This window comes from Quercus robur, chromosome 11, assembly GCF_932294415.1.
Source record: "Quercus robur chromosome 11, dhQueRobu3.1, whole genome shotgun sequence".
Taxonomy (NCBI): Eukaryota; Viridiplantae; Streptophyta; class Magnoliopsida; order Fagales; family Fagaceae; genus Quercus; species Quercus robur.
In genome coordinates, this window is record NC_065544.1 from 1,661,783 (window position 1) to 1,805,961 (window position 144,179).

Consider the following 144,179-nt stretch of genomic DNA (forward strand, 5'->3'; position numbering starts at 1 on the left):
GAAAACAACTATTTTTCACTATCTTTTTTAAAAGATTTTCTTTTTTCATACTTGTTGTCACTTTCGTTATCTTTGTATCTTTTTGTTTATTCAAAATGAGTATTCCCATATATTTTTCTTATTTTATTCTCAAGCAAGGGAGTGAGGTAAAGTGCGCTAAATGAGCATTGACTCCTCCTTTTTTACTAGAGGTAAAAAGAGTCACATTCTTAGTTAACTAGTATCTTTATAATTATTTTATTAAGTTGTGATTGCAATTAACATCACTTTAACATAAGTCTGCATGCTACTACTTTTATTTTTGTACAAATTATAATAGGCCAAATCAATGATTAAAAATATATATTCTAAAAAACAGATAAAAAAAATGTGTATTTTTAGATTTACTGTTTGCATTAATTTTGTACAACAAAACAATAATTATAATAAAAATTCATAACAATTTCACAATATGACAATATCTCCCAATCTGTCCACCACCCACCATAATTTGCAATTTAAACTTTTTTTTTTATTAGCTCATTTAAATGAAGGTGGTAGACAAATTTGGAGATGTGAAATTGTTGTAAATTTAGCATGCTTATAAATAACCATGCAAATTTCTTACCTACTTGGCTGTTGCTCTCCCTTTTGCCAAAGTACATCTTTAGGTGAGCCTTCCATTTCTTGTGAAAATAGATCTCTCCAGCATTAATATTAATAAAGAGTATTAAAAAAATTACAATTAGAAGACAAAGAGTGATCTGATATAAATAGCTTTTACCCCTGAATAATTTACCTAAGAGCTTATTGGAACAACAAATGTGAATTTTTGCCCAAAATGAAACAGTATCTTAGACACATCCTATCTTTAATTCTTAAGAGGACTACTAAAAATAAGTCGTGGTTTAAAAAAAATTGAGAGAGAGATAGAGCGTATTAACATGATTTAATTTGATCGCCTATGCCTACTAGAGAAGATGGAAGGTCTAAGTTGTTACATCTTTGCTATATTAAATTGTGTGTAAAAATGAACCCCATATATAATATTACGGTCTACTTATTTATGGTAAACTTCTAATGTATTATTATCAAAGGTTGTGTTAACGGGCACCTAGGGGTGTCAATTCGGGTTAGCGTGTCGGGTTCGTGTCGTATCGAGGTAGGGGTATTCGACTAAATGACTTAACCCTAACCCGACCCATTTAATAATCGTGTCATGATCCTTCAACCCTAACCCGACCTGTTAATAAGACGGGTTGACCTGACCCAACCCATTTGACACACTTAATAAACGAGTCGTATTGGGTTAACACGAATGTAACACAACCCATTTCAACCTGCATAATATTAAATATAACATCTATCTAAAAATAATTTTTTTTACATCCTAAAAAGCAATGCATACACTTCAAGTCTTCAACCCACATTCAAAATAATATAGTTCAACAAAAATATAACATTCATCTAGAAATAAGTTTCTTACACTCCAAAAGAAGTGCATACACTTCAACCCAAATTCAAAATAACAAAGTTTAACAAAAACAAAATAACATAGTTTAACAAAAATATAATATCCTTGGAACTCGTCAAATGCTAAGTATCAATATTGAAAAAATTAGAGCAAACAGTAGACTAATCCTGACTATGACCACGATTATAATCCATAGATTCTTTGTTAATGTCCAAATTCATAACATCTTCCACAAGCTCATCCAATTTTATTTGTACAAGTTTTATGCCAAAAAAAAAAAGTATTAGTAGTTCTAGGATTTGAAAGTTTCAATTTCCAATTATATCCCTTGTAAATTTTTATAATTACTCACTTTTTTTTCTAAATTTAAAATATATGTTGGATATAAAAGGTATTTGACAAATCTAAAATAAAATAAATATTTATTTGTTATATGAGTTAAACGGGTTGTGTTAAGTGGGTCATTTCAGGTTGACACAAATAAATTGGCGTGTCAAACGTGTCTATTGCGGGTTACGCGGGTTGACCCGCTTATGACACGGTTCTTATCGTGTCACTTTCGGGTCGACCCGTTTATGACCCAAACCCATTAAGGCTCAACCCTAACCCGAAAAAATCCGTGTTGGGTTCGTGTCGTGTTCGCGGGTTGGGTCAAACATTGACACCCCTACGGGCACCTTCATGCCTATTAACAACTTTTTTAAAAAAAAAATCTGACACTTTTTTTGTATTTTTAACAGCTTTATCTCAATTTTTCAGCTTTAAAAGTACCGTTTGGTGTCTTTTTTTTACTTTTTTCTAACATTTTTTTTTTTTTTTTCACCTTAAGGTGCTTGTTAACATTTTTCCTATTATTATTATTATTATTATTATAACATCCCTCAAACTTAAGATGGAAACTTGAAAACACGTAAAAGTTTGGAATATAAACTCATGAAGGAAACTTTGACTAGGAATGTAGAATGGATCAAGCTAACATGAATTGGAACATGCAAGATAGTAGTGAACTACAATTGTTGGTAATGGATGGACGTTACAAGACAACTACTGTGGCGCAGGGCAGCTACCACAGTGACTAGAGGACAACTACTATGGTTGAATAATGGCTATACCAATAGCCTGGGGGATATCAGCAAAAGAATGGTTACTGGGGGATGGCATAAACAAGATATATAGATGCTAGCAATAGCGTTGTTCGAAAATGAATAGTAGCCTAAGGACAATGACACCAATGAACATTGTAGAGCAACACCATTGGTCTGAAGACATCGACTGTAGAAAGTGCTTTAGGAGTGAGAAGACAATAGTGGAGGATAGTGTCGTGGTGAAGTGTGTGTGTGTTGGTGTTCTTTGGGGAAACTAGATACAAACCTGTATCTAATACCATGTTAAAATAGAAAGAAGAAAAGTAAAATAATGTGGAGAGAAAGAGAGTAAAATAAAGAGAATTAATGTGGATTAACTAGATGATGTGGAAAGCCTAAGAGATTATATAGTTGTTACATTGAATTTTGGGTTATAATGAACTAATGTAGGGTATACATAAAAATACATTAGGCTTAGTATGAGACAATTTTTTTTTAAGAGTGAATATAATACATTTAAAACCATAGTAACTCATGGTATTACAAAATCATAATAACACATGATATTCTATAAAGAGATTAAGTTCTATAAGGATATGGTGTAAAACCCAAATTTTACACTCTCCAATACCAACATACCACGTCATCTTATTATATATGTAAGAATAAGCACAACCACACATAATCAATTCTAATACCCATCTAAAAATCCAACCAAATTGAAAGTTTATTGAAATATTATTAAGTGTGATAAAATATATTAAATTTTAAGTAAAAAGATTAATATGGCAAAATCTTATCGAACGGTGATAAACAATAACCAAATTCAATTTCTTCTATAAAACCGTGTTCTATTTGCAATGATATCTTAATATGTTCTATTTTGGTTGTTGAGGAGTTTTTTGGGCCACTGTGTTGGTGGGCTGAGTTTTCTTTGTATTTAAATTCCTCTGCCAAACTCTTTTTGTATTTCTTTTTTATATCAACTTCTATCACTTCAGTCAAAAATATATATTCTATCAAAGTCTAGTGCTGTGAAAACGCTGAATTGATAGAACTTCCATGCTTTTACTGGCACTGAAAATTAGACCGTTCAAAATTTTTATCAAACTTACCCCCACGAATCTAAAAAGTACCATTTGTTAACTTTGATTGATTTGGGAGAAAGAAAAAGGATGTAATGAAAAGAATTTATTTTTTTTAAGGGTATTTCATCTATTACCTATTTTGGGAGTATACAGTATAGTAGGAATCAAAAGGACCTTATGAGGACCATCCGTTCCTTTAATGAGATTGAGGTATATATATATATATTAAGAAAAACGATAAGATAACATTAAAAATAAAAATAAAAAAAAAAAAAATTTGCTCAAAAAAAAAAAAATAAAAATAAATAAAAATAAAAGTATAATAAAATTATATAATTTATTTTTATATAAGATTTATTTTATAAAATCTCAAACACATTGAAAGATATAGTCAACTACATTGCATTACATTTCATTCTTTTATTATCATTTTTCCATTCCATTTTGATGGGATAAGATTTTCACCGCTTGAACCAACCGTTCGACACTTTCCATAATACACTCATCTAAAATTTCTCCCAAAGGACCTTTTATCAACATCATCCAAAGCCAATCATCCAACCCCATGGACAACTAGGCGACAACAAAGGTGTCACTTTGAATTGAAAACACCACCTCAAGAGAGTCGTCCAACCCCATGGATGGCCAAGTGCTAGATACGAAACTCCAAATCACTAGCATCGCCCAAAGTGAACCGTCCAACCCTATGGATGACCACAGTGTCATCCATCTAAGAAGGGAAACTTTCCCAAATGAGCTCGTCCAACAAGTGTTAGTGCTCCCCCAAAAGAGACTAACAAGGATGGCCCTCTCTACTGAACAACTAAGACTCTCCCAACAAGCCCCTCCTCATCCAACACAAATAAGAGAAGTCTTATAAGAGTGCCTAACATTAGGACTCTTCCAATCCTCTGGATGGCTTGTCCAACAGGTGCCCTGAGCCACCTAACACACATCATAGGCAACCTAGAATGTAGGTCATCCAACTTCTCCGATCGCTCGTCCAACCCTCTGAACAACAACAACTCCGATGAGAACACATTCATGGGAAGCTATTTGATATATATAGGCAAAGATAGTTGTTCAACCTTAGATCCCACTCGTCCAACCAAGATAATCACTTTCCCATGGTAACATATTTATGGAAACTCTTAGGATCATGCCCAAAGATCTTCCCACCATCCCACGTTTTCCAATTATGGGTACAAATCACGAGAATCTTGCCACCGTTACTCTCGCTCCTTCCATCATGCCTCAATTATGGAAAGATGAGAAAATCGTGGGGAGGTAGTCAATAAGGGTGGCAATTCGTGTTTGCATGTCAGGTTTGTGTCGTGTTAAATAGGTCGACCCAACATAACATGTTTAACTTGTTTAATTAACAAGTCATGTAAAGGTCATTAAATTTACCTGTTTAGGAACCTATTCGATTAGTAGGTCATATCCGACTTGAATATCCTATTATCAATTCTCATATATCTAAAATTAAAATATTATTACAACCATAAATATAGTAATAAACATATAATTACAACCATAAATTAAGCAATAATAACAAAATAATAATAAAAGTTAATACCTTTATAAGCTAAACAGATTAAACGAATTTGTAAGTTAAACACAAAAATAACCTATTTATTAAATGGATCAGCCGCATTGACCCAAATATGTCCCCAACCCATTTACCCTCAACCCTTACCCTCAACCCATGACCTGCTTATAAACGGGTTAGCCGTGTCAGGTTCTCAGGTTGTGTAAGATTTTGCCACTCCTAATAGTCAACCCAAGACTTCTATATAAACCTCAAGCCTCCTCCACTCTAAGATGTGAGTCCCAAACCCTAAAATTAATGTCATTTGAGCTTTATGGGTTCATGTGAGTCTGTAACTTAAGCATCAGAGAAGTTTAGACTAGCACTCCACCAGTGCCCTCCAATAGCATTCTTCCTTCTTGCAAGTCTTCCAGCACATCCATATAGATGATTGGCTCACTAATTTTCTATGCTTCATCACATTATATAAAATCTATGCTCAATCAGGTAGTTTAATGTGCTAAGCACATGTCTCCTTGTTAGAGTTTTCAATAATACATTCACAAATTTCGGTGTACCCTTCAAATGTGGCAGCATGTGTCATGTGTGGTTGAAAAATTATTATCATTTTGTAGCTTTAACATGATAAACTAACCTTATTCTTATTATGGTTGTAGTTAATATTTTTTTTTTAAATCAATATATATAGTTAATTAAGAGCATGGCAACTCGTTTGGTGGAAAATTAAATGGAAGAAGCCTCTCTAATTTGGTGGACCAAACACCAACGACCAGTGAATTGATTATGCATGTGATGAGTAGCAATTGACATTTAATCTAGCTGGTCATATCTTTGACCACATTTGCATTAATTTCTATCAGTCGTACACATAAAACTCAGAATTTTCTAACACATTTCAGTGTAAGGGTAATTATCATAACATTTTCTTGAACCAATAACCCAGATATGAATATTATCCTCCATTAATGAGTCAAAGGTAGAAGGAAGGAACGAATTCTTGGTCTAAACAAATTTATAGTCCCTCACAGTACTCACATGGCTCCTATTATCAAATATATAGTTTGAATGGTTACCTAAAAGCTTAATACCTTGCTCATCTTGCTTCCCATATATTAAAAATTCCTTTGTCTGTCGTGCCGACCCGACCTAGTCTCTTGAAAACAAATTCTCTTTATTATGAGGAATCAATTCTTACACAATGCATCGTCAACGTACCTTTCTTTATAAAAATTCTTTGTATTAAGGTTTGTTTAGATACTGCTTATTGTTGAAAACTAAAACTGAAAATTGAAAACATTATAGCAAAATAATTTTTAAATGTGTGAATAGTACCGTGGGACCTAGTTTTAAAGAAAATTTTGTTGAAAAAAGTATTTATGGGTCCCGTAAACAGTACACGAGACCCACTGAGTTGGATGCAAACACAGCTGAAAGGAACTTTCAGCTCTATTCAAACTCACACTTATTGCCCGTTTGGATCCGACTTATTGGCGTTTGTGTTTAGCACGTCCACGTTTTTTTTTTTTTTCAGCTGCAGTTGTTGACTTTTCTCCTGTGAACAGTGCACGAAGGACCCACAAACTTCACTTTTCAGCAATTTTTTCATTAAAAATGGGTCCCATGACACTATTTACACATTTAAAAATTATTTTGCTACATTGTTTTCAGTTTTTAATTTTCAGCAAAATAATTTGTATCCAAACGGACCAATATGCTTTGGCATAACTTAAGCTTACAATTTTCTTTTCTTTTCAATATTTTTTTTCCTGACCAGGTCGACTCAAGTTTAAACAATTGTCATATACTTCTTTAGCTAATTTCACTCATTTGTTTAATGCTTAGAATGATTCAATTATTGCGTGTTCAAGATGAACAAGTAATGCTTTTTAAGTTTTCATTACAAAAAATGAAGAGTAATACTTAAGTAATAAAAGTGTCATACACGTTTAATAGACCACTTTGGTTCAAAGAAGTCAACGAAAGAAGGAACAGAAAAGTAAATTTGTAAGTGACAGTGTAAGCAACCGCATCAGTGGTTACAAAAATTTGGAAAATACAAAAAGTAATTAATTTTATATATTTTAACCCAAAAAATACACACATTAATACTTGTAAAAATATGCAAATGATGCATGGTGTAAATGTTTTTTTATCCTTTTTTTCTCTCTCCTCGTCAGGTTGCTCTCTCATCCGTCATTTTCTCACAACAAAGAAAGAAAAAGGTAGGTGGGCCATGTGGGTAATGGTTTGTTTAATATAATAAAAAATTAAAAAAAAATATTATTATTTAAATAAAATAGATGATAGAATAAATTAACTAAAGTGAGTGTTTTATAAAAGTTGGTATATAAAATAGAAAAAATATGTTTTTTCTTACAAAATAGACAAGAATTTTGCACGGATGGATGCGATTGCTCTTAAAACATTCAAGAAAGCTAAAAAAATATATAGCTTTAAGTAACTAAGGACGCTATTTTATTTATTTTAATACCTCACTTTATAATACACTCAACATCAAAGATTTTATTTTAACATTTAACATATTAAAATAATATAAATAATACAATAAAATAATATATCCAACATAATAAATAACAATCACAACCATACACATTAAAATACTTTTTTTTTAACACCACACATTAAAAAAAAAATAATTAATTAAGTTTTAATCTACAGTAAGCTGTAGCTAATACTCAATTTTTTTTTTTAGTTTAGCTCATTTGTTGTGCAATGCATTTTAAAAGTATTAAAGTCAATTTAGCGACCTTACTAGGGATACTCTAATATCTACAAGTTTCCTCCCATATATATATATATATATATAGAGAGAGAGAGAGAGAGAGAGTTACACATGGTGTAATTCTAAATTATGTTTTTAATCGGAAGCAAATTTTTAAAATAAAAAACCACTTTTGAATTAAATTCTCTTCTTATACTCCACATGCTTGCAAAATTTTAAGATTATCGGAAATCAATAACTATGTCATCATTCAAATATAAAAATTTCAAAATTTTTGTATTTAAAATTATGCAAAGATGTATTTCTAGATCAAATAGTAAATAACATTCAATTGACACGAAACATGATAGGCATGTTAACAATATAGTGAACATATAATCCAATGGTGAGATTTTTGAAATATTAATCCTATAAAAAGTTATTAGGATGTGTAATATTATGTAGAGTTACATATGATGTAACTTGAACCCAACAAAATATATATATTCACACACACACACACGCCTAATCACACGCGCTTTGCACATGCAGTAAGGCTTTTTGTTTTTGGTCAAGTGTCATAATTTTCCTTTTAAAAAAAAATTGATAAGTTTATTTTGAAGAAATTAATTAGTAGAAGAGTGTCCTATTTTGTAGGTATTTTAATTGGAGTTGAAAATATATTTTTACCGAGTTGTTCTTAAGTTTTTCCCTGTTAAACGTAAGGTTTAGGGGTATTTCTAAACTATATAAAAATCCAAACTAAAAAGAGAAATCCTCTTATAAATAGTATATAAATATAAGCTTTGAGTTAAGGGTAAGATTAGGGAAACAACTATTTTTCACTATCTTTTTTAAAAGATTTTCTTTTTCATACTCGTTGTCACTTTCTTTATCTTTGTATCTTTTTGTTTATTCAAAATGCCCATATATTTTTCTTATTTTATTCTCAAACAAGGGAGTTAGGTAAGGTGCGGTAAAGGAGCATTGACTTCTTCTTTTTTACCAGAAGAAAAAGAATTATATTCTTAGTTAATTACTATATTTATAATTATTTTAGTAAGTTGTGATTGCAATCAACATCACTTTAACATAAGTCCGCGGGCTACTACTTTTATTTTCTACAAATCATAATAGGCCAAATCAATGATTAAAAAAATATATTCTAAAAAAACAGATAAAAAAATGTTTATTCTTAGATTTACTGTTTGCATTAAATTTTTTTTTTTTTTTGAGAAACTACTGTTTGCATTAATTTAGTACAACAAAACAATAATTATAATAACAATTTCACAATATGACAATATCTCCCAATTTGTCCACCACCCACCATAATTTGCAATTTAAACGTTTTTTTTATTAACTCATTTAAATGAAGGTGGTAGACAAATTTGGAGATGTGAAATTGTTGTCAATTTAGCATGCTTATAAATAACCATTCAAATTTCTTACCTACTTGGCTGTTGCTCTCCCTTTTACCAAAGTACATCTTTAGGTGAGCCTTCCATTTCTTGTGAAAATAGATCTCTCCAGCATTAATATTAATACAGAGTATTACCAAAATCCCAATTAGAAGACAAAGAGTGAGCTGATATAAATAGCTTTTACCCCTGAATAATTTACCTAAGAGCTTGTATGTATACCTAGAACTAAAGTGTATATCTTATAAATAAATGAAGAAAAAAAATGTGATTAGGTGGGTGGTTAATTCATGATTAGCAAACACACATACAAAGGTTTCTGCATGCCCATAAAATTAGTGATCATGCTAATCCCACTTGCCCTCACACTTTTCTTTTCTTTTTCTTTTTTTTGTTAACCACACTTTTCTTTTCTTCCAATAAATAAATAAATAAATAAATTGCAACAAAAGTTAGGTGGATTGCCACTTAATGCCCTAATTGAGCATTTGAAAATTGAGCTCACGAGAATCACATTTTCTTGTTGTGATTCGCTGACAATGTCAAAAGGTATTTGATTGTGGAAAATTGATTCTCTCTTAACGTCAAGTTCTATTGAATATTAACCTCACGCGAATCATGTTAAATTTCCTGTAGTGCTTCCCTCATATATTGCCTATTAAGTATTAAGGGTCTATTTAAATATTACTTATTACTAAAAATTGAAAACTGAAAACTAAAAATACTGTAACAAAATAATTTTTAAATGTATGAATAGTACGATAGGACCCAATTTTAAAGTTGTTTTCTGAAAAGAATACTTGTGGGTCCTGTAAACAGTACTTGAGATCCACTAAAAAAACTGGACACGCAAAACATGGAACGCTTGCCGCTATCCAAACATACACTAAAAACAATACTTCTTAATTAAGATGGATTAAGGTCAATACTTCTTATTAGTAATTATATCTATCCATCTAATCATCTTTTCAGACATTGTAATGATTCAAAGATAAATTTCTTTAAAGGATTCTAAAGTTATTTATTGTAATATTTTAATATTAATTACTGATTTTGAAATGATTCATAGGAAAATAATTTTTGGTTTGATAATGTATGCTTGAAATTTAATATAATAAGGTCATAGGTAAGAAGTAGATGATAACTGATGTATCCTGATGTATCAGACCTATCACCTATCTGTACTTATTAATAAAATTGTAGCATGCAATAGTCATATGCTATATATCATTAGGTTCTATAATTGTTTAGAATGCTCTTAGTCTTAGATATATTGTATTGCATTTGGATTAGTTTATTTATTTTCTTTTGTATATTAGCTTATTTATTTATATACGACTTTTTAAACCATTATTAATTTCTAACATTATCTCTAGGCTTTATTATATATTTTGTGTCAACTTTAGCATATAAGCTTTAGAGAAAGTAAACTTAAAAAAAAATAAAAATAACAATTATACAAAAACACATATAAGCAACAAAGATGGTCCTTACACATTCAAGATTACACTAATCTCATGAAACGTTAGTCTTATAAGACCAGCGCATACAAGATTTTCTTGACCTATCTATAGATTCTTTTAATGGAATCCACGTGTCAATAAAATATTAGTCTTATAAGATCGGCACATACAAGATTTTCATTTCAGTGCATTTGCGTCTTTGTTAGTGGGTTCTATATACTGTTCACGGGACCCACAAGTTATCTAATTCAGCAATATTTTCATTAAAACTGGGTCTCACGGTACTATTCACACATTTAAAAATTATTTTACTATAATATTTTTAATTTTTAATTTTTAATTTTCAATTTTTAATAATAAGCTGTATTCAAATAGTCCTCAAAGACAGTGAATTTTTTATCTTCTTGTGCTATGCCGACATCTGAATCCAGCAGCTTCAACATATTCCTTGCTTTTGTAAATTATTAAGGCTTAAGATAAAAGGAGTTTTCCCTGAAAAAAAAAATTAGAGAGAGAGAGAGCCGACTATTAAGACCACATGCGCATCTAGTGCTTGGCTTGAAAGCAAGTAACCTCATCATAACTAATGTTCAAGATAAGCACTAAGAAAACTCTCAAAAGGAATTAAAAATTGTTCAATCACTCTTGACATGACAACTTCTTTACAAAACAATAATTTTTTTTTCTTCCTTCCCATTTTGAGTAAATCGCTTAACTTCTATTTAGCTGTTTACATACGCTCCAATGAAAAGACAATGTTGGTCATCTACCAATAAGTGCATGTAAAAATTCGGTTCTAGAATAAACATGCCTCTTTTATTCTTTTTTTTTTTTTTTTACCTTTTTTTTTTTATTACCACTTATATTAAGTGAGTTGGTACTTCTTCAAGACTTGAAGGCTTAAAGGATTTATAAACCTAGATCTGAGTGGTATCGATACTGGAGTGGGAAGGAATGGAATTATACCATCAATTGTAAAAAATATATAAAAATAAAAAATAAAAAAGCCTCTTTTTTTTTTTTTTTTTAATGTAATAGCAGATTCAATTCCCGTAAAGAATGTAATATATATCATGGTAAATAATAGGGTAAAAAGATGACTGATAATAAACCTTTCACCACTGGCCCAAAATAAAATAATAAAATCATTGGCAAGCACAACTGCACAAGTTCTAGAGTTTTGATGTGGTCCATGAACAAAGAAAGGTCTCTCTATCAAGTACACCTTCATAGACGATACATAGATGTTTGTGACTTTGTCTTGAGTACCTTAATTCTATAAATGGATGATCATATAATAGTGGTCCATACACCATCTGATTTTTTGGGAAATTTTTTATTTGAAGTCCATTTCAGCACGTTATAGGTATTAATTGGGCTGCAAGTATTGAAGTCTAACTAATTAGGTATTTCATTTTGACCCAAGTCATTTTCTGAACTCGATTGATCGAGTCTAGGATTTTATTATTCAAGACATTCAAAAATTCAAGTAACTCGATCAGTTAGAGGACATTCTACATGTAAAAATAATCTGAATAGATCAATAAAAAATAAAAATAAAAATTGAGAATGTGATTCAAATTACTTTCTTTAAAAGCCTAAACTCATCAACAAAATCAAGCCAGAATCCATGTATACAAATGACAAACCCATTATCTACCCAATCGCCCTCATCCCCAGGGAGATTTGATCAATCATGCTGAAACACCACCTCCAAACTGTCATAACTCATAAGCACTGACTCGATGGGTTTGTGATTTAGGTACTCGAGTTTTGGATCAAGTTCGTTGATGAGTTTGAGGATGGTAAGTTGAGATCAATTCTCAATTTTCTTTGCAATGTTAGTATTTTCCATTTATTAATCAACGGCAAAAGCGGTTCTCAAACATTTAAAAAAGTATAAGGACTAAAATTAAATAAGCAAAATGCATTTTTTATATCTATATTTTGGGAGTGTTTTGTTTTGGTCTTTTGTGTTTCATTTTGTAAAATTAAAGACACGAAGACCAAAATGTAAACCCCTCCAAAATGTAGAAACTATGAATGTATTTTCACACATGAAATAATTAAATATATAAGCGATTTTAAAGGGCCTTTTAGAATTTCTTCCTCACCAAGAAAACCCAAAAAGTACCCAAATTAATTTTTCTTTCCACCTAAATAGCTTTCCAAGCCACAATAGGAATTTTGGGAAATTCGCCAATAATCTCCACCTTAACTCAAAAATCCATCAAATAGTTTTCTTTCTTTTTGGGGTAGCTTCACCTTAGTCAAAGCAAAATTTTCTTGAACAAAATAATTGTCACTTCCATAGTTTAAGCCATACTTATTCACACTTTGAATAAAATGGAATGCCAACTTGTACCAATATAATCTTCTCTCAAACTCTACTGGTACCGACCACCAATCTAATCATGGTCTAACTTGTACCAAATATAATCTTCACACAATAAATCATTCACTAAGTGTGTGTTTAGCATTACTTTTTTTTGCTGAAAATAAGCTAAAGTGTACTTATTCTTTAAAAATGTGAAGTTTTAAAAATTGTACTATAATGCCAAACGAGGTGTAAATCAATAAAACTCTAATACCATTTACTGGGTCCTAATTTAATATTCTTTAACAACAAATATACTTTCTTCCGCTCCAAAAAATAGTATTTTCTTTCATAACAACGAAACCGAAAAAGTAACCAAAAAACAATTAAAAAAAAATTCCCTTTCTTTCCAAGTAAAATAAAAAGACTTGTCTAACTCAACCATTGTTAGTAAGTAAAAGAAAAGAAAAAAGAATATTTTGCTTTGATGATCCACCAAAAGTGTCGAATTTGTGAAAGCTTATGAAGGACAAAAAATATATATAAAAAGAGAGTTCAGTTCACAGCAAAGGCAATGCCGGTGGTTACTCCTTAGCATTATTTAAGTAATACCTAAAAATATATCTGGGGTCGGCAGGTGGTAGAGTTGTAAATATAGAGAACTACAAGGGTGTTTCGCAAGAAAGTACAGAGAGTGAACACGAAGATCACGTGGTGTAAAAAGAAAAGAGAAGGTCAGTAGTAGTCATCAAACCCGTGATACCCCAAGTTGTACTGTGTCTTCAAAAAATTCAAACACACACTTAGAAAAAGCTTTACCACATGCGACAAAGCAGGGGACCACACGACCAAACCAAACCCATATTTGAAAAACAAAAAAAAAAAAAAAACTACCCAAGACGTCAAGATCACGAGGAAAATGTACCTATCTCTTCCAGCCAATCGCCTTTCGCCACGTTTTATTTATAATTTTCGTGTGGAGTTGTGCCGTGCATGTGCGACCTAGCTACTAGCTAGCTGTAGCCGCCTACCCTTAACCTATAATAGCTACACCTCTCTCTCTCTCTCTCTCTCCGCGTTTTTCACACGGGATTTCCATCATGTCCCTTTATTATTCACTTTTTTTTTTCTTTTCTTTTTTTTTAATAAATGTTAATGAATGGTTTAAGGATGTCGGTTTAAGATATATATTTTTAAAAATTTTTCATTAAAAAAATTAATTTTTTTATATTTCTAACCAAACCGGTATCAAATTTTTTATAAAATTATTTGTTAACGAAAACAACAATTTTGGAGTCTGTTTGAATACTGCTTATTTTGTTGTAATTGAAAACTTATTACTGAAAGTATTATAAATTAAGGGAAATAGTACAACGGAGCCTATGAATAGTATCAAAAAGTATAGTAGAACTATGAATAGTAGCAAAAATAAATTGAATAGTAAAATAATTATAATTTTTCATTAGTATCCAAACACACAATTTATGTCTTTTTTTTTTTGCAGCTTCATAGGCTATGGAGTTAGCTTCTTGTGGGGCTAATTTTATGTCTTTTTCTTTCATTTTTCTATTTTTTTTATCAAGTGGGACCACACAATGCTTGTCAATATTTGCCTATTAACATTTGTCCTAGCAGTACTAATTAACATTATAATTTTTTTATTAATTTTTGTTCGCGTATTTTGACACAACTTATATTTTTTAACCTATAATTAGGTTACATTATTTACACCTTAGGTTATTATTAATATTTAATTAAAAGTAATTCAATCACCACTATTCATGTATTTAAATTACATCTAAATAGATTCTCAAAAAAAAAAATTACATCTAAATATGTAAACAAATATGTGGTCCTGAACTCTTTGTAACTATTTATACGTTAATACGTTGAGATTGGATGTTCTTTTCTAGATGTATGAGCTGTATAATGAGAGTAATGTTTTCCATATCTTGAATCTCCTATAAGAACAATGCTCGGACCACATAAATTTGCATAAATTTTTGTGCCGTGAGTTCTAAGTAGTAAAGGCGTGTTTCCACATGAAACTATTATCACACTTTTACAACTCACGATTTGACACATATCAAGTTGGGACAAAAGTTGCGCAACTTTAGGTGATCCTAGCATTACTGTAATAGCATATATATATTATATATGATTTATTCACAACGTTTTTTTTCCATACAATGCCAAATACTAGCTGTACCATACAATGACAAATACTAGCTGTAAGCCTGTAACTAGCATGATGATATATATATATATATATATATATATTGGATAAACATAATGTTCATAAAAATAATAATAATAATAATAATTGGATAAGCATAATGAGAAGTTGACTTTTAATATTTAATATTGATAATTTAACCTCTCTCAAAAAATAAATTGATAATTTAACCCTTTTTTTGGGTCATAAAATAAGGTATAAAAACAAAGTCAAGTTTAACAAAGAACATATTCGCGCGGTCTTGTTTTATTTGTTCACTAATGAAACAGTTGATTGTGTGGTCTAAATGTGATCAAGTACAGTTGTCGTAGTAAGGAGGAGCACCAAAAAAATCATTCTCCTATTCTTAAGTCAGCTTGAGAGGTTATTGGTTCTCTCGATAATAATGAAATTCTTCTTATTGTGAGTATTCTTTAGTTTCAAACTTTCAATTGCGTTTACGTTATAAAATGAGAAAAGAGAATAGTTACTCAAATTTTCTATAATTTGAATTAAAGTGGGGCTAAGATCTTAGCCTATCATCTTGAATATTGGGATTTTTTTTTTTTGGGTCATCCATTTTTACTTCTCAATTCCACCCCGCTCGAGTCCTAATGTCCAAACATAGGATTTGTAAGTGGCATGGATCTTCCCTATTTGAGTCAATGTTCGAGTTGCTGTTATCTTCGTGAAAAATGTTAATCAATACCCTTAAGACATTAATTTATGAGCTATTTTTAGAAATATTTTATTAGGAGAATAGTAAAACAATAAATATTGTTAACAGTTTTTTATATTTTCCGCGAAAGTAATGTTAAAACTTTCTTATTATGGTTTATAAATAATTGCTGTAAGGGCATCCGATAATATGACTCTATCTCTATATCTATTATCTTACGGGATGTCATGAAATATTTATTATTCATTTCAAAATTCTAATATAATACAATTCATGTTTCTTTTTCTTTTCTTTTTTTAGTTAAAATTAAGAAGAATAGTTTAAGATTTTTTTTTTTTAATTTAAGGAAAAATAATAATATAATAAATAAAGTCCTCTTGAAAATTTTATATTATTTTTATTTTAAACACCCCCCTTATTAAAAGGTTCGATGTTTAATAAGAGGAAACAAAGAAAATGAGATGAAAGGGGGGTATCGTTCAACTTGGATTTATAAAGTTCTTTTTTTAATAAACCCGGCAAGATTATCAAATCACAATAAATATATATATATATATATATATATATATATATATATATATAAATAGAAACATGTGTTTTACTATCCCAAGAAACAAAAAGAAAGAAAAAAAGAAAAAGGAAAAGAAAAAAGAGTATTAGCATGTGCAATTGTGGATGTCCAATCCAACCATGACCCATGATCCATGATCCATGCTTTTATATTTTTTATATTATATGCTTTTGTTGGCCTTTCCCTTTGGGGGTATGGGAAATAAACACGCGGAGTTTCAATCAACAAACCTTTTTACGGTTTTAAAACTCGTTTCAGCTTTTCATTGGTGGTCAAGACGTGCACTTGCCGCATCTCTTTTATTTCTTTATTTATTATATTACATGCTCAGACTTTTTTTTTAAAAAAAATTTAATTTATAACATCTACTTTTAATAATAATCTTTTATCATCAAATTAAGATATCGATTAATTTTTAATATAAATAAAAATTAAATTCAAAACTTTTTATCCGACCATCAAAAAATTAACTAATTAAACCCACTAGAACCCAAAACTTATAAACGTAAAATCAGAAAGAAAAAGAAAAACAAAGACATGTGGGTGTGGAGCCCACTTTGGTCGTATTGCTAACCTGCAGGACGGCACGTAACGACGTTATTCTTAACGCCATAGACTCCCAATCCAATTATGACCATTTACTAAACTATCCCGTTCCCGTTCAACACGCTATCTTTTGCTTCATCCCTCTACCTTTCTGCTGTTTTTGTTTTTACTACTATTGGCAGCTGCCCATGTGGGTATTGTGCTGTGGTCTGGTCTACTAGGGTCTTGTATTTTTCTGTGCATTGGATTTTATTAACAATTTAACATCACCCAATTCTTAACAATAAATTGACAAATATTTCTTGATTTTTTTTAAGGAACTTGTAAATTTTTTTTTTTTGGTAATTGATTATAATAAAAATAATAGTATAAATTATGAGTTCACATAAAAGGTTGTTGTTCCAATTAAAATTTTACATTGTTGTCAAATTGGAGTACTTAGTGTGCATTTAGCATTGGAATATAACTGATTTTTTTTTTTTTTTCAAATAATATATGTAGGGACACGATTTTCGTTAACCCGGTCCTGGACGATTAGGCCCTGGTTCAAGAAGTCCCACACAATGAAGTTTGTAGAGTATGGGCTGAAGAACTCGGTTCCAGTTGGCTCAGACGGTTCGTTGCATGTCCTTAGTGGATGTAGAAACATAAATCAAGAAAATGGATGTGAAAGTGGAAGTTTTATTCATGGACATGCTTTCATACAATGACTTCTTGCGTTTCTCTCGTCTTCCTTTGCTTTTTCCTCTTTCCGTCTCCCCTTTTCTGGGGGACTCTTACATATGATATAGGCCCCTTTTTATCATCTGGGCCCTACACTTGTTGATAAAAATTTAGAAAAAGTTTATCATCTGGGCCCCAATCCAATAGCTAATCTATATATATATATATATATATATATATATTAATATATAAAGTTTAGAGGAAATATATATATATATATATATATATATACATGGCGCAAAATTGGACTTCAATTGTAGAATCTAATTGGATTTTCTCTAAACTTTATATATTAATATATATAGATTAGCTATTGGAAATAAATAATTCCTAAATGGACACTAATGATAAAATAATAACAATAACATTATTGTTGTCAAATTGGTTCCATTGTAATTAACATAGTTTTACAGATTCCCATAAAAAATATATATTTAGTTTTTTTTTAGAAGAAAAAAATTAATAGAATTAATTGAAGAAAATACATGTACTCATTCTGCATCTATAACTTAAAACCTTTCGTTAAAAAAATAATATTGCAATCATTTTAATTATAATCATTACCAAAATTGATAGAAATTTCCTTTAAATTGGGTTGTATAAGAAAGTTTTTGCAATCCACCATATGTAAACTTAAAATATTTTTCACGCATATTTTTATTCATAATACCTACTTAAAAGTAAGATTGTAAATAAATCAAGCCATTAGATTACTAAGAATTCAAAATTGTTTATTACTTTTATTTCAAACACAAGTCACGCTTGAACTTATCAACAAATTAAATTACATGTTCAATCTTTGATTATTTTATTATCAAACAATTTCAAGTTTGTTCATGAGTTACATAATTAACTCTCTTTTTTTTTCTTTTTTTCTTTTTCCATATAGGGTAAACATCATGACTAATTTTTATTTATTTATTTATTTTTTTACTTATTCACAAATTTATGGTAATAGTTTTTTTTTTTTTTTTTTGAAATTTATGGTAGTAGTTAATAAATAAGCTATAGTTAGAAACTTAATAAAAAATCAATTTATCAAAAATTAATTTACCGAACTTGTATTGTTAAAAAACATATATACTTTTTACTATGAAATTTACTGTTTATATTATCAACAAAAATGCTAATCTAATTTATGAGGAACTTATTTACAAACTTACAATATCTAATATCTAAGTATTTTTTTTATATAAAATTGTTAAAAAAAAAGAACAAAAACAAATGAAGATCCACATAGCAACTATCATAATATTTCCAACGAAAATGTTAAGTATTTAAATCTTCATCCCCCATTGTAACTTTGAATTTTTTTTTAAAGAAATAAAAAAAATGTATATTTTTGTAAATCATTCGTCCATATATGTTTGAATTTGACTCATTTCATAGTAAAGTCTAAATTTAGGTTTGCGCCTAACTTATTTACTAAAAAAAACAACGTAAAACAAAATTTTCAAAGTCGAGGTAAAACAGTTTTTATAAACAACTTGATTCATTTACAACCTTACTTAATAAACATGTGACTTATTTAAAGGATTTAACGAAACATGTGATTTAATATTCACAGATAATCGTATAACCTTCCAAGTAACAAGCCGAAAGAATCTCCAGTCACCACCAACCCGATTTGGAGGAAAACTATTGCCCTAATCTTTTTATAGCGTAGTTTCTAAAAATAAAAAGTTTGAAGGGAAAAAAAAAATAGTAATGTAAATACCAAATACACAAAAGCAAAATCCCCGAATAACCTCTCAAAAAAAAAAAAAAAATCCCCGAATAAAGAGACCAAACATACTGAATCCCACGTGTGAAACAGTAATGTACAGCTGGGGTGGGGCTAATAAGGTAACATCAATCGAAATCTTAAAATACAAAAACCGTGGGCAAAGGCAAGTTGGCATGAAGAACTGACAAAGAAAAATTAAAAAAGGTTGCCGTTTACTGATGCAAAGAACACGTGTTTGAAATAACAAGAATAAAAAGCAAAATAATAAAATAATATAAAATATAATACTAATAATAAAGTGTACTCCTCGAAGGTGCGAGGAACAAGCTTAAAAAGCACCATATATTCCTCGTGCTTTAACTCTCTCAACCAAAATAACCATTACCAAAAATATAATAATACTATATATTATAGCCTCAAGGAGAAGATAGGAAAAGCAGGTACACACATACATATAATACAATAGAGCAGAGAGAGAGAGAGAGAGATAAAATATATGTGTCATAGAGTACAGAGAGAGAGAGCACAAACAACGAGGTGTATTCTGAGTTTGGTTATATATAAATTTTGATCATTCTCTGAACCTTTGAAAGGAGTAACTTTTTTTTTGGGTTTTGGATTTGGGATTGGATTTTGTATCTGGGTCTGTTTGGAAAAGATTCAAAGAAAGATGACGAGCTCGTCGGAGTTTTGTGAGTTTTCAGGGCAAAGGCAAGGGAAGTTGCCGGAAAAGGCAAGCTTTTCTCAGAGGTGTAGCTTGCTGAGTCAGTACCTTAAGGAGAAGGGTTCCTTTGGAGATCTCAGCCTCGGTATGACTTGCAACATCGAATCCAACGGTACGTTTTTTTTTTTTTTTTTTTGGGTTACAGTTTGAATTTCTGGTATTTCGGTTGTGAAAAGAGAGGGAGAGAGGGATTTGAAAGTTTTAATGTTTCATACTGGTCTGGTTTTTTTGGGGATTCTGTTGAAATGAAAATGAAAACGAAACACAATCTTAACTGAAGTCAAATAGTCGTAGTCAGGCTGGGATTTCAGTAGCTTGTTTATGTTTATGATAGGTTTATAGTTTCTTATTTTTCTTTAATTCATTTTTAGTTTATAATTATGGGAGCATAAGTTGAACCCAAATTTCCATTTTGGTATGTGATTCTAAGAAAAACCCAGAACATGGATCTGTAAAAGTTACCTTAAATTTCTTTATTCCAATATCCACAAAAATATCAATATTCCTATTTGATGGTTCAAACTTGTGGGACATGTCCTTGATTTTCTCCTCAAAACACTCAAATCCGATTTTTTTTTTTTTTTTCATAACAAGAAAAATATAAGTAGTTAACGTTTTGTTTCCTCTTTATTCTTTCTAAATGTTCCCTCTCAATATCTGTTGAGAATATCTCTCAACCTATGTCTGTAAAAAGACTTGGTCTTGGGTCTAATTGGATTTTGAAAAGGGCCCTCCTGAAATTGTATTATAAATTAATTCTCCTTGAAACATGGTGGTAGTGATTAGGTTCTTTACTTTTCATAGTTTTTTTTTTTTTTTTTTTTTTTTTTTTTTTTTTTTTTTTTAAGCCAAGGTTTAGAAAATGATTTGTAGAATTGTAACAGGGACACCTGAGATGTACCGTCAATCAGCCTCAACAATGAATTTATTTCCGGTGAATGAGAAATTAAGTGATGTTTCAGGCCAAAGCGAGGCGGCCAATCGGAACCTTCAATCCATTGATCTGTTCCCTCAACCTGCTGGGTTTACTACTCCATTTCCTAAGGAGGAGGTCCCAAAGATTGCTGACTCTAGGTAAGCTCAGTTACTCACTCTCTCTTATGCTTTTTTAACTAGTCTTCATAAATACCCATATCAAGTATGCCCAAAATATAAGTTGGAAATAGGGTATTCTAGTTGTTCTATGGCTTATAATTACATCATCAACCATAGATATGGACTACTTAATGATTTGGGTTGATTAATTGGGGGCACATGGTGTATCATAACTATTTTGCACATGGTGAAGTAGAATAGAAGCTATAGTACACAATCTTGGTACAGAAATATTTGTTTATCTGATTGTAATATGTTTATTATGTTCCAGATTGAACAAGCCTGCCACAGCAGAGCCTGAAAAGGCCCAAATGACAATATTCTATGGTGGACAAGTAATCGTGTTCAACGATTTTCCAGCTGACAAGGCAAAGGAAGTGATGCTATTAGCAAGCAAGGGAACCCCCCAGAGTCACAACACCCCCTTTGCTTCTAATCCGGCTACTAACAACCAGCCTGCCTTTGCTCCTAACTTGGCCAGGAACTCTGCTGAATCCAGCACTTCAATTGCTACTAGCTCTAGCGGCGTTGTTCCTCCAAATTTTGGCAATAAAGTGATTAGCGAATGCGCTCAACCATCTCCTCAACCTCTTGCTGCTGGTAATTTCTTGTGATTGCCTTTGTTTCTTTACCGACAAGCTCGAAAAATAGAATGTTTGGAGCATCATGTTGAATATGTTTGTTGATTAAAGTATGTATTTATTTATTTACTGCAGATTTACCAATTGCAAGGAGAGCTTCACTGCACCGATTCCTGGAGAAGAGAAAAGATAGGTAGGCATTTTGGAACAAAATATTGGAAAACATATTTTTAAAAAAATTCTTATCCCATTTGTTTGTGTAACTTTAGCTGCAGATGTATCAAATAAACTTGTACACTAGGTTCCTAGGTGATTGGAGTGGTCTAGCATTTTTTAATTTTTTTCAGCATCAGCTGTGGGATCAAATTCAAGGCATTCTTGATTATCACTAGAGCAAATTTTGCTAAATTAATTTCTGGAGGGGTTTGGGTAGGTTTAGGTTTTAATATCAGTCTCCCATTCTGAGATTGGTATATTTTTCAACCATTGTATTATTTAATGACCAAAAGTGAAATGAATTAGCAATAAAAAAAAAAAAATTTGTTGATGTTTCTTTGTGCAAGCTGTGGCTACAGTTAGAGAAACTAATTAGTATTCTTATTATATATTTGTTGTTCAATAATTGATCTTTTTTACTTTCACATGGCATTTTTACAGGATCACTGCAAAGGCACCATACCAAATAAACAACCCAGAGGAAGCCCTCCCAACTAAGCCAGCTGAATCCAAGCCATGGCTAGGCCTGGCTGCTCAGCTAAAGCAGTAGTTAATTTTTATATTCAATTTTAGGCATTTTACAATTCAAGCCTGCTTTCCTTCTCTCCTTTTTTTTAGTGGGCTTTTAAAGCCTACTTTATAATATGTTTTCACTTTTAGCTTCGGCTCTAGTGAACCTGCCTTTAGATCTAACTTTCGATGAATCTTAGTGATGTAATTAAATTTGATATGATTATTATCTGAGTTCTGATAATTTTGAATGGATAAATGAACTAATTAATTTTTCAATTGGTGATTCTTTCTCAGTGGATGTGTTTATTATTGTGGTTTAAAATTAAAAGCATAGCTTTATTTGAACGCCAAATGTTCCAACACTACATTATTGGCTGTCCAATGTATATATGTAGTATATACTTTCCAAGATCTCTCATTTTGTGTAAATCCTTTAACCAAACTGATGATTAAAAAAAAAAAAATTGGAGTTTGAAATTCTTTGCAAAGAATATGATTAATCCATGTTTTTTTTTTTTAATCAAATATATTAGCAATATTCTTTAGCACTGTAAACGAGCCAAGTTTTGCCGTAAAGTGCGTGTATGAGCTTAGCTCGTCAATAAAAATCAAATGCTTAAGCTGGGTTCAAACTTGAGACAAGACTAAAAACAATATTTAAATTCGAGCTCGTGAGAATGTCAAAAAGCTTGAGATTGGCTTGATTAATTAGTTGAGCTTAATATTAAGCTTAAACTTAAGCTTAAGTCAAGTTTTTTAGCTAGGAATCCAAAAAAATTGCATTATTAAATGCTTGTATCACCAAAAATCAAATAAACAAAAAAAAAAATTAATGGGTAGTGGTAATTGGTCTCATGTGGACTGTTATTATTAAGATAGGTGTAATGTCATAATAATGAATTTATTTAGTAAATATATATCAACTTATAAACGAGTCTAATCTTGGCATTTTTTATATCAAGCTTTATATTTACGAGCTTGTTCACGAATAATTTTATTTACTTAGGCTCAACTTGTTTATCAAACAAGCTTAAAACAAAGGCTCGAACTTAATTTATTTATAAATAAACGAACATGAACAAATTTTTTATTAATCTGAATTCGAGTTATCTATGAACGACTTCGTTCATTTACCGACCTAATTATTCTTAGTCAAAATCAGACGAGAATGGCTCCCACCACAACGACAACAACAGATATTTGCCATGCTTCTGCTCTCTGAAGTCGAAGTTGGTCCCCATTAATTGATTTGACACCCAAATTTAAAGGACTTGAGACCGCCCACCACCCCCCCCCCCCCCCCTTAACAATTCTTTTTTTTGCTGAATAAGGCCACCCCCTAACAATTTTGTGATATGATATCATTTCTTTACCATAAATGGACTGAAAGGAAAAAAATAAATAAATAAAAAATCTCTTGCAACTGTTATATCAATTCTCTCATTTTATAACAATAACCCAATAAATCACATAGCAAATTAGTAGCTTAATTTTTTTTATAATAATAAATAAACCTATAAATTAAATCACATGCCATAAAATCATGACTAACATGGTATAACCGTATAACTGTTACTAGAGATATTTTCCCAACCCAAAAATGCTCTCACAAAGAAGAAAAGAGTCATAAGGATGAAAAATGCTCTCACCAAGAACTAAAATCTGATCTTATTCGCAAATCATATATCATACATACTATTTTAAAGTTGAAGCACAACCTAAATCTAAATTAGTTTCCAATTGTTATCTAATTCTGTGCCATATATTTAATTTAATTTTTTTTTTTTTTTTTTTTGGTGCTAAGTAACCCATTCATAATACTCAATGTGAAAGTTAAAGATAATTATCTCACTCGCCATTTTTTTTTAAACGAAATAAATGAAAATATACAATTTCAATGCCATTTTTGAATTGATTCTACTCCAAAGGGTTTTTAACCAAGCGTTAGTTATTGCGCTGAAAACGTTTTTTAGCGCGTTTGCGTCTCTGTTAATGAGTCTCGTGCATTGTTCATGGGATCCACAAGTACTCTTTTCAACAAAATTTTCATTAACCAAAGAAATGAAAATATAAAATTTCAATGCCATTTTTGAATTGATTCTATTCCAAAGTGTTTTTAACCAAGCGTTAGTTTGGATTGCGCTGAAAACGTTTTTTAGCGCGTTTGCATCTCTGTTAGTGGGTCCTGTGCACTGTTCACGAAATCCACAAATACTCTTTTCAACAAAATTTTCCTTAAAACTGGGTCCGTACTATTCACACATTTAAAAATTATTTTATTATAGTGTTCAATTTTCAATTTTTAACAATAAACGATATCCAAACATACCACAAGTCAAATTAATCGACTAATATGAAATTTGATGCAAGGAGCAGTTCATTTTAGAATCTGAAAATAAGAACTCCAAAGTTGAATAGTAAACCCCATAAGATGACAATGATGATGGTGTGTTTATAATATAAAAATGGTTTGTGTTGAATAAAATATCTCCAACTTGAGAGTTGTGTTAGTGACGTGTAAGCCAAAAGCACGCGGATTTGAAACTTGAAGTCTTGAACATAGGAATTGGTTTCATATTTAAGACAAGCCAATTAAAAAAAAGGGAAGGTGGATAATAAAGGAATTGGAATGGCACACATATCTTTTATAATAAGGTCCACATGCATGAGTCAACAAGTTGGAAAAATTAGGTGTGGAATAGGGTTTTTTTGCATCTACACCCAAAAGAAAAGGTACATAAAAGAATACTCTATATTGTCACATTGTTCACGTCTAAGCCTTTGTTGGTATATATAATTAACAAGAAAAGGACACATTCATTTCGACTTTAGTCATTAGTGGAGTATAAGTATATACTACTACTACTATATAGTTTTTTTTTTTTTTTTTTTTTTTAAATTATTGGCCACCATCACATGATGTCTTGAAGGTGGTAGGGTAGGGGTTTGGTCTTCCTTTGACCTATTCTTGCTTTATCTTTGTGAAGTGTGAAATGTGTGCTGTCATGAGTTTGATTGCGTTCAACAATCACAGAAATATGAATTATCTTTTGCCGCTTTGTGCAATTAGTTCAAAGTTGTCGGATTCGAGTTGTGCGCTTCACAAAAATATTATGTCACGATGCAAATAATCACACTCGTGAAACTCTTTTAGTGTGTTCATCTAAAAATAGAAAGAAAAAGAAGTGGGAATGTGTTCAGCCCAAATGTTCGATTTTAGTGAGTTCACACACCTCTTTCTGTTTTGTATGACCTCCTCTGTCAAATCATATCGTATGCAGATCACACTTCCCACTTGCTTTGCTCTCTGGTCCTGTCACTACTCCCCTTTGCCCAGCCCATACCTGAATAAAAAGTGCTTCAAACTCTTAATTTCATTTTCAACTTTTGTGAAGTTGAGCTACTGCCCATCCCATTCTCATTTATTGTGATTAGATAGGAAATTAATATCTAGCTCTCAACCCCATTTCTGGACTATGCTTCTTCCTCTAAATAATAATGGTGTGGTTCTTACCTTTCTCTCATAATAATAATAATAATAATAATAATGATGATGATGATGTGTATTAGCTAGAGATAACTAAATGGTATCTCATGTATCTATTACAAGTCGAGGGGAGAATACAAATCATCTTCTCAGCATTTTGTGCTTCACTTTATACTAAATTAATTGTGGTATGTAATTTTTTATTTATTTTAAATATTGATTATTTTATAAGGAAAGTAAAAACAACACACAAAAAGTTGTTATTTGTGAAGTATAAAATGAAACACAAAAAGTAAGATAAAAGACTTGTATTTGCCAAGAGGAGGATTCTTGTATGAAAGGGTAACGTTAATTGAACTAGTTAAAGGCCAAAGCGTTGCACATTTTGGTTATAAACTTTTTAAAAAAAATTTGTTTTAGTTGTAAAATTATAAAATATATAATTTTATTAAGAAGTAAAAATTAAATATATAAATATTATATAATTTCATAACTACAATCTAACACGCCTAATTTGCATCTAACTTGTGTATTACTACAATATATTGAGTTTTATAGGTGGATATTTTTAGTAATTTATACATATATTAATAAGTAAATCTAAGAGAAAATTTAATTAGATTTCAAATTGAAATTCAATTAGAGTTTAATTTTACACCACGTGTCTCATTTAATCTAAATTTTTAAATTTTTATGCCAAGTTGGTTAATTCAATGTAAAAATTGGAATTCAGTTATAGTTTTAATTTTGTATCACGTGTCTCATCTAATGTAAATATTTTAATTTTTGTGCCAAGTGAGTTAATTCAATTTAGTTAATTCAATATATATATCCAATGCTTAGAGAAAATTTAATTAGATTCAAAATTGAATTTTGCTTTTGATAGCTTTCCATACAAATTACATTGTTTAGATTTTTTGTCGTTATTTTTTCTTTGAACTAATGAGCATATTTTTTTATATAGATTCTATTCAGATATTTTGTATGCCAAGATCTTGAACGTAACAAATTGTAATTAAGTTGAACGATCCATGCACCTATACCAATTCAATTTAGGAGATACTATTGGACCAATTTTTTTATTTTTTATTTTGTGTTGTATTTAGTAGAATTTCACGGACAGTGATTGTGAATTGATATTGCATATGTAGTATCCAATAGTGATTTTAAAAATTATATATCTAATAGCAGTGTAATGAGAAACTTGATGTAACCAATATCATGAAAATTGTAAGAAAAAATTATTTTAATACCTCCAAATGTCCTAGGCAAACTAATATCCTATATGTTTTATAACCCAAGCTAACATCAACACCACCGCTACAATTCATCATTTCCATGCATAAGCACAAGTTACGTACTAGTAATAATAATACTTACTAATAAAAATAATGAAAAAGAACATTTGCAGAAACTAATTTTTTATTGCAACCAAAATAAAAAATTAGTTTATTGTTGCATTAACGGAAACTAATTTTTTATTTTAACCATTAGTCACGTCAGCAATTTCCTTTCAAGAGATAACAGCAGAGACTAAATTGACACGACACTAAAAGGTTTGGAACCAAATTTTACACAATGGAAAAATTAGGGACCAAATTGAAATATAGTGTGAAGGATATAGGGGCCAAATACATAATTTACCGATAAAAAAATAAAGTTGATAAGAAGAAAAGAGTTATGTATAAACAAACTTTTAATAAATAGTTTATTAAAAAAAATAAAAAATAAAAAAAGAGAGAAGGAGAAGGGCATATAATGATGGAGTTTTTTTTTTTTTTTTTTTTTTTTAATTTAATTAAGGGTTAAATATCAACAATTAAAGTTTTGTGTCTATCCAAAAAAATGATAAAATATTTTATCCAAAAAAATGATAAAGTAGTAGAAAAAGTTGATAAGAAATTAAGATCAGATAAATTGTTGTTTTTATCTATAAAACTACTACAATTTAACTTTTATTATATAGTATATGATATGATATGATATAAAGATCATGATAAAGCTTAAGTATAGTGGGTTCCAATTAGCATAAGTTATCATCAGGAGTGGACGCTAAAGGTTGAAACTCTATAAAAAAAAAAAAAAAAAAAAAACTTAAGTATAATTTATTAGGTGAGGTAAACTTATCTAAATGGTTTCATTGTAAAATGTTTATTTTCTATTTTTTTTTAATGGTGATCTTAGACAACTAGTTGGAAGAAAAAAAATGACGAAACGTGAAACATACTTTTATCTTTATTGTCTATTGGATTTTTTAAAAACCTTTTGGGTCGGGGTGGATTGTTGTATTGACTTTGTATAATCTCAATATTTTCACCACAAATTGAGTTTTCGATTTACCATAAGTTAAAATAAAATAAAAAAATATTATATTAAGACCTATCACAACTCAAAAGTGAAATTTTGTTGTGTCCTTGTACTTTCTCTATTAACACCAGCCACTTAGGGCAATTCTCATTAACACCAGCCGGTTTGGGCAATTCTCAACCTGAAATTGGTTAACTCTCAAACCCATCCTACATCCAACATGAAGGCCCAAAGAAAATTTTCCATTACTTCCAATTGGGCCTACACATAACAAAGCGCCGTAATGGTTGGCCAACCTTGCAACCTAACTATTCCATTTTCGTAGCAAACCTAATTTTTTTGATCCTTGGTACTTGGATTACAATGGGCTTTTGATAATTATCTTAAAGAGGATCCATACCATACACGATAAACACTTTGCTGCTAAATGCAACCCAACTTTGTAACAAATGTCCCATAGACAATGGGTAGAATTTTCTGAAGCAATCAGCTGGAAATATAATAATTATCTTAAAGAGGATCCATACCATACACGATAAACACTTTGCTGCTAAATGCAACCCAACTTTGTAACAAATGTCCCATAAACAATGGGTAGAATTTTCTGAAGCAATCAGCTGGAAATATAATGGAATTTAACGTACAAATAATACAAGTTCTCAAGTTTGTTCAAGGATGAGATCAGATGGGATGGTTCTCCTTTCTTTCATTCTTTGTTCTAATGTTTGTTTACTAAGAAAATAAAAATGAAACAAGTTCATTCATCTCTACCCAATTCGATTTGCTCGGTTGCTAGAAATTTGCATGATGATGATGCATCCAACTATACATTTTCAATTCTATAATAATAAAGGATAACCATCCAGAATATCCTGAGTGACAGTAATAAGGGCCAATTGGGTAGCCTGACACCACCTACCCTTTCTGGTCCTAACTTTTAAGCCAATGCTCTGCCAATCTGATCCTCCCTCGGATTCATACAGGACCACTTATCCTTGAGTTGTCCTCTTTTAGTTTTTCCCCTTAAATTATAAAATAAAATAAAATAATAATATGGGATTAGATATTTAGGCTTGTTTGGTAATGTCATTCTAGGAACGTTGTTTGTATTTTTTAGAAATATGTGTGGGTGAAAAAGTGTGTGAAGATATTTGTAATGTTATTTAAATACTAAAAACTGTTCTTCAAAATACACTATACCAAACAACCCTTTAGATAGCCTAACAACATTCACATTGGGTTGCTACATCAATAAAGTTATTTTAGCAAACCAAACATTAACAAAGCTTTTACATCTTAGAGCATTTGCAATGATGCTCTCGAATTGCTATATTGCTATTTTTAACAATCCTCAATCCTCACCACAAAAAACATGCTACATTGAAGATTGATGGTGCTATTTTTAAAAAAATTTGCAAATGTGCTACAACTGATTTTTACTGTAGCTCAAATTCTATAATGAATACTAATTTTTTATTCTTAATTCAAAATCGATCACCACCTGACGGAAACTCAACCAGTGAAATCTGACACTCTTACGAGTTAATTGTGAGTCCGAGAACTCCCCACCCAATCTGATAGGGTCGGTTGTGGGTTGGACACAAACCTGACTCGATCCACCTGTGGATAGTCTTATATTTGCTAAGTATTATTAATATTGGGCTTTTAAATCATATTATTTTCCAAGTATTATTAATATTGGGCTTTTAGAATAGTAATGTTTTGCTAAGCATTATTAGCCTTGGGCTTTTGAAATAATATGATTTGCCAAGCAATATTAGTCTTAGGCTTTTGAAATAATATGATAATATTTGCCGAATGATATCGGGCTTCAAAATATTTGTGTGTCAAGTGGTAATAGTCTTGGGTTTTAAAATGTATGTTTGCCAATCAATAATCGTCTTGGGCTTTTGATATTGCCAAATAGTTTATCTTGGGCTTTGATATTGTCAAGTAGTCATCTTGAGCTTTGATATAAATATTGTCATGGTTCTTTGGGCATTGGTTTGAATAAAATGAAATGTATGTATTAGGTTCATAGGGTTGGTTTCAGCTTGCCAAATAATGATATAAAATTGGATAGGATGTGAGACTTTAGGCTTTTTTGTGATGGATATTATGACCCAATTTAGGCAAATAAGATGGGAAATAATTGTAGAGGCCCAAAATATTTTGTGAAGGATATTTGGGAATTTTTTGTGAGCGAGTGAATAAGATCAAATAGGATTGGGCATGTGGCATGTGCGAAAAGTTGTACCTCAATAATTGGTTGACACCTTTTATGTATTTCAAGTGAAAATATTTTAAAGTGTTTTTTTGATTGTGTTCTTAAAAATAATACGAAAAACGTATTTTCTGCTACTTCTCCACATTTTCTCATCTCCCAAGTGCATGTATAATAAATAAATAAAAAAGGAGAATTTAGATTTAAAAAGTAATTGTGATTGGCGATTGGTGGTGGCAGCGGTTAACGATAGTGATGGGTGGGGAGGTGGAGATTTGGTTGATGAGTTTTGGGCAAGCGGAAAATGTTTTATGGTAAATAAAAGGGTAAGCCACTTTTTGCCAGAAGTTTCTTTATTTTATGGTCAATTGGAAAATAATTACTGGTTAACCAACAATTTATGTTGCCCCAAACATTCTCAAATGCAGAAAATATTTTTTAGAAATCAAATTTTGTTGAACTAAACACAACCTCAAATAACTAGATAGTTTTATTGACCCTTTTCATTCTTAAAGAAAAAAGAGGTAATTATACTCTCCTCCCTTGAGGTTTAGGAGAATGATACATCACCCCAAATGAAAAGGGGGGGAAAAATACACTCCTCCATTGAGGTTTGAAGAAATTAGCACTCCCCTATCCCCCCATTTTGTTTATATTATTAATGAAATATTCTAAATTTTTATAAGAATCTCTTTACAAAATTTTAACAATAGTTAGTAAACAAATAATTGATAAATTTAGAATAAAAATGCAAAATTTATCAAGTATCAAAACACTTGCAATGACAAATCTCTCTATAACTAGTTAAAAAAAGAAAAAAGAAATACTATGCAAAGTTCACACTTAGTATTAATTTAAGATACTATGAAATAAGATAATTTTGGAAACATGCTCTTAAGCAAATGACAGGTTAATACACAATATTTTTAGTATTATTTTATACAAGATAGAATTTATACTCTAGCCTAATCTAAGTGTATATGTGTGTGACTCCCTCCTGAAGACTTGAACCCTGGTTCTTGCCCTACACACGTCATAAATATTTATACTTGTGGAGTGACCACCACACTAAGGGTTCGTGGTGGTACAATATTTTTAGTATTAATTTAACAAAGTTTGGTTAATAGGATGTCAAGGGGGGAAAATATTTTTTTTCTTTAAGTTTAGGGTAGAGTGTTATTTTTTTCAAATCTCAAAAGAGGAGTGTAATTAAAAAAAAAAAAAAAAATTGCATTTTCTAAATTCCAAGCTTAAAAGAAAAAGGCAAAAATCTAAAACTGATCCTCTAACTTTCAGTTTTATCATTTCAGTCCTTTAACTTTCAACTGTTGTCAATTCAGTATTTTCTTAACCATCTGTTAACTGTCTTCGTTAAATGAGCAAAACGACGCCGTTTTGGTTTTTTTTTTTTGGTAATTAAAAGAAATTAAAAAACTGTTATTAAAAAAAAAAAAAAAAAAACATTTAGGGGAACAACGTTGTTCCCCTTACCTAAAATCAAAACACAAATTATAGGGGGATATTTGCAGATTAGTTGTGTAAGGGTCTACAATGTAGTAAGTTAATACGCGTTTGAAACATATAAGCAAACTAGCATCTCGAGTTTTAGAAACTTGAGATCCAAATTAAAACTCGAGTCTCAAAGACTCGCTTTATGAGTGTTTGGCTGGATGAGTTGGACAGAAAATGCCACGTAGATCTCGAGTCTTAAAGACTCGAGTTCTAAAAATCAAAACCGAGTCTCTAGGATTCGATTTTGGTACTTGAACCAACAATCTGACGATGAAGAACGGACTTGAAGAAGAGCCAACGATCTGATGATGAAGAGAGGAACGATGACGAAGAACAGACCTAAAGAAGAACCAACGATCTGACGACGAAGAACTGAGGAATGATTTGACGACGAAGAATAGCGACGAAGAACAGAGGAAGAATAGGAACCCATGGAAGAACACGATGAAGAACACGACGGAGCTTCACCGCCGCTGCCTTCGTCGCTCTTGGGTTAAGGAGATCTGGGTTCGTGTAGGTGTTTTTGATTTGTTGTTCCTTCGTGTTTTTTCTGATTTGTTGGTTATTCCTTTTTGTTTCAATTCTGGAGTTCTTCGTGTTTCCGTTTTGGTGTTTTTCCGTAGCCACTTACAATCGAGCCTTAAAAACTCAAGTTTTATCTTGGAACTCAAGTTTTAGACATTCGAAATGCTAGTTTCCAGTATTGTTTTGAAACATGACAACTAACTAAATTTTTTGATATTTAATGTTATTTGGAAAAAAAATTCCAAATCATAGTCCTAAAGTTTCTCACATCAAATTGGTACTTCTTTATTGCAGCTTTAGCTGAAAAGAAATTAAGCCAGGAAATCCAAGGAAAAGAAAAGTGAACAGAGACTTCTTCATACACACCGAGAGAGAGAGAGAGAGAGAGAGAGAGAGAGAGAGAGAGAGAGTGCAAGAGAGAGGCTTCAGAGATCTCAACTTGTTATCGGAAATGATTACTTTCAGGTTCCACCAGTACCAAGTTGTTGAGCGTGCTTTGCCCACTGAATTCAACGCGCACCCTAAGATTTACTGCATGAAACTCTGGGCCACGAACGAGGTTCACGCCAAGTCCAAGTTCTGGTATTTTCTGAGGAAGCTGAAGAAGGTCAAGAAGAGCAATGGGCAAGTGCTTGCTATTAATGAGATATTTGAGAAGAACCCAACCAAGAAAAGTGAACAGAGATGAGACTCTAGCCATTTTCCCAATCAAAAAAAGCTTCAAGTGTAGTGTTTGTATGGATGAGACATTGAGGTATATATATATATATGTAAAGAGGTAATGGTTGGATATCAATTTGTTAGAGGAGAAGCGGCTGTGGATGATTAGGTAGGAATTACGTGTGTGTGTGTTTTTTTTTTTAATAATAGTTTTTTAATTTCTTTTAATTATGAAAATTTTAGAAAAGAGCTAAAACGGATTCTTTTTTAAATTAAACAGACGGTTAACAAAATACCGAATTAACAACCATTAAAAAAAAAAAAAAAAAAGGTAAGAGAACTGAAATTAAAAAGGCTAAAAGTTAGGGCATAGTTTTAGATTTTCGTAAAAAAAAATAAAAATAAAAAGAATAAAATAGAGTCCCCCGTATAAAGGCAGCATAGCCAAAACACTGCGTTTCCTTTACTAAACACTCTCACACTCTCTCTCCCTTATCCTTCGTCCTCGTTTCCATCTCCCTCTTTCGAGGGTTTTTTTCTTTTTTGTTTTTGTTTTTTTTTTCCTTTTTATTTTCATTTTCATTTTTCTTCTTCGATTTCAATTTTTTTTCCCTTTTTTTTTCATTGGATTGGGCTTTTGATTCCTCTTAAAACCCTAACCCTAGAAATCTGTGACACAAAAAAAAAACCCCCCAATCCCCAATCTCCTTTGAGGAAGATGCAACATCAGCACAGGTTTAAACAGCACGCGATGATGCAACAATCACTGTACCACCACCCTGCTCTCTTGGCCACCGCACCCCAGGTTCCATTTGCTTTCATTTTTTGTCAAATATTATTTATTTATTTTAATGCAAGCGTTTAACTCTTAGCACGTCAAGATTTGTTAATTTATGTTTGTAAAATTTTCTATTTGTATTTTTTAAATGGGTTGCAGTTGAAAAGTTGGAATTTTTTTTTTTTTTTGGGATGGTGTTGTTGTTTTGATTAAAATATTATGTTGGTTTTACATGGGTTGAAATTCGACATGATTGTGATTGTCAAGAGTTCAATTGTCATTTCCTGAAATCCCAACTATTGAATTATCATAAAAGAAAAGAAAAAAGTTAGTTATATGATTGATTGATTGTTTGAGATTGTGTTTCATGTTCCCTAGTTTATGTGTTTAGTGTGACACACTGAAAGTACTTTCTTTTGTGGGTGTAATTATTTGTTGCCCTTTGATCATATGAAACCTATGTGGTGAATATATATCCAAAGTCTCCTCTCCTTTTTTTTTTTGGGGGTGGGGGGGGGGGGGGTGGTGGTTTAGTTCAATAGTTGGGGATTTGCCGATTTGAACATAGACGTTTCTGTTGAAATTATTGCTCGTTCTGTTTACTCCACATAAGATGAATTCATACAACACAAGGAGCTTTGACAATTAAACAAGAATTCTTTATTTAGCGCAAATTGTATGTTCTTCATTGTAATAATTCACTTAAGCAAGTGGGGTTGGGTGTGCGAGTTGTGCTTACCTAATCAGAAAAGGAATAGAGAAATTTTTTTTGGGGGTAGGATGCTGTTAAAGAATGAAGATGGCTAATTAAAAAAAATGATGCATGTTAAAACTCCTGTTAAGCTTCTAGAAAATTTTTCCTGAAGAATGATGGGATATCCTCATTATTTTTGTGTTTTTTTTTTAGGTTTTTGATGTGTTATTACAAGTTTGAGTCTAATGGGTGTATTTTTTTTTTACAATTATTTATGTATCCCTGGAAATCCATGTGAGAAGTGTAGATGTTTTTCTTTAGGTTTTTTTTTTTTGGTTTCCTGTTTTGTTTACATTTTTATCTTGCAGATAGAGCCTATCTTGAGTGGAAATCTGCCTCCTGGGTTTGATTCAAGTACATGCCGCAGTGTGTGAGTGTTGAATAGACATTTTCTTATTTTCTTTTTTTCATTTTTTTTTTCATTCTTTTCTATTTTCAATAGGATGATTTTGAATTAGGTGGAGCTTGTGGCTTTATTGCCTAATTAGTCTCTCTCTTGGTCTCTTATATATTAATCTCTCTCTTGGTCTCTTATATATTAATATTCATGTCAATGATATTTTGCACACACAAACTTTTAAAGCACTTTATCTTATTTGATAGTTCTTTCTTGTGTAATTTGATGAGCCCCCCTTACATATGCAATGCATGTCCCAAGTATCTGGTCCTTATAAATTTGGATGTCAATAAGACACTTAAAGCACTCTAGTTTATTTTCAGTATTTCTTTATTTTTGTGTTTAACAAGCTTATGTTTTTGTTTATGAGGAAATGCAGATATGTAGGTAACATTCACCCAAATGTCACCGAACCCGTCCTTCAAGAAGTATTTGCTACTGCTGGTCCCCTTGAAGGATGCAAACTCATCAGGAAAGATAAGGTAGACTTGGGTGTTATATACTTTCCGGGAAATAATTGAGCTGCTTAAGTCTAGTGCCTTTGTTTTACCAACCTTTTTTTTTTATCAATTTGCATCATAGATGTTTCTATGGGTTTCTTTCCTACTTTCTCAACTTACTTTTTTTTTTCTTATGCAGTCATCCTATGGTTTTGTGGATTACTTTGATCGTAGATCAGCTGCAGTTGCTATTGTGACTCTCAATGGGAGGCTTCTGTAAGTATTAACCTTCCTTCAATTTTCAATGTTGGTTAACACTTTCCTGTTCTATTTCTCAATGGATGTTTGTACAGGTCAGGGCAGCCTATTAAAGTTAATTGGGCATATGCAAGTAGTCAGAGAGAGGACACCTCAGGTTTATATTTATATATATATATATATATATATATTAGCCTTTTTATCCTTTGAGTGATGGTGTTGTGTCTATCATTTTTGACAGCTTTTGATACTGTTTTTTGTCAATCAGGTCACTTCAATGTTTTCGTTGGTGATCTTAGCCCTGAAGTTACTGATGCTACATTATTTGCATGCTTTTCTGTCTATCCCAGTTGTTCGTAAGCACTGTATTCTGGTCCTTTATTTATTATACAATATTATTTTATCATAATGACTTATTGGCAATGACAATTTTGGTGGTATTCCATTTAAATTTTATGCTTGACAGTTGGCATATTTGGTACTAATTTGACCTGTTCACTGGTTACAGTGATGCAAGGGTGATGTGGGATCAAAAAACTGGGCGTTCAAGGGGATTTGGATTTGTTTCTTTTCGGAATCAGCAGGTAGTAAAATTATTTTATTGGAAAAAAATGTGTTTATTTACACCCCCCCCCCCCCCCCCCCCCCCAAAAAAAAAAACAAAGAAAATCCTCATTTCATGATTGTATTTTGATCTTATTTTTATCAGGAAGCCCAAGGTGCAATAAATGACTTAAATGGTAACATTTCTTTGCCTTGACTTGTTTTCTTTTTCTTATACTCCTTTATTTATTATTTTTAATTTAAGTCTTCTTTTTGCTTTGTATTGTTCTTTTGAAATATCAGCATATGAAGAAGTAATAAAACATTGAAATTTAGGTGTGGCTTCGTATTTTCTGAGTGATTATTGGAAATACCTGTTCCTCATATGCTTCAAAAAATTTCTAAAGTAAATTATTATTTAGTACTCTATCTTCTGCTGAATGGACCATCATCGGCTGTGTAGAAACTGAAGATATGACATGGGAAAGAAGTGGGAAATTCAGATGGATAATTTTTAAAGAATTTGAAATGTATACGCTTAAATCATATGAAATAAGTAGAAAGGCTTAAAGTTTTATTGAGATATATCTTGCAAACATATAGGTCATAGGTTTTTAACATATATTTACGATAAACTATATAAGAAATTTCTTGAATTATTAGCTGTAAGCCTGTGGGGGGGGGGGGAGGAAATATTTTGCTAGCATTCTAAGAAACATGTTTAGTGCTTTAAGACTACTATTGAAACATTTCCATAGGAAATATAAAGTTCTCCTTTAATTTGTAGATTTGTACTAGTAGAAATACCCAATTTATCTTATAATGCATGTGAGTCCTTTAACATTTCCATCTCCTATAAATTAAAGTCCTTGGTTTGATATTACAGGAAAGTGGCTTGGAAGTAGACAAATTCGGTGTAATTGGGCTGCAAAAGGTGCTACTAACAATGATGAAAAGCAGAGTGTAGACTCGAAGAGTGTTGTGGAGCTTACAAGTGGAACATCAGGTGAGCTAAGCTTGAGAATTGAAGTTCTTATATATATATATATATATATATATATATTCTAGCAAATTAGCTCTATCTCAACTGACACCTCCTCCCTAGGTGCTAAGTGTAGGGTGAGGTCATGCATTTGAGACCCATTGGGTGCATGTATAGCTTACTAATAATTTAAAAAAAAAAAAAAAATGGAAATCTAGTTGTGTTGTCTCACTTGCGTAATTTATTCTCCCCTTTTTGTGGGCATGTGTTGGAACCAGTGTCTTGTATAAAGGCTTGAGATATGATTTTTACATATATTTATTTATGTTGTTTTAGAGATTACAACCATAACATATTTCCTTGTGCAGACGATGGTCAGGAGAAGAGTAACGATGATGCTCCAGAGAACAATCCTCAATATACCACCGTTTATGTGGGCAATCTTGCTCCAGAGGCAAGTATTTGTTTCATTGACTCATTATTATTATTTTTCTTTGATAACATGGGGACCTTTCTGGAGAAGAGCCCTTTAAGCTGGCCTCTAGCCAGTAAAACCTATGCCCAACTAACCCAACCCTCCATAACTAGTTGCCATGTAATCCGGGGTCTTCACCCCTGATGGGTTAAGCCTTAACTCATGATTTTTAGCATATAATTTTCTAGATCTATATTTTTTAAGTGGCTGTGGACTATCTTAGCCTTCTTGGATTCATCTCCTTGACCATGTAGCAACAACTTTACCACATAGTCAAGGCAGTGAGGATTGGTATCCTATGTGGGAATGGTGAGAGGTTTCGTGGATTGGATCGTGAAATCGGATCGAGAATCGTAAGATTATACTTTCTGTAACAAAAAACATAATGAAAAATTCATCAGTACTGAGAATATATGTTAAAGAATCATAAGAAAAAAAAGTAAATGTGACAAATTACTCATAAAAGATACTAAATACTCAGTACCAAATTACCAATGCATGAATAAATGACAAACTTCAAATTTCAAACTTACAAGTTCCAAGTTCCAACAGCAAAAATATATGTAAAGTTCCAAATTAACATATCTTTCATTGGCTACAAAAAGAAAATCATCCCAATTCCAATGTTACAAAGATTTTGCAATTGTTTTAATTGTATTAAGATAATGAGAAATGTCAAGTCCCTCAGAACCCATTACTTGATCAATAGGGCTGGACAATCTTAATCTCACCATAGTGAGACATAATTACAAGTTATTATAATAACTTTATTGGATGTCAGTTTAGAGGCTATATGAACAATCCTACACTGGTCCAAATTGATTATATGGGATAGGATCGTAAGGATTCTATAGAGTAGGATCATAGGTCTTACATTCCATAATCCAAGATTGTGATCCCATGTAAATCCTACCCCACGAAAGATTATACATCAATCTGGATCGTTTCTATGAGGTAGGATCTTAGGGGATCTTAGGATTTTAAGATCCAGGATCAGGATTCTGAAAATCATGCTGATATTACAAATATTCTTGATGCACTGTTTGGATCTTTGACTTTCTCATTTACCTACAGGTCACTTCAGTTGATCTCCACCGTCATTTCCATGCTCTTGGTGCTGGAACCATTGAAGATATTCGTGTGCAAAGAGATAAAGGTTTTGGTTTTGTGAGATACAGTACACATGCTGAAGCTGCTCTGGCTATTCAGATAGGGAATACTCGGTTCCTCTGTGGCAAACCAATAAAGGTACATTCTTTATTGGGGAGTATATTTTTGGATATAAAGCTGGCTTACTAGATTTAGTTACTGGTAGGATGAAGTATTGTTGACCTCAGTTCTTTGTTTGATTATTTGTTAGTGAATTGGGACATATAACCTTATGAACAAAATATTATCAGAACTGACATGTATTTCAACTCAAGTCATTGTTTTAAATTATATGCAGATCACCAGAACTCTGTAAATACTAAATAGAAGTGGGAAATCAAATAGGCTTATTAATTTTTTATTAAGGCGAGGGACTTTCTCTAGGCGGGTTTTGAACCCCCATAGGCCATAGTTTATAAATGTGTTTATTTGGCATCTATGCTTTTTGCTGCATATTTAAAATGGTTTTATTACACTTCAATGATGTTTGATAGTTTCTTGAAAAATTTAATATAAAGGCCCAAGTACTTTTGCTTGATTTGTTGAAGTTATGATATGGGAGGGAGCCTAGACTAGTGGCTTTAGGTGGAGAACCTTGAATTCTCAGCTTGTAATAAGCAAAAATGTCTCTGGTGAAGATGTCTTGATGTGATTGTTGGCTTGACCTTTTTTTTTTGGGGGGGGGGGAAGAATTGGCTTCATTGTTGGATTTACATTTTGTCTTGCAGTGCTCATGGGGTAGCAAGCCTACTCCACCGGGAACAAGCTCCAACCCTCTACCTCCACCAGCCGCTGCACATATACCAGGTTTTTCAGCCGCTGACCTTGCAGTCTATGAACGAAATATTGCATTAAGCAAAATGGCTGGTGCACAAGCCCTTATGCATCCACAAGGCCAATATGCGCTTAAGCAGGCAGCCATGGGAATTGGTGCCGCTGGAGCTAATCAGGCTGTATATGATGGTGGCTTCCAGAATGTTGCAACAACCCAGCATCTCATGTACTACCAGTAAATTATAAATTGAAAACTCCCATTATACCTTTGCCAGGGGGTTAATCATCTTAAAGACTAGTATGTTTTACCTTTAAAAAAAAAAAAAAAAATCCCTTGTCATTAGTACTGGTTAGCTTGCTATATTTCTATTTGATACCTGTTGTGTGCGATAGATTATACTATTTTTCTTTGGGGATATGATGATCCGACTCAGCTAAGCACTATCCCTTTTACAGCTTTTCTTTGTTTAAGAGAGTGATTTCAAGGAAGTCCTGGATAAATATATTTTGTCTTTTTTCAGCCAGAAGTCTTAAGATAAGATTACGATTACAGATTTACAGATTATATATTGTTTTGTACGGCATTTAGTGGGTCCAAATCTGGTTCAATTGACAATCCTACAAGGAATTTATTGATTGAAGGAGGCTCTGTTGAAGCTAGGTACAATGTGAAAAACATGAGGAGATTAGGGTCAAATAGAGAGAGAGAGAGAGATGGAGATGGAGATAGACGAGAGGAGAGAGTCCTCGGTAGGGTATCCTCGGGCGAGTCAGAGCCATCAAGAAAGTCAGAGTCCTCAGAGAGCCCCTAAACCAAATGATCTACCTTTTATAGAGAGATGTGGTTGTAGGGGCTTATGGGAAGTATATGGTTGTAAGGGTTTTTTTTTTTTTTTTTTTAGTGGCTCCCCCCACACACTGCTTCACTGCTTTGCCATTATCGAGTGAGAGATAGAGAGAGATCACTTGGCCTTGATCGTCCAGTCCTATAAGATTATTCTAGGTCGAACATGTTAATTTGGTGAGGCCCAAGCGGGCTTGATCAACCCTAGGTTTCATCATGCGGCATACATGTATTTTCTACGAGGGCGTAAAGAGGTTGGGCTCTGTGGTCCTCTTGACCCTTCTGCTTAATAAAGATGATTATGGGAAAAAAAAATCTTGAATTTTGGTTTTGAAGCTAGGAAAATTATAGAATATTCTGGACATACTGCTCTCATCTCACATGAATTATGAATCCTATTATGAATTTAATTAATGAAACCAACAGTTATATGGGAGAGATACCTAAGATATTATCCCATTTTTGCATCATGATGACAATTAGGAAAAGCTTCTTTCAATTCATGATCGCATATCAATAATCAATTGTACGGTTGATTCTCTCTTTTAAAAAAAAAAAAAAAAAATTAATTGCACGATATTGTGTTGCTGCTTTTCTTTAAGAGTGATGATAGGATAACATAATTCTCCACAACTTTGTGTCACAACTTGCCACGTGGCAAGTTGTGGTACAAAGTTGTGGGAAATTATGTTCCCCAAGCATTACTCTTTCTTTAGTGTAATAACATATATATTACTTGTTGCAAGTTTAAAAAGAAATGTAAAGAAAGGAAGTCATATAAAGCGCAATATTGAATTGAAGTAAGGATCTAAAAAGTAAAATTGCGAGAGTTCCGTCTTGGATGATCCGACAATGACTTTATAATTAAAGATGAGTAGCTTTCCAATGATGAATTTTCGACTTTTGGGCCTTGTTTGGTAAATGATTTTAAATACATGTTTTCAGTTTTTAAATATTTCTATATACTTTTTCACCCACATATATTTCTAAAAAAACTGAAAACTGTTGTTTAAACACACGTACCAAACGGGCTCTTGAGTGTTCCAAAGAGTGTTCATAAATTCTCAATGGATTGCATTTAATCATTACACAAGTAATAAAAACGATGAGATAACATGACTATGACAACGAGTAGGTGATAATAGTCAAGATATCAAGAAAAAAAATAGTAGTATTCAATATATTTGAAGCCGTCTAAATCAACTGACTTATAAGTTATAACTTAGTGGAAATGTGAGAATTTAGCTTCTAGTCTCTTCTCCCACTTATTAACACACAAAAAAAAAAAGGAAAAAAAAATTGGTACTACTTCTCGAGTTACAAGCATTTATTTCCATCAATTTTCTTGTATTTAAAAAAAAAAAAAATCACACTGATAATTATCTTTTTTTTTTTTTTTTTTTTTTTTTTGACAATCAACACTATCCACGGTTCCACCCCTCTCCACTCTGGGAGAAAATACAAAGTGTTTTAAATGTATGCATCCTCATACTGGAACCACTTGAACTTGGATCCATAAATCCGTCAAGCCTTTAAGGCTTGGGGAAGTATCAACTTGCTTAACGTGAGCGGTGGTCAGATGGTTATCTTTTGCTAGAACTCAATCAAAACTTTTGATTCGAATTTCAGAGTAAAAAGGGTGTGGTGTTTTGTTCGTCTATCGATTTCGTTAACCATGTTCATAGTCGAGATTAATCCACTTATTATTCATATACTACCAGCATAAAAGAAAGGAAAAGAGAGAAGAAGAATTCCGCATCAAAGTTGGTAGTTCTTTCGTGGGTTCCCTTTTCATTCAAAGTATAGGATTCTCATCATCAAAGCATATACATATATATATATATAGATTTATATATATATGCTCTCTATACTTGCATCATATCAAAAATATATTTCCTTCATCCTTAATTCCCATCCCAACAATAATCTGATTAACTCTCGTATGTATATAATAGCCGTATATTGTATATACATATACTCTAGGACTGTTTATCACCATGCATCTGGGTCATGACCACCACTAATTTTGGTGTGTGGTCATCTTTGTTTTGGCCAAAAAAGCTAAATTGCTACGATCCCAGTTAAGAAAATTTGGCCTCTTGTGTATGATGAACTTGAAACGTCTGCAGATCTTGGTGCTTCTGATCTGCACTGTTGTTCTTTTCTCTCGTCCATCATTATTTGCCTTGACCGACACTCCGGGCTACAAAATGCTTTCTCTCCTCTGCAAATATCATACATAAACACCAATTCTTAGTCTCATAATTCATTCACAAACTCTATATAACAACAACAACAATAACAAGACCTTAGTTTCAAAACTTTGACTAAGAAAAGAATGAGAAAGTGTTTGAATTTGTACCTATACATGTATATGTCTTTGCCATGGAGTTTTTTCCCGCACAAGTGACATGAACTGAGAAAATATGAAGTTGGGTACGGTGAAAAATCTTCCTCGTATCTTGGCCTCGATTCCTTAACAGTAACAGCACTGAGTTTATTACATCTTTGGAGACCATTTCTTTGATGCCCACTTGTTCTACAATCATCTTCCTCATAAAACACCCTAGTTATGGACTTGCCTTGGCCATGACAAGTCACGTAAGTATAATCTTCCTCACAATTATCGCCTTGAAGTAGTTCCTCACAACCTTTATTACTATACCTATCACAAGTACTGGTCCTTTTGCTAGAATCAACTGCAATAGGACTTGATCGATTCAAATTGGAAGTAGCAACAGCATATTTGGCCAAAATTTCACGTCCACAACCTTCCCTAGACTTCTCAAGAGCAGCAACAATACCCAATCCAACCCCACCAAGGTCATAGTTCTTTAAACCTCTAGGTGATTGCAACTTATAATTCAGCTCCAATGGACCTCTAGGACTCGTGACCATGTCCGAAAACCCGGCACGGTTGCCGGCGACCAATAATTCAGAGAGCTTTCCGATCATGGGACGAGGTCCTTTGCTTAGCATGATTGGAAAATTTTGATTTGTATCAAGAAAAGAGATAGAGATGAAAAAAAATTATGTTGGTGTGGGAGATATGATAATAGGTGACTTTATAAATCTTAGGCTACCAAATTTTATTATAGGAGTGGTTGGACTAAGCCCATGGTTTGGTTTTGTAATTATGTGACTTTAATTAATTATAATAATAAAGTGCACAACATATAATAATATATTGTTAAAGTATAGTAGTATTATTAAGAAGGATTCCCATAGTTGATTTTAGTAAAGGTCACTATCAGTGGGACAATGTTCATAAAATGTCCACGTCCAATGATTGGGACCCAAGCGTTGGGATGTGGCCACAACGGTCGTGTTTTTGTGAGTGAAAAAGATTCCGGGTGAATAGGCACCGTTGGATTGAGGGGCAGGTGGCAGAGATCTAGGGAAGGTGGAGAAGCAATGATTACTGAAACCACTGAGCCCACTGGAAAACAATGGAGTCCTGCCTATGTTTTGTTTTGTCAATATAGAAAGCGATGTGGCTAAGGCCTACCCACTCCTCAGTCCCGTACTCAAAAGGTTGCTTTGGCCTTTCCTAATGACTAAAATACCCTTTAATCTCTCTCTCTCTCTCACCACACTAAAAAGTTGCATTTTTTTTATTATACCACATACTATGAGTGTGTTTGTCTATAAATTATTTTGCATTTTACATTTTTGATTGGTCCTATAGTACTGTTTACAACCTAATCAAATTTGAGAAAAAAACACACATAAGCAGTAGATCTGGGTCCCACAGTATTATTCATTGTTTAAAAATTATTTTGCTATAGTGTTTTTAGTATTAAATTTTCAATTTTCATCAAAATAAGCGGTATCATAATATCTTACATACTATGCTAATGGTGTATGTTTGGTTTGCTAATAATTTAGCATTTAACACATTAAAAATTTACTTTTATTTATTTATTTTAGTATACCACAATATATAATGGAATCATACATTTTATACTCTATTTTTTTACCACTACATAAAATATTATTTTATTATTATTTTTCTACTTTTTTTAAATTATTTTTTATGCATAAAGAGAGAGAGAGAGAGAGAGAGAGAGAGAGAGAGAGAGAGAGAGAGAGAGAGAGAGAGAGAGAGAATTGAATAAAAAATAGTTTTTAATGTTTAGCTTGGTGCTATAATAAATTGCTACTATACGCAAACAAAAATTAGATATAGCTTATTGGATGTAGATTAATTTTTTTTTTTTTGGTACTTAAGGTGTTGAAACCATTGTGAATGCTTTAGTCGAGGCCATAAATTAAATTTAATCTTATGTAAATATATGTTTTAGTCAAGACCCATTTTTTGTGAGGAGTTGAACTTTAATTTCTTATTTGACAATAAATTTTTTTTACAAATTAAATTAATTGAAACCCAACAAAAAAAAAATCGAAGTTGTAGTTCTTATCCTTGTACTTTTTTCCTTCCTTAATAGTAATTAGTAATAATCACTTCTCTAAATTGTTTTTTTGATTTTCTTTTGGAGTGGAGAATCGCAACCACGAAGAACATGATTCATATCACATGATATTTATGTTAAAGTTAGTAAGAAAATATATAATAGTAATTAGTAATAATCACTTCTTCATGATTAATTTTTTGATTTTCTTTTGGAGTGGAGAATTGCAACCACGAAGAACATGATTTACATGACATGATATTTATGTTAAAGTTATTAAGAAAAGTATTTTGTAGTGTTCTAATTCAAACTCACTATCATACAAAAGTATCATTTTCATTGAACAACAGTGAATAATGCATGCAGACAAAAGCATCTCTTTTATTAATAAAAACTTTACAAGAACGAAGCCAAAAAAGTAAAACTACGGTCTTTAAAATTGTATTCTAAATTTCAGTGATTCCTAGGGAGTGGGGACAGACGAAGTGATTGAAGTTATGTGATGTGAAATGTGAATAAGGACATTATTGACATAGAACTGTTGAAGCAGGGGCATTAGAGTCATTTTGAGTTTACAAACAAGCGGTAGCACACGGAATTGTTGCTTTAAGAACTCGACCTTCAAAACCAGGGGCCCACGTTCCAATAATAACCAAGCAGTGCTGGGCCCACTTTCGTGTGAATTCATAGGTGTCAACTTCTGATTGGTTGGCTCCATTAATACCACGTGAACTGAGTTACCACGCTGGACGAGTGACGAGTTCACCCAATGATAAAGACCTCCGTGTCATTTATGATGGGGTTGTGTGTAGGGATCAACTTCAAGATGTTGACACCTTCCATTATTAATTTTTTGGAGGGTCTTATTATTTGTTTTGGCATAACATCCTTTGGTTTTTAATTTTGATTTCATTTTACCATTATAGGTTTAATTTTTCAATCCGGTCTTACTAACGTGTGCGTTTAAGATATACATTAGTAAATTATTTTAGTGAGCTTTTTATAGGAAAATGAAAAAAGTAATATACTTTTTTGTCATCTTATTCAATTTTCTATAAAAAAAAAAGGTTTTCTAAAATAGATGCTTAATATATGCCTTAAGGATTGTGTGCTTTTAAGACATGACTAACATGGTTTGTCATATGAATGGATTTCTTTCAAGTTGCTAGTGTGGGCACACTCTTGCTATGGGCTAGAACGCCTTTGATGTGAAAAAGTATTTTATATCAAATGATACCATGGTTTTAAAAACTAGACTGGGATAAAATTGGATTTGCTTCTGGTTTTCAGTTGTTGACTGGTTTTAGGCATTTTTTCGAATTGGACTAGTCTCCAGTTCCTGGCTCAGCTGGTTGGATCATTTTTTAAAACCTTGAATGATACCACGTCAGTGGTATCATTTAATACCAAATATATTCTCCACTAATGTAGAGGTTAAGTTGGAAAATTACTTTGCCATTTTGTGATTTTTTATTAATTCAAAATTTATTGCTAGATTCAGGTATAACTCATGAAAATTCTAATATATTAATTAATATAAACCTAAACAAATGATCAAATTGTAACATTTAAAAAAATATATATTGTGGACATATATGCACTTGAAACTTTAAAATAATATTAAATTGAGGATTTTATTATGTAATTATTATAATATTTTATTACTTATATACAAATTTTCTACAAAGATGACAAATTATTAAATTAAGAAATTTGACCTATTTTGTATATCATTTTCTTATAACTTTAAAGATAATTTTTTTTTTCTATTCATTTTCCTATACATTTTCATACAAAATAGAATAGAATTGAAGTGTCATTTATTGATAATATTATTATTTTTATTTGTTTAACCTTAAAACAATATTAATTTTAGGAGTTTAAATCAATTGAGCTGTAATCTTTAAGTTGGGTGTTTAAACAGCTCTTGTGTTTTAACACATTTTTGAGTTTTCATTATATAATTATTCTTATATTTTATTACTTATATACAAAATTTCTTAGAGAGTGATAAGTTATTACATTAAGGATTTGAGCTTTTTTTATTTTTATTTTTTTTTTATCACTTTAAATATAATAATAATGTTCTTTTCCCCTCCTCACGATTAAAATATTAGACCATTTTTCATTTTTTTTTTTAACTTCCCTAACCCTTGTTGTCATTTTATAGGTTTTTGAACCCTTTAACTTAATAGGCATTGATAAGATAGGAAGTATTTTTATTTTACTTTTACGACATAAAAAATTCCATTAATTATTATATAAAATAAAAAAATTAAATAAAATTCATAAAAATTAGAGAAAATAATAGGAAAGTTCAAATTTTAAGATCGTGAAGGGGGCAAATTAAGTAAAAAACCAAGTTATTTATGGTCTGTTTGGAAGTTTAGAGAGGGAGGAGAGTAGAGGAGAGTAGAGGGGAATAGTTCCCCTTCACCTTGTTTGGATGTTTTTAAAATTAGTAAAGGGGAAGAGAGTAATTAGCCATTCCCCTAGTTTGGATGTTTTAAAAATTAGGATGAAGATGAAAGGAAATGATTAAAATAGAAAAATTTACCCCTATTTGAAAATGGACTTGCAACATTGGTTTATTATTAATTTAGAAATGGTAAATTAGGAAATTTATCTAGTCAATAATTTATCTACTCTACTTTCCCTCTAAATCTCTCCAATTTGAAGGAATTAAAAATGATGGGTTAGAGGTGGTTGAAACCCCTTCAAACTCCTCCCCCTCCTTCCCTAAAAAACTTCAAAATAAGGTAATTGAATTATTCTCCCTCTCTCTACTCTATTATTTATCTACTCTACTCTCCCTCTAAATCTCTCCAATTTGAAAGAATTAAAAATGAGGGGTTAGAGGTGGTGAAACCCCTCCAAATTCCTCCCCCTCCTTCCCTAAAAAACTTCAAAATAAGGTAATTGAATTACTCTCCCTCCATCTACTCTATTCCCCCTCCTTTTTTTAACTTTCAAATAGGCCATTAAGTAATTTTTGGTGGGATCAAGGGTGCAATTCACCAGAAATTATTAGGTCTACTAGGAGGACTGTTGACGTGGTTCTCACTGACCTTCCAACCAATAAAATGTTGTTATTTATGTAAATGTGACATCATCTGATAATTTTTATTTTTTATTTCTTGTACTGATTAGGAAGTTCACACATACATTTTCATAGGTGACATCATCTCATTAGTCAGGATAGACCACATCAGCAATCCTTCCAGTATAAATAATAATTTCTCGCAATTCACCCCATGACACCGCCATCTCCGCCTATGTACACTGCAAACTAGGCGTATACATGTCTTATGCATATACACACTCCTCTTTTAAAATTAGTCTATTGAAGTTGCTCCAAAAAAAAAAAAAATCTATTGAATTAAATTTTATTGAGTTATGGTTATTTTGGTTGTAACAAGTAACTACTAACCAAAGCTTTATGTTGTTTCTCAAAAAAAGAAAAAAAACAAAAGTTTTATGTTTTTGCAAATGATATCATATTTCATTATTCATGTTTAGCACCTAAGTCGTAAATCTTTGCAATGTGAGGTTTATTTTATTTTATTTTATCTTTTATGCCTCTATGCAGTGCCATTTGTTTACCAAGACTATATTGAAAATATATATATCAATTAAAAAAAAATTGTAGGGGCGAAAATGAAGATAGGTCAGTTAGAGGATGGAAATTCTAATTTATTATTATATTTTGGTAAATTTTATTATATTTTTATAATTTAATAGTTAGAATGGAAGAATAAGGATTTGGACCGTGAATATTTTCATTCAATCAAAACACCAAGAGGATAAAGGCAGGGCCATAGCAGCTTTGAGCAAGAAGATTCATGCACCTTTGGGAGTAGTTGAACTTGAAGCTGAAGCAAAGGCCTTTGAGATAGGGTTGCAATTTGCCAAGGATGTAGGTATTCAAGACCTGACACATGAAGGTGATTCCCTCGTTGTGTATCATGCTTTACTTGATTTGGCCTCGCCTCCTCCATCAGTGGATGCAGTGATTACAGGTGTGCAAAAAGCCTGCTCAGATTTTCGTCACGTTGGATTCTCTCGCGTAAGACACCAAGAAAAAGGCCAGCTCATTTTTTTAACAAAATTTGTCGAGGGTATTGATGATTTCTGTGCTTGGATAGAAGAGGATCATTATTTTATAAAACAAAGCTCTTATTTATGATGTATATTTTTTTTTCAGTAATTTAATAAAATATTTTCAATCTTTCCATAAATATAAAAAAGAAAAACACCTAGAGGTGTCAATAAGTGAGTCCTTTGGTTGAATATTGCTAAATTCAGAGTTTATTTGTGTTATAGGTACTGTTCCAAGTTATTTAGGAAATTGAGGAAAGAGAGTGAATTTTGGTAACGGTATTATTGAAATTCAATAAAAGTATGAGAGAGAAAGAGAAAAATTGGGAGAGAGAAAGAGAAAAATTGGGAGAGAGAAATTTTTGAATTTCGATAATCATATTACCAAAATTCCTGCTGCCCAAACCTGTTGACCGAAAACCAATTGTGGCAATGACATTGCAGAAAGAGGGGAAAAGAAATTTTGTGGCAATTGTGGCAATGCCATTGCCGAAAATGAGAGGAAATAAATAAATAAATAAATAATGGTTGCTGAAATCTAGGGAGGAATTAAAAAAAAATGCTACGTTCACCATATTTTTACAACATTTTCACAACAAATCATAGGTAATTAGTTATTATTAGTTCATATTTGAATTTAGCACTGAGATTACTTTTTTAATCCAATAATAACAACCTGCCACTTAAAATTTGTAGTAAAAATATTGTAAAAATATTGTAAAAATTGTGTGCACATATCATTTCTTTAAAAAAAAAAAAAAGTGGAATGTATTTATGGCAATGGCATTGCCGAAATAGGAGAGGAAAAAAAAAATCCCTCCTATTTCGGCAATGCCATTGCCACAAATCCATTCCACTTTTTTTTTTTTTTTTTTTTTTTTTTTTAAGAAATGATATGTGCACACAATTTTTACAACAAATTTTAAGTGGCAGGTTGTTATTATTGGATTAAAAAAGTAATCTCAGTGTTAAATTCAAATTTGAACTAATAATAACTAATCACCTATGATTTGTTGTGAAAATGCTATAAAAATATTGTGGACGTAGAATTTTTTTTATTCCTTCCCAGAATTCGACAACCATTATTTATTTATTTATTTTTTTCCTCCCATTTTCGGCAATGGCATTGCCACAATTGCCACAAAATTTTTTTTCCCCTATTTCAGCAATGGCATTGCCACAATTGGTTTTCGGTCAGTAGGTTTGGGTAGTAGGAATTTCGGTAATGTGATTACTGTAATTCAAAATTTTCTCTCTCCCACTTTTTCTTTTTCTCTCTCATACTTTTGTTGAATTTCGGCAACACTGTTGCCGAAATTCACTCTCTTTCCTCATTTCCTTATATAACTTAGAATAGTATCTATAACGCAAATAAACTCCGGATTTAGCAATATTTGGCCAAAACACTCTATTTTTAAAGGGTAAAAAAAAAAAAACTTTTTAGGTGTCAAGAATCAATCGGGTTCTTTCACTTAATTTTTCATTAATGGCTGAAAGTGATATATTAGGTGGTATTTTTTTGACGATATATTTGGAGGTACTTATTATCTTTTAGTGAATCAAATCTCTTTTTTTGGGCTAACTTTTAAAAGGTTAAAAAATATATATTCTACTGTCAAGATTCAAAAACATCGGCTTCTTTTCTTTTACTTAATTTTTCGTTAATAGCTGAAACTTGAAAGTGATATATTTGGTGGTCTTTTTTTTTTTTTTTTTGATGATATATTTGGAGTTACATGATTACCTTGGTAAATCAAACCTTTTTTTAAAAAAAAAAATATTATTATTAGTTAGATATTTAATCAAACTCAAACTCAAACTCCATGTTTTACACAATATATGCAAATTCAGAAAGTTTAACTCAAAACTCCAATTAAAATATGTATGATGATAAATAAATCCTAAGTGCCCGTTTGTTTGCACTTTTGAAGTGCAAAAAGTGCTTTTCAAATCACTTTTTCTATCTGCCCGTTTGGTAAGACACAAACATTTTGCTTTTTCTAAAACGTGGCTTTTTGAAATGTGAACAAATCGTGGCTTTGACACAACACATGCGAGCTTTTGCAAAAGCTAATGCGCATTGATAAATGTTACCATTGAGAAGCTCTCTTCAATTACCAAATTGCCCAACCATTTTGATTGAAAACCCAATTTTGCCCTTTGATAAATCAAGGTATGTAGCTAGAAAGTCACGGCTTCCTCTCATCTCATATTCAAGAACAAGACTTTCCTCCATGCTGCTACACAATTCGAACCGTGTTGCTGCAGGTAAATGTTTCTCTTACCGATCCAAACTGATCTTCTTTGTCTTCTTCTTCTTTCTTCTTTGTCTTCTTCCCAAATTACCTGTGAAGATCAAGATGAAGAAGTGCGTGGGTGTAGGCTATGTGGCTGAATGTGTGGAGGAAAGTAGAGAGAGAAAAAAGAAATGGTATGTTCTAGAATGAGAGTGGACAAATTCTAGAAGCTTGATCTTCTGGTGTGTTCTTTTTTTTTTTTTTTTTTTTTTTTTGAGAAGTATCTTCTGGTGTGCTCTGGTGAAGAAGAAAAGTATAAAGAAAAGTCAAAAGTGGAGATAGGGAGAAGTAAAGAATACATGTGTGGAGGAGAAAAAAAGATAAAAAAAAAATATAAATAAACGTGCGGATGAAAGAAAAATAGATAAAGAAAAAAAATAAAATAAAGAATAAAAAAATAAAATTAAGAAATGCTACTATAATATTTTTACAATATTTTCAGAATAAATCTTAAGTAGTGGGTTGTTATTACCTAATACTAGTGAAAAAATAATTTAAGTGGTGTGTACAAATTAAAATCAGTAACAACTTATTATGTATGATTTGTTGTAAAAATATTGTAAAAATATTTTTAAAACAAATTTTAGTTAACAATAAATTATTATTGTTGTTATTATTATTATTGTAGGGATAAATGTCCAGAATAATATGTTGGGTCTTGGGATTTTGTTTGAGGACGTTGAATGGTCCAAGGAGGGGCAAATAGTTATTTAGAATCCCAATTTAAAGTCTCATGAGTAAGGAACAAATGGAAGGTGGTCCGAGGAGGAATTACTCATCGGATGTGGTGTATGCAGCTCAAATATGTATTCCAGTAATTAGAATGACCCTCCAAGAAGTTACAATGATAGGAACATGTCTCATGAACATACAAGAAGGAAGGAAACCCAAAAATATCTAGGGAAAAGCTGCTGCCATCACATTAAATGCATTGCAGCTATTTTTCTGGCTGCATTTATGTGGAGAAGACCTCTGAACAGTGTTACCTTGGTTACCACAACTCACAGAAAGCCAGAGAGGGTATCTAATGGGACAGATACTCAAGTGGAGGCTCAGATGATTAACAAGTGTAGAATCAAGATGTTCCACAGGGAGTTATATAATGTGAGAGACCCTCTATAAGAAAATGATCGGGAAAAATAGAGAAATAAGACTGTAGCAATCTAAATTGTCTTTGTATCTAATTGTGATCAATATATACAAGTGTGACCTCCTCGGACTGAAAGTCCATTGATATCAGAATCTCTTATTTGTGTTTGATTGCCATTCAATTCAGTACTAGCCGTTGTTCAACTCACTAGGGCCTAGTTCTTTGACCCACTCTCTACAAATTTATTGTATTGGGCTCATTGGGTCAAGATCCCATACATTTTGGGCTTAGGCTGCAAATCGTGTCCCTACAATTATTATTATTATTAAGTAGTTTTTTTTTTTTTTTTAGTAAGTATTACTAAGTAGTTGATTTAAGTATGAAATAAACCCCGTATATATACATTGTCATTTTTGATAATTTACAACTCAAACCGTCACTTTTATTAATTTTAGCAAAACAGTCAGTTTTTTTAAAAAACATTTTTTAATAGTTTTTACCAAACACTCAACTTTTACAAAAAATCCAATTTCATAAAGCACTTTTTAAAAACTCCACTATTTCAAAAAGCTCAATTTCTAAAAGTTGAACCAAACTCATCCTAAGCCCCATCCGTTCACAGCCAAAATTTATCTAAAACACAATAAATTTTTTTTGTGGTTTTCAGAGATGTAAACGTGTAATGTAATCTAAGATAAAGAGATGATGATGTCACCATATACAACTATTATTATATGTACCATTATTATTGTCAAGCCTTGGATTATCCTAATACTATCTCTATAAAAATTGAAGTTTTTTTTTTTTTTTTTGGGAGAATAAATTGAAGCTAAATTTAACATATTTGGATTTGATCAACTGACAGAGTTTCTCAAAGTATAAAATTCCATAACTTTTACTTGATGAAATGGCAGAGTTTCTTAAAATATGAAATTCATAACTATTATATGAAATTCCATATATATATATATATATATGGGGGATAATATAAGACACCTAATCAGCCTCTGAATTAGTCTTATATTTGTCAATGTCATCAATAAATCATGGCAATAATTGGTGGATGATTAAATAAATTGCTTGTTCTTTAAGCAATAAAGGTTTTAGGGTATTTTGTTAATCAATATATATTTTTTAAGTATTTGAGTTTAATTCTAATTATTTTCATCTGAACATTTTGTCTAATTTAAGTAAGATTAGATTTCATTTTCTCGATCAAAGTTATCAGGATCAAGATCCTACACGGGATAACTGAGATGGTTTGGGAATTGGATCATAGAATTGGCATGAGAATCATAAGATCCTACTTTCTAATTAAAAAAAAAAAAAAACTAAAAAATACATATAATTATAATTCATAATGAAAAATTGAAAAAAAGTAATTTTTTGACACAAATTACTAATAAAAGGAAAAAGTATCAAATTACAAATACATAAACAAAGTTCAAAAGTTACAACTCACAAGTACCAAATTCTAAATTCTAACACACAAATATACATAATGTCTCACATAAACAACAAAAAACAAATAGCAATACTTAATGTCTCACATAAACAACACAAAACAACTAACAATTCCATTAAACGGTTACCAAGATAGTAAGATTTATCAAATAATCTTTCTAACATTGGGAAACTATAATCAGTGAGTGTTTGTTGAAAAAGTATAATTAGTGAGTTTCTATGTTAGGCAACTAAGTAACTAATCAACATTAGAATTACAAAAAAAAGAAACCATCGTAGGTGTCAATAGTTTCTCTCAAAATGGCGCCATCATGCTCTCACTCGCTCACTACACTCTAGTCTCTTCTCTTCTGTCTTCTATGATTTTGTTGATTAGGTTAAGCCCTTAAGGTGACATGAGACATGAATTTTTTTATTTTTTTTGCATTGTTTTAATGATTTTTTAATCAATTTGAACTAGGGCCGTTAAGCAAATCTTTATATATATATAATTTATTTTTAAAGTTCAACCTGAAAAAGATAATTGAATTTTCTTTCATAGCATAGGATCTTTAGCATCACTACAAGATCAACATTTCACATGGATTTCCTCCCAATAAAGATCTTATTAGGACGTTTTAAGGATGTTAGCATCTTAAGATCCAGATTGGGATACTAATAACCATGTTCTCGATCAACTTAGCTTTTGACCAATTCTGCTATTGCTAAAATTTTGAATGTTAATATTGATATAATGTCAATACTACTATAAGATGAGAGTACCATCACTAAAGGTATTACAAGTTTTATTATATAACACTTACAAATTGATATGGTAATGAATGTAATTGGTGGATTTCAACCACTTATAACTGAATTTTGAATTGTCTCTTTCTAATTGGAGATACGTCAATTTATAAGACTAACGTAATAAAAATTGTAGCCCTATTTGGAGAATTTTAAGTAAAATTATGGAGTCTCCGTGGTCAAGGAAGAGAAAGGTACCAATCAACTTATACAGTTATACTACTACCTTCTCAAAAAAAATTATACTACTAAGAATCAAAATCTAGAATTATTTATTCATTAAAAAAAATTATTCAAAGTCTCATACAACTTAAATTCATGGGAAAAAAAGTTCATTGCAAGTAAGATTTTTGGAACAAACAAATTATACATTGAATTTCATTCTATTAAATAGGTTTAATTTTATTAAAAATAGGTTTAATTTTATTAAAAAATTATTATTTTTTGGTTTCGCAAAATAGAAGGTAAAATAAAGCTTTCATTTGACTAGAGGTACGTTGTCCAGGTCACAGGTGTGGCTTTCATCAGGTCTTCTAAACTATTTCCAAACTTAGATAGTGACAGATTATTATAATCAATCAAATCTAACGAGATCAATGATAACATTTCTTTATGTGATGTTTTGTTTTACATTGCAACATATAAAATTTTCTCCAACAATCCAAGATGCTTAAGTTAATTGTTTGATGCTGCATTTGAATTCTTAATAATTAATAAGAAGATCCTACAAAAAGCAACCACCTCGTTGAAGATTAAGTTAAAGTAAGTCAGGGCCATTTGATACGAAAATATCATTCTAAAGTTTAATTTTTTATTCAAATGTTAATTATAAATGTTCTTTCTTTCAAATTTTGCAAGTCTAGAATTGCAAATAAACTGTCATCTTTAATTAACATATAAATAGGGCTGTAAATGAACAAAGACTACATTTATATCCCTACTAGTTATTTTTCTTACTTTTCCGTTCTAATTTGTTTAATGGCTTAAACTAGGTTCCATTTTAGATGAGTTTTCAGTCTCAATCAAAATAGGTCATTTGAGAGTCTAATCTCTTTGTATTGCTTTCTTTTTTGGAAAAAATATAAGAAAGAAGGGGGTTGATTTAGGCTCCTTCCCTAGCTCGAGTTCGCTCAAGAAAAAGCTTATTTATGTTTGTTTATTTAGTAAACAAGTCAAACTCAAGCCCAACTTTAGACTTGATTATTAAATGAGTCAAACTCAAATATATTAATATGTTCATGAATATGAGGGCTCGAATTAACTATATATAATACTATATATTATTTGTATAATCGTTTAAAAATATGTTTATATAGACTTGAAATCGAGTTTTATAAGATTGTTAATTAGTTCATACGATATAAAATTATTATTTGTAGTTTATTCATAACATAAACAATCTATATGTAGTAAAACCTCATATATTTGTGAAGGAGTAAAACATTTTTTAGTCATGGGTTTACTATATATAGGAAAATAATAAGTTAATCAAGTAACTCATAAACAAGCTCGAGCTTATTCAACATGTAAATAAACAAAGTTTGAACATATAATCTTATTTGGTGATGAGTTTAAACTTGACTTGTCTATAGCATACATATAAATGGCTTTACATGCAAATACTTTGGAACTGTTTCACATTTTGTTAGTATATCTTTTGTTTCTTCCTTTATGATGTATTTGTGTCGCTCTAACTCTTGCTAGTATTACCAAAGAGAATAAGAGGCCATTATTTGGTTAAAAGAATATATCTATATATATATTTCAATTGTACAATTAGTTAATGTCTTGTGTGTGATAAAATTATGATCATAAATACATAAAACATATAATTTTATTGAGAAACAATTAGCTAAATGAATTATTATTGCATACATCTCAAAATTTTCATCTAGTGTAATATACTAATATCTCTGCATTCTTAATTCTATATTTATGTCACTAAATATTGCTTTAATCCTTACCAATCACCATAACATCCTCTAAATTCAATAACTAAAAAAAATCCAATAAAAAATTAAAATAAAAGAGTATATGAAAACCCTCAATTCAATAATGAAGAACAATCCAATTTTTTTTTTAATAATATATATATATATATATATATATATACTAGTTAAAGGCCCCTGTGGCATGATTTTATTATAATCTTATAATATATATATTTTACTTGAATAAACACAACAAAATAAATAATTATTATAAAGAAATGAATAATGAGTTTTTAATTGCTACACCACATGATCCATGCATGCATCATGAATTGAGCTACTGCTTCATATGTGAAGCCAAATCAAAATATGTGCATGGGGCAATCCTCTTTTTAGGAATTCAATAGTGTACAAAACTACATAAAATAAACAATACATTTTTAATTATTTGTAAATAAAAATATTAATTGTGATAATATTTTATATATATAATTACTATAATTAACATGTAATCATGCAAAAATTGTCGTTTTGAAATTTGAAGGCTTTTTATATGATATTATATAGTTTTTCATCATATCTGCAAGGCTACGATAACCCTCCCAAACTACTGACCTTGTATGCTTACTTTTATCAATTGATCCAATTTTATTTTGAAGACTCAGTCTTGATATTAGGTATGTCTTCAGGGTTTTTGCTAGGTAATTCTCGTAACAACATTAGCATCCTAGTTTATTGAAGTATTCACCAAGAAGATTAATTTTACTTGGAAACTAACTTATTATAAAATAAATGTACACAATTGAAGCAGATTGATACAAATTTACTGTGAAAAATAAATGTATGACTATATTGGTTACCTTCAATTGTTCATTGCTTATATGATTTGTTTGCAAAAATAGTGTTTATTTGTCTTTTGTTGGTTGAATCTACAGATCTTGATAGGCATAAATTCATAATAGATTTTCATTTTAATCTTGCAAATGATTATAAAATATACGACCAAGTTAACCGTATGCATATTTGAAAGACAATCAAGTGCATGTAAAGTGTAAAAAAAATACTTGCCTGTAGTGGTGGTGATTTCTTCCATGTCACACTGCTTCTTGGAGAGGGAGTGAGAAAGTTTAATTTTTTGTTTTCAAATCGAGAGAGAGAATTTGTTTGAAAAATAAATAAATATATAACAGCTAAAACATTAATACCTAGAAGATCTACTTGATGTAGATGGTGTTTCAAATGTAATAAAATTATCTTCTCCCTTTTATGCGTATTCTCTTTTTTGTTTAGGTGTTTTAGGTTTTATCAAATTAGCTGTCCTTGTAATTCATTTTAATTAGAATTTTTTGTATTCACGCTTTATCTAATTAGTTTTGGAAGTTGTATTTGATGCGGATTATGAGCAATTTGAGAATATTAAAAAAAAGAAAAAGAAAAAGAAAAAAAGCAATTTGAGAACGATTCTAAAGGAGAGAGCAATATGAGATTGATCGAACAAAACGTAATTTTGGCTGGTTTGTATGGCACAAACCAAGTAGGATACATATTTTTTTTAAAAAAATAACAATAATAAAAAAAAAAAAAAACATAAAACATAAAAATTTGATACTTATTATTACTTTATCTAAAACTAATGTTCGCAGCTTAGTTTGTTATTTATCCAAAAAAGAAGAATTTGATATAAACAACTACTTATTGTTACTTTATTTAAAGAAGTTGATAATAACAAAACAACTTATGTTTATTTTATTTAAATAAGTTTTTTTTTTTAAGAAGATTTATTTAAAGAGGTTCTTTTTGTTAAAAATACTTCAAAAGCTTAATTGTTGATGATATCAATTTGTTTTCAGACTTCACGTATATTTATAGTTTTTTATGGGATAAGCTTTTTTATTTTGTTTTGAGAAAGCTTTTATGGGATAACTTTGTAACCATACTAAACTTCCTTTTTTTTTTTTTTTTTTTTTTTTTCTTTTTTCTTTTTTTAATAAAAAAATAACTTACGTACAATATGAGAGTTGTGGAAGGCTTGGGTTTAAGTTAAACTCTCTATCAACTAAAAGGTATAGTGAACAAAAAAACCTAAAATATATGCATGACAATTAATTAGGTGACAATATGAGAAAACGTTTGAGTAGATTAGATGAAGAATTTGGATTGAAACAAATTAAGATTTTTTTTTTTATCAACTTATAAAATTTGTTACCGTACTTAATTGAAACGAGATTTAGGGGGAAATTTATTTATCATATCTTAGCTGGATAATATTATGGATATTGGATAATAACAATAGAGTTACACTAGGATTCTTCTGTTAAGATTTTCCTCCTAGGCCACTATAAATATAATAGGTGATTCATGAATCAATCATAGCAATCAATCGTTCACAGCAACATGGCTGCTTCACAAAAAATTTTCTCTGCTATCTGCTTTTGTTTTTTCCTCCTCGCTCTTTGCACTTCTGCCTATGAGGTTTCTCATGATGGAAGAGCAATCACCATTGACGGCGCACGTAGGGTTTTGATTTCTGGCTCAATTCATTACCCTCGAAGCACTCCTGGGGTACTATTTTATTTTATTTTGTTTACTATCATGAATTGCTAATATATATATGATATGAATAACATTAGTAATATCCTTGTGAATTTTCAGTTTTGGGTTGTTTTATAAAAAAAAATTTAACGAATTACCACATGTTGTGCGTTAAGTTGATTATTTTCTCAAATAGGTCATAGTTTAGAGTAAACTTGTAGTGGGTCATAGTTCAAACCCTACCATGATATATATTCATTAAAAAAAAAAGAAAAGAAAAGATGTGTACCTTAACTAGATGGTGATGCATAAGTGACTAAGCCATATTCATCTATGTATAGATGTTAATTAGCGTTAGGATTTACTCCTCTAGTTAGGAATGACACATTCATTGATTGCTCCTTTTGAAAGTAGAGTTTTTGTAACCACTTATTAGTAAAATTTTACCGATTATGATTCTAACATGTACTTTATTTGTGACTTTTTAGATGTGGCCTGACCTAATAAAGAAAGCAAAAGAAGGTGGACTAGATATGATTGAGACTTATGTGTTTTGGAATGCTCATGAGCCATCTCGTCGCCAGTATGATTTTTCTGGTAACCTTGATTTCATAAGGTTTCTCAAAACCATTCAAGATGAAGGACTCTATGTTTTTCTTCGTATTGGCCCTTATATTTGTGGCGAATGGAACTATGGGTATATTTTAATTTTCTTTTTTTAACGTCATAACATCTTTTATTATTCTTGTGATAATTAAAATTTTCTAATATGGATTTAATAATTTCCTAGAGGGTTACCTGTTTGGTTGCATAACATGCCTGGTATTGAGCTTCGGACTGCAAATAGTGTATTTATGGTAACTTCTATAATTCTCATTGGATTATTGTTATGATTAATTTTATGTGTACTTTCTAATATATATGTTTTTTTTTTTTTTTTTTTAATAAATAGAATGAGATGCAAAATTTTACAACCATGATAGTTAATATGGTAAAAAACGAGAGGCTTTTTGCATCACAAGGAGGTCCAATTGTCCTTGCTCAGGTATATAGCTGAATTTAGTTATTTTAGTTTTTCTCTCCATGAGATATGAATATTTACCATACATCTTTATGGTTTCTCTTCCGGTGATCCAATTATTTGTTGTACTAAAATTTGTTTTTATTTTTATTTTTATTTAGATTGAGAATGAATATGGAAATGTAATGACATCTTATGGGGATGCTGGAAAAGCATACATTGATTGGTGTGCAAATATGGCTGAATCACTTCAAGTAGGAGTTCCATGGGTTATGTGTCAACAAAGCGATGCTCCACAACCAATGGTAGTATTTATTGTATTTTTTATATATATTATAAATAACTATATAGTAGTTTTAGAATTTACTAATTAACTTTGTCATTTATTAGATCAATGCGTGCAATGGATTCTACTGTGATTCATTCACTCCAAATAATCCTAATAGTCCCAAAATCTGGACTGAGAATTGGACTGGCTGGTGAGTATATTATACTTTGTATTTAGTTAAATAATAATAATAATTTTCATGTATTAATGTGATTAATTAAAATATATTTTTAAAATTTTCTTATGAATTAATTATAGGTTTAAGAGTTGGGGTGACAAAGATCCACACAGAACCGCCGAGGATGTTGCTTTTGCTGTAGCAAGATTTTTCCAAAATGGAGGCACACTTCAAAATTATTATATGGTTAGTACTTATTATTAATTATTGAGTTTGAAATTTCGAATGAATATGTTCATTTATTTATTACAAATTAATGAACTATCAACTGATGAAAATGATTGTTGTTTTTCTTTAGTACCATGGTGGCACTAATTTTGGTCGCACAGCTGGTGGCCCCTACATTACCACTTCATATGATTATGATGCTCCTCTTGATGAATATGGTAACTATATATTTTATTTTACATTAAGATTTCAATTTTTATACATATATAGTTTTAAATAAATTATATAATTCTTAATTTATCAAAATCACAGGAAATTTAAATCAACCAAAATGGGGGCACTTGAAACAATTGCATGCCATTTTGAAGTCAATGGAGATGACTCTTACTCATGGGAATGTTTCTACCATTGACTTCAACAATTCTGTTTCGGTAAGACATAAGTACCGTTTTATTTATTCAATATAAAAATGAGTCATGCTAATGAATGCTCTATAAAAATATGTATTTTTGTATAAAAATTTGACATATTATATATCTGAATTAGGCCACTATATATGCAACCAATGGATCTTCAAGTTGTTTTTTGGGGAATGCAAACAGTACCACCGATGCTACAATCAATTTTCAAGGGAATCAATTTATGGTTCCAGCTTGGTCTGTTACCATCCTTCCAGATTGTAAAAATGAAGTATACAATACAGCAAAGGTAATTTATATATAATATATACTATACTTGTCTTTTATTTATTTATTATAAAGTGTTTATGATATAGTAAAAGAATAATATTTGTGATTAACTAACATAGAATAATAATTATATTATAGGTGAATACTCAAACTTCAGTGATGTTAAAGGCAGCAAACAAAGCTGAGAATGAAGGTGCAACTCTTAGTTGGTCGTGGAGGCCTGAGATTCTTAAGGATACTATATTTCAAAGAAAACGATATGTTTCTGCACACCAACTCATTGATCAAAAAGCTGCTACTAATGACACTAGTGATTATTTGTGGTACATTACAAGGTAAACGACTTAACTTTTATTTATTTATTATTTTTTCATTTATTAATCAATTTTTTTATTAATCAGTTTTTTTTTTTTTTAAAATTAATAGTGTGGATATTAAAGAATATGATCCAATTTGGAGTCTTGAAATGTCCCTCAAAGTAAATGGCAGCGGACAAATCATTCATGCATATGTAAATGGAAAATATATTGGTAATAAGTGATTCGATTCTTTAACTATTTTTAATATTTCAACTTTTAATTGCGAGTTTAAATGGTTATTTATTTTAATTTTATTGAAATTAGGATCTGAATGGGCCAAGTATGGAGTTTCTAATTCTGTATTTGAGCAAAAGGTGCAACTAAATCCAGGAAGAAATCAAATTGCGTTGCTTAGTGTTACTGTCGGTCTAGCAGTAAGTTTGATTTTTTATTTTATAAATTTTTTATATGGATTAAAGTTTGATTTTTGGTGTCTCTTTGTTTAATTTTTTTTTTGAGAAACCATCTCTTTGTTTAATTTAATTTAATAATTTTAATGTAAACAGAATTATGGGCCAATGTTTGACATGATACAAACTGGCCTTCCTGGACCTGTTCAATTGGTAGTACAAAAAGGAGATGAGACAATTATTAAAGATTTATCTTCATATAAATGGACTTACAAGGTTGGATTGAATGGGTTGGAAGATAAGTTTTATGATTTGGATTCATACCAAGCTTCGAAATGGCAAGCCCAACAATTTCCTATCAATAGGAATTTCACTTGGTACAAGGTAATTGTACAATAAAAAAAAAAATACTACTATTTACTTGTTTTATTGTTGTATTATTCAAGTTATTTACTTATATATATATATATATATATATATGTTTTTTTTTTTCAGGCCACATTTAAAGCTCCTTTGGGCACAGATCCAATAGTTTTAGATTTACAAGGAATGGGTAAAGGTTTTGCTTGGGTTAATGGCTTTAATATTGGGCGATATTGGCCAACCTATCTTGCCGATGAGGATGGTTGTGATGTTGAAGTTTGTGATTATCGTGGTACATATGGTAGCTCAAAATGTTTAACCAATTGTGGCCAAGCTACACAAAGATGGTGAGAGTTTTTTTTTTTTTTTTTTTTTTTTTTTATATATATATATATATATATATAATTTTTATATTTTTATATTTTGAGATTTTGAAAATTGATTTTTTTTTTCTTTCTAAATTTTAACATGTAATTTTTTTTGGTTATAGGTATCATGTTCCACGATCATTAATTAAAGATGATGAGAATACATTGGTATTGTTTGAGGAATTTGGTGGTAACCCATCATTTGTCAATTTTCAAACAATCACAATTGGAAGTGCGTGTGGCAATGCATATGAGAGTAATAATACATTGGAATTGTCATGCAATGAACGTCCAATTTCATCAATTAAATTTGCTAGTTTTGGTACTCCACAAGGTACCTGTGGATCGTTTCAAAAAGGTAGCTGTGAAGCAACAAAAGATGCATTGTCTATCCTCCAAAATGTATGTAAATTTTTTAGATGTTTATTTTTATTATCTTTTACTTATATATATATATATATATTCATTTTCATGTGAAGTTTATATAATATTAACCAAATTTTTGTTTTAATTTTGTAGGCATGTGTTGGTAAGAACACTTGCTCAATTGAGGTTTCTGAAGAGACATTTGGAACAGTAGATTGTGGTGGAGTCCCCAAAAGACTAGCTGTGGAGGCTGTGTGCTAAATTTTTTATTTAAGTTTTTAGTTTTAGGTCTTGGGTTTTCTCAGAAAAAAAAAAGGGTCTTGGGTCATAAATTATGTGGTTTTGTTTGGTAGTTAGGGTTAGGGTGTTATGGTTAGGGAGTTCAATTTCCTCATTTAGTACTGTTTACTTTGTTAAATAAATTAGTAATTGAAATCGTTTTTATGTGTTATATTTCTTGTGGGATTTTGTTTTCCTCTGCAATATGAAAATTACCTATATCACTTGATTTATCTTAAAACAAGATTTTTTCTGATGCAGTTGCAGTAATTTATTTTACAATTTATCAGACAAATGTAACACAAAGAGTCAGTGACCCCAATTAAAATATAATCATTGTTAAATATGATCAAACTAATAGAGGTCTTCACGAAATTATTCTTCTACAAAAGGGTATTGGAGTTTTCAACAAGGTAAATAATTTTCCATTAATTGGTTTTCTACTTTATTTCCCTTACAAAAATTACAGTATCAAAGCAGCTTCCTATTACCTTTAGCAGTTTTAGGAAATCAGGGATTGGGCTTGAAATGGGCTTTGAGTCTTAGGAACTGAACAGTTGGGCTTGTCATCGAGCCAAAATTATTATGGTAAAAATTGGGGTTTTTTTTTTTTTTTTTTTTTTTTTTTTTGAAGTTAAAAATTGGGGTTTTTCATAGATAGGATCACAAAACTCTGATATAGATCAGTACAAACTAGAATTAGAATGTCTACATTAAATATAGAAACCTAAATCATAAGTTGGTATAAAATGAGGCATCAACAAGGATTCCATTGAAATGAAAAAATAAAATTCTATAGGGACAAAAAATGAAACATGTTAAAGTTAAACGATGTAATTTGTAATTTAACTTTCTTAATCATTATTGGAAAGTAAAAAAATCTATTTTGAGATGCAAGAGTCAAAAATACCATTAAATTTACCCTTAAATTTAATGGTTGAAAGTGATATATTTGGAGGTACTTTATCATCTTTGTGATTCAATCAAATCCTTTTAAAAAATAAAAAATAAAAAATAACCACACTCATAACTCTAATGGAAAAATTTCTCAAAGCATGAAATTCCATAACTATTTAGCCACATATTTTACAAATAACTTTATGGAATAATAAAAAAGACTTCTAATCATTGTTGTATTTCTCTGGATATATATGTTGTCAAAGATTTTGCTAAGGAAGATTATGATGCTAAATTTGTGGATAAAAATTGTGAAATTAATACCGCTCAAATTTGATAATGGAAAAAGTTTGTATACAAACTTGGTTCAGTTGGTTGTAACTCTTCCCAAAAAAAAAAAAAAAAATGGTTGTAACTAGTGATTATAACTCTCAATTAAAACATTAATATGATTATATATTTTGAAAATCTAATCATTAGATTATATATTTTTTATATTCTTAATGCGCATGTCAAATTTTGTGTCAATTGGATGTTATTTACTATTCAATCCATAAACTTATTTTTTATGCATAATTTTAGACAACAAGAACTTGAAATTTAAATATTTGATTGATGATATAACTATTAATTTTTGATTTTTTGGAAATTTTACTAGCATGAAGAATATAAGAAGAAAATGAATTCCAATGGTTGATTTATCAATATTCACATCTAATATAAAAAATATAAGTGGAGTTATAACTATTGGCTACAATCAAGTTTGTAGCAAAACTTTCTCATTTGATAAATAAATTTCTCAAAGATATTGGCCTCATTCTTTAACCAATTTTTTTTTTTTTTAATCAATACAATATTACAAGTGGGAAACAATTCTTGTAATTCTAAAGCTGTGATTCAGGGAAGCAAGGCAACATAAATCTAGTCCTTGACCACGGTCCAATGCAATTTTTAACCATGTGGGTGGAGTCTATTACGCAAGAACTAAACAGTTTTACTTGGTTGAATTGAAATTTAAAACCTCTGAACGAGTCATTGGCTATCCTTGAATTGTGTTCAATCAGCTTTCACCTACACTTGTTCTCCTCTGGGAGGGTTGTTGAAGTGGTCCTCCTAATCACTGAAATAATGCCATTTATACAAATGCGTGAGTTAGATTCTTAAGCAGAATAAGAGTTATAAATAAAGAACCACTAAGTGATGAATATTTGCATAATAGAGTGTTTTATTGGTTAGTAGTACCAAGAGAACCACTTTAGTAACTCTCTTGACAGACCTAATAATTTTTCCTTATATAGACATTTGCTTGTGATATAAATATCTGGTCTCAGCTACACATTTTTGGTGTAGTTATAGTCAGGGATCAAAATGCAATGCATTTGGATTAACAATAAACTTCTACCTATTTTAGCCTTGCTATGCTCATGTCTTTCAGTATTAGCAGCAGGCACAAGTGTTTCCTATGATTCAAGTGCCATTATTATCAATGGTGAAAGGCGAGTTATTTTTTCTGGTTCAATTCATTATACACGCAGCACCCCAGAGGTATCCTAAATTTCTCTATTATTTTTGGAGTAAATTCTAGAATGACATTGTCTTGGAAAACCCAAATGAATTACTGTTTTTATTTTCTTTTTAGAACTCGACTTATATATCGGTTTTTATATGGACACACATTTTGTCAACACATTTTAACATAACTTACACATTTCTCAATATGTGATTGTATTACATCACTTACACATGAGAACCACCATTGATACTTGTAAAAGTCAATCTAATCAGTACTTGACATGTGTACTAATTATGACAAAGTATGTGCAAGAGTGTGTGTTTTTAGACTTTTTGCTGAAGTGGTTTGATAGAAGGTAAACTTGATGCAATTGAAATTGATCATGTATCAAAACCTCATAGTTTCAAAAGTATAGGATTTCATTTGTTACACTTACACCTATAAACTATGTAGCTACGGAAAGTAACTTAAGCTTGCTTTGCCAATGTGTGGTGTGGGAAAGATGTTTCCATATACTTTTTACAACATAATATATACAATCTCCATGCTGGTTACAGATGTGGCCGGATTTGATTCAAAAGGCAAAAGAAGGTGGACTTGATGCAATTGAAACATATGTGTTCTGGGACCAGCATGAGCCCCAGCGCCGAAAGGTCGGCATTGGTTTTAAGTTTTAGCTTTTAAACACCAATTTTATCTCAAGGAATTAAACTTTCAAGCCCAACCATTTGTTCTGATATTCGTTTTTCGCTATGTCCTAGTACGATTTCTCGGGAAAACTAGACTTCATAAAGTTTTTCAAACTAGTTCAAGAAGCTGGACTATATGCCTTTCTGCGAATTGGTCCCTATGTTTGTGCTGAATGGAATTATGGGTAAACCTTTTGTGCGTCTTGTAAATTTTCTAACTTAACTAAGTACCTAATAAAGAAGTGTCACTTAAATACACATCTTTAATTTTTGCTCACCAGAGGTTTCCCCGTGTGGCTACATAATTTGCCGGGCATTCAACTGAGGACAGACAATAAAATTTTCAAGGTTAAGGCTTTAATAAATTTGCCTCATATTTGTTCTAACTTGGTTCCATGGAAATTATCATATTGAATTTTGGTAGCACGAATCTAAATTCTATGTTTTTTTAACATGCAGGATGAAATGCAAACTTTCACTACAAAGATAGTGGAGTTGTGCAAAGAAGCAAAGCTGTTTGCACCACAAGGAGGTCCCATAATATTTGCACAGGTTTCATCTAAAAATAATGCTAAATCTACTATCAATTTTAGTAGACAAGTTTACAAACTCATGCAGTTACATTTTTGTGATTGCTGACTTACGTAATAAAATTTGTAATATCACCTAATTATAGCAACACGATTATTCTTCTTTTCTCCTATTCCAATGGAGAACATTGATACTAATTAGCATAAACCTTTTTCCTGAATTTGAATTCAATTTCAAACATCACAGATAGAGAACGAATATGGAAATATTATGAAACCTTATGGAGAAGCAGGGAAATCATACATTCAATGGTGTGCAAATATGGCTCTATCCCTCAACATAGGTGTCCCTTGGATTATGTGCCAGCAGAGTGATGCTCCGCAATCCATGGTATTTCATTTTTCTATCTTCATTGAAACATATCTAGTAGTATATAGCATCAAACTTGTTGAAAAGGTTGATGTAACTTATTTCATAAAAAAAAACAAAATTTTCCTGTTCCCTCTTACAGATAAACACATGCAATGGGTTCTACTGCGATGACTTTAAGCCAAACAATCCAAAAAGTCCCAAAATGTGGACAGAAAACTGGACTGGCTGGTAAATCTTCTTGCTTTACATTTTTTCTTTTTATTTTTCCTGGATGTACTACCAGAGCTCAATTAGTATGTAAATTCCTTTAAGGTACAAGACATGGGGTGGCAAGGATCCCTATCGAGCTGCTGAAGACGTGGCATTTGCTGTAGCACGCTTTTTCCAAGCTGGAGGGGTCTTTCAAAATTATTACATGGTTGATTACTCTGTTAATCCAAACTCAAAACTCTCGCACCTTTGTATCTTGCAGTTGAGATTCCATAATGAGCAGTTTTAAGTTCAATTTATTGACACATTCTTTTACTTCCTTCACTTCAGTATCATGGAGGCACCAACTTTGGACGCACATCAGGAGGGCCATTCATTGTAACATCATATGAATATCATGCACCACTTGATGAATTTGGTAATCAAAGAATCAAATAAAACAAAATATTTTTCCATCTTATTTTTTATTCCAAATGAACCAAAGAAGACAAATTTTCTTATTCCAGCACTAAATAAGTATAACAGCATTTTTAATTTGCATCAAGGTCAATCTTTTCTTTGAGACACTTTTAACTCCTAAACTAAATGAATATTAATAGTGATCTGAAGTCAATTATCACCATGTCTGCACAATAGATTGTTCATGCTCATTTTAAAAAATTTCAGGGAATTTAAACCAGCCCAAGTGGGGACATCTTAAGCAACTTCATGCAGCAATTAAATCGGGAGAGAAGGTTCTCACAAATAGCTCCTCATCAACCAAGCAGATTGGTAATGGAACTGATGTAGGTGACCGAATTGAACTGAAACTCGTTTCTCTAATCTTTTTATATCCCAAGTAAAAGGAGTAACATTGATACATTAATTTTGTTATCAGCTAACTACGTACGTTAGCAATTCTACCGGGCAAAAATTTTGTTTCCTAAGCAATATGAACCTGGAAGATGCTAATGTTGATTTGCAAAAAGATGGCAAGTATCTTGTGCCTGCTTGGTCTGTTAGCATTCTTGATGGTTGCAACAAGGAAATTTACAACACTGCAAAGGTGAAAGAAAGGGATTGACTAGCTTTTTGTCTAGTGAATTCTATTTGTCCCACAAGTCTTTCAAGTACGTAACCATACTAATTATGTATGTTATTCTCTACAGGTTAACACGCAGACCTCTTTGATGGAAAAGAAATCAGATGGGGCTGAGAATTCTACAAAACTCTCTTGGAGTTGGGTACCAGAATCCATGACCGACACCCTCTCAGGAAAGGGAAGCTTTACAGACACAAAGCTTCTTGAACAAAAGGCAGCTACTGTTGATGTGAGTGATTACTTGTGGTACATGATGAAAAGATTCAATCCAAGCTTTACAGATTACAACAATGGTGTTCACACAGTAAAACACTCAGAAAGAAGCTAGAAGCTCAAAGAGAAAAGAGAGGAAGTTCGAGAAAGAAGAAGAAAGATTCTGATGAATGACTGCCTTACTGTTCATTACTGTGATGTACAATATTTATATACACAAGGATCAATCACGGACTCAACAGAGATCCCAGAATTAACGGGATTGATCCGTAAATTGCGGAGAGAAATTAGGAACTAAGTAACTGTTAAAACTTCCTAACAGACTGCCTAACCAACTAACAATAGCTAAACAAAATGCAGCGTAGCACATGGATAATATCAGATATACAAAACGCAGCGTTTCAGTAAGTATAAACGCAGCGTTTCATTAAATACATTCAATAGTCTTCGTGCAACCAGAACGGCATCGTTCTAATGAATTCTTGAAGTAGCCGTTGGGAACTAGCTGTTGGGCATGCTCTGTTGACCTTTGGTACTTCTTCTGGAACTACTCTCAACATCCCCCCTCAAACTCGAGGCAGTGTCAGCCAAGAGTTTGCGACGCAGAACCAGAAAATGGGGACCAGGCAAGGGTTTGGTAAAAATATCAGCGAAATTGTCACGGCCAGAGATGAACTTGATCCCCAAAGTACTCCGAAGAACACAGCCCCTCACATAATGGTAGTCAACCTCAATGTGTTTGGTTCTGGAATGAAACACAGGATTAGAGGCCAGAGCAATAGCAGAGTTGTTATCACACCAAAGTATGGGGATGTGAGGAAGAAACAACTTAAGTTCTTTGAAGAGTGTGCGAAGCCAAGCTAACTCAGCTGCTGTGGAAGCTAAGGCACGATACTCGGCCTCTGTGGAAGAACGGGAAACAGTGGATTGTTTCTTGGAAGACCAAGAAATTGGGCTGGAGCCAAGGAAGATCAATATGCCAGTAGTAGACTTTCGGTCAGTGGGGTCGCCAGCCCAATCTGCATCAGAGAAGGCTGAGAAGGTGAGAGGACCTGGAGCAAGATGTATGCCAAAATGTAAAGTGCCCCTCACATAACGAAGAACACGCTTGGCTGCCTCCAAATGAGATGTAGTGGGTTGATTCATGAACTGGCAGAGCTGATGCACACTGAAAGCTAAATCAGGGCGTGTGAAAGTCAAGTATTGGAGAGCACCCACCATGCTCCTATATTCAGAGGGATCAGGTAAAACAGAACCATCAAAAGGAGTAAGGCGCACATTAGGACAGCAAGGAGTCTTTGTGGGCTTGGAATTCTCCATGTGGAACCTGTGAAGCACATCGGAGGCATATTTTGACTGACATAAGGTAAGCCCAAATTTGGAAGGCATAATTTGAATGCCTAAAAAATAGGAAAGAGCACCCAAATCCTTAAGCTCAAAAGCTTGACTAAGAGCAGTGACTAGATGAGAGACTTGGGAAGATGAGTTGCCAGTGATGATTATATCATCAACATACACAAGGAGATAAATGATGAGTTGATGAGAGTGATACACAAATAAAGAGGAATCTGCCATGGAAGCTTCAAAGCCAAGATGTAACAATTGAGAGGCAAATCTGTCAAACCAGGCTCTAGGAGCTTGTTTCAAGCCATACAAAGATTTATGCAACCGGCAGACATGATGAGGAAAGTCATGATCCACATAGCCTGGGGGCTGCGCCATGTAGACTTCCTCCTTTAGAAAACCATGGAGGAAGGCATTGGAGACATCCAATTGCCGGAGAGGCCAATGAAGGCTCACTGCTATTGAAAGAACAAGCCGGACTGTAGCTGGTTTCACAACTGGACTGAATGTCTCAGTGTAGTCCACACCTGCCTGTTGATGAAACCCCTTTGCAACCAATCTGGCTTTATAGCGAGCAATGGTTCCATCACTATGTAATTTTAGCTTATACACCCACTTACACCCCACCAAATTGATGCCAATAGGAGCAGGAACAAGAGACCAAGTTTTCTGCCTTTGCAAGGCAGAAAATTCTGCATCCATAGCTTGAACCCATTGAGGAAACTTAGAAGCAACCTTGTAGGATGGAGGTTCAGTATGAGAGTAATCAAGCATAGCCTTAAAACAAAGTTTAGGCTTAGTGATACCATTCTTAGATCTGGTGAGCATAGAATGGGAATTGATAGGTGCTGGAGTAGAGATGAGGGTAGAAGCTGAAGTATTTTGTGGAAGAGCAAGCGGCAAGGAAGGAGGAGCTGAGGCAGTAGGTTGTAAAGTGGTAGGTAAGTGTATAGGTTGAGATTGGGATGGAGATGGAGAGGGAGACTGAGATGAGGAACTAGGAATAGGAGCTGGACTAGGACTAGAGACAGATGGGATAGGAGTAGAGACATGTATGGGAAAAGAGGAAGAATTAGGTGTGTAGGGACCTAGGATAGAAGGCTGATTGGAAGAGTGAAGGTACAAGAGATTGGACAGCCATATGTCTGGAGTTGGTGGGTGAGAAGGTGTGACAGAAGGAGATGTAAGAGGAAAAGGGAATCTGTGTTCATTAAACAACACATGCCTGCAGGTATATAACTTGTTAGTGAGTAAATCAAGGCACAAGTATCCCTTAGAAACATTGGAATAGCCTAAGAAGATGCATTCAGCTGTTCTATGATTAAGTTTGTGTTGATTGTATGGTCTGAGGTAAGGGTAACAAGCACAGCCAAAAACTTTAAGAGAAAGGATATCTGGATTGTGGCCATAGAGTTTAAACCAAGGTGATATGAAGTCTAAGGTGGCTGTTGGAAGGAGATTGATGAGTGTCAGTGCTGACTGAACAGCAAAGGACCAATATATGGAAGGTAGAGAGGCTTGTGAAAGTAAGGTGATTGTGGTCTCAATTAGGTGTCTATGTTTCCTTTCAACTAAACCATTTTGTTGTGGAGTGTAGGGACAAGAAATCTGATGTTGAATCCCATTGGAAGATAGAAAAGACTCAAAAGACTTAGAAGTAAACTCACCACCCCCATCTGATCTCAGAATCTTAATTGTGGAAGAAAATTGTGTTTTAATCATAGCATGAAATATGACAAATTTAGAGTAAACTTCTGATTTATTTGTGAGCAAGTACATCCATGTAAAACGAGTGAAATGATCAACAAAGATGACATAGTATTTGTAGCCATTTATTGAATCATGAGGTGCAGGACCCCATAAATCTGTGTGTACAAGTTCAAAAGGAGAAGTAGCTACAAATCTAGAACTAGGAAATGGAAGTCTGTGCATCTTGCCATGAAGACAATGAATACAAGAATTTGCAAGATTAACACTATTAGGAGAAGACATTCCATTATTATGTAAAACATGTCTAAGAATTTGAGAATTAGGGTGACCAAGTCTGCTGTGCCACAAGTGCCAGTGAGAAAGAGACAACTTGACTGAATTACACAATTTATTGGGAAGAAGAAGCTTAGGAGCTTTATTAGGATAGATGGGGTAAACACCACCTTCACTCTTGCCCTTGTAAAGAATTGTCCCCGTGGCCAAGGCCTGAATTAACAAAGTATTTGCATCAAAGTAACAACTACAGTTATTATCATAGCAAATCTTGTGGACAGATGCAAGATTAGAAGCAATAGAAGGAACCCTCAACACATTTCTAAGTTGAATAGTAGAAGGAGAAGAAGGAATTAGTGAATTACCTATATGAGTGATAGGCAAATTCTGTCCATTCCCAACTGTGAGTTGTTCTTGGCCAGTGTAAGGTTTAGGAAAGCTTAGGTGGTTAAGGCTAGATGTGACATGATCAGTGGCTGCACTGTCTGCTAGCCAAGGTTGCTCCTGAGTCAACAGATGGTTGGATGAAGTGACCATAGCTGCTAACTTTGTGGGTGGATGCTTGCCTTGATAGGCATAGTCCATCCTGTGGTAGCAGTCAATGGCTGTGTGACCTGCTTTACCACATATTTGGCAAATTGGCCTCTCAACTCTAGCATTAGAACCTTGAGACTGTGGTGAAAAATGATTAAACTGACTTGAAGATGGACCTGGACCTCTGCCTCGGCCTCTGGCATTGTTGCCTCTTCCTCTACCTCTATTAGTATTATTTGACTGATTGTAGGTATGAAAATTCCCACCGGTGTTATTGAACCTTGGTGTGGAGTTAACTGCCATTGCAAAAGTGGAGTCTTTGAACTCCATACCTTCATTCAAGGATTCTTCCTCTGCATTCAACAGAGTAGCTAGTTCATCAAAGCTGAGTTTTGTGCTTCTGGTTCTGATTGCAGACTTGAATGCACTAAACTCCCTTGGGAGGCCTTTGATTGCTACATGGAGTAGTTCTTCATCATCCAAAAGAACTCCTACTGCCATTAATTTGTCTCTGATCACCTTAATCCTCTGCAGATATGAATCCACAGAATCAGATCCTTTCTTCACATTATGCAGTTCACCCTTGAGATTCATCACATGAGATCGTGAAATTGAAGAAAACCTATGTTCAAGAACCTTCCATACTTCTTGAGCAGATGAACAACCAACAGTGATAGCCAAGACTGAAGGAGTTAGGGTAGAGCTGATGAAGGTTAATAATGCCTTTTCCTTTGACTTCCAGATGAGATAATCTGGATTAATCACGGACGTAACAGCTCCAGAAAGATCCTTGAGAAATTTCTCAGGAATAAGAGGAACTTCATCAAGAAGTTCAAGCATAGAATATGTTTCCAATACCATGGAAATTTGGTACTTCCAAACAATATAATTGGAAGAATCAAGCTTGACTGTCATCATGTTTGACATGTTTGACAGCAACAGTAGAGGTTGGTTAGTGAGATTGATGGATGAAGAGATTGAAGGCATGGTGGTGGAGGTTGACGGCACAGTAGAGGAAGTTGATGTTGAATTAGTTTCTGCCATTGTTGGACCTTGGGATCGTGGCTGCTCTGATACCATGAAAAGATTCAATCCAAGCTTTACAGATTACAACAATGGTGTTCACACAGTAAAACACTCAGAAAGAAGCTAGAAGCTCAAAGAGAAAAGAGAGGAAGTTCGAGAAAGAAGAAGAAAGATTCTGATGAATGACTGCCTTACTGTTCATTACTGTGATGTACAATATTTATATACACAAGGATCAATCACGGACTCAACAGAGATCCCAGAATTAACGGGATTGATCCGTAAATTGCGGAGAGAAATTAGGAACTAAGTAACTGTTAAAACTTCCTAACAGACTGCCTAACCAACTAACAATAGCTAAACAAAATGCAGCGTAGCACATGGATAATATCAGATATACAAAACGCAGCGTTTCAGTAAGTATAAACGCAGCGTTTCATTAAATACATTCAATAGTCTTCGTGCAACCAGAACGGCATCGTTCTAATGAATTCTTGAAGTAGCCGTTGGGAACTAGCTGTTGGGCATGCTCTGTTGACCTTTGGTACTTCTTCTGGAACTACTCTCAACACATGACTAGGTAAGATTTTAATTCAGATTGTATCTGCTTTGAAACATAAAAAAAATGGTATATGCTAGACCTAAAGATCATTGGCAAGTAAACAAAAATACAGCTATACCTAAAAAAGATTGAAACTTTAAAAGAAATTTATAAGAACATAAAAAAAAAAAAAATGACTTCCTAAATCTTTATGACACAGTGTTGACATTGATAATGTGACGCAATGGACCGATGCAAAATTGCATGTGAACACAACAGGCCACGTACTTCATGCCTATGTTAATCAACAGCTGATAGGTACTTCCGATTTGGTAAAATGCATTTCAATTTGTATGATAGATAGTTCACATTTTTGCTGCTTAATTAATACTTATTTAATCTGTTATTCTTAATCTCGATGTCAGGTTCACAATGGGAGGCTAGAGGCAATTTTCGTTTCGTATTTGAGCAACCTGTCACCCTGAAATCTGGGACTAATACTATAAGTCTCCTCAGTGCCACAGTTGGTCTGCAGGCATGTTTTTAACTCAGTTGTTGACATAATATGATGAAGATAATGAGGCAACCTTCCTTTAAATGATATCGAGTTTATAAATTTACATAGTTTCCCCATTGATCTATTCGTAGACTAAAGAATCATATAGCTCACACATTATACCTTTGACATGAATAGCTAAAACATAAATATGTACGTGGGCAAGTTTTAACATATTTATATGGGCAGAATTATGGTTCATTTCTTGATTTGACGCCAACTGGGATCGCTGGAGGCCCAGTTCAATTGATTGGAAAGGGAAATGTTGTAAAAGATTTATCATCAAATCAATGGTCTTACAAGGTACATTTTGTAGAGAATGGTTTTTGAGCTGCATGGCTTTTTACTAATTTTTATCATTAGTCAACATTAATTAATTGACTTTTTTTTTCAATAAAGGTTGGGTTGAATGGTGAGGACCGACGACTCTATGATGTGCACTCACCATCTGGCAGCAACTGGACTCTAAATAATAGACTTCCAAAGCGTGTACCTATGATGTGGTACAAGGTTATTACTCCATCTCATTGGCTTAAGAGTGCATTTGAATAGGAAATGAATGTTTGAATTGTCTTTCGGTGATTGGTGGCATGTAAATTTGTAAGTTTTATCTATTGTGTTGTGTTCAGACCGAGTTCAAGGCACCTTCGGGCACAGACCCTGTGGCGGTGGACTTGAAAGGCATGGGTAAAGGGCAGGCATGGGTGAATGGACAAAGCATTGGGCGTTTTTGGCCTGCATACATTGCCGATAAGACAGGATGTAGCCAAACATGTGATTATCGAGGACGATATCACACAGGCAATTGCATGTCAAATTGTGCTCATCCTACTCAAAGATGGTATATAACATAACTTCAACAATCTCTAGCTTTGCCAATGAAATAGCAAAACAAAAATCCCAATTAATTAATAGAATATTCATATTTATTACTTGTCTCAGGTACCACATCCCAAGATCATTCCTCAATAAAGATGAAAACACATTGATTTTGTTTGAGGAGATAGGCGGAACTCCTTCACCAGTGTCTTTCCAGACAGTCACGATTGGAACTTTATGTGGGAGTGCATATGAAGGTAACATGTTAGAAATGTCATGTCAAACGGGACACACAATTTCTGAAATCCAATTTGCTAGCTTTGGAGACCCACAAGGCACATGCGGATCATTCAAGAAGGGTACTTGTGAGGCCGCCAATAGCCTATCTGCTATACAAAAGGTAATCAATTAAAAGTATATATTCTTAGTGTTGCATTGCTACAAACTTGGTTAGATCCTTACGCTACAATCAATCATATGTTTCATAATTCTGTCATGTACAATGCACGTGAATTATTTAAAATGATTGTATACAATCACTTAAGTGTTTAGTAAGTTATGTACAATGCACATGACAGAGACACATGTCATTATTTAATTGTTAATTGTAACGTAAAGATTCAACTAAGTTTGTAGTTAAACTTTGTTAATTACCAAAGATATAATAACATATGTGAAAGGACCAAATTTAGCTCCAAACTACTATGTGACGGTGTTGTAAACTGGAAAATTAAAAATATAAACTGATAGTTTAGTATTCAGCCAAAAAAAAAAAAAAAAAAATTGATAGTTTAGCCAATTAGTGATGACAAGCTGTATTTGAATTCAACTTGAAAACCAACACCTTTATCTTCTTATACTCTTATCCACGGGCAATGCAATCTCCTTTTTGGTGTTGTCTAAACCATAACAGACGGTTTATAAGATTATTCATGTGTATATTATTTAAGCAAATTACATGATTCATTTAGAAAACCATGTGAATAAAACTATATACATAGATGATCCCTTCAGTCACAACATAGCGGGTTGGAAAAAGATAACTCCAAACTAATTTGAAGCCAGTAAAAGTACATCACTTTTAAGTGTTTTTTTTTTCTTTTCTCTTAATAATAATTTTGTCATGTAGGCCTGTGTTGGAAAAACGAATTGTTCTTTTGAAGCCTCGGAGGCTAAATTTGGATCAAGCACATGTGGCAAAACCAGTAAGAGACTACTAGTGCAAGCTGTTTGTAATTAACGCTGTCGTTGATAAGCGAAGGCGCGGTCTTCCTTTTTTTGTTATCCTTTTCCTGTTCTTGTAAATTGTAATAAGAATTGCTATGGCGTGATCCATAAAATTTTGCTTGGCTAGGAGAGCTCACGTACGAGCGCTAGTGATGGAATATTTGAATTTTATGTTGCAATAAATACACTGATTTGGTCTGCTAAATCTTATATCGAGGTAATAACAATGTTTTTTTTTTTTTTTTTTTTTGAGAAGGACAATGTCCCAAACTTATTTCATGATCTTTTTTTTTTTTAAGAGACACCAACCGCAACATTTATAAACAATTTGATGAATATTTGCAATTATATGTGGCTGATTCAGCAAATCCCAGCTTACTTACCTCAATCCAGTAAAAATTTAATAAGATATCCACTTTTATTTTAAACAGAAGTTACCACAACTAGGGGTGTGCAGGAAACCCACCGACCTGTCAAACCCGACCTGACCCGCCGGGTGGAGTCGGTTTTTAAGGCTTGGTGGGTTGGGTTGGGTTACAAAAAATTTTTTATAGCGGGTTGGGTTGGGTTTGGGTCATAAAATTACAAACCTGCCAAACCCACCATATTTAATATATATTATATGTTTAATAATTTTTTTTTTTAAATTAGTTGTAGGGCACTTATATATATATTCAAATATATATTATATATTTAATAATTAAAAAAAAAAACCAGCTGTAGAGCAGCATTTCCTTGGTTCCTCCTACTAATACTAATTTAATATGTATATATAATATTATATAATTAATAATTTTTTTTTTAAATAACCAGTTCTTCCTATCCTCTATAAAAGCCAATTAGTTCATACAAATTCTAATAAATTACTATTGTTGTTTAGTTATTAGTGTTGTTTGCCTTTAAGAAGTTACATTGATACTAATCTTTAGGTTTTTTTAATATATTAATATTTATATTTTTTTTCTACTCAATTTAATAAAAAAAAAAAAAAATTGTCAAACCCATGGGTTCAACCTGACCCAACCCGATCCATGTGGGTTGGGTTGAATTTTTTTTGACCCACCATGGTGGGTTGAGTCAAAAAATCCCCTCAACCCGACCCATGCACACCCCTAACCACAACACCTACTAATAAAACGACGGCGGAGATTAAACCCCAATGCTCAAGTTCTCCTCTCTTTTTATTTATTTTTCTTTTTTCCAGCCTGCCAAATCAGATTTTAAAACTATTTGGTGTAAATGTTTAGAAAAAAGAGTGAAGAAGAAGAAGAAATCTCTTTCCAAACCATCAGAGTATCAGAAAAGGTATTTCCATCTTTACTTTCAATTTCTTATTCAATCCTATGTTTATGAGATGTCAAAATAATTAAAAGATTAAATTTAGGCTAAATATTATTAAATTTGTGGGTTTTTCTGTCATTGTTAATGAATTTAGGCAAATATTGTATAAGCTTACAAAAGTTTTGCCATCATTCATTCATTTACTTCATTTTTCAGTGGTAATTCATGTTGTTTGTACATTTTGATTTATATTTAACAGTTACATGGAAGAGGAAAACAATGATGATAGTAAAAATTGGGTACTGATTATATTCCAAAACTTGGCATTGAATTTGGTTTTGAACAAGAGGCATATGACTTCTATAATGAGTGTGGAGAAATTCTGGATTTAGTATTCGTAAAGAATGGTGCAATAAAAGAAAAAAAAGATGGCATGGTGATTTCAAGAAAGTATACTTGTTGTAAAGGGGGAAATAAAACCCCATGGGAGAGAGATGGTGAAAATAAGTATGATTCGGCCGAAACAAGGACAGGTTGCAATGCTCTTATGATAATTTGGCTTGATAAAAAGAAGGGGAAATATTTTATACATAGTCTTGAGCTCAACCATAATCATATTGTTCATATTCCACAATGTGCTCACATGATGCCATCCCAACTAAAGGTCTCAAAAGCACAAGCAATGGAAATTGATTTGGCTTATGATAGTGGTATAAAATTGAAGGATTCATATGAGTTCATGGCTAGGCAAGTCGGTGGTAGAGATGCTCTGTAAGTCTAATTTAATTTATTAATTGATTTGGTGGCCCACATGATAAGGCACATATGATAAGTTAGAGGTTTGATGGGATATAAAGGCATATCCGTTAGTGTCTTATCTGATTGGTCAATTGGAGAAGTGGTTTCATAACGTGACTCAAACTTTGATGGTGAAGTGGAGATTAAGTAAACTAGGAAACTGGTCCTCTCTCTACCCATTTAAGGTATTTAGTTTTTCTCCTCGTAGATTGAATCTAACTGGATTAAGCGTAACAACAAAAAGGGTGAAGAGAGAAAAACCAATCCTACATAGAATTATTATTATTATCTGGATCTCAAGGGAATTGCATCAATGGATCTAGGTAAGTCTCATGACTATTTTATTGTGTTTTATATCAATGTGAAATCCATGATAGTTCTAGATCATAAAGTTAAAGTAGTTGTTGAATGCTTCACAACATAAAGAATTTAAAGTTTACATGCTCTTGGTTACACCAAGCAAGATCAAAAGAATTACCATTTTAGTAAACGGCAACAAGAACAGAAATGTGGTGAGATAGGGAGTTTATTTAAGTACTTTCAGAAACAAAGGAACGAGAATCCTTTCTTTCATTGCTTACAAAGTCTACAATTGGTAGAATTGAACCTTTTTCTACCTATCTTTGAATGGATGCAATGAATTCTTAGTTTTGAATGATTGTAAATAACCATTGTTTTTAATTGTTGGAGTTAACAATTTATTGTACTTTTTGGAGCTCATAGTTTATGTTTTGTTTTATTTTTTTGGAGCTTGAAGATTGTAATTGTGGAACTAATAGTTTATGCTATTTTGTTGGAGCTCAAAGTTTGTAATGGTCAAAGTTATTTTTATCTTTAATGCTACTTTGTAGCAAACAATTTATGCAAATTAGAAGAATAATTTCTTTTTGAAGGAAGAAAAGCATGTTGCTGTGCTATTGGCTTGGAGGAAGAATATAAAAAAAAAATATATATATATATATATATATATATATTAATCTATGTTGTTGCTGTTATAAAATCTCTAATAGGTTCCTGGTGCAATGCTGTAACTGCTGCATAACTGGTGCAAGTGTTGTAGCTGTTACAGTGCTGTAGCTACATCTTACCATTAAGACTGTTCCAAGAACTATTCTATCAAATTTTTTTTTAAAGCTTTATTAACCTCAAATATGCTTGTACACCAAGCTGGATTATTTGTAATTTGCATCCTCTGTATCCTTGAACTATGTTTTCCATGAAGAGACTTCCAACATTAATGAAAAAAAATTTATTGATCTAAAAAGTATATTGACAAAGAGGTAAATATATCTAACTGAACTTTTGACATAAGTGAATCCACTGTAGTTGCTAACAAAGCATTTTCATGAGATACATTTGTCTTTTTTTTCTTCTCCAAAGAAACTTAAAAACAAAAATACAAAAACCAGATAACACAACAATCTGCCGCTTCAGTTTGCTAGTTGGCCCTGGCATGCTTCCTTCAAATACAATACTTTCTTCACAGTTTATGCTAGTTGGCCTTGGCCCTATTTGAAAATTTTTGGGAACTTTTCTCAAGCACTTGGCATGTCTTCTTTTTAAACCCAAAATAAAAACTATCCATTCAAAAAGCACACCTCCTCATTACAAACAATTAAGGTAGTCATCATGAAAAACTACAAAGTTACAAGACTATCCCATGTTTTGGTTCTCAATTGCTCGTACATCACAATGTCATAAATTTGATATTTAAGAAGGTCTCAAATTGTCAGTACATCCCATATTCTGGTTTCTCCATCTATTGGTGGAGATTAGCATAAAAGTTTGAACAAAATAAAGTCTGCCGCGAAGATAATGTGGTTGAAGATTAAGAAACCCACTCCAATAGCATTCTTTCTTTTCACTGACGTGCTGCGAAGAGGATGATGCTACCGTGTTGTGAAGAGGACAATGCGTTGGTTAAAATTTAAACGTTAACATTCACAGTAGCAGCAAACGTTAGAAGTAGTGTTAATCTTGTGTGTGGGCTTTGTTAGTTTTTGCTTGAAATTTAATGAGGTGGCATTGGGTTTTAATCTTCACCATTGGTTTATTAGTGGGTGATGGGGCAACTCATGTTTTAGACAAAATGAAACATCCTTTTAAATTTTTACTGAAGGTAAGCTAGACCAATTTAGATATGTTATGATTGGTGGCTTGAATAGTGTATGTGGGAGTTCATAGTCCTTGTTTTGGAAGGATTTGTAAACCAAGTCCTTGTTGGTTTGCTTTGCCGACTTAAGAAATCCAAGTCCAACTTGGAATCTATTATTTTACACCATGGCTCACCATTAATTAGCCAACATAGTGGTATCTTGCAACAACCCTAATACACAAGCATCAGTGTATATATATATATATATGTGGTATTTTTTATTTGTTAGGAGCCGCATATTGTAGAGTTCTAAGGTGTGACTTTGTTCTAGAAATTTTCAGGTTTTTTTAGTCACGTGCTTTTGGTGATTAAGAGCTCTTTGGGTGTATTTGGAGTTTGGGCTTTGTGAGAGTGTTTTGGTACTACCTTTATAATCTCTTTCTTTTATTAGTGAAACTTACTTTTTAGTCACGTGGTTTGGCTTTGTGGACATAGGCCAAAAGCCAAACCACCTAAATCTTTGTATTTTCTGTGTGATTGTTTCTTTTTATCTTTCTATTTCTATTTTGCATATATCCACTGTTATTTGGATACATACACAACAAATAGATATTTATGTTTCCGCTATTATTAACAAATTGGTATTAAAGCTTCCACTTTTATAACAGGATGTAACATCACCATCCATACCAAAACCAATAGATAAGAATCTGCTGTTTTACAATCAGCACACTACACTCGTTCGTGGTTCTTTGACTCACTTGCCATTGAGCTTCCTCATAATAGGATGACTTAATTTACAATGATGAGCATAGTTGTAGTGGCGACTTTGAGTGGCTATATGGCGACATTTCATGCCTTGATAGGAAAATTTTGGTAACACCAAAAACACAAGTTTTTCTACAAATGATTGTTGTAATTTTTTTTTTTTTAATTATAAATTTTTAGAATCAGCTGTGTTGTGATTTAGTGACAACAAAGATCTCGTTAAAACAACTTTTTTCATAACATGGTCACAAGTGGTGGTAATATAATTGTGGTTCAAATTAACTCTCTATATGAGATTTGTATTATGAACATCTTCGTGTACAATTAGCTTAATTTACTATTCAGTTTATTTTTGCTATTATTTATAGATCTCACTATATTTTTTGGTATTATTTATGGGTCCTGTAAGAACCAAGTACAAGAACTCTGGGCCTTAGATCCCTTGGGCTCACAATTTATTTGTAGTGGGTTTAAGGATTTCCTACAATGGGTCGTTCTCGGCAGAGAGACTCAAAGCAACACTCAGTTGAAAAGCTCTCTCCTTGACTATTTTCTCTCCATTTTTCTGAACCCCTTCTTCTCCCAACTTTCCTCTATTTATAGCCAATGTTAGTGGGGAGACCATGATTATGTTCATCGTTAGTGCTATTGAAGGTCCAGTATTATCTGGTTAAAGTGGCTGTTTTAGGTGAGAGGGCGGTGCAGCATTTATGATCTTGGAACTTGGCTCCATTTTCACCGATTGTGTTCGGCGACTCACGTTCCCGTGCATATCATGACCTTCCCGGGTATTGACTCAAGCGCTCTACCGGGAAATGTTAACCGGTCAACCCCGGGAGCTTAATAACCAAAACTTGTTTTTGGCCCTAAGGCAGTTTTAAGAAGGGCATAAGGTAACGGGAACTATCTGCCGGGCCTGCGCCCAAGGCTGGTATGGGCTTGGGCCCGGGGCCTAGATGGGTCTGGGCCCAAGGCCTGTATGGGCTTTGGGAGCTCGGTGCCGTACAATAGCCCCCCCTTGATTCATACTCGGTTGCCGAGGAGAATCAAGGAGCTGCCTGGGCTTCTTGACCTCGGGAATCTTTTAGTCTGGGACTTCTGGCTGTCATTTCTCATTAATAGCCATCTCAAAAGACGCGCCGTTCCGCGGCGCCAGGCGCAGACGTCATTATTGCCTGACGGTTCGTGAACCGAAGCGGTGCGCAAATCGGTTACGCCTGGCATTTGCTGGGTCGTTCGTTCGCTGTGCCCATTTATTGTTTGATCAGCGTTTCTTCTTCCCCCATTTCTTCTGGCTCTATAAATAGTTCTTCTCCAAACGTCACTCCACTTTTCCTTTGCCTCTGATTTTTAGCGCCTACTCTCTGCCGACCACATTTCTGTGTGCTTGCTTGCTCAGCGTTCTTTTCCTCCTTAGAACCCAACGTAAGTCTCTTTTTCCCTTCCTGTTCCTTCAGCTTTGTTTCTTTGATTTTATTCTTGTAGTTTTAGGCTTTGTAGATGGGTTATTCTTACCTTCTAGATACCCCGGCTGCTTTGGCCAACTTTAGGAGTAAGTTTAGTATCCCCCGTGACGTGGACGTGGCCTACTGCCACGAGAGTGATATGGAACTCCACCGAGGGCATGGTACGGCCTTCTTTCCTTTGATGTCCATCTTAGAAGGTGGGGTTAGGTTCCCGGTAGATCCCCTCCTGATAAGCACACTTACCTACTATGGGCTGTGCCCCGACCAGCTTCCCCCCAATTTTTACCGGGTAGTTAGTTGTGTCGGCCAGTTGAACCATACCTTTAACTTACAACTAGATCACCATGATATTAACCAAATGTACAGCCTTTGTGGGAGCAAATCCACAAATTACTACTTAAAGACAAGGGATGCTCGGGTACGGCTGATATCGTGCCTACCTGATTCGAACAGGAACTCCGCCGGGGAGTTTGTCAGGGTGGGCGGCAATTGGTTTGCCGGGGAGATCCCTTGCCCCCTCACAAGGCGTGAAGTGGGTTCGTACCTTCCCCTTCTTATAGTTGTTTGAGTAAAAGAAAATCTTTTATTGTTAATAGCTAACGTGTTATTTGTTCTTCTGCAGACGGCAAAGTGTTTACTCAGGACCTCAGAGCCGTCCACGTCAACGACTTAAACTTTGTCCTTCGTTCCGAGATCTACGTGCACTGGGACGGGCAACTCCGGGCCTCACACCTGATCCTCGGCGTGGAACCGGTTTACTCCACTTGGCAATCATTCAAGCAGGCGTTGATAGTTGACAGCCCCCTGCTCTCGTACATAGACGTTCGGTACGTGAACTTCTTGCCGCCGAAGCTTACAACCGGGGAAGCGAGAGAATTTGGTAGGCGGTTCACTGCCGCGGACGAACGAGTTCCCCTTCGAGACGATTCCGCGGAGCAAGTGTCCCGGCGCCTTAGAGAGAGAGCCCACGAAGCTATACAACCAGGGGACCAAGCCCAAGAGCAGACCCATCACGAGGATCCACCCGCCGAGTATCAACAGCAAGTGACAGACGCGGCTAACCTGCTAGCTGAAGCGATCCAGCCCGGTGCAAGCATGGTGGCAAGGCGCATAATGACCCTAGACAGGTTCGTGCCTGGTGCCCGGCCGACCAACCAGCCCCCGCCTACCCAGGGTCGGGGTCCAGTTTCTCAACCTCCTCCAACCTCGCAGTCCGGACGTGCCCGGAAAAAACAGAAAGTGGCCGAGCCACATTCCACGGCCCCGGGGGACGCCGCTGTCCGGACTCCTCCCCGACCAACAGGGGGGATTGTCATCCGCGAGCCGCAGATCGAAGCCGGCACGGGGGGCGCATCCTCCTCCCAAGTGGCTCCGGCGTGGGAGCCAAAGTTCCTTCTGGATGGCAAACCATTGCCATCAACGGCCTCTGTTCGGATATGGGATAAGGGCGAGGGCGGCCGCATTGCCCAAACCTTGGCCGGAGCTCTCCAACTTCCCGAGGACGTGCATGCCTTTGAGGACGGGTCCGAGGAGTCCGTGGGGCGCCGGTTAGAGTGGCACGCCATTGCGGTAATTCTTTTGTCTATTTGCTCCATGTAAATTTCCTTTTGCCACTTTGCTAACCTTCACGCTTGCTAGGCCGCTCAACTAGCTCACATTGTGGCTGCCCGGGCACGGGAGCTTGACGAGGAAAATGAGCGCGAGAAGGCGGCGCGGGAGGCAGCAGTAAAAACGGCTAAGGAAAAGGCCAAGATTGCTGAGTCCGCCGAGAATAAGGCTGCTGCCGCGGAGAAGTTCCGAGCATCTGCCGAACAGAGGTGTACTGACCTCCTGGCTAGGCAAAATGAGACGGAACTTAAACTGGCCCAAGCCCTCAGTCTCAACACTTCTCATGCCGAGGAGATAGCTGATCTCAGGGCGGGCTTGGCGGCCGCGGAGCAGAAGTGGTACGACGTGGGCTTCGCCGACGCCGAGAACTCCGCAGAGCCGGTGGTGGCTCGGGCTCGGCATATGGGTTTCGAGGCCGGGTGGTTTGCTGCTCTTCAAGCAATGGGAGTTCCTGAAGACTCGCCGCTGAGAGACCCCGGCCAGATTCCATTTCCGAGTCCTGTACCTGCCGTCCAGAACGTCCCGGCTGCTCCAGATGAGGAGGAGACGGCCAGTATGAGGGAGTTGGTTGAGCAAATAGACTCTCATGCTGAGCCCGAGGAACTGGAGGCTACGAGCACACCGACCGTGCAGGAACTTCTTGACGAGGCCCAGCCTTTCTCCCTGATCGTCCAACAGGAAGTGCCACCACCGACTCAACCCCCTAGTTGATTTTACTTTAGCTTATTTTTATTTCGTTTTTATTTGCCTATGTCACCGGGATGTGGTGATTGAACCGTTGTTTTAATTTATTGGTTTTATTTGCCCATGTCACCGGGCTGTGGTGACTGAACAATTTGCTTTTACTCTTTTAATTGGAAGTCCGTTTTCTTTTCCTGTTTCAATTTTGTTGAATGAAATTATATCCGTTTGTGCCCTGTTTGAATCACACCAATGCTATGGCCGCTTAATAGAATGTACCCCCGAGAACCTGTTGTGCGGAGCTGTGAGTAGTTTTGAGAGCGCTATTTGGACTTAGTTTTTGTAAAAAGGGTCAGGTTTTTATCAGGTTTTGGTTTAACCGAGAATTGAGTTCCCGTCCTTCGATCATTTGTTTGCAAAGTTTCCGTTTGTCCGGATGTTTGATTTTAACCGAGAATCAATTTTTTTTTTGCCCTCATAGATTTAATTGCAGGGTTCACACATGCTCAGTGATTTTGTCCGAGCCGAAAGTCAGGTTTCTGCCCTTAGGGTTTTTGTTTGTAAGGTTTTCACCTGCTCGGCGATATTGATCGAGCCGAGGGTCAGGTTTCTGTCCTTAGGCTTTATTCGTAAGGTTTTCACCTGCTCGGCGATATTGATCGAGCCGAGGGTCAGGTTTCTGTCCTTAGGCTTTTGTTTGTAAGGTTTGCACCTGCTCGGCGATTCTCTTGGTGTGCGGCTACAGGGTAAAAAAAACAGCAAAGACAAAAAAGTTCATCATACTCTTAATCTTCATAGAATACAAGTTTCGGCTTACATCGATGGTTACGCGTAGAACTTCTTCAGGTTGTTGGCGTTCCATGGTCGGGGGAGCGGCCTCTCGTCCAGGTCCTCCAAGTAGTAAGCCCCTGCCCCTGCGACGGCTGTGACTCTGTATGGTCCCTCCCAACTCTGAGCAAGCTTCCCTGCAGCCACGTCCCGCATGTTCCCTACTACCCTTCTTAACACCAATTCCCCGGCACTGAATTCCCTGGTCCTTACGTTTCGGTTGTACCTTTGCGCTAGCTTCTGCTGATACTCGGCAAGACGTACGGTCGCAGCCTCCCTGCATTCTTCTAGCCAATCCAACTGCTCCATCATAAGGTCGGCGTTCTGTACAGGGTCAAACCCAACAACCCGCGCACTGCATAAGCTTACCTCGGTCGGTATCACTGCTTCTGCTCCGTATGCCAGAGAAAATGGGGTTTCCCCCGTGGATCTCCTGGGGGTCGTGCGGTAGGCCCACAAGACACTGGGTAGTTCTTCTGCCCACCTTCCTTTAGCTCCATCCAACCTTCTCTTGAGCCCGTTCAAAATAGTCTTGTTTACTGCTTCGGCTTGGCCGTTACTCTGGGGGTATGCCGGGGTTGAATACTTGTTCTTGATGCCGAGCTCGCCGCAAAAGGTCCGAAAAGCGTTGCTGTCGAACTGTAGCCCGTTGTCTGTCACTAGTGAATTCGGCACCCCAAACCTTGTAACTATGTTTTTCCACACAAACTTTTTCACGTCGGTATCCCGGATATTGGCCAAGGCTTCAGCTTCAGCCCACTTTGTGAAGTAATCCACGGCCACCAATACAAAACGGCGGTTCCCCGTTGCTCGGGGGAATGGACCGAGGATGTCAAGCCCCCATTGTGCAAATGGCCACGGGCTGCTGACAGGATTTAGATGTCCGGCAGGCTGATGGATCATCGGGGCGTGCCTTTGACATTGTTCGCAACTCCGAACGTACTCGGCGGCGTCCTTCTGCATCTGTGGCCACCAAAACCCCTGCGTCATTGCTCTGTGTGCTAGAGATCGTCCCCCGGCATGCCCGCCGCATACTCCTCCATGCAGCTCGGTTAGAAGCTCCTTAACTTTTTCAGGATGCAGGCACAAGAGGTAAGGGCCCGCGAAGGACCTCCTGTACAACTTTCGGTCCGAAGACAACCAGTACCTGGGAGCCATTCGTCGAATCTTATTGGCCTCGGCCTCATCCTCTGGAACTTTATCTTCAGAAAGAAAGTCTATGATCGGGTTCATCCAGCATGGTCCGGCCACCGCCACCTGCGCAACTTCTACTCCGGCCCGGTCGAGGGCAGTCTGTACAGAGATGCTTGGTTCCCTTACAAGTTCAATCGTGATAAGCCTCGGGGTGTCCTCGGTAGCCGATGAGGCTAACGTAGCAAGAGAGTCAGCATGCTTGTTCTGCGACCGGGACACCTGGGATATCTTTACCTTTTCAAACTGACCGATAATCTGCTTTGACGTACTCAGATAAGCTTTCATTCGAGGATCCCGAGCCTCGAAGTCCCCAGTGATCTGATAAACGACCAGCCGAGAGTCTGAGTAGATTTCTACGTCCCTGGCGCCCAGATGCAATACTGCCCTTAGTCCGGCCAACAGGGCCTCATATTCGGCTTCATTGTTCGAGGCTTTGAACCCCAATCTGAAGGAATGTTCTAGTCGCATACCATCAGGGGTAATTATGACAATACCAGCCCCGGCCCCCATAGCGTTCGATGCGCCGTCCACAAATAACCTCCACGGGCGAATCTCCGCACTACAGATTACCTGGCCTTCATTCTTAGGTGTGAATTCCGCGATGAAATCAGCGAGAATCTGCCCTTTCACCGAGCTTCTAGGTCGGTATCTTATGTCAAACGATCCCAACCGAGTCCCCCATTTAGCAATCCGTCCTGTGAAGTCGGATCTCTTCAATAGTGATTGTAATGGATACTCGGTGAGGACGAACACTGTGTGTGCCTGGAAGTAGTGTGGTAACTTCCTCGTGGCGTGTACCAAGGCCAGAACCAACTTTTCAAGAGGCAGGTACCTTGTCTCGGCATCGACCAAGGTCTTGCTTACGTAATACACTGGTATTTGCACTCCCCGGTCCCTTAGTAATACAGCACTTACGGCATGATTGGTCACTGCTAGGTACATAAACAGATCCTCCCCGGGTTCCGGGGCCGTCAACCTCGGCGCCTTTGCCAAATACTCCTTTAGTTCTCGAAAAGCTTCATCGCAGCTCTCGTCCCACTGAAACCCCTTCCACTTCTTCAGAAGCTGATAGAATGGCCGGCAGCGATCGGCAAACTTGGAGATGAACCGGTTCAAGGCGGCCAGCATTCCGGTGAGCACCTGCACCTCCTTAGGGTTGCTCGGTGGTTTTAGGCGGTTGATTGCCTCTATTTGGTCGGGGTTAGCCTCTATTCCCCGAGTGGAGATCAGATAACCCAGGAACTTGCCAACCCTCACTCCGAAAGTGCACTTTTCGGCATTGAGGCACAGCCTGTGTCGCCGTAGTATCTCGAATACTCCCCGAAGGTCTTCAGTATGCAGCGACTCTTTTCTGCTCTTTACTACCATGTCGTCGATATAAACCTCAACCGTGCAACCAATTTTCTCCCGGAACATCCTTGTCATCATACGCTGGTAGGTAGCCCCGGCATTCTTCAGTCCAAACGGCATGACTTTGTAGTGGTAGTTTGCGTTCGGGGATATAAATGCTGTCTTCTCTCGGTCCTCGGGTGCTAAGGCAATCTGGTGGTAGCCTTGGAAGGCGTCTAGGAAACTCATTCTCGGGTGCCCGTACGTGGCATCCACCAACTGATCAATCTTGGGCATCGGTAACGGATCCTTGGGACACGCTCTGTTTAAATCGGTGAAGTCCACGCAAACTCTCCATTTACCGCTCTTCTTCTTTACTACGACAGTGTTTGCTAGCCATCTCGGGAAGAATATTTCTTTTATGGCCCCGGCTTCCTTCAGCCGCTGGACCTCCAGGTTTACTGCATCGACGTGCTCCTTTGACGCTCTTCTCGGCTTCTGCTTTTTCGGAGGAAATGATGGGTCCACATTGAGTTTGTGAACAATGAACTCGGGGTCTACGCCGGGCACTTCATACGGGTTCCACGCGAAGACATCTATGTTCTGCAATAGGAACAGCAACATCTCTGCCCTTTCCCGGTCATTCATGCTTGTACCTATCTGGAAGTATTTGTCACTATCTGGGAGAATTCTTACCTTCAGTACCTCCTCGGCAACGTCCGCCCCCTTTTCCTGGGGTATCTGTAATTGCTATGCAGTCTCTTTCTCGGCGTGCTCAGCTTGGCCGAGCTGTTCCTTTTCCCACTGGACCGCGGCTATGAGGCATTGCTTCGCCACCTGCTGATTCCCCCTTACCTCTACAACTCCGTACTCAGTAGGAAACTTTACTTTCACGTGAAGGGTGGACGGAACAGCCCCCATGGTGTGAATCCACGGCCTCCCCAGGATTGCGGTGTAAGGTGCGAACGATCGGACTACTATGAACGTAACTGCAACTTCCTTGCCCTCCATGTCCACTGGGAGTGAGATTTGCCCCTCGGGAATCACAATTCTCCCGTCAAACGAGACCAATGGCGTGTTATACTTCGCCAAATCCTGGGTTCTTAACCCGAGCCCTTCGAAGAGGTCCGGGTACATGACGTCAGCCCCACTACCCTGATCAATCATCACCCTCTTCACCAGGAATCCGCCTATCCGGGCTGTCACCACCAAAGCGTCGTCGTGTGGTTGGATGGTTCCTTCGAAATCATCTTCTCCGAACGAGATGTCTAGCCGTCCAGCCCTCTTTTGCTTCTTGGATGATTCTCCCTCCGCGCAAGCCACTGTCATCACTATCCTAGCCGCCGCTGCCCCTCTCGGTGCGGCATGAATGACGTTGATTACTCCCCGGGGTGGTGGAAGGGGATTCCTTCTCTGTGGGGCGCTTTGCTCGGTCTCCCGGTCAGTGGAATCTGCTACAAACTCTTTCAGGTGCCCTGCCTTCACTAACTGCCCGAGATGATCTTTCAATACCCTACACTGCTCGGTGGTGTGCCCCTTGTCTCTGTGATAAGTGCAGTATAGGCTTTGGTTCCTCCGAGATGGGTCGCCCCCCATTTTGTTCGGCCATCTGAAGAATGGCTCGTTCCTTATCCGTTCCAGTATCTTGTGCACGGGCTCTTTAAACAACACATTAACCCCTTCGAACTGCACCTCTGGTTCCTGCATTCTGAAGTCCCTTTTCGGCTTTGGCGGCAAGATGCTTTGCCGAGATCTCCCCGAAAAAGGGGCTTTCCCCCTGCTTTGCAGCCGGTCATCCTCCAAGCGTTTGTACTCCTCTATGCGTCTCATCAGTTGCCTCATGTTCTCCGGGGGTCTTCTTGTCAACGACTCCCGTAGTTCAGAATCCTCGGGGAGCCCCATCCTGAAGGTGCTAGCCGCAATCTTCTCGTTTCCCCCACCAATCTCATTGTAGAGTTCCCAGTATCGGCTGGCATAACTCCGAAGGGTTTCCCCGACCCTCATTTTCATGGAAAGCAACGCGTCGACCGGTTGTTGCACTCGGCTGCATGTTACGAACCTGCTGCCGAACTCCTGAATCAGCTCGGCGAAGCTGTGTATAGAACCTTTCCGCAACCCATTGAACCACCTCAGTGCGGTAGAGCCGAGACTAGAGGGGAATACTTTACACATCAATGCGTCGTTGTGCGCATGCAACGACATCATGTGGATGTAATGACTGACATGCTCCACGGGGTCTGTCCTCCCCTCATAGGAATTGAATGGTGGGCGCGCGAATCTGCTCGGCATGGGTGCCCGTTCAATCTCATCCGAGAATGGAGACCGGGCCGCCATCCGCAAGGCCCTGCTCATGGCATCCATTGCGGCGTTGTGGTGCTGCTGCTCCTCTGGCGACTCTGACCCTTGGTTATCATACCCATGTGACCGGGAACGGTCCCGTCTACGACGAATATCCCGGGAGTGACGACGTGACTCTTGAGAATGGGATCGGTCTCGGTGTTGTTGCGTAACAGGTCGGCTGGAACCTTCCTCGCCACGGTTCCTTCTGGGTTGGGGGTTGTGGTCCCTTTCGTGGCGCCGACCCCTTGCCTCCAGCTCCAAGTCCATTACCAATCTGCGCAACCGCTCCAGCTCCCGGTCTCTATCATCAGGTTGCCGATGTGCTGAGACGTTTGAAATCGTCCGGTGCGTTTGGTCCGATCCTTCTCCCAATCCGGACCCTTCCTCTCCTCTTGAATGCTCCCTATCCTCCAGCCGCTTCTGCCTTCTCTCCCTCCACGTCGATCCCCAGGAAGATCCTGCGGAATTGCTCGGAACGTGCCCTCTTGAACGCTCCTCAGACATCTTCTTTGCTTGAGTCTCACTCGAACCACAGCTTCGTAGGATGGCCCCACGGTGGGCGCCAATTGTAAGAACCAAGTACAAGAACTCTGGGCCTTAGATCCCTTGGGCTCACAATTTATTTGTAGTGGGTTTAAGGATTTCCTACAATGGGTCGTTCTCGGCAGAGAGACTCAAAGCAACACTCAGTTGAAAAGCTCTCTCCTTGACTATTTTCTCTCCATTTTTCTGAACCCCTTCTTCTCCCAACTTTCCTCTATTTATAGCCAATGTTAGTGGGGAGACCATGATTATGTTCATCGTTAGTGCTATTGAAGGTCCAGTATTATCTGGTTAAAGTGGCTGTTTTAGGTGAGAGGGCGGTGCAGCATTTATGATCTTGGAACTTGGCTCCATTTTCACCGATTGTGTTCGGCGACTCACGTTCCCGTGCATATCATGACCCTCCCGGGTATTGACTCAAGCGCTCTACCGGGAAATGTTAACCGGTCAACCCCGGGAGCTTAATAACCAAAACTTGTTTTTGGCCCTAAGGCAGTTTTAAGAAGGGCATAAGGTAACGGGAACTATCTGCCGGGCCTGCGCCCAAGGCTGGTATGGGCTTGGGCCCGGGGCCTAGATGGGTCTGGGCCCAAGGCCTGTATGGGCTTTGGGAGCTCGGTGCCGTACAGGTCCAATTATACTTTTATCTAAAGTATTTTTAACAAAAAATTTTCAGTTTCTAGCAAATTTCAAACAGCAATGGCAAAACTTCAAAGTTTATCAGCTCAAAAGACGAGCAATTGTGCTATAAGTTTTATCTTTGGGTAGTTGGGAAGGCAGCGCGTGCAAGATCTTTGAATTCAAATCTTTGGGCCCAGATCTTACAAAGCTTATCGGCAGATAAATTGCTTTATCTGACGATAAGCTTTGTAAGATCATGTGCAAAATAGAGAAGAGAATCAGTGAGCCAATGCATTAAACGTGCTTAAAATGCTGGTCCTTTTTGAACCCGGGTCCCAATCTCACGAGCATTGTAAATGTTAAAAATGATTGAAATACTATTTGCATATTCATTTGAATGAGTGACAAAAATTACATCAATCTATGACACACTTTACATTCTAGTTCACAATTGAATTATCTAGATCAGATGAAGATGAATTATCTTCAAAAAGAATTATCTAGATCAGACTCAAAAGAATTTGTAGCAGCAAAAAAAATATTACCAGGATGGCCGTGCTAAAATTGGTCCATCCATATACAAATTCAACATCCGGGTAGAAAATTAGCTTCAGTAACTCCGGGAACTAAAACTTGTCCGGGTCACTGAACCACCCGAGAGCGATCCTCTAGAAATTCCACAGGAATGAATTATATGATTCCTGAGAAACAATCCCATCAAGATTTTCTTCTCCATAATCCACATTAGGCAAGGGCTGTGAAAATAACCCGTTTGTAAGATCATCAAAGCCCGGAAATATCCCATAATCCGACCCGTAATTACTCAAGCCCATCGTCTTTAAAAAATCCAATTCTAAATCCAAATCGAAGAACGACCCATCTAAAATGTTGGTCGAAATCGAATCACTGTCTATCTGAACAGTCTCCACCGTCGCTTCCGACACCGAGGGAGACGGTGTAAATGAAGAAGACGAATTGTTATTATTATTATTGTTCATCATCTCCAAGTGATGACCCAAATCGCTCTCACTTTTGGGAGGGTCCGACTCCGAATTGGCGAACTTGGCCGCCGCGGCTTGAATCTCCGCCGCCTTGAGCGACCTTCCGCCGGGGATTTCAGGTGGGTTATTAGGAAAATTGAACCTGGCAGCGCGGCCACGCAAGCAGAAGAGGGCCGCGTCGAAAGCACGCGCCGCCTTCTCAGCCGAATCGTAGGAACCCAACCAAATCGAAGAAATTAGCTCAAAATGTTTAACCAGTTGTGGCCAAGCTTCACAGAGATGGTGAGAGTTTATTTTTTATTTTTTATTTTTTTTATATATATAATTTTTATATTTTTATATTTTGAGATTTTGAAAATTGAAATTTTTTTTCTTTTTTTCGAAATTTTAACATGTAAATTTTTTTGGTTATAGGTATCATGTTCCACAATCATTAATTAAAGATGATTTGAGGAATTTGGTGGTAACCCATCATTTGTCAATTTTCAAACAATCACAATGAAGTGTGTGTGGCAATGCATATGAGAGTAATAATACATTGGAATTGTCATGCAATGAACGTCCAATTTCATCAATTAAATTTGCTAGTTTTGGTACTCCACAAGGTACCTGTGGATCGTTTCAGAAAGGTAGCTGTGAAATAACAAAAGATGCATTGTCTATCCTCCAAAATGTATGTAAATTTTTTAGATGTTTATTTTTATTATCTTTTACTTTTATATATATATATAACAAAAGATGCATTGTCTATCCTCCAAAATGTATGTAAATTTTTTAGATATTTATTTTTATTATCTTTTACTTTTATATATATATATATATATATATATATTCATTTTCATGTGAAGTTTATATAATATTAACCAAATTTTTGTTTTAATTTTGTAGGCATGTGTTGGTAAGAACACATGCTCAATTGAGGTTTCTGAAGAGACATTTGGAACAGTAGATTGTGGTGGAGTCCCCAAAAGACTAGCTGTGGAGGCTGTGTGCTAAATTTTTTATTTAAGTTTTTAGTTTTAGGTCTTGGGTTTTCTCAGAAAAAAAAAAGGGTCTTGGGTCATAAATTATGTGGTTTTGTTTGCTAGTTAGGGTTAGGGTGTTATGGTTAGGGAGTTCAATTTCCTCATTTAGTACTGTTTACTTTGTTAAATAAATTAGTAATTGAAATCGTTTTTATGTGTTATATTTCTTGTGGGATTTTTTTTTCCTCTGCAATATGAAAATTACCTATATCACTTGATTTATCTTAAAACAAGATTTTTTCTGATGCAGTTGCAGTAATTTATTTTACAATTTATCAGACAAATGTAACAAAAAGAGTTAGTGACCCCAATTAAAATATAATCATTGTTAAATATGATCAAACTAATAGAGGTCTTCACGAAATTATTCTTCTACAAAAGGGTATTGGAGTTTTCAACAGGGTAAATAATTTTCCATTAATTGGTTTTCTACTTTATTTCCCTTACAAAAATTACAGTATCACAGCAGCTTCCTATTACCTTTAGCAGATTTAGGAAATCAGGGATTGGGCTTGAAATGGGCTTTGAGTCTTAGGAACTGAACAGTTGGGCTTGTCATCGAGCCGAAATTATTATGGTAAAAATTGAGGTTTTTCATAGATAGGATCACAAAATTCTGATATAGATCAGTACAAAATAGAATTAGAATGTCTACATTAAATACAGAAACCTAAATCATAACTTGGTATAAAATGAGGTATCAACAAGGATTCCATTGAAATGAAAAAATAAAATTCTATAGGGACAAAAAATGAAACATGTTAAAGTTAAACGATATAATTTGTAATTTAACTTTCTTAATCATTATTGGAAAGTAAAAAAATCTATTTTGAGATGCAAGAGTCAAAAATACCATTAAATTTACCCTCAAATTTAATGGTTGAAAGTGATATCATCTTTGTGATTCAATCAAACACTTTTAAAAAAAAAAAAAAAAATTAACCACACTCATAACTCTAATGGAAAAATTTCTCAAAGCATGAAATTCCATAACTATTTAGCCACATATTTTACGAATAACTTTATGGAATAATAAAAAAGACTTCTAATCATTGTTGTATTTCTCTGGATATATATGTTGTCAAAGATTTTGCTAAGGAAGATTATGATGCTAAATTTGTGGATCAAAATTGTGAAATTAATACCGCTCAAATTTGATAATGGAAAAAGTTTGTATACAAACTTGGTTCAATTGGTTGTAACTCTTCCCAAAAAAAAAAAAAAAATGGTTGTAACTAGTGATTATAACTCTCACTTAAAACATTAATATGATTATATATTTTGAAAATCTAATCATTAGATTATATATTTTTTATATTCTTAATGCGCATGTCAAATTTTGTGTTAATTAGATGTTATTTACTATTCAATCCATAAACTTATTTTTTATGCATAATTTTAGACAACAAAAACTTGAAATTTAAATATTTGATTGATGATATAACTATTAATTTTTGATTTTTTGGAAATTTTACTAGCATGAAGGATATAAGAAGAAAATGAAATCCAATGTTTGATTTATCAATATTCACATCTAATATAAAAAATATAAGTGAAGTTATAACTATTGACTACAATCAAGTTTGTAGCAAAACTTTCTCATTTGATAAATAAATTTCTCAAAGATATTGGCCTCATTCTTTAACCAAAAAAGTTTTTTTTTTTTAATCAATACAATATTACAAGTGGGAGACATTTCTTGTAATTCTAAGATTCATGGAAGCAAGGCAACATAAATCTAGTCCTTGACTACGGTCCAATGCAATTTTTAACCATGTGGGTGGAGTCTATTACGCAAGAACTACACAGTTTTGCTTGGTTGAATTGAAATTTAAAACCTCTGAACAAGTCATTGGCTATCCTTGAATTGTGTTCAATCAACTTTCACCTACACTTGTTCTCCTCCGGGAGGGTCGTTGAAGTGGTCCTCCTAATAACTGAAATAATGCCATTTATACAAATGCGTGAGCTAGATTCTTAATCAGAACAAGAGTTATAAATAAAAACCCACTAAGTGATGTATATTTTCATAAATAGTGTTTTATTGGTTAGAAGTACCAAAAGGACCACTTTAGCAACTCTCTTGACAGACCTAATAATTTCTCCTTATATAGACATTTGCTTGTGATATAAATATCTGGTCTCAGCTACACATATTTGGTGTAGTTATAGTCAGGGATCAAAATGCAATGCATTTGGATTAACAATAATCTTCTACATGTTTTAGCCTTGCTATGCTCATGTCTTTCAGTATTAGCAGCAGGCACAAGTGTTTCCTATGATTCAAGTGCCATTATTATCAATGGTGAAAGGCGAGTTATTTTTTCTGGTTCAATTCATTATACACGCAGCACCCCAGAGGTATCCTAAATTTCTCTATAATTTTTGAAGTAAATTCTAAAATGACATTGTCTTGGAAAACCCGAATGAATTACTGTTCTTATTTTCTGTTCAGAACTCGACATATATATTGGTTTTTATATGGACACACATTTTGCCAACACACTTTAACACAACTTACACATTTGTCAATATGTGATTGTATTACATTACTTACACATGAGAACTACCACTGATACTTGTAAAAGTCAATCTAATCATTACTTGACATGTGTACTAATTATGACAAAGTATGTGCAAGAGTGTGTGTTTTTAGACTTTTTGCTCAAGTAGTTTGATAGAAGGTAAGTTTGATGCAATTGAAATTGATGTATCAAATTTAACCCTATAGTTTCAAAATTATAGGATTTCATTTGTTACACTTCTACACCTATAAACTATGTAGCTACGGAAAGTAACTTAAGCTTGCTCTTCCAATGTGTGGTGTGGGTAAAGATGTTTCCATATACTTTGTACAACATAATATATACAATCTCCATGCTGGTTACAGATGTGGCCGGATTTGATTCAAAAGGCAAAAGAAGGTGGACTTGATGCAATTGAAACATACGTGTTCTGGGACCAGCATGAGCCCCAGCGTCGAAAGGTTGGCATTGGTTTTAAGTTTTAGCTTTTAAACACCAATTTTATCTCAAGGAAATAAACTTTCAAGCCCAGCCATTTGTTCTGATATTCGTTTTTTGCTATGGCCTAGTACGATTTCTCCGGAAAACTAGACTTCATAAAGTTTTTCAAGCTGGTTCAAGAAGCTGGACTATATGCCTTTCTGCGAATTGGTCCCTATGTTTGTGCTGAATGGAATTATGGGTAAACCTTTTGTGCGACTTGTAAATTTTATAAGTACCTAATAAAGAGTGTCACTTAAATAAACATCTTTAATTTTTGCTCACCAGAGGTTTCCCAGTGTGGCTACATAATTTGCCGGGTATTCAACTGAGGACAGACAATAAAATTTTCAAGGTTAAGACTTTAATAAATTTGCCTCATATTTGTTCTTACTTGGTTCCATGGAAATAATAATATTGAATTTTGGTAGCAAGAATCTAAATTCTATGTTTTTTTAACATGCAGGATGAAATGCAAACTTTCACTACCAAGATAGTGGATTTGTGCAAAGAAGCAAAGCTGTTTGCACCACAAGGAGGTCCCATAATATTTGCACAGGTTTCATCTAAGAATAATGCTAAATCTACTATCAATTTTAGTAGACAAGTTTACAAACTCAGGCAGTTACATTTTTGTGGTTGGTGACTTACGTAATAAAATTTGTAATATCACCTAATTATAGCGACCAGATTATTCTTTTATTCTCCTATTCCAATGGTGAACATTAATACTAATTAGCATAAACCTTTTTCCTGAATTTGAATTCAATTTCAAACATCACAGATTGAGAACGAATATGGAAATATTATGAAACCTTATGGAGAAGCAGGGAAATCATACATTCAATGGTGTGCAAATATGGCTCTATCCCTCAACATAGGTGTCCCTTGGATTATGTGCCAGCAGAGTGATGCTCCGCAATCCATGGTATTTCATTTTTCTATCTTCATTGAAACATATCTCGTAGTATATAACATCAAACTTAGAAAAACTGTTGAAAAGGTTGATGTAACTTATTTCATAAAAAAAATAAAACAAAATTTTCCTGTTCCCTCTTACAGATAAACACATGCAATGGGTTCTACTGCGATGACTTTAAGCCAAACAACCCAAAAAGTCCCAAAATGTGGACAGAAAACTGGACTGGATGGTAAATCTTCTTGCTTTACATTTTTTTTTTTCCTGGATGTACTACCAGAGCTCAATTAGTATGTAAATTCCTTTAAGGTACAAGACATGGGGTGGCAAGTGTTAAATATATTAGCATCGCGATGTGTTATACCATGTTGTGTATGCTAGAGTGGATGCGGAAGAGGAAGCATAGAATAGGAACACTGAGAACACGAGGGTTACGTGGTTCAGCCTTACGGCCTACATCCACGGAGGAATCCCTTAAGGGCTACATCTTTATTGTATGAGAGTGTAGTACAATAATCTCCTATGTTACAATGAACCCTAACATGAGTATATATAGGCGACTAAACCCTAGACTACTAGTACAAGCAGGAATGGGTTTGGGCCTATTACATTGGGCTAATATGTCTAATATATATCTCTAACACCCTCCCTCAAACTCAAGGCGGAAGCTCGATGAAGGCTTGAGGTTGGATAAGCATAAGAAGATCACTTGGAGATGCCATAAATAATGCCTTTGAAGAAACCACAATGAAGAATGTGCCAATTGTCCAATTTCGAAGCTTCAAATGAAGAAACGGAGGCCAAAATCCGAATCTACGCGAAAAACTGAGCAAGATAGGCCCTTTGGAAAATTTTGACTTTTGGTCAAAAGTCAACACAAAAAGTCAAAGTCAACTGGTCCAGAGTCAAAGTCAACAGTCAAAGTGCTCACGGGTCAGACCCGGGTGGTCCGGGTCGGGTCGGTCCAGTCAACGGTCAGCTAGGTGACGTGGTGCTGACGAGACGACACTGCTGACGTGGCTGATGACGTGTCGCTGATGACGTGGACTAGGGCTGACGTGGACGTGCTTGCGTGGCTGCTGACGTGGAGTGATGACGTCATCCGGTGACGTCAGATGACATCAGCAGGAATTTTTCGGCGCCTGGCAGGAGCGTGTGAAGTTCACCGGCGCGTGGAGGAGATGCCGGAAACTTGTGAGGTGCGTGGAGGCGCGTGTAAGCTCGGTTGAGGCCCGTAATTTCAGGTTTCGTAGATCGGCGGACGAGGAGGCCGACAGGGCGGCGCATGCGCCCAGAAGACGATCTAGAAGTCAAGAATCTATGGCGGCGCGTGGGAGATTTTCCAGAGGCTACTGCGGCGTGTGGAGGCGCGTGAGAGCTCGTATGATTACCAGATTCTCAGGCCAAGTGGATCGGTGGACGACAAGGCTGGCTTGGCGGCGCGTGTGACTGAGATCCGAGCTGGGAGTCGAGAATCTTCGACGGCGCGTGTGAGAGTTCTAGGAGCCATTGGTCACGCGTGGTGGCGCGTGCGGCTGCCGTTGGAGGTCGGGTTTCTGGGTTTTGGTCGCGATATGCCGTGGAGCACGTATGTCTTGTTGGTTTCATCAGGCGAAGGCTTGATGTGCACAGATCTTATAGGGAGAGACACTGATTGCTTGGGTTTAAGATCTGGACACAGCAGTGAGAGCCATAGCGGCTGCGAGATGCCGTGGAGTCTAGATCCAGCCGACAAGCATATGACTTTTGATGGTGGTGTGCACGTGAGAATCTTCTTTGCTTGCTAGAGATGTTTGTTTAATGCCAAGAACGGAGTTTGGCTCTGATACCACGTCGTTGACCCGGACCGACCCTACCCGGACCACCCGGATCTGAATCTTGGACACAAGTCTGTGGTGTTGGTTTCGTCAGGCGAGGCTTGGATTTGCGCATGTGACTGAGATCCGAGCTGGGAGTCGAGAATCTTCGACGGCGCGTGTGAGAGTTCTAGGAGCCATTGGTCAAAGTCAACTGGTCCAGAGTCAAAGTCAACAGTCAAAGTGCTCACGGGTCAGATCCGGGTGGTCCGGGTCGGGTCGGTCCAGTCAACGGTCAGCTAGGTGACGTGGTGCTGACGAGACGACACTGCTGACGTGGCTGATGACGTGGACTAGGGCTGACGTGGACGTGCTTGCGTGGCTGCTGACGTGGAGTGATGACGTCATCCGGTGACGTCAGATGACATCAGCAGGAATTTTTCGGCGCCTGGCAGGAGCGTGTGAAGTTCACCGGCGCGTGGAGGAGATGCCGGAAACTTGTGAGGTGCGTGGAGGCGCGTGTAAGCTCGGTTGAGGCCCGTAATTTCAGGTTTCGTAGATCGGCGGACGAGGAGGCCGACAGGGCGGCGCATGCGCCCAGAAGACGATCTAGAAGTCAAGAATCTATGGCGGCGCGTGGGAGATTTTCCAGAGGCTACTGCGGCGCGTGGAGGCGCGTGAGAGCTCGTATGATTACCAGATTCTCAGGCCAAGTGGATCGGTGGACGACAAGGCTGGCTTGGCGGCGCGTGTGACTGAGATCCGAGCTGGGAGTCGAGAATCTTCGACGGCGCGTGTGAGAGTTCTAGGAGCCATTGGTCACGCGTGGTGGCGCGTGCGGCTGCCGTTGGAGGTCGGGTTTCTGGGTTTTGGTCGCGATATGCCGTGGAGCACGTATGTCTTGTTGGTTTCATCAGGCGAAGGCTTGATGTGCACAGATCTTATAGGGAGAGACACTGATTGCTTGGGTTTAAGATCTGGACACAGCAGTGAGAGCCATAGCGGCTGCGAGATGCCGTGGAGTCTAGATCCAGCCGACAAGCATATGACTTTTGATGGTGGTGTGCACGTGAGAATCTTCTTTGCTTGCTAGAGATGTTTGTTTAATGCCAAGAACGGAGTTTTGCTCTGATACCATGTTAAATATATTAGCATCGCGATGTGTTATACCATGTTGTGTATGCTAGAGTGGATGCGGAAGAGGAAGCATAGAATAGGAACACTGAGAACACGAGGGTTACGTGGTTCAGCCTTACGGCCTACATCCACGGAGGAATCCCTTAAGGGCTACATCTTTATTGTATGAGAGTGTAGTACAATAATCTCCTATGTTACAATGAACCCTAACATGAGTATATATAGGCGACTAAACCCTAGACTACTAGTACAAGCAGGAATGGGTTTGGGCCTATTACATTGGGCTAATATGTCTAATATATATCTCTAACAGCAAGGATCCCTATCGAGCAGCTGAAGACGTGGCATTTGCTGTAGCACGCTTTTTCCAAGCTGGAGGGGTCTTTCAAAATTATTACATGGTTGATTATTCTGTTAACCCAAACTCAAAACTCTCGCACCTTTGTATCTTGCAGTTGAGATTCTATAATGAGCAGTTTTAAGTTCAATTTATTGACACATTCTTTTACTTCCTTCACTTCAGTATCATGGAGGCACCAACTTTGGACGCACATCAGGAGGGCCATTCATTGTAACATCATACGAATATCATGCACCACTTGATGAATTTGGTAATCAAAGAACCAAATAAAACAAAATATTTTTCCATCTTATTTTTTATTTCAAATAAACCAAAGATAAATTTTCTCATTCCAGCACTAAATAACTATAACAGCATTTTTAATTTGCATCAAGGTCAATCTTTTCTTTGAGACACTTTTAACTCAAAAACTAAATGAATATTAATAGTGATTTGAAGTCAATTATCACTATGTCTGCACAATAGACTGTTCATGCTCATTTAAAAAAATTTCAGGGAATTTAAATCAGCCCAAGTGGGGACATCTTAAGCAACTTCATGCAGCTATTAAATCGGGAGAGAAGGTTCTCACAAATAGCTCCCCATCAACCAAGCAGATTGGTAATGGAACTGATGTAGGTCACCGAATTGAACTGAAACTCATTTCACTAATCATTTTATATCCAAAGTAAAAGGAGTAATATTGATACATTAATTTTGTTATCAGCTAACTACGTACGTTAGCAATTCTACTGGGCAAAAATTTTGTTTCCTAAGCAATGTGAACCTGGAAGATGCTAATGTTGATTTGCAAAAAGATGGCAAGTATCTTGTGCCTTCTTGGTCTGTTAGCATTCTTGATGGTTGCAACAAGGAAATTTACAACACTGCAAAGGTGAAAGAAAGGGATTGACTAGCTTTTTGTCTAGTGAATTCTATTTGTCCCACAAGTCTTTCAAGTACGTAACCATTCTAATTATGTATGTTATTCTCTACAGGTTAACACGCAGACCTCTTTGATGGAAAAGAAATCAGATGGGGCTGAGAATTCTACAAAACTCTCTTGGAGTTGGGTACCAGAATCCATGAACGACACCCTCTCAGGAAAGGGAAGCTTTACAGACACAAAGCTTCTTGAACAAAAGGCAGCTACTGTTGATGTGAGTGATTACTTGTGGTACATGACTAGGTAAGATTTTAATTCAGATTGTATCTGCTTTGAAACATCAAAAAATGGAATATGCTAGACCTAAAGATCATTGGCAAGTAAACAAAAATACAGCTTTACCTAAACAAGATTGAAACTTAAAAAAAAATTTATAACACAAAGAGAAAAAAAAAATGACTTCCTTTTTTTTTTTTTTTTTTTTTGGAGGAACATGGAAAAAAAAAATGACTTCCTAAATCTTTATGACACAGTGTTGACATAGATAATGAGACGCAATGGACCGATGCAAAATTGCATGTGAACACAACAGGCCATGTACTTCATGCCTATGTTAATCAACAGCTGATAGGTACTTCCGATTTGGTACAATGCATTTCAATTTGTATGATAGATAGTTCACATTTTTGCTGCTTAATTAATACTTATTTAATCTTTTATTCTTAATCTCGATGTCAGGTTCACAATGGGAAGCTAGAGGCAATTTTCGTTTCGTATTTGAGCAACCTGTCACCCTGAAATCTGGGACTAATACTATAAGTCTCCTCAGTGCCACAGTTGGTCTGCAGGCATGTTTTTAACTCAGTTGTTGACATAATATGATGAAGATAATGAGGCAACCTTCCTTTAAATGATATCGAGTTTATAAATTTACATAGTTTCCTCATTGATCTATTCGTAGACTATAGCTCACACATTATACCTTTGACATGAATATGAATAGCTAAAACATAAATATGTACGTGGGCAAGTTTTAACATAAATATGTACGTGGGCAAGTTTTAACATATTTATATGGGCAGAATTATGGTTCATTTTTTGATTTGACGCCAACTGGGATCGCTGGAGGCCCAGTTCAATTGATTGGAAAGGGAAATGTTGTAAAAGATTTATCATCAAATCAATGGTCTTACAAGGTACATTTTGTAGAGAATGGTTTTTGAGCTGCATGGCTTTTTACTAATTTTTATGATTAGTCAACATTAATTAATTGACTTTTTTTTTTTTTCAATAAAGGTTGGGTTGAATGGTGAGGACCGACGACTCTATGATGTGCACTCACCATCTGGCAGCTATTGGACTCTAAATAATAGACTTCCAAAGCGTGTACCTATGACGTGGTACAAGGTTATTACTCCATCTCATTGGCTTTAGAGTGCATTTGAATAGGAAATGAATGTTTGAATTGTCTTTCGGTGATTGGTGGCATGTTAATTTGTAAGTTTTATCTATTGTGTTGTGTTCAGACCGAGTTCAGGGCACCTTCGGGCACAGACCCTGTGGTGGTGGACTTGAAAGGCATGGGTAAAGGGCAGGCATGGGTGAATGGACAAAGCATTGGGCGTTTTTGGCCTGCATACATTGCCGATAAGACAGGATGTAGCCAAACATGTGATTATCGAGGACGATATCACACGGGCAATTGCATGTCAAATTGTGCTCATCCTACTCAAAGATGGTATATAACATAACTTTTACAAACTCTAGCTTTACCAATGAGATAGCAAAACAAAAATCCATTTTTGTTTTTAATGTGTGTCTTTAAGGCACATATTAATCATCCATTTTTAGAAATATTTAATGGAGAAAAGAAAAAGCAATAAAACAAGACAAAACGTTAGTAACTTTTTCATTTTTACATAAAAAGTTTTTAAAAATAGTTTATTAATGTGTACCCTAAGAGCATACGTTAGTAAAATCCATTAATTGATAATAATTTCATATTTATTATTTGTCTTAGGTACCACATCCCAAGATCATTCCTCGATAATGATAAAAACACATTGATTTTGTTTGAGGAGATAGGCGGAACTCCTTTACCAGTGTCTTTCCAGACAGTCGTGACTAGAACTTTATGTGGGAGTGCATATGAAGGTAACTTGTTAGAAATGTCATGTCAAACGGGACACACAATTTCTGAAATCCAATTTGCTAGCTTTGGAGACCCACAAGGCACATGCGGATCATTCAAGAAGGGTTCTTGTGAGGCCGCCAATAGCCTATCTGCTATACAAAAGGTAATCAATTAAACATATATATATTCTTAGTGTTGCATTGCTACAAACTTGGTTAGATGTTTACGCTACAATCAATCATATGTTTCATTGTTCTGTCATGTACAATGCACGTGAGTTATTTAAAATGATTGTATACAATCACTTAAGTGCTTAGTAAGTTATGTACAATGCACATGACAGAGACACATGTCATATTTTTATTGTTAGTTGTAACGTAAAGATTCAATCAAGTTTGTAGTTAAACTTTGTTAATTACCAAAGATATAATAACATATGTGAAAGGACCAAATTTAGCTCCAAACTACTATGTGACGGTGTTGTAAACTAGAAAATTAAAAATATAAATTGATAGTTTAGTATTCAGCCAAAAAAAAATTGATAGTTTAGCCAATTAGTGATGACAAGCTGTATTTGAATTCAACTTGAAAACCAACACCCTTATCTTATTATACTCTTATCCATGTGCAATGCAATCTCCTTTTTGGTGTTGTCTAAACCATAACAGACGGTTTATAAGATTATTCATGTATATACTATTTAAACAAATTACATGATTCATTTAGAAAACTATGTGAATAAAACTATATACATAGATGATCCCTTCAGTCACAACATAGTGGGTTGGAGAAAGATAACTCCAAACTAATTTGAAGCTAGTGAAAATACATCACTTTTAAGCTTTTTTTTCTTTTAATAATAATTTTGTCATGTAGGCCTGTGTTGGAAAAACGAATTGTTCTTTCGAAGCCTCGGAGGCTAAATTTGGATCAAGTGCATGTGGCAAAACCAGTAAGAGACTACTAGTGCAAGCTGTTTGTAATTAACGAAGAAATCAACGCTGTCGTTGATAAGAGAAGGAGGTCTTCCTTTTTTTGTTATCCTTTTCCTGTTCTTGTAAATTGTAATAAGAATTGCTATGGCGTGATCCATAAAATTTTGCTTGGCTAGGTGAGCTCACGTACGAGCGCTAGTGATGTATATTTGAATTTTATGTTGCAACAAATACACTGATTTGGTCTGCTAAATCTTATAACGGGGTAAACTATGTTTTATTTTTCTTTTTCTTTTTTTCTTTTTTTTTGGAGAAGGACAAGGCTGGTTTGATCTAGAGGATCTGAATTTTGGTAAGAGATTTCAAACAACAATTTTCAGTGTTTAAACATAATGTGCCAAACTTATTTCATGATCTTTTTTAAGACACATCAACCGCAACATTTATAAACAATTTGATGAATATTTGCAATTATGGCTGATTCAGTCCAATCCCAACTTAATTTGCATGGGTTCTGGCTTACCTTTTCTAAAAATTTAACAGGATATCTACTTTTATTTTAAATAAAAGTTGCCACATCACCCACTAATAAACCAAAGTTACTTTTTTTTGTTTTACATTATCAACTCTTCAATTTTAAAACTTAGCTCCAAAATAGAAAACTAGCAATAAGAAAAATATGTTTTGCTGCCCCAATTCTCCTCTCTTTTTATTTATTTTTCTTTTTTCCAGCCTGGCAAATCATATTTTAAAACTATTTGGTGTAATCTTTAGAAAAAAGTGTGAAGAAGAAGAAGAAATTTTTTTTCAAACCACTAGAGTATCAGAGAAGGTATTTTCATCTTTACTTTTGATTTCTTATTCAATCCTATGTTTATGAGATGTCAAACTAATTAAAAGATTAAATTTAGGCTAAATATTATTAAATCTGTGGGATTTTCTGTCATTGTTAATGAATTTAGGCAAATATTGTATAAGATTACAAAAGTTTTGCCATCATTCATTATTTTCATTTTTTAGTGGCAATTCACGTTGCTTGTACATTTTGATTTATATTTAACAGTTACATGGTAGGGAAAACAATGATGATAATGAAAAATTGTGTACTGATTATATTCCAAAACTTGGCATTGAATTTGGTTTTGAACAAGAGGCATATGGCTTCTATAATGAGTGTGGAGGAAATTCTGGATTTAGTATTCATAAAGGATGGTGCAATAAAAGAAAAAAAGATGGCGTGGTGACTTCAAGAAAGTTTACTGTTGTAAAGAGGGAAATAAAGCCCCATGGGCCTGAACCGGCCAATATCGGACTTAATTGGCCGATACAGCTTGAATCGGTTGGTTTCGGCCGGCCAATATGAACTGATTCGACTTAATTTGGCGTGAATCTGAAAACAAAAACCAAAAAAAAAAAAAGTAGTGACGTCGCACCTACGCACGGGCAATGGTGTCACCCACCGCATCCCGCATTGGACTCCAGTGTGGCACCCCTGTAGCTGCGTCAGTGCTTTCTTGGCCTGCTACAAAGATAATGTGGTTGAAGATTAAGAAACCCATGCTAGTAGCATTCTTCGATTCACTGATGTGCTACAAAGAGGATGATATTGTTGTGCTGTGAAGACAATGATGCGTTGGTTAAAATTTAAATGTTAACATTCACAGTAGTAGCATACGTTAGAAGCTGCATTAGTCTTGTGGGTGGGCTTTGTTAGTTTTTGCTTGAAATTTAATGAGGTGGCATTGGATTTTAATCTTCACCATTGGTTTATTAGTGGGCGGTGTGACGGCTTATGTTTAAGACAAAATGAGATATCTTGTAAAATTTTTACTAGAAGTAAGCCATACCTAATTTGGATGTGTTATGATTGGTGGCTTGAATGGTGCATGTGGGAGTGCATAGTCCTTGTCTTGGAAGGATTTGTAAACCAAGTCCTTGTTGGTTTACTTTGCCGACTTAGGAAATCCAAGTCCAACTTGGAATCTATTATTGTACACTACAGCTCAACATTAATTAGCCAACATAGTGGTATCTTGCAACAACCCTAATACACAAGCAACAGTATATATATGTGGAATTTGTTATTTGTTAAGAGCCGCATATTGTATAGAGTTCTAAGGTGTGACTTTGTTCTAGAGCCGCATCTTGTATAGAGTTCTAAGGCGTGACTTTGTTCTAGAAAATTTCAGGTTTTTTTTAGTCACATGCTTTTGGTGATTAAGAGCTCTTTGGGTGTATTTGGGGTTTGGGTTTTGTGAGAGTGTTTTGGTACTACCTTTATAATCTTTTTCTTTTATTAGTGAAACTTTTTCCTCAACGCTGCCTATGGACGTAGGCCAAAAGTCAAACCACCTAAATCTTTGTATTCTCCATGTGATTGTTTCTTTTATCTTTCTATTTCTATTTTGTATAAACCCAATGTTATTTAGATACATACACAACAAATAGATATTTACGTTTCTGTTATTCTCAACAAATTGGTATTAAATCTTCCGCTTTTATAACAAGATGTAACATCACCATCCATACCAAAACCAATAGATAAGAATCCGCTGTTTTACAATCAGCACACCACACTCGTTCGTGGTTCTTTGACTCACTTGCCATTGAGCTTCCTCATAATAGGATGACTTAATTTACAATGATGAGCATATTTGTAGTGGCGACTTTGAGTGGCTATATGGCGACATTTCATGCCTTGATAGGAAAATTTTGGTGACACCAAAAACACAAGTTTTTCTACAAATGATTGTTGTATTTTTTTTTTTTTTTTAATTTTTAAAATCAGCTGTGTTATGATTTAGTGACAACAAATATCTCGTTAAAACAACTTTTATCATAACATGGTCACAAGTGGTAATATAATTGTGGTTCAAATTAACTCTCTAGATATTGTAGCCAAGAACCTCTTAAAATGATAAGAGTGATGTCAGTGATATTCACAAGCAGTTGACACTTGACAGCTAAACTATTGTGCATAAGCAAAGGACAAACCTTTTTTGGTTGTTTCCTTAATTTTTGGAGTGTTGCATTGAAAACAATACCAAATTGTGCGGACAGGGAACTCTTGTAAGATACACAAGCGTGTTCATTATATTTAGGTTGTGTTTGGTTTGCGTAAAAGCATTTCCGGAAAATATTTCATTTTCCGGAAAGGAAAACGCATTCATGTATTTGGCTGTCACAAAATTCATTTTACGGAAAATTAATTTTGGTGTTTGGTTCATTCAAACATTTTTACAGAAAATGCATCAAATCCGGCAAGAGAAACAAAACGCTCGTCCGACGAGCGTTGGACGAGCGGTGCGATCGACAATCGCGCCGCTCGTCAGCGCGGCACGATCTGGGCTCTCTCTCTTTGATCTGGGCTCTCTCTTCTCTCTCTCTCTCTCTCTCTCTCTCTCTCTCTCTCTTTTTCCGGAAATGATTTGAAGTGAAAATGAGGGGAGAAAATCATTTCCGGGTCAAAGGTGAAAATATTGGTCAATCGGAAGTCATTTTCCGTGACAGCCAAACACGTGGGTTTTACGGAAAATGATTTCTGGAAACGGTTTTCACCCAATTCAAACACAGCCTTAGTGACAAAATATTTTATATGCTTGATAATTAAATAGTTGGAGAATATGAGATTTGTATTATGAACGTCTTCTTGTGTGTTTGGCTCCAACTTAAAAAACTAGCTTACTTTACTAGCATTTTTTGGTATTATTCATGGGTTTCACTGTACCTTTATCTACAACACTTTCAATAAAAAGTTTTCAGTTTCAACAAAATAAGCTAATCTTAAACAGAAATGGCAAAACTTCAAAGTTTATCAGCTCAAAAGACTTGAGCAATTGTGGCATAAGTTTTATCTTTGGGTAGTTGGGAAGGCAGCGCGTGCAAGATCTTTGAATTCAAATCTTTGGGCCCAGATCTTACAAAGCTTATCGGCAGATAAATTGCTTTATCTGACGATAAGCTTTGTAAGATCATGTGCAAAATAGAGAAGAGAATCAGTGAGCCAATGCATTAAACGTGCTTAAAATGTTGGTCCTTTTTGAACCCGGGTCCCAATCTCACGAGCATTGTAAATGTTAAAAATGATTGAAATACTATTTGCATTCATTTGAATGAGTGACAAAAATTACATCAATCTATGACACACTTTACATTCTAGTTCACAATTGAATTATCTAGATCAGATGAAGATGAATTATCTTCAAAAAGAATTATCTAGATCAGACTCAAAAGAATTTGTAGTAGCAAAAAAAATATTACCAGGATGGCCGTGCTAAAATTGGTCCATCCATATACAAATTCAACATCCGGGTAGAAAATTAGCTTCAGTAACTCCGGGAACTAAAACTGTCCGGGTCACTGAACCACCCGAGAGCGATCCTCTAGAAATTCCACAGGAATGAATTATATGATTCCTGAGAAACAATCCCATCAAGATTTTCTTCTCCATAATCCACATTAGGCAAGGGCTGTGAAAATAACCCGTTTGTAAGATCATCAAAGCCCGGAAATATCCCATAATCCGACCCGTAATTACTCAAGCCCATCGTCTTTAAAAAATCCAAATCTAAATCCAAATCGAAGAACGACCCATCTAAAATGTTGGTCGAAATCGAATCACTGTCTATCTGAACAGTCTCCACCGTCGCTTCCGACACCGAGGGAGACGGTGCAAATGAAGAAGACGAATTGTTATTATTATTCATCATCTCCAAGTGACGACCCGAATTGCTCTCACTTTTGGGAGGATCCGACTCCGAATTGGCGAACTTGGCCGCCGCGGCTTGAATTTCCGCCGCCTTGAGAGACCTTCCGCCGGGGATTTCAGGTGGGTTATTAGGAAAATTGAACTTGGCAGCGCGGCCACGCAAGCAGAAGAGGGCCGCGTCGAAAGCACGCGCCGCCTTCTCTGCAGAATCGTAGGAACCCAACCAAATCCTCTCCCGACTGTTGGGCAGACGAATTTCCGACACGTACTTCCCCCACTTTCGCTTCCGAACACCTTTGAACTTAGAATTCGACACACTTCGCTGTTCCTCGATCGTTGCTGTCTTTGTCGGCTTCTCAATGTTCTGCTTCACCATGTGTTTCTGAATTGGCTTTGAGTTCGAGTTCGAGTTCGAGTTTGAGTTTTTCGACAAGTAGTAGTAGACAAAGTTGGGATTTTGCTGAAGAGTGAAGAGGAATGAGTTCGATTTTTGCTGAGGAAGTTTTTGTGTGGAGTAGTATATATATATATAGGTAGTGGCGTGTGTTTTCTAAGCTGTTTTCTGAAGGAGTCAACACTCCTATATGCGCGTTAGCTTTGATTAAGAAAGCCGCAAAAGTGTAAGACGAAGAGTGTACACGTGGTGGGCTCTAGAGTGAGAGGAGTACTTAGCTAACGCGGGGTCCGAGTGTGACTATCTTAATTGTTGTTTCGAAGTTTGAACCCATGTGCGTCTTATATTTCTCGTGCACAATTTTGAAAAGTCTCAATTAAATATTGCCCTTCAAATTTTTTAAAGGCCAACTTTCTCTATTCTATATGATAATAATAAAAGCACGACCCGCCACATCTCACTTCAAGTACTATAACCTAATATTTTATTTTTGAGATAACAAATTCAAAATAATGAATAAAAAGAAATTTATATTCAAGAAATATAATAAGATTCAAAATTAAATTAATATATAAAAATTCAAAGTAATTACTTTTCTGTATTAACATCGTAAAACAAAAGAAAATATGTAAAGTATTTTTCTCTTAAATGTCATGTGTCTCACATTCTACACACAAATTTTAAAGTTTTAGGGTGAGTTTGGTTCAACTTTTTGAAATTAGACTTTTTGAAAAAATGAGAGTTTAAAAAAAGCTAAGTATTTGGTAAAAACTATTAAAAAGTGCTTTTTGAAAAAACTGAGTGTTTAGCTAGTACTTATAAAAGTGATGTTTTGAATTATAAATTACCAAAAAGGACAATGTACATATAAAATAGTTTATTTCATAATTAAACCAACTACTTAATAATACTTACTTAGAAAAAAATTACTTAATAATAATAATAATAATAATAATTTATTGTTAATTGAAATTTGTTGTACAAATATTTTAAAGATAGCATTTCTCTAATATAATTTTTTTTCATAAGTTTACTTTAAAAAAAAAAAGTTGTTCATCTTGTGCCCCAGACCACATGTATAACCAACACAAAACCTTTTTTTCTCAACCATATCTTCTTCACCTTTTGTCTTCTTTATTTCTCCCTTGTCTCTATTTTCCTCCACACACTTCTTCACATTTTGTCTTCTTTCAAGTTTCAACACCTCTCTCTCTCTCTCTCTCTCTAACTCTGTTTCACATCCTCTAAACTATTACTTCATCAAAGGGGAGAGAGTGAGAACTGAGAAAGATCAAAATGAAAAATAGAGAGATCTTGGCAAACCCAAAGAAAATGTCGCTAGGTGAAAGGTCAGGGGACAAGGAATCCCACTTCTGCGGTGTAGGGATGGAGTTTAACGATGACATGCCTCTGCTCTTGTCTCACAATCTCTCTTCCGTTGGCTTCGACTTCGTCGTCGCTGATAGTCTCAATTATATCCTCATCCATAGAAAAGACTATGGACGAGAGCAACATCAATATTCGTCCATCCCATGGTGCCTGCCAGGCGAAGATGAGGTCATTCACCCACAATCAATGACAAAGTGTTACATGACAATAATAAGTCTCCGTACTGTTGGAGAGACAAAGATCTTATCATTAACGATGGAGTTTAACGATGACATGCCTCTGCTCTTGTCTCACAATCTCTCTTCCGTTGGCTTCGACTTCGTCGTCGCTGATAGTCTCAATTATATCCTCATCCATAGAAAAGACTGTGGACGAGAGCAACATCAATATTCGTCCATCCCATGGTGCCTGCCAGGCGAAGATGAGGTCATTCACCCACAATTAATGACAAAGTGTTACATGACAATAATGAGTCTCCGTACTGTTGGAGAGACAAAGATCTTATCATTAACACCCCACAAGAGCGTTACAGATACCACATTGAAACCACCATTAAAGCACCACCAACGACTAGAAGGAAGAAACAAGCGCGTATATATATACCAACACCCCAAGACCTGAGGAGGTACTGAAACTGTAGCTAATAGACTCCCATATTCTAGTACTGAACTTTCTTTTCATTTTTAGCCATTTTGACTTTACCATCGAAGGCTTTATGACAAGCACCACACCAATGACCCACACTTCTTCCATTCTTCATTTGCCTTTACAGGAACTTGTTGGCTATGGACGAACATTCTGACTGATGATTCCAGCTTCATTAGTCGCTACTTTGGTTTGTATAATCGCCTATAGAGACGGAGTTCAAACTATTACTACAAGGGATTGACTCTTTTTTTTTTTTCCTTAGCTGATTTGGGAATTGGTTATAGATTTTTTTGTGTTTGGATTTGGAAATTTTTTATTGAATTGGGTTTTCAATAAAATGTGAAGGACAATTTGGTAACTGAACATAGAGTCCAACAGTAATATTTATGAATGCGCATGGGCTTTTGGAAAAGGCTTTGAAGAGCTACTTTTTGAGAACGCGCATTCCCCTTCACATGTCAAAAGCTGTGTTTTGAAAAAGTTGCATTTTGAAACTTCACCAAACGCTTATATTATTTGTTTGGTCTCAAAAAGTGCTTTTTGCAAGAGGAAACTGCAAACAAATGGGCACTCAATCTTTTAAACTTTTAATCCTAAATAGAAAAGAACAAAAATGCTAAATAAAAAAACATTTGAATTAGTTTTTTTTTTTTTTAAATTCAGAAGTTAGTAATTTGAATATTAAAAAAAGAAACTCAAACAAGTTGACAAACAACTTAATACCAATAGCACTTATATTGTGTTTGGTTAGGGTAAAAAGGAGAGGATAAAAAAGAGGGATGAATTTCTATCTTTGTTGGGAGTAAAAATAGACTAAAAAGATAATGGGGTGTGCAGAAAATTTTCACTCAAGTCCATCATTTTTTTTCCTTTCCAAAATAGAGAGAAAATTGGGGGAACTGACTTGAGCAATAAAATTACAAAATTATCCAAATTACTCCCATTGTTTCAAACTATAATAGTAGCACAATAGCAATTTAGATTCTATCATTCCAATCTTTCATCCTTTGTATCAAACACACATGGGAGAGAGTTAAAATCTTTTCCATCTTCCTTGTTTATTTACTTTTAAAATTTTCCATTCTGCTAGCTAAACATGAGCCCAATTAAATGAGATTTTTTTTTTTTTTTTTTTTTTTTTTTTTTTGTAGGAGAAGCCAGCACAAGAAATTGCTAGATGACTATTTTAATTTTTTTGGACCAATTTTTGATATGGATGGAAAAATTTTAGAGGTGCATGACGAAAAAATCTTGTACATGTCAGACTGTATACAACTCATGTGAGGCTGACATGTTGTAGGACCCACATGTCAGTCTCACATAAGTTGCATACGCTGGGCGTATAAGATAACTTCTTGGACATGACCCCTTGTTCTGTGCAAAAAATTTTTTTTTTTTTTTTTTTTTTTTGCTTTAATTTTTTTAATTCACTTTTACGTTACTTTTGCCTATATTCTTCCACATTAATTAGTCAAAACTTTCTATTACACTTTAGGAATGTGACATAGGCAATAGTGCCATTCAAATCTTAGGCACTTTATCTCTTTTTCATAATATGTTGACTTGCTAAACTTATTTATTTTCACAATTTTTATAATGTTTTTAACAGTAAATTATGATTGGTGTAATGTCAATTTTTTATTGACTCATTATTCATAGTACTATTTTTATTATGTAAACACTCACAACAAATCACATTAACAATTTTATTATGCAGACAATCACAACAAATCACGTTAACATTTTTAAAAAGAAAAATAATGATTCTTTTTGTGTTCTTGAGCCTATTGCAACAATGATAATGATGAGCAAATGTGAAAATAAGTGTTCAAAATTTATAGTTAAACACCTCGATTTGTCAAAAAAGTTGTTAAAAAATTTGTATCAATAGTGTTATTGTATGACAGAGGTTCAATTCCCGTAGGCATGGTAGAAAAAGAGTCAAAAGAATAACTAATTATTCAGCATTTAGTTTGATCAAATAATACCATTACCTTTAACCATCATGATTGTTGTCCTTCATTTCTATGGTTTTTAGTAACTTGTCTAGGGTTTGTAAATTGCACAAAATCGATCTTTATAGTGTTGTTTATTGTTTAAAAGAAAATGCTTAAGTTACAAACTTTTTTTACAAATTGCTAACATGATGAGTGATTATTGATAAGTAAAAATATAATGTTAGTGATGAGCCTGAATAAAAACCAATAAAAATTTACTATGTCAATAATTTGTAAAAATATTATAAAATAGTCTGTAACTATAACAATATTACTATTACTATTGTTTTAAAATATTCGGAAGCTAATGAAAAGGGGAAAAAAGTGACACGTCCATATACACATTAAATGAAGAATTGCAAAAATATGTGATATTGGTCCAATATAAGCAAAAAGTTAGGCCTTACTTTTTTTTGTATGAGCTAGAAATTTTACATACGTGGGAACAAAAATAAAATCCCAACACAAAAAGGAATTCAAAGTAGTCTTTACTCTTGATTGAGTCCCCTTTTACTCAATTCCATGCGGTAATAATTTCAAGTCAAAAGGTTCAAATCGTTCACTTTGCCAAGGGGACTTGAATTTTTGACTAGCCTTGCTATGGGTACCAACAAACTATTAACATTTTTCACATCTTACTCACATAATACAAATAATTGATGATTATATATATATATATATATATATATAAATCAAATTAGAATATAAATTGAATTTCAATTAGAGTTTAATTGTGCACCATGTATTTTAACTAATTTTTAATTTTTGTGCTAAGTGAATTATTGAGTGTAAAAATCGAAGAGTCCAGATTTAATTAGGTTTCAATTAGAGTCTAATTTTACGCCACATATCCATCTAATCTTTTAATTTTTGTGGCAAGTAAATTATTAAGTATAAAAATTAAAAAGTCAAAATCAAATTAAATTCTAATTCATATATATATATATGAATAATGAAAAACCATTAAAAATTTTAAAAAATTATGATTTAAAAAATGCGTAAGTTAATATCAATGTATAATTTTAATATTAAAATAAATATAATTTAAACCATATAATTATAATTTTTTTTTTATTGTACCAGTTAATATACACAGATTACATACTAACATGAGTAATTGATGAAACTATGTCCAGGGTCCCCGTTCACGAGCCATGTATGTACGTAGTGTACTATTACTAGTACTTTGGTTAACCTTGGAGCATAGAAGAGGCAACACAACTCTCCATATCACATCTCAAAGAAGTAGAGAGTGGACAGTATAGAATAGTAAATGGTCAACACGTGCAAGTGAGGGTATCACAATCAGATTCAAATCAAGATGTAAAGGTAAAAGGAACCTCAATCGTGGTTTCTTCTTCTAAATCTAATTCCCCTGGTCCTGCACCTATGCGTCACCTCAAACGTAAGCATCAAAAACGTTGCGTCACCCTCTCATAACGTCAGCGCCAGAACGCGGATAAAGATAATCATTATCATCAATTGGTCCGTTTGAGTTAAACTTATTATTGTTGAAACTGAAAATTGAAAATTGAAAACACTGTAGTAAAATAATTTTTAAATGTATAAATAGTATCGTAGGGTTCATTTTTAATATTTTTAATGTATAAACAGTGCTACTATAGTGATAAACAGTACGTGAACAATGACGAAATAATGTGTAAACAGTAAAAATTGTCTCCTAAATAGTAAAATCACTATTCATGCACGAAAAAAAAGAGGAGACTAAAAACGTGTTGCAAAACGTAGACGTAGGATTAAATTGAATCCAAATGCCCTCTATCTATCTATATATATATATATATATATATATATATATACACAATCACATATATAAAATGACACAAATTTTTCTACAATTTTATTATAATTTTGCTATGCGACAACTCATTAATGACAAAATCATGGATCCATTATTTTAATTTTACCACCCACGAGTTACAAAAGTGTAAAAAAGTTTGTGACACTAAACTTGGGTGCCACCATTACTTACCTCTAGTGACACAAACTTTTCCACAATTTTATTACAACTTTGCTACGCAGTTACTCATGAATGGTAAAATCATAGACTCACTATTTTATTTCCACCACTCACCAATTGTCATGTAGCAAAGTTGTGAAGAAATTTGTGAGTCTAGATTTACTCTTATGGGTGCCGCCATTACTTATGTCACGCATGAGGTTTGCAAATTTGCGTCAACAAGTAAAATGATATTCAAACAAATCTTAGCTCTCTCTTTCAAATCTAAAATAATCCAATCATAAGCGACGATCTCAATCTTTTCAACTCATAATAATAAGAAAACTGGTCTTTTTATGTCCCTATCAAACTGGTCTTAGTTCTCTCTGCCAAACTTTTGTGCTTCTTTTTTTTTACGGTAAAGAATTTATGTACAGTCAACGCGTTTTGAAATATTTTTTTTTGGGCTCATGTAAGACTGTTATTCATGCATGCTGCTGAATTGTGACTAAAATTAGACGACCAAATTGGCCCCCACTCATTTTTTTCATTTTTCATGTTTTTAGTCTAGTTAATAAAAGAGTTAAACATATTGGAATTTGGCTTATATTAAACTTTGCATCTATTATGACTAAATATTACCATGATATATTAGTTTGGTTAAATTATTAATCTAGTCATTCAATTATAAGGTATGGTTAAATTTAATCCCTAAGTAATTAATGATTGTATCAATCTAGTTCCCCAACTATTAATTGTGCTAAGCATGGTGAAGAAGAAAAAGTCTAGGTAGAGGACACTCTACCCCAAAAAAAAAATATTCTGTCAATTTAGTGTTTCAAATTTTAAATTTAAATGAATTTCATTCTTGAATCCACTATCCATTTAAGTTTTTAAGAATCTAGTTAATGTGAGCAATGGAGAATAAATTATGATTTTTTGAAAAAAGTATAAAAATATCTAATTAACTTAAATTAATTTCATCTTCATCTAAAAAAAATCAATTTCAACTCTTATTTCACAAAAATGAAATAAAATAAATGGATAGTAGGCCCAAAAAAATCAAATTTTTAAAGGCCAACTTTCTCTATTCTATATAATAAAAGCACGACCCGCCACATCTCACTTCAAGTGCAATACCCAATATTTTATTTTTGAGATAACAAATTCAAAATATGAATAAAAGAAATTTATATTCAAGAAATATAGTAAGATTCAAAATTAAATTAATATATAAAAATTCAGAGCTATAACTCTTTAGCATTAACGTGGTACAAATAAAATAAAAGATATAAAGTAATTTTTTCTTAAACCACACATATGAATGTCATGTGTCTCACATTTTGTTGGAGTAGGTGTGTTTCAAACACTTAGCCTTTGCTTTGTGTCCCACATTGATAAGGAATAAACATTGTTATAAGTTTATAAGACTTTGTACATCTTAAGTGGTAAGTTGGAACACCATGGCTTGGTGTTGGCTTGGGCTTAGACTTAGGTTTGTTATATCATTCATGGGTCTCACCTTTTCCCTTTCTTTCTTTTAACCCAAATTTGGCTTTGATGTAGCCGTTGGTGAGTATATGAGCACCCTGTTGGGCATCAAATCTACACGGTAACCATTAGAGGCCTAGTCTATTTAGGTAGCCCACTTGTCTTCCTAAGTTGATATATATTAAACCCTGTTTTCACTTCTTTCTCTTCAGTATTTTTTTTTTGCCTTGCTGCCGCCACTCTCCCTCCTCTGTTCAGCTCTAAATTTTCTGCTCATCTCCACAAAATTTCAGTTTCTAAGTTTTTAGTTTTAAGGAAAGGCAATTAAAGTTGTTCCTAGTTCTTCTTGTTTTAGTGTGTGATCAATTTGAAGAAATCATTATAGTCTAATCTTGGGGGATTGTTCGGCCAAGAGAGTCATTCACACCAAGTTCTACTCCGGGTGGCACGAATTAACCTTTAAAGACAACACATTTTGCGTAATTCTATAGTTTGTGAGATATTTCTAACTCTATCTGTAGGGACACGATTCTCAAGCGGCCCAGCGATGACGTTGGGCTCGCGCGTGATGGATCCCTCACAATAAAATTTGTAGAGAGTGGGCTTGAAAGGCTAGCGTTGGGTCATGGGGCGTCCATATAGGCCGGACCTTAGAGAATCCTTGACTAGAAAAGGCTTTCATCTGGATATTCAGGACCAATAACCATATAAACCGAGGAATTGGACTCCTCGGATCATGTCCGAGGAGCACTAATGTTCCTTTCCGGTTACCTGTCGATGGGTTTTCCGTGGTGGAGCACGTATTTTATCCGGGCATCCTCATTCTTGGAGATTTTTCCCAGGAAGCAAGATGGGATCCCTTACTTTGTCACCTTACGTTCTCTTTTATACTAGCCTACGTTCGTTGTCCCTCGTCCACGTGTAGGGTCAGTTTTTCCAAGACTGATATCTGTCCCGTCAATCCCATCCCAGCATTGTTGAGCATGGTTAATAAAGCCTAAGAATCCGGATCTGTTAGGTGTAGTGTCATGTCAATGAGGGGTATTAAGGACAATTTACCTCAAGATATTTTCTGATCTTTTTAGTTCGCTTTTATTCCACTTTCGTCAATGGGATTTTGGGCCTTCCGAGGACTGAGCGGTCCTCGGACATATCTTTGGGCCACTTTGAGCTCGCTATTTTTGGGCTTGGGCCCTGGCCTCTCTTAGTTTGGGGCCTGTGGACTCCCTATAAGCGAGCGGGCCGGACCCATAAACTATTTGGCCCCACACTATCTATTTATTTTTGTCATTGCTAATTTTTTTTAGGGTTTGTATTGTTGAATCAAAACTTGTTTATTTAGCTATATTTTCCAACACATTTTACACACAAATTTCAAAGTTTCAGAGCTCGTTTGGTAAGAAATTTCTAATAACGTTATTTGTATTTTTGGAAATACGTGTGGGTGAAAAATATGTAAAAATAGGTCTAATTAATGTTGTTTAAACACTGAAAATTGTTGTTTAAACAATAGTAACAAATGGGCCCAATCTTTTAAACTTTGAATCCTAAATATATATATATATATATATATATATAAATTGCTAAATAAACAATCATTTGTTTTTTTTTTTTTTTTTTTTTTTCAATTTCAAAAGTTAGTACTTTGAATATTAAAAAAAGAAAGTCAAACAAGTTGACAAACAACTTAATACCAATAGCACTTATATTGTGTTTGGTTGGGGTGAAAAAGGAGAGGATGAAATAAAGGATAAATTTCTATCTTTTTTGAGAGTAAAAATAGACAGAAAAAATAATGGGGTGTGCGGAAAATTTTCACTCAGATCAATTATTTTTTTCCTTTCCAAAAAGGTGAGAAAATTAGGGAAACTGACTTGAGCAATGAAATTACAAAATTACTCAAATTACTCCCATTGTTTCAAACCATTATAATGGCACAATAACAATTTAATTTCTATCATTCCATTATTTCATTGTTTGTGTCAAACACACATGGTAGAGAGTTAAAATATTTTCCGTCTTCCTTGTTTATTTATTTTTAAAATTTCTATTCTGCTGGCCAAACAGGAGCCCAATTAAATGAGATTATTTTTGGTAGGAGACACCGGCACAAGAAATTGCTAAATGACTATTTTAAATTTTTTTTGGGACCAATTTTTGATATCGAGGGAAAAATTTTAGGGGTGCATGACCCCTTGTCTCGTGCAAAAAAAAATTTCTTCTCTTTTTTGCTTTTAAAAAAAAAGTTAATTCACTTTATTTACTTTTGCCTATATTCTTCCACATTAATTAGTCAAAACTTTTTATTAGACTTTAAGGAATGTGCCATGGGCAATAGTGCAAGTCAAATCTTTGGCACACTATCTCTTTCTCATAATATGTTGACTACTGTTAAACATATCTATTTTCAGAATTTTTTATAATGTTTTTAATAGTAAATTATGATTGGTGTTACATCAATTTTTTATTGACTCATTATTCATAGTACTATTTTTATCTTTGTTTTAAAAATCGGACCGGACCGGCCAGTCCGACCGGTTCAACCGGAACTGGAAGCCAATCCGGTCTGGTTAAAAGCTTCAAAACCGGTCAATAACTGGTCAACAACCGGAAAATCGGTCAAAAACCGGGGTTGAACCGGAAATTTAAAAAAAAATAGTTCTTTGACCGGTTCGGTTTTTAAAACCATAATTTTTATTATGTAAACACTCACAACAAATCACGTTAACAATTTTATTATGCAAACAATTACAACAAATCACGTTAACAATTTTAAAAAGAAAAATAATGAAAATTTTTGTGTCCTTAAGCTTATTGTGACAATGGTAATGATGAGAAATCTGAAAATAATTGTTCACAATTTATAATTACAAATCTCAATTTGTCAAAAGAGTTGTTAAAAAAGTTGTATCAATAGTGTTATTGTATGGGGTATGGCAGAGACGTTCGATTCCCATAGGCATGGTAGGAAAAGAATCAAAAGAACAATTAATTATTCGGCAATTAGTTTGATCAAATAATACCATTACCTTTTTCCATCATGATGTTGTTCTTCATTTCTATGGTTTTTAGTAACTTGCCTAGGGTTTGTAAATTGCACAAAATCGGTCTTTATAGCCAAGGTTTTCAGACCCGGACCGTTCATTGAACCGTTAAAGGGAGAGGTTCAAGGTTTTTGAGGTCGAACCGAGGTCGAACCGTGATGATGTCATAATTAATTAAATAATTAATTAAAGCCTAAATATAGATATTAAATTTATAAAACTAGCAAAATTGACAATATATCTATATATGTGAGAGAAATTTAATGATTTTCAATCATATATTTAATAATTAAATAAGAAAGTTAATAAAATAAAATAATAACTATGAAAACATTAAAATTTATGATTAATTTTTGAAGTAAAGTTGAATATCTTTGAAGAATTTTAATTATAATTTTTTTTTATTCCTTGTAAGAGATGGATAATTTAATTAAGTAGAATAAAATTGTAAAAAAAAAAAATTGCTAAAGGGTTGGACCGCACGGTTCTCACTGGTTCGTACGGTCCAACCCTAGTTTAGCGGTTCACGGAATTAACAAAAAATCCGGTTCTTTATTCTTTAAAAACTGGTTTTTATCCCGGTTCCCGATTTTCACGGTCCGACCTCCCGATCCGGTTCGGTTATGAAAACTATGTTTATAGCATTGTTTATTGTTTAAAGGAAAATGCTTAATTCACGAACTTTTTTTTACAAATTGTTGACATAATGAGTGATTGTTGATAAGTAAAAATGTAATGTTAGTGGTGGGTATAGATAATAACCAGTAAAAATTTACCACACCAATAATTTGTAAAAATATTGTAAAATAGTTTGTAATTGTAACAATATTACTTTTGTTTAAAATATTTGTGAAGCTAATGAAAAGGGCAAAAATGTTACACGCCCATGTACGTACACGTTAAATGAAGAACTGCAAAAATATGTGAACAGGGTCCAATATCAAGTCAAAAGGTTCAAACCGTTCACTTTGCCAAAGGGACTTGAATTCATGACTAGTCTTGCTATGGGTACCAACAAACTATTAACATTTTTCACATCTTACTCACATAATATGAATAACTGATGATTAAAAAATATATATATATATATATATTAAAAGCCGAAGTTAAAAGAAAATCAAATTAGAAACCAAATTGAATTTCAAATGGAGTCCAATTGTGCACCATGTGTTCCAACTAATGTTAATTTTTAATTTTTTTGTCAAGTGAATTATTGAGTGTAAAAATCGAAAAGTCCAAATCTAATTAGATTCTAAATTAGATTTCAATTTGAGTCCAATTTTGCGCCACATGTTCATCTAATTTTTTAATTTTTATAACAAATTAATTATTGAGTACAAAATCAAAGAGTCAAAATCTAATTAAATTATAAATCATATATATATATATATATATGAATAATAAGATACCATTATGTATTTTAAAATTTTATAGTTTAAAAAATATATAAGTTAATATTATGTATAATTTTAATATTAAAAAAATATAATTTAAACTATATAATTGTGATTTTTTTTTCAATTGTACTTATGAATATACACAAATTACATATTAGTATGAATAATCGATGAAACTAGAGGTGTCCAGTGTCACCATTCTTTTTATTTTTTTGAGAATTAGTGTCACCATTCATGATCCATGTACGTACGTAGTGTACTATTATTAGTACTTTGGTTAACCTCTAGAGCATAGAAGAGGCGACACAACTCTCCATGTCATATCGGAAAGGAATAGAGAGTAGAGAGTGGTTAATTTCTCAGCCAAAAAAAAAAAAAAAAAAGAGAGTAGAAAATGGTCAACGCATGCAAGTGAGGGTATCACAATCAGATTCAAATCAAAGATGTAAAAGTAAAATGAACCTCAATCGAAGTTTCTTCTTCTAAATCACCTATGCGTCACCTCAAACGTAAGCATAAAATTAAAACGTCAGCACCAGAACGCGGAGAAAGATCATCTTCTTCGTCTTCATCTTCAACTTCATCGATTTATATATGCGTGCCGCCATTAATTACTTTACGTCACGCAACTAAACGTAAAATAATATTCTTAACAAATCTTTGCTCTCACTTTCGACTCTAAAATAATCCAATCATAAGCGACGATCTCAATCTTTTCAACTCATAATAATAAGAAAACTGGTCTTTTTATGTCCCTATCAAACTGGTCTTAGCTCTCTCTTCCAAACTTTTGTGCTTCTTTTTTTTGACGGTAAAGAATTTATATACTGTCAACGCGTTTTGAAATAATTTTTTTGGGGCTCATGTAAGACTTTTGTTCATGCATGCTGCTGAATTGTGACTAAAATTAGACGACCAATATGGGTCCAAATTGGCCCCCACTCATTTTTTTCATTTTTCATGTTTTTAGTCTAGTTAATAAAAGAGTTAAACATATTGGAATTTGGCTTAATATTAAACTTTGCATCTATTATGACTAAATATTACCATGATATATAAGTTTGGTTAAATTATTAATATAGTCATGCAATTATAAGGTATGGTTAAATTTAATCCCTAACCAATTAATGATTGTATCAATCTAGTTCCCCAACTATTAATTGTGCTAAGCATGGTGAAGAAGAAAAAGTCTAGGTAGAGGACACTTTTCCCTGTATCAATGATCAAATTAATCATGGTAATCTCAGCTATATCTCTGCATTATTGAAATGCTGTTGCGTATTTTGATATCCTTCATAGTGAATGAAATTGGTTTTGGTTGCCCCAAAAATAATTTTCTGTCAATTTAGTGTTTAAATTTAAATGAATTTCATTCTTGAATCCACTATCCTTCATAGTGAATGAATTTCAAAGTTTCAATCTTTTAAACTTTGAATCCTAAATAGAAAATAACAAAAATGCTAAATAAAAAATCATTTGAATTATAATTTTTTTTAAATTCAAAAGTTAGTAGTTTGAATATTATATAAAAAAAAAGAAACTCAAACAAGTTGGCAAACAACTTAATACCAATAGCACTTATATTGTGTTTGGTTGGGGTGATCATGAAAAAGGAGAGGATGAAAAAAGGGATGAATTTTTGTCTTTGTATAGATAGAGAATATAATGGGGTGTGCGGGAAATTTTCACTCAGGTCCATCATTTTTTTCCTTTTCAAAATGGAGAGAAAATTGGGGGAACTGGCTTGAGTAATAAAATTACAAAATTACCCAAATTTCTCTCATTGTTTCAAATCTATATATAAAATAATAGGTGAAGCAGAGAGAGTGTGAAATTGAATTCCAAATTAGAACTCTAATTTTGTGCCATGTGTCTAGAATCTGAAATTGAAGTTGAATTTTGCATCATGTGGCTAAATGTATGTGAACTCATTCTCATTAAAACCACTTCTATGTATCGGGTCAAGTGAGTTACTGTGCTAATTAAGTTTTTTCTTGATTTTGTAGTCAAACGTGAAAACCAAAGAGATTAATATAGGTGATGAGAACTTGGTTTGGGTACATTGCATAATTTCCAAAAAGATAGCAAAACCAAAGTTTGCATCTTTGTTATAAATTGCTTACAAAGTTTGCATCTTTACATTTGCACTGAGTTTTGGATTAAACTGCTTTCTTCTTGGTTCTGACAATGAGTTTTATTTACTATTCACTTACAAAGTTTGCATCTTTACATTTGTTATAAATTGCTAATATGTGATTAGATGCACATTATGCCTAAAATTCACTATCCTTATATTTGGCTTTTGTTCAGGTTTGACACCTATAACAATGAAGAAAGCACTGCTGTGGACCGATGGATGATACTTTTTGCAGGCTACAAAGGAACTTAGTGATCAATGGAATCTCACGCGAATTGGAGAGGACCCGGCTGTAGATGTCTGGATGGCAGATGTGAGTCACTATATTTTTAAAATGTTCAGTGAAGGTAAAGGCTATGAACAATGTAAATTTCCGAAGAGAGATTTATTATTCTATACTTACTCAAGTTTGGTCGCTTTCTTGGAGTAGATCACTTCACCCTGTCTTTCTACTGGAATTTTTTATTCAGATTGTTACAATTTAATTCGAAATTTTATTTGAATTTTCCTATTGTTGTTACTATCATATATTATCATTCCAATTGTTCAATTAGAATCTGAAATTGGAGTCCAATTTTACTATACACGTGTACAATCTAATTATTTTTAATTTTGCTGTCATGTGCAGAAGCCAATGAGATGAAATTAATAACACATTAAACAATCATGCTTTGGGAATCGGTAGTTTCAATCTAAATCCATTGGACCTGCTTTGTGATAATACAACTATGAAGGATGTATAAAAACACGCACAAACCCCTCTCTCTATAAAAAGAGATTGGAGAGAATTTCTTTTATCAACCATGGAACTTCAGAGGTTTTTTCTTCACACAAATGCCCATCATGTTACAAAATGACCCATCGTAAAACTACAAAATGAGTACAACTCTGAGGGTTTTTTTTTTTTTTTTAATTTTAAATTTTTTAAACTGCGAAAATTTCAATCACCAATAGAGATTGAAGATTCAAAAGCATGAATGGATCTTTTGGATAAACATTGTCACCAAGGTTCATCTTTCTGTGTAAAATATATATACTGCTAAGTTTTGTTAATGAAATTTTCTGGTTAATAATATGAATTTGACTTAACTGAACCTTTTAAATATGAATAAACTCATGATTAATAATATATCCATTCTCGTGCGGTAGCACGGGGTTACATACTAGTTATAATAATGACACAATAGCAATTTAATTTCTATCATTCCAATCTTTCATCTTTAGTAAATTGCACAAAATCGGACTTTATAGCATTGTTTATTGTTTAGAGGAGAATACTAAAGTTATAAACCTTTTTTACAAATTGTTTACAAAATGAGTGATTATTGATAAGTAAAAATGTAATGTTAGTAGTGGGCTTAGCTAAAAACTAGTAAAAATTTACCACATCAATAATTTATAAAAATGTTATAAAATAGTTTATAACTCTAATAATATTACTTTTGTTTAAAATATTCATGAAGCTAATGAAAATGGGAAAAAAAAGTTTCACGTCCATATACACATTAAACGAAGAACTGCAAAAATATGTGAACATGGTCCAATATAAGCAAAAAATTAGGCCTTACTTTTTTTTGTATGAGCTAAAAAGTTTACATATGTGGGAACAAAATTAAAATCCCAACACAAAAAGGAATTCAAAGTAGTCTTTACTCTTGATTGAGTGCCCTTTTACTTAATTCCATGCAGTAATGATTTCAAGTCAAAAGGTTCAAACCGTTCACTTTGCCAAAGGGACTTGAATTTATGACTAGTCTTGCTATGGGTACCAACAAACTATTAACATTTTTCACATCTTACTCACATACTATGAATAATTGATGATTTTATATATATATATATATATATATATATATATATATATATATATATCTATAAAGGCAAAGTTTAGAAAAAATTAAATTAGAATCCAAATTGAATTTTAATTAGAGTCCAATTGTGCACCATGTGTTCCAACTAATTTTTAGTTTTTATGCCAAGTGAATTATTGAGTGTAAAAATCGAAAAGTTTAATCTAATTAGGTTTCAATTAGAGTCCAATTTTACGCCACATATCCATCTAATCTTTTAATTTTTGTGGCAAGTGAATTATTAGGTGCAAAAAGCGAAAAGTCAAAATCTAATTAAATTCTAAATACTATATAATGAGAAACCATTACATTTTTTAAAAATTTATGGTTTAAAAAATGTGTAAGTTAATACCATGTATAATTTTAACATTAAAAAGTCAAGTGAATTATTGAATGTAAAAATCGAAGAGTTCAAATCTAATTAGGTTTCAATTGGAGTTCAATTTTACGCCACATATTCATATAATCTTTTAATTTTTATGGCTAGTGAATTATTAGATGCAAAAATCAAAAATTCAAAATCTAATTAAATTCTAAATCATATATATATATATATATATATATATATATATATATATAATAAGAAACTATTACATATTTTAAAAATTTTATAATTCAAAAAATGTACAAGTTAATATTATATATAATTTTAATATTAAAAAAATATAATTTAAATCATATAATTATAATTTTTTTTATTATACTCGTATATATACAAGAAGTACATACTAGGATGAATAATTGATGAAACTATAGGCGTTCAGTCAGGGCCGGCTCAAGGCCTAGGCAAGTTAGGCCTAGGCCTAAGGCCCCACCAAAAAACAAAAATTTCCTTGGAAAAAATGGCCCCATTTTTCATAGTTAAAGGCCCAAATTTTTATAAAATTATATATATTTTCTAAAGGTTGTATATTTTTTTTATTAGTGATGTACAAATTTTACTATTGACTTACAAATTGTCATGTTATTAATCACAAAAAAACGTGATATAAACATTCATTAGTTAAATTGATGAAATTCACCAATAAAAGACAATATCACATTATATTTTGAACATTTTATAGTACTTTTAATTAGCGCATTTTTCTTTTTCATTTTTATTAAGACTCTCAAAGTACGAGACCAATAGAACCTTAACTCAATTGAAACCCTAAAATATTTCAAAAAGATGTTGCAAATGTGTTAAATCATCAATTATAGATTAATCTCCCCTAATAGTTTAAGACTTTGATTTTTGTAAACTAATATCCTACAAAACTATACACCAAATAATATCTATCTCTTTCTCTCTTAAAATCAAAATATAAAATTAAAAATTAGATTACAACTTTATTTAACTAGCATCATCTTATATCCAAAATAAAGTATCTTTTTCAATCGCAATATATTTTTATTTCTTTTTATTAATATTTATAATTCAACTATGATATTCAATTCTCTATACGAAATTAACATTAGTCTAGTTGGCATTATTTATGTATTTAATGTATCAAATTAACCTTAATTTGATTAGTATTAAATAATTTTGTTTAATTAATATTTACATATTAAAGGCCCCGCATAAATTTTTCGCCTTAGGCCCCAAATTATGTTGGGCCGCCCCTGCGTTCAGTATCTCTATTCATGAGCCATGTATGTTTGTAGTGTACTACTACTAGTACTTTGGTTAACCTCTAGAGCATTGAAGAGGAAACACAGCTCTCCATATCACATCGCAAAGGAGCAGGGAGGAGAGAGAATAGAGTAGTAAATAGTCAACACGTGCAAGTGAGGGTATCACAATCAGATTCAAATCAAGATGTAAATGTAAAATGAACCTCAATCGAAGTTTCTTCTTCTAAATCTAATCCCCCAGGTGATGCACCAATGCGTCACCTCAAACGTAAGCACAAAAAACGTTGCGTCACCCTCTCATAACGTCAGCACCAGAACGCGGAGAAGGATCATATCTCTCTCTCTCTCTCTATGGGTTTTACACGTGCTTTTAGAGCATATACTAATAAATAAAAATTTTTAATAGAAAAATAACAAAGTTATCAATTTTTTAGACAGTTTTTTAATTTCTCATAAAATGTTTGAAAAAATAGATGATTAATATGTATCTAGATTTATTTTTTTGAGAATCCCCTAAGAGCATTCATAGCAAAGTTTTCAAAAAATTTAGGACCCATTTGGTATATTTGTTTAAATACAAGTTTTCAGTTTTTAAATAATATTACACGTATTTTTAAGTATTTTTTTACCCACATGTATGCACTTTTTCACCACGCGTATTTTCCAAAAACTAAAAAATGCTGTTTAAATACGAGTTTAGTATATTTTAATAGCTCACTTTACAATACACCTAACATTAAAAATTCTATTTTAACGTACAATACATTAAAATAATATAAATAATACAATAAAATAAAGGTTGTGCTTCTATCCAATAGCTGGTGGCTATTAGACCTTTAAGATATGGACACATGCCCATATCACAATGTACATGTCCAGTGATTACTGACACTTGACATCCTCCCATCAAATAATAGGTCCTAAGAGCATTAGCATTGGAAAATGCTAATGCTACTCTATTTTACCATTCTAAAAACTCACTTTATCATTATACCATCTTATTTTACAATACCTTCACATCCCAAACTTCTATTTTCCTCTTTTACTCATTAAAATAATATATTTACAAAATAAAATAATATATATCAAAATTATATCTTCTCTCCCATCTCTCTCCTCTCTCTCATTTTTAGCTCTCTTCCCTCTGTTTCTAAAAAAAAAAAGCTCTCTTCCCTCTGTAACTTCCGCCGGAGCCTTCATTTCCAGCGAGGTGGTGAAATAGTCCAAAAATAACCATCAACTCAAACACCCAAAACTTCATAGATCAACCAAAAACGCATCAATCAACAAAACCCACAAACAAAAAATCCTAAATTTCACAACTCGGCTTCAATAAAACCCAAAACTTCATGGGTCGTGGATCGTGGCTCGTACTCGCATTGCTCCGGTTGTGGATCGTGGGTCGTGGATCGCGAATTCGTGATATGGGTTGTGGGTGGCTGTGCTCTGTAATCGTGGATCGTTGGTTGTGCTGAGTTGCGAATTCGTGATATGGGTTGCGGGTTGTGGGTGCTCGTGGATCGTTGGTTGTGCTAGGTTGCGAATTCGTGATATGGGTTGCGGGTTGCGAGTAGGGTGCTTGTGGATCGTTGGCTGTGCTAGGTTGCGAATTCGTGATATGGGTTGCGGGTTGCGGGTGGTCGTGGATCGTTGGCTGTGCTCTGTGGTTCTGGGTTGCGGGTAGTTGTTTCGGTTTTTGGGTTGGTGTGATATGGTGCTGGGTGGCTGTTTCACCGTGGTGTTGGTTTTTGGTTCAGCGATGGAGAGACAAAGATGAGAGAAAGAGACGAGAGATGAGAGTCAGAGAAGAGAGTTAGATAAAATATTATTATTTTTTTACAATACTTGCTACAGTGCAATTCTATGTTTAGAATTGCACTGTAGCAGTATTGCAAAAAAAATTGCAATACTGCTGTTTAGAGCATTAGCATTGGAAAATGCTAATGCTACTCTATTTTACCATTCTAAAAACTCACTTTATCATTATACCATCTTATTTTACAATACCTCCACATCCTAAACTTCTATTTTCCTCTTTTACTCATTAAAATAATATATTTACAAAATAAAATAATATATATCAAAATTATATCTTCTCTCCCATCTCTCTCCTTTCTCTCATTTTCAGCTCTCTTCCCTCTGTTTCTCAAAAAAAAAAAGAAGCTCTCTTCCCTCTGTAACTTCCGCCGGAGCCTTCATTTCTGGCGAGGTGGTGAAATAGTCCAACAATAACCATCAACTCAAACACCCAAAACTTCATAGATCAACCAAAAACGCATCAATCAACAAAACCCACAAACAAAAAATCCTAAATTTCACAACTCGGCTTCAATAAAACCCAAAACTTCATGGGTCGTGGATCGTGGCTCGTACTCGCACTGCTCCGGTTGTGGATCGTGGGTCGTGGATCACGAATTCGTGATATGGGTTGCGGGTGGCTGTGCTCTGTGGTGCTGGGTTGCGGGTGGCTGTGCTCTGTAGTCGTGGATCGTTGGCTGTGCTGAGTTGCGAATTCGTGATATGGGTTGCGGGTTGCGGGTGCTCGTGGATCGTTGGCTGTGCTGGGTTGTGAATTCGTGATATGGGTTGCGGGTTGTGGGTGCTCGTGGATCGTTGGTTGTGCTAGGTTGCGAATTCGTGATATGGGTTGCGGGTTGCGGGTGGGGTGCTCGTGGATCGTTGGCTGTGCTGGGTTGCGAATTTGTGATATGGGTTGCGGGTTACGAGTGGTCGTGGATCGTTGGCTGTGCTCTGTGGTGCTGGGTTGCGGGTGGCTGTTTCAGTTTTTGGGTTGGCGTGATATGGTGCTGGGTGGCTGTTTCACTGTGGTGTTGGTTTTTGGTTCAACGATGGAGAGACAAAGATGAGAGACAGAGACGAGAGATGAGAGTCAGAGGAGAGAGAGTTAGATAAAATATTATTATTTTTTTACAATACTTGCTACAGTGTAATTCTATGTTTAGAATAGCACTGTAGCAGTATTGCAAAAAAATTTGCAATACTGTTGTTTAGCATTCTCCAATGCAGATGATTTTGGAGCTTAAAATTCCAAATTTCTCTTAGATTTGGCATTAGCATTCTCCAATGCTAATGCTTCACCATATCCAGTTTTAATTAAAAAAAAAAAAAGAAAAAGAAAAAAAAGCCACAACCAACCACGGTCAGCCATAGCAACCACCGCCTCTACCACCGCTCCATCAGCCACAACCACCTTCCTCTTCCACCACCATCACAAAACCCAACTACCTTGCTCGTCCACCGACATTACAAAACCCAAACCACTGTTACACGCACAACCACCACCATCTTCAACAACCCATGGCAAACCCATTAAATTTACACAACCACTGCCACAACCCCAACATACTCACAACGAAAATGATAGTGAAGAACAACCCACAACCATACAACCCAATAAAGCTAGAGATCTCACTCACACAAACCCACACCGGTGGCAGCGGCGGTGGCAACAACAAAACCCAATCTAGCCACCACAAGTGACGGTGGCGGCAATGGAGCCATGAAGAATAGATGGCCTTGAAGCTTTCGGAGATTGGTTTCAGACAGAGAAGAAAGGCCTTGAATGAGAGGGAGAGAGGAGCTGGGAAGGGGCTGGAGGCATCAGAAACAAAAATAAAATCAAATTAATCAACTAAATAATGAGAAAAATGGTACTTAAAAGTGAAAAGGCAATAAAATAATATTTTTTATATATAACTTCTAGCTAAAATTGCAGCTCACTATAATTTTTTTTGATCATCGCAGCTCACTATAATTAGATGTTAAAAATAAATAGGTTTGGCATCTTTGAATCTTTGATGTAGTATTTGTGGTTTTAAAATAGCTTTTAAGCTATTTTAACACCTTTATTGTGATTACTTTAAGGGTATATATTAACTGAACTTATATTTTATATATATATATATATATATAACGTCACGCATGAGCTTTGCAAAATTGCGTCAACTCTAGGTAAAATGATATTCTAAAAACAAGTCTTTGCACTCTCTTTCAACTCTAAAATAATCCAATCATAAGCGACTATCTCAATCGTTTCAACTCATAAGAAAATAATCTTTTTATGTCCCTATCAAAAACAATTTCCAAACTTCTGTGCTTTTTTTGTTTGACAGTAAAGAGTTTATGATTTACTGTCAACGCGTTTTGAAATAATTGTTTTTTGGGCTCAGATAAGACTTTTTTTTGTTCATGCATGCTGCTGAATTGTGACTAAAATTAGACGACCAGAATGGGTCCAAATTGGCCCCCACTCATTTTTTTCATTTTTCATGTTTTTAGTTTAGTTAATAAAAGAGTTAAACACATTGGAATTTGACTTAATATTAAACTTTGCATCTATTATGACTAAATATTACCATGATATATAAGTTTGGTTAAATTATTAATCTAGTCATCCACTTATAAGGTATGGTTAAATTTAATCCCTAACTAATGATTGTATCAATCTAGTTCCCCAACTATTAATTGTGCTAAGCATGATGGAGAAGAAAAAGTCTAGGTAGAGGACACTTTTCCCTATATCAATGATCAAATTAATCATGGTAAGCTCAGCTAATATCTCTGCATAATTGAAATGCTTGTGTATTTTGATATCCTTCATAGTGAATGAAATTGGTTTTGGTTGCCCCAAAAAAAATTTCGGTCAATTTAGTGTTTCAATTTTTAAATTTAAATGGATTTCATTCTTGAATCCACTATACTTCATAGTGAATGATTTCAAAGTTTCAATCTTTTAAACTTTGAATCCTAAATAGAAAATAACAAAAATGCTAAATAAAAAATCATTTAAATTATTTTTAAAAAAATTCAAAAGTTAGTAATTTGAATATTAGAAAAAGAAACTCAAAAAGGTTGACAAACAACTTAATACCAATAGCACTTATATTGTGTTTGGTTGGGGTGAAAAAAGAGATGAATTTTTGTCTTTGTTAGGAGTAAAAATAGACAGAAAAGATAATGGGATGTGCAGGAAATTCTCACTCAGGTCCATCATTTTTTTCCTTTCCAAATGGAGAGAAAATTGGGGGAACTGGCTTGAGCAATAAAATTACAAAATTACCCAAATTACTCATTGTTTCAAATTATAATAATGGCACAATAGCAGCTTAATTTCTATCATTCCAATCTTTCATCATTTGTATCAAACACACATAGCCAAAAATGTTCGTCAGTCAATAGCCTCGTAAGAACTTATGATGAGGTAAAGTTCCTGCAAAGATAAAAGAGAAAGACACCGAAATGCCGTTAGCCAATAGTTTTCCAATGATGAAGTCAGTAGAGTTCTCAATATCTCTCAGAGAATAAGAATGTAATTCTGTAGGTTTGAATTTATGTACCTTTCTCCTGGTGCTTGGTGGCTTATTTATAGCCTTAGTACAGCTGTTGGGAGGCTCATTATGAGTGCAATTGATGGTAGCCTCTTAATGGCTTTCTTGGCTATCTTTTGTAACGTATGTCTAAGCTTAAATTACACTTAACTGGCTCATGGCTGGCCTTTCTGACCATTGGAGCTTGTCGGTTACGAAACCATTAATGACTGCGCCATAAATATTGTATGGTTGTCATCTCATTGATGACCCTGTGAATTGTATGCTCGTCATCTGTATGAACGAGCTTGTAGAGTGGATGCTCGTTAGCTTGTATGACGAGCATGAGAGGACGACCCTATGGATTGTGTAGGGGCGGTTTTTGGGGCCCAGGCCCAGCAAGTAAGTGGTTCTGGCCCAAAAGTCCCCAGACAATGAATTTGTAGAGAGTGGGTTACAGAGCTAGGACTAGACGAAGTGAATGTCAGTTAGATGTACGCCATGCAATACGTTGAACGTGAGAATATTCCATTTACGTTTAATAAGATATCGGTCCGAGGAGACGTATAAGTGCACCTCTTACTTTGTTTACAGACTATAGAGTTCTTTAACCTTTCTCTCTCACTTTTTTTCTTAATTCTCCGATCCCCTCTTCTTAGGGATTTCCTTCTCTTATATAGCCTCCTTGAATTGATAAGGACCTTATACTTGTTAGCCATCTGGACCTTCACTTGAGTGCCTGTCCCATCGGACATCTCTCTTATCCTTCTGTGAGTTGCACTGGCCAATGTAACACTGTTCACCTGTCTTCTCCACATTAATGCGGCTGAAAAGGTAGCTCCCTTGCATTTAATGCGGCAGCTGTGGTTGCCTCCTGGATGCCTAGCATTCTCCTCTTGTTCGAGATGGTTCCTCACTGTGTGTAGGGTGTACGTTGGACTCCCATCTGGCATGTCCGAGGAGGCGCTCCTCCTCGGACGCCCCCTTAAATAAGTCCGGCCCAATAGGATTGGGCTGGAAATCTTCTGGCCCCGTTTTCCCTTCTTGTCATGGCTGGACTCCGCGCAGGGCCCAAAGCCCACTATTGGTTTGTAAATTTCACCCCTACAATAGCCCCTCAAAATTCCAACTCCTTCTTTCTCGGCCGAGGAGGAAAGGCGGGATTTTGACATACATTGGACTATTTACTGTGGATTCCTGCTTCACCCGTGCGACGGTATGCTTCTCACGTGACTCATTAATGACGGAGGTGTTTAATGACCCAAGAGGCGCTAATTATTGCTTTTACCGGTTTTATATCTTTTTAATCCGACGGTTAGACGTTAGATCAACGGTTGGGATTGTTTCCGTTTCCCTAGGCGGGAGTATGTTTGTCCATCTTCTCCAAGTTACATAAGATTTTCGAAGGCATTTCCTTCTCATTTTTGGACAAGCATCTAAGCACTCAGAGAATTCCCTCACTTTCCCTTTCAAAGCGTTCAAGCCTTCGCAGTCGTCCCCTTGAAGATTTCCTGCAAGTTCCTCACCCGTAAGTGCGCACTCCTTTTCCATTGCCCTTTTTCCAGCGTTATTCCTTAAGTAAATCGTCTTCGCGTCACCTAGGGTTAGGGGGATGGGTAAGCTTGACAAGTTGGTAGATTCCCCGGTCGGTATGGAAGGCTTCAGGGCCAAATACCGTATTCCGCCGGAGGTAGGTCTAGAGTATTGTCCTCTGGAGGAGCTCTTTCTCAAGAAAAGAATGGGGCAGGTTGCCATTCCGATGATAGCCTTTGTGGAAGGAAGAATGATCATCCCTATGGGGAGGATAACTAGGGATTATTTGCGTGGTCATAGGTTGGCTCCTCACCAATGCGTCGCAAATATGTTCCGGATTCTGGGGTGCATAGAGGTCCTGAACAATCAGATGAACCTCGGCCTTTCATGGCATGACGTGGTTCATTTATATGAACTGCACAGCCTCGGCGACTCATATTACTTGAAGTCCAGGTTCGATGAGGTGAGGTTGATATCCTGCCTTCCCAAGTCCAACAAAGGCTTGAAGGACGACCTTTTGATCGTCTCCGGACAGTGGCATGACGGTCTTCACTGCCCAGTCAAGGTAGAAAAACCAGGTGGGGCACCACAGAGTTAGATTCCTTGGAAAGGATCTTAGTTTTGATCTTTCCCCCTTTTTCTTTCATTGTTTCGATTTTGACTTTACTTGTTTGCCTTCTCGGATTAACATAACCCTCTCTTCGGACCTTGCAGACAAGAAGCATACGACTCCTCGGCTTAGTTTGGTCAACGTCCAGACACTCAATTTCCTTCTAAGGTCTGAGATTTACGTGAGTGCAGACGGGAAATTGCGAGCTGCGCCTCTGATTTTGGACTACGTGCCCCTTACTCGTGCCCTAGTGGAGCCCGGCCAAGTAATCAGGGCAGGTAGTTCGCGATTGGCACGAATCGACGTATCCGTACCAGGCTTTCTTGCTTCGAGAGATTTACCTCCCGTCCAGCTGCCTGCTCAGCGTGCCTTTCCCGTAATAGTTATCCCAACGGAAGAAGCCGGTTCCTCGCACTCGTCTTTGGAGGATCAAATAGACCAGTTTCACTTCGCCGAGGAGGGAGAGGTGTCGGCTAGGATAGTAGAGCTCTCGGATTCTGATTCAGGTCTAGACCGCGCCTCGGCAGCCCCTGACCTTGGTTTAGTCACCACAGAAGTTGGTACCAGCCAAGAGCTTGAAGAAGAAGGAATGGACCTGAGACAAAAGTTTGGCCTTAGGGGCCTCCTTGCCAATAGGAACAAAGGGCAGTCCTCCAAGGATGTCCCAAAGGAGCAGCCGACCTCCAAGGCTCCTCCTCCTCCTTCTCCCACATCAGATGCGGCACTGCAGCCTATGCTCAATTTACGGCGGAAAAGGCCTGTGGGGGAGTTGGAGGAGGGTGAGGTTGGCCAAGAAAAAGCCAAACCCCAGAAGAAGGGCAAAGAGACCAAGGAGCCCAAAGAGAAGAGGACCAAGTCCATTGATAGCCGAGACGAGGCGGCTATTCGGAGGGAGCAGCGAATATGGTCGCCGCGGCTCGAACTAGACGGCGCTCCAATTTCTTGGGATGCAACCCTTTGGGAGTCCCAACGTCGGGAGGCGTCATTCTTGGTCGAGGCCCTACAGCAGCCTCTTCTTTTGCCTCGCGACATGAATGGGCTACGGGATACTCGGCAGCCTGAGCTCTTCATGTCACTGAAGAGGGACATGGCCATGGTAAGTGAGAACTTATCCTATCTCTTTCTCTTGTTACATATCTATTTATGCATCATTCTCTTTAATTAAGCCTTTGCTTTTCCGGCGCAGGTCACTCAGCAAATCTTCGTTGCTGAGGAATGGGCCAAGAAGGCACGTGAGGACCTCCACAACGAGGCTCAGTCCCGTTGTGCTGCTAAGAGGACTGCAGGCGACCTCAAGAAGGAAAATGATGGTCTGAGCCATGAACTGAAGGAGGCAAAGAAGAACCATGTGAGCACGGAAGCCGGCCTTAAAAACGCTACTAAGCAGGCTGAGGATCTCGCGACAGAGAAGCAGGCAGTTTCAAATCTCAAGCCCGAGCTTGCGAAGGTCAAGGGGGAGGCTCGTCTGGCCAGGGAGGCGGCCGAGAAAGCGGTGGCAACCTCTTATGATCGCGGGGTCAAGGACACTGAGGTCAGGCTGGCCGAGGAGGTGGCTACTGTATGTAGGGAATACATCACCCTGTCTTGGGGTGTGGCCTTGGACTGGGCGGCAGTCCCAGCGGATTCCGATCTTAGGAAAACTAAGAACATCTTTTTTCCTGAGGACGTTCGTGAGATCCCTGACGAGGTCGCGATTGAAAAGCCTCTCCCAACGAAGGTTTTAGCCTCGGAGTCCGCTATGCTTGCAGCTGAGGATGCGCAGCCAGCCGTGAAGGACAAGGTGCCCGAGGACAGTCTTTCAATCAGGGAGGTTGTTGCACAGGCCAAAGAGACTGTTTCGGGGCCACAGCCAGCAGACGACTAGCCCGGGCCTGCTCAGGGATCAGATTTAGGAAAGTAGTATAGGATCTTACTTGTTTAGACCTTTTTTATATTTTGATCTGTTTAATGGTTGTAAAAGGATCACTTTTGAGGGTTTTAATGAAAGGTGTCGTTTCCTTTTCTTCTTATTGTTTACTTTCTCTTCTGTTTTTATCATAAATGGATGTTTATTCTGCCCTTAATTGCTGAAAACCAAGCGTGAATGAATGAATATATAAAGAATGATAGTCAATAATTTAGACAGAATTGCTGCGAGGCTAATTTCCCCCCAAGTCAACGTTTGGAGGAGCCAGGCAGGACTTGGGTTCTGTTTAGTGCTTAGTAAGAGTTGCTGGGGAGTTAATTTCCCCCAAGTCTGTGGTCCGAGAAGCCATGCAGGACTTGGGTTCTGTTTAACACTTAGTGAGAATTGTTGCGAGGTTAATTTCCCCCAAGTCTGTGGTTCGATGTGCCATGCAGGACTTGGGTTCTGTTTAACACTTAGTGAGAATTGTTGCGAGGTTAATTTCCCCCAAGTCTGTGGTCCGAGGAGCCATGCAGGACTTGGGTTCTGTTTAACACTTTTTGAAAATTGCTTCGTGGTTAATTTCCTCCAAGTCTGGGGTCTGAAAAGCCATGCAGGACTTGGGTTCTGTTTAACACTTATTGAAAATCGCTTCGTGGTTAATTTCCCCCAATTCTGTGGTCCGAGGAGCCATGCAGGACTTGGGTTCTGTTTAACACTTATTGAAAATCGCTTCGTGGTTAATTTCCCCCAAGTCTGTGGTCCGAGGAGCCATGCAGGACTTGAGTTCTGTTTAACACTTATTGAAAATCGCTGTACAGTAACACAGCATCAAGTATGGTGTCTTTCATTAATAACAGTACATTTTCAGGTTATTTACATTCCATGGACGTGGTACTACATGTTCTTCCAAGTCTTCCAAAAAGTATGCCCCAATGCCGGCTACGGAAGTGATACGGTATGGGCCCTCCCAGTTTGGTCCAAGCTTTCCCCATGCAGGGTTCCTCGCGGTGCCAAGGACTTTCCTCAGCACTAGATCCTCGGGCGTCAAGGGCCTTGACTTCACCTTGGCGTCATAGCCCTGTTTGAGCTTTTACTGATAATAAGCTAGGTGAACCATCGCATTTTCCCTTTTTTCTTCGAGGGGATCCAGGCTTTTTTCCAGAAGGCTGTTATTAGCAATGGGGTTGAAGGCAGTAGTCCTCTGGGTTGGGAAGTTTATCTCCAGTGGGATGACAGCCTCGGCTCCGTAGGTCAATGAAAAGGGGGTTTCTCCCGTGGACCTGCGAGGTGTGGTGCGGTATATCCACAAGACGTGGGCTAACTCTTCAACCCACCTCCCTTTCGCGTCGTCCAACCTCTTCTTCAGTCCATTCACTATGGTTTTGTTGATAGCTTCCGCCTGTCCATTACCCTGTGGGTAGGCCGGTGTGGAGTATCGGTTGATAATTCCCAGCTCATTGCAGTATTCTTTAAAGGCTTTGCTGTCAAATTGGAGGCCGTTGTCCGAGATCAGGGTGTGCGGGGTCCCGAACCTAGTGATAATATTTTTCCAGACAAATTTCTTAACATCAACGTCCCTGATGTTTGCCAGCGCCTCAGTTTCGACCCACTTTGTGAAGTAATCGGTGCCTACGAGAAGAAATTTCTTGTTCCCAGCCGCTTTGGGGAACGACCCTAGTATGTCTAGGCCCCATTGTGCGAATGGCTAAGGGCTGGACAACGGGTAAAGTTCTCCACCCGACTGATGTATGTTCGGGGCGAACCTTTGGCATTGGTCGCACTTCTTCACATATTCCAGAGCCTCTTTATGCATGCTCGGCCACCAGTAACCCAGCGTCATGGCCCTGTGGGAGAGGGACCTGCCCCCCGTATGGCTTCCACAAATCCCTTCATGTAACTCCTCCAGGATGAGTTCCGTAGCCCCTGGGTGTACACACAGCAAGTATGGCCCCCAGAACGAGCGTCTGTAAAGTTTGGAGTCCTCGGACAGCCAGAATCGAGAAGCTTTCCTCCTGATTTTGTCAGCCTTAACCTTATCATCCGGTAAGGTGTCGTGCTTTAAGAACAGCACCAGAGGGTCCATCCAGCTAGGTCCTGCCCCGACGTTGTGTACCCGAATACCGTTGGCCTCCTCTGTTGTTGGGCGGCAGAGATCTTCAACTAAAATAACCTGCGGAAGGGGCTGAGCTGAGGAGGTGGCCAGTGTTGCGAGAGAATCAGCATGAGTGTTCCCACTCCTGGGTATATGTGTTAAACGGAAGTCATCGAAATGGGTCTGCATGTGTTTAACCCGAGCAAGGTACCCTTGCATTCTTTCATTCTTCGCCTCCAATTCCCCATTTACTTGTCCCACAATGAGTCTCGAATCCGAGAATATGCTTGCGCATTTTCCACCCAATTTCCGGATCATCGACATCCCCTCCAACAGTGCCTCATACTCGGCTTCGTTATTCGTGGCCGAGAATCCGAGTCTCAACGACTTTTCTATGGTTATCCCTTTGGGAGAGACTAGAACGAGCCCCACCCCTGAGCCCCTTTGGTTTGCTGCACCATCGATGTGTGCTCTCCATCTATTGTGCTCATGCTGAGAGACCGTGCTGACCAGTTTCCCATCAGCACTTGGTGACCCCGACATTTCCATCCCTTCTATGGTGGGCTCTGCAAATTCAGCTACTAGATCGGCGAGGACCTGACCTTTTATGGCGGTGCGAGGCATGTATCTAATGTCGAAGGCACCCAGGATTGTTCCCCACTTAGCTATTCTACCTGTGTAGTCGGCGCTGCGGAGGACTGATTTTAGTGGAAGTTGAGTTAGCACAACTACTGTATGTGCCTGAAAATAGTGGGGGAGCTTCCGCATGGCTTGTACGACGACCAATATAGCTTTTTCGAGGGGGAGATACTAGGCCTCTGCCTCCTGCAGCGATTTGCTTATGTAATACATGGGTCGCTGCGTGCCGTTGTCTTCTCGAATTAGCACTAAGCTCACCGCATGAGAGGCTACTGCGATGTATGCGAACAACACCTCGTCGGCATCGGGACTGGACATGATCGGTGGTCGGCCGAGGTATTCCTTGAGCTGTTGGAAAGCTAAAGCACACTTTTCAGTCCACTCGAAGCCCTTCCACTTGTGCAATAGGAGGAAAAAAGGCCTGCATCTGTCCACTGAGCGGGAGATGAAACGGTTTAAAGCAGCTATCATGCCGGTAAGCTTTTGGACCTCTTTGGGATTCCGAGGAGGCTACAAGCTATGAATGGCTTTTATTTGGTCTGGGTTAACTTCAATTCCTCAGTGGGTCACCATATAGCCCAAGAACTTTCTTGATCCCACCCCAAATGAACATTTGGATGCGTTCGGTCGTAGCTTGTACTTTCTCAGAATTCGAAACACTTCACCGAGGTCTCTGATGTGGTCGGCCACCAATTTGCTCTTTACTACCATGTCATCTATATACACTTCAACGGTTTTACCCATCTGTTGTTCAAACATCCTAGTCATCATCCTCTGATAGGTCGACCCGGCATTCTTCAGGCCAAAGGGCATCACCTTATAATGATAGTTGCCAACTGGGGTGACAAAAGCGGTTTTTTCTTTGTCTTCGGCAGCCAGGGATATCTGATGGTAGCCCTGGAAAGCGTCCAAAAAACTCATTCGGGGGTGTCCGACAGTCGCATCTACCAATCGGTCTATCCGCGGCATTGGGAAAGGATCCTTCGGGCAGGCCTTGTTTAAGTCCGTGAAGTCTACACAGACCCGCCATTTCCCGCTCTTCTTCTTTACCACGACTGTGTTTGCTAACCATTCGGGGTAGAATACTTCCTTGATAGCCCCAGCTTTCTTCAATTTTGCGACCTCTTCTCTCACAGCGTCTACATGTTCTTTTGACGGCCACCGAGGAGGTTGCTTCTTTGGTGTTATGGCCGGGTTAACATTAAGGTGATGGCATATGAGATCTAAGTCAACCCCAGGGGCTTCATAGGGATCCCAGGCGAATACGTCCTCATTCTGTCGAAGAAAATCAACTAGCGCTGACTTCTCCTGTGCTGGTAATTCCGAGCCGATTTGAAAAAACTTCTTAGGGTCTGATCCGACAAGTATTTTCTCCAGCTCCTCACAGTTCACCTCCATGTCCGGTCCTCCACTACCCGCAGTTTGGATCGGCGTCCTTGATTGCTATAAGCCGCTCTCGGTTGAAGTGGAAGGTTCCCTATTTAGTCGTCGTGAGATTGCTGACACCATGCATTGCCTAGCCATTCCCTGATTTCCTATTATTTCTTTAACTTGACCTCCTGATGGATACTTCACTTTTTGGTGCAAGGTTGATGACACAGCCCCCAGTGCATGAAGTCACGGCTGGGCCACAATAGTTGTGTTGGGAGAGTATGCATTTACGACAATGAAGTTCACCTCTACCACGTCCGAGTCTGTTTGCACAGGCAGCCTAATCATGCCTTTCGGGATGACGATCTTTCCTTCAAAGCTGACCAGAGGGGAATCGTATGGCGACAGGTCTTCTGGCTTCAAGTTCAACCTCTTATACAAATCGGGGTACATTACCTCCACGGCACTACCTTGATCAACTAACACCCTTTTCACGTTATAACCTCCTATTCTGAGCGTAACGACTAGGGCATCGTTGTGGGGTTGAAGGGTTCCTTGCTTGTCTTCCTCCGTGAACCCGATCAATGGCGTGGCACTCACTTTGGCTCTCTTGGATTCCTTTTCATCTGGCTCAGTTGGGAACCTGCCCACTGACATTACTCTGAAAGGGCTAGAACCGGTCCTCCCAAGTGCAGCAAGAATGACATTGATTGTGCCAATGGGTGGCCTCAATGTGCCTTGTCTGGTTTCGACATTCGACTGTTCAGGGCGGTGCAATAGATGCCTCAACTTTCCTTCTCGGACAAGCCGATCCAAATGGTTCTTCAGATTCCTGCAATCGTCGGTGGTGTGACCGGGCTCCTGATGGTACGCGCAGTACAGATTCTGATTGCGTTTTGAGGGGTCGCCTGCCATCCTGTTCGGCCACTGAAAGAAGGGTTCACACTTCACCTTCTCCAAGATCTTGTGCAATGGTTCTCGGAACACAACGTGGACTGCCTGAGCCCCAGTAGGTCCGGGCTGTTCCACGTAGTCTCTTCTCGGCCTGTTATTGCTGTTAAAGCGGTCCGACCTGAAGTCCCTCCTCTCCTGAGGGACAACCTTCGCTTTACCCTTCCCCATCTGCTGGTCCTCCTCGACACTTTTGTACTTGTCTATTCTGTCCATGAGTTGGCGCACGCTGGTGACTGGCTTCCCAGTAAGGGACTTTCTTAAGCCATGCTCTGTCAGCAGGCCCCTTTTGAATGTACTAATGGCGACGTCATCGTAATTTCCTTCTATCTCATTGTACATTTCCCAGTATTTGTCCGAGTAGGCCTTCAGCGTTTCTCCTTCCCGCATGGACAAAGATAAGAGGGAATCAAGGGGCCGAGGGACTCTAGTGCTAGTGATGAAGCGGGAATCAAAAGCCTGCGTCAGCTGTTTAAAGGAATCTATAGAATTCGGCTGGAGGACATCAAACCATCTCATCGCCATGGGTCCCAAGCTGGATGGAAACACCTTACACATTAGCGCCTCATCCCTGGAGTGGACGGCCATCCTCTGATTGAATTGGCTTACATGTTCCACTGGGTCAGTTCGACCATTGTATATGGCAAACGTCGATTGATTGAACCGCCGAGGAAGCACTGCCCTCTCTATTCTACGCGTGAATGGCGACTGGGAGATGCGATCCAGGGCCTTGCTCATGGCATCATTGGCCAGGCCTTGGTAAGACGGGCTTTTGTGGCCACGTTTGCGAGGCCGCTCTTCCTCATAGGAAAAAGTCTCGCTCGGAGGGGTTCTTGACCTTCGCTTGTATTTGCCATCTTTATCACTGCTAGTGTCCGAGCCAGGTGAAGGACGTTTTCGCTGCGCTCGACGCAGCTTCTTCTTCAAATCATCAATCTCTTACTGTAGAGCCTTTCACTCGTTCTGCTTATGGGATGCATGATCTTTCCCTTTTG

The 144,179-nt window shown here is 35.3% G+C and overlaps 9 protein-coding genes across 10 annotated transcripts; 6 read left to right on the forward strand and 3 right to left on the reverse strand.

The window, feature by feature from the left end:
- Positions 1–19,920: 19,920 nt before the first annotated feature.
- Positions 19,921–22,966, forward strand: LOC126705448 (protein TIFY 10A). 2 transcript variants are annotated; one of them, XM_050404472.1, is made up of 5 exons: positions 19,921–20,397; positions 21,248–21,359; positions 21,652–21,980; positions 22,097–22,154; positions 22,619–22,966. In XM_050404472.1, the coding sequence occupies exons 1-5, from the start codon at positions 20,232–20,234 to the stop codon at positions 22,725–22,727; spliced, it is 774 nt and encodes a 257-aa protein (XP_050260429.1). In that variant the 5' UTR covers positions 19,921–20,231; the 3' UTR covers positions 22,728–22,966. The 2 variants fall into 2 exon arrangements, with proteins under 2 accessions (XP_050260429.1, XP_050260428.1); XM_050404471.1 differs by having other exon boundaries at positions 19,926–20,397; positions 21,170–21,359.
- Positions 22,967–33,870: 10,904 nt separating this feature from the next.
- Positions 33,871–40,475, forward strand: LOC126704587 (oligouridylate-binding protein 1-like). The gene is made up of 12 exons (XM_050403600.1): positions 33,871–34,210; positions 35,246–35,307; positions 35,714–35,816; positions 35,974–36,050; positions 36,128–36,189; positions 36,301–36,388; positions 36,541–36,616; positions 36,742–36,772; positions 37,462–37,581; positions 37,926–38,011; positions 39,107–39,280; positions 39,910–40,475. The coding sequence occupies exons 1-12, from the start codon at positions 34,124–34,126 to the stop codon at positions 40,192–40,194; spliced, it is 1,251 nt and encodes a 416-aa protein (XP_050259557.1). The 5' UTR covers positions 33,871–34,123; the 3' UTR covers positions 40,195–40,475.
- Positions 40,476–42,550: 2,075 nt separating this feature from the next.
- LOC126706169 (FCS-Like Zinc finger 13-like) lies at positions 42,551–43,887 on the reverse strand. The gene is made up of 2 exons (XM_050405484.1): positions 43,162–43,887; positions 42,551–43,023 (listed from the first exon to the last, which is right to left on the reverse strand). The coding sequence occupies exons 1-2, from the start codon at positions 43,776–43,778 to the stop codon at positions 42,861–42,863; spliced, it is 780 nt and encodes a 259-aa protein (XP_050261441.1). The 5' UTR covers positions 43,779–43,887; the 3' UTR covers positions 42,551–42,860.
- A 15,384-nt stretch (positions 43,888–59,271) lies between these two features.
- Positions 59,272–60,466, forward strand: LOC126707035 (beta-galactosidase 15). Its single transcript, XM_050406622.1, has 4 exons — positions 59,272–59,439; positions 59,898–60,106; positions 60,200–60,266; positions 60,362–60,466. The coding sequence occupies exons 1-4, from the start codon at positions 59,272–59,274 to the stop codon at positions 60,464–60,466; spliced, it is 549 nt and encodes a 182-aa protein (XP_050262579.1).
- Positions 60,467–60,666: 200 nt separating this feature from the next.
- LOC126705462 (beta-galactosidase 7-like) lies at positions 60,667–64,050 on the forward strand. Its single transcript, XM_050404488.1, has 13 exons — positions 60,667–60,735; positions 60,821–60,909; positions 61,017–61,122; positions 61,235–61,322; positions 61,417–61,535; positions 61,651–61,812; positions 61,932–62,128; positions 62,220–62,323; positions 62,417–62,526; positions 62,659–62,886; positions 62,998–63,212; positions 63,356–63,635; positions 63,753–64,050. Exons 1-13 carry the CDS (start codon positions 60,667–60,669, stop codon positions 63,858–63,860), a joined length of 1,875 nt encoding a protein of 624 aa, XP_050260445.1. The 3' UTR covers positions 63,861–64,050.
- Positions 64,051–66,143: 2,093 nt separating this feature from the next.
- Positions 66,144–95,076, forward strand: LOC126707036 (beta-galactosidase 15-like). The gene is made up of 19 exons (XM_050406623.1): positions 66,144–66,320; positions 66,846–66,941; positions 67,050–67,162; positions 67,259–67,325; positions 67,437–67,529; positions 67,755–67,898; positions 68,020–68,108; positions 68,193–68,298; positions 68,421–68,508; positions 68,757–68,875; positions 68,968–69,135; positions 69,239–69,425; positions 75,029–75,130; positions 75,238–75,347; positions 75,558–75,671; positions 75,768–75,878; positions 75,998–76,209; positions 76,311–76,587; positions 94,856–95,076. The coding sequence occupies exons 1-19, from the start codon at positions 66,144–66,146 to the stop codon at positions 94,961–94,963; spliced, it is 2,481 nt and encodes an 826-aa protein (XP_050262580.1). The 3' UTR covers positions 94,964–95,076.
- A 2,806-nt stretch (positions 95,077–97,882) lies between these two features.
- Positions 97,883–106,215, forward strand: LOC126705461 (beta-galactosidase-like). The gene is made up of 19 exons (XM_050404487.1): positions 97,883–97,978; positions 98,087–98,199; positions 98,286–98,352; positions 98,464–98,556; positions 98,782–98,925; positions 99,060–99,148; positions 99,226–99,246; positions 102,163–102,250; positions 102,373–102,460; positions 102,706–102,824; positions 102,917–103,084; positions 103,188–103,378; positions 103,609–103,706; positions 103,814–103,923; positions 104,158–104,271; positions 104,372–104,482; positions 104,602–104,813; positions 105,096–105,372; positions 106,086–106,215. Exons 1-19 carry the CDS (start codon positions 97,883–97,885, stop codon positions 106,194–106,196), a joined length of 2,310 nt encoding a protein of 769 aa, XP_050260444.1. The 3' UTR covers positions 106,197–106,215.
- Positions 106,216–110,218: 4,003 nt separating this feature from the next.
- LOC126705463 (ethylene-responsive transcription factor ERF017-like) lies at positions 110,219–111,360 on the reverse strand. The gene has a single exon (XM_050404489.1). The coding sequence runs from the start codon at positions 111,226–111,228 to the stop codon at positions 110,527–110,529; it is 702 nt and encodes a 233-aa protein (XP_050260446.1). The 5' UTR covers positions 111,229–111,360; the 3' UTR covers positions 110,219–110,526.
- Positions 111,361–142,479: 31,119 nt separating this feature from the next.
- LOC126707038 (uncharacterized) lies at positions 142,480–143,148 on the reverse strand. The gene has a single exon (XM_050406624.1). The coding sequence runs from the start codon at positions 143,146–143,148 to the stop codon at positions 142,480–142,482; it is 669 nt and encodes a 222-aa protein (XP_050262581.1).
- Positions 143,149–144,179: the final 1,031 nt, after the last annotated feature.

Coding starts and splice junctions, on each gene's coding strand:
- LOC126705448 (XM_050404471.1), top strand. CDS start 20,232: ATGACGAGCTCGTCGGAGTTTTGTGAGTTTTCAGGGCAAAGGCAAGGG. Junction 20,398..21,169: donor TTGCAACATCGAATCCAACG/GTACGTTTTTTT, acceptor GAATTGTAACAG/GGACACCTGAGATGTACCGT. Junction 22,155..22,618: donor CTGGAGAAGAGAAAAGATAG/GTAGGCATTTTG, acceptor GCATTTTTACAG/GATCACTGCAAAGGCACCAT.
- LOC126704587 (XM_050403600.1), top strand. CDS start 34,124: ATGCAACATCAGCACAGGTTTAAACAGCACGCGATGATGCAACAATCA. Junction 35,817..35,973: donor AACTCATCAGGAAAGATAAG/GTAGACTTGGGT, acceptor TTTCTTATGCAG/TCATCCTATGGTTTTGTGGA. Junction 36,190..36,300: donor TCAGAGAGAGGACACCTCAG/GTTTATATTTAT, acceptor TTTGTCAATCAG/GTCACTTCAATGTTTTCGTT.
- LOC126706169 (XM_050405484.1), bottom strand. CDS start 43,778: ATGCTAAGCAAAGGACCTCGTCCCATGATCGGAAAGCTCTCTGAATTA. Junction 43,024..43,161: donor AAAGACATATACATGTATAG/GTACAAATTCAA, acceptor TGATATTTGCAG/AGGAGAGAAAGCATTTTGTA.
- LOC126707035 (XM_050406622.1), top strand. CDS start 59,272: ATGGCTGCTTCACAAAAAATTTTCTCTGCTATCTGCTTTTGTTTTTTC. Junction 59,440..59,897: donor ACCCTCGAAGCACTCCTGGG/GTACTATTTTAT, acceptor GTGACTTTTTAG/ATGTGGCCTGACCTAATAAA. Junction 60,107..60,199: donor TGTGGCGAATGGAACTATGG/GTATATTTTAAT, acceptor ATAATTTCCTAG/AGGGTTACCTGTTTGGTTGC.
- LOC126705462 (XM_050404488.1), top strand. CDS start 60,667: ATGGCTGAATCACTTCAAGTAGGAGTTCCATGGGTTATGTGTCAACAA. Junction 61,323..61,416: donor TGCTCCTCTTGATGAATATG/GTAACTATATAT, acceptor TCAAAATCACAG/GAAATTTAAATCAACCAAAA. Junction 63,636..63,752: donor CATTGTCTATCCTCCAAAAT/GTATGTAAATTT, acceptor TTAATTTTGTAG/GCATGTGTTGGTAAGAACAC.
- LOC126707036 (XM_050406623.1), top strand. CDS start 66,144: ATGCAATGCATTTGGATTAACAATAAACTTCTACCTATTTTAGCCTTG. Junction 66,321..66,845: donor ATACACGCAGCACCCCAGAG/GTATCCTAAATT, acceptor TGCTGGTTACAG/ATGTGGCCGGATTTGATTCA. Junction 67,899..68,019: donor GTGATGCTCCGCAATCCATG/GTATTTCATTTT, acceptor TCCCTCTTACAG/ATAAACACATGCAATGGGTT.
- LOC126705461 (XM_050404487.1), top strand. CDS start 97,883: ATGTGGCCGGATTTGATTCAAAAGGCAAAAGAAGGTGGACTTGATGCA. Junction 102,461..102,705: donor TGCACCACTTGATGAATTTG/GTAATCAAAGAA, acceptor AAAAAATTTCAG/GGAATTTAAATCAGCCCAAG. Junction 105,373..106,085: donor GCCTATCTGCTATACAAAAG/GTAATCAATTAA, acceptor TTTGTCATGTAG/GCCTGTGTTGGAAAAACGAA.
- LOC126705463 (XM_050404489.1), bottom strand. CDS start 111,228: ATGGTGAAGCAGAACATTGAGAAGCCGACAAAGACAGCAACGATCGAG.
- LOC126707038 (XM_050406624.1), bottom strand. CDS start 143,148: ATGGCAGGCGACCCCTCAAAACGCAATCAGAATCTGTACTGCGCGTAC.